This window comes from Dipodomys spectabilis, unplaced genomic scaffold, assembly GCF_019054845.1.
Source record: "Dipodomys spectabilis isolate Male_0828 unplaced genomic scaffold, ASM1905484v1 ptg000009l, whole genome shotgun sequence".
In the NCBI taxonomy this organism is placed as follows: Eukaryota; Metazoa; Chordata; class Mammalia; order Rodentia; family Heteromyidae; genus Dipodomys; species Dipodomys spectabilis.
In genome coordinates, this window is record NW_024870686.1 from 21,895,763 (window position 1) to 22,039,941 (window position 144,179).

Consider the following 144,179-nt stretch of genomic DNA (forward strand, 5'->3'; position numbering starts at 1 on the left):
GGATACTCTTGAGGAAAACTTTGGGTTAGATGAAGAAAAGACTAATAGGTGACACTTGTTTACTAAAGAGAAGTATTATGCTACAAGGAGTTAGTCTTTGCATTGGAAACATATATTTTGTTTGTACTACAAAATTGATTATGTAGTGTTTGAACAAACCATTTTATTTTTGGCATGTGCCCAAAAATTCTGGGAAGGAACTAAGTGTGTTACTTGAGGTTAAATAGAAATGGAATGGAAGAGGTCAGTATGGTTTTCCTTTAAAGTACTACTGTTGTTTATATCTCAATGTGTTTCCCAGTGTCTAGGATTAACATGCTATCACTTGTTTCCAAAAGTTTTTCACTGTGTAATATTGGAACAGAGTCCTCCTCAAAATCAGGGAGATCATACATGCAAGGTTAAAATCTTTTAGTTGGGAACAGATAGCAATGGCTTTAAAAATCATTAGGCACTGGATAAAACTGAACTTTAAGAAACTAGTTCACTTGAGCCTTGGATGACTTCTTTTGTTTTTGTTTTTAAATCGGATAAGCAATCCCACATGAGATTCACTTGAAAGAATGCATAAGAAACAGCCCTAATTAATAGATCCAGCAGAGTAAATTTCAGGAAGGGGAAAGAAATAGCTTTATTTAGTTCTGGAAAAATAATCATCAAAGAAAAGAAGTAGAATTGTGGCTCTGATGACAAAACAAAAGCCTTGAGCACAAAAGCAGATGGTAACACAAGGTCTTGCACTCAAGACCCAGTAAAGGTACAAAAATGCATCACAAGAATAATGGGTCATTGGGAACATTACTGACACTGGCAGTCACCACTTCACAAAAGGGTCTAAAAAAGTCTAGAATATGTATCCAGAACTACTCTGAAGTGCTAATAAGCCACAAAGGAAAGATTTCAACAATAGACTGAGGACATTGAATTGGAAACTAGAGGTAGAAATCAAGGAAAAACTAATCTCTAAATCCTGAGATACACCATGCCTGAAGAAATAGGGCTGTACGAAATCAGTGTGCTCTACAGGCACCAGATCACAGACATTCAAGAAAATGGATGAAAGAGATTGGCATATTTATAAATTTTATTATCTTTAAGTAATTGGATAAAGGGATTTCTATTCAGCAGGGCTGTTTATGACTACAGTGTGTCTTGATCAATGTCATTGTTGCACTATAAATTTCCACAGGGAAGTACTGAAGGAAGAAAAGAGAAGAATGAGCTAAAGAGATACTGAAAGAAGAAATGGTAGGTTTGACAAGTCCATAGATGAAATATTTGAAAAAAGTATCTTAATATCAGCAGTTCTTAACAATTAGTTCTGGAAAGGAGAGGAACGCCCTGGCATCATTTGAACCACTATCATTTCTGAATTATTCAGCCTTGCTTTATGATACATTGAGACAAATGTATCAAAAATCGATGGGTTGTTGGGTTGGGGGGGTAAATATCAGTGACACTGTATTTGTCTTCCCCAGAAACACTCACGCGCGCGCACACACACACACACACACACACACACTTCACACAATTCAATGAGCTTATCATTTTTGTAAGGGGATCTGGCTGAAAATTATCTTCATCTATTCTATTTATTTTGTATTATTATTTTATGGCCCTTGGGTCTCAACCAAAGGCCTTGCAAGTGCTAGGTGTACACTTGACCACTTGAAACCCTTCTCTCATAGTTTTTTGAGATAAAAGTCCTACTTTGTGGGAGTTTGAACTCTTAATCTTCCCAAGTAGCTAAGATTACAAGTGTGTACAACTGCAGCAATTTTTCCTTCTTATTAAATCAATGGTTAAATGAAAATATGTAGTTGTGTTTCTCTTTGTTATGAATGTCTCATCCATGAAACACAAAATATTCTACCAGAAAAAAATTCAAATTGCCTTAATGTTTATAAGATTTAAATTCTTATCTTTGGTAAGTTAAAAAAACATTTTTTCTTATGTATAGTGTTTTATATATGGATAAACTCATACAAAATGGAATAGACACACATCTGGATAAATACATAGAAAAATGGAATACAGAATAAATCTAAAATGCACTTAATACAGCTTACCTATGAAATATCACAAGTTGACAGTTCATTGTGAGATACCAGTGGTTTCCTTTCATGATATTATGACCTAGAACTCAGCTTATACTGACTATTAAGCATCAGGAAAGCATTGTACCATATGCCATTACCCCAGGAAGAGATCACAATTCAAAATCCCAAGTATGGTTTACAAATTTCCTGCCATGTCCCAGCAACCAGAGTCAATTAATCATGGGTACAACAGTCATTGTAAGTATGAATCTGTCTGCATATTTTGTATCCTTAAAGGTAATATTTATCAAAAATTTCTGCTTAGAACATGCATATCAAATTATTGCAGAGAATTGATTAAAATATGCATTCTTATAACTGACTTTAAATCTAATAAATCATATTTCCTTACTAGAAAGATAGAGAAACTCTCTTTGCAATAACCTGTACAAATATTTTGGGAACAGAATAGTCCCCAAAATATATTTTCTTTGGGGAGATTGTCAATGAGTTTATTTATAAGGGACTGTGTAGAATCATGACTCTCACTGTGTAAAGTTAGTTTTGGAAACAAATCTTGAAAACCGAGAAAGGGAATAATAATACGCTATGAGGCCAGCAATGAGGCAGTGAAACTGAAACTATCATGATGAAGAAAATTAGTCTAGTAGACACACAAATTTTAGAGGAAAAACATATCACGTCAGGGATTTAACTATGTCAAATTCCTTCGACAGATTGAGAACAACAAAGACAGTGGAAGGACTGCTAACATAGGAGAATAATTTGTACCTAACCTCAGTCAAAGCTCTGTAACCACAAAGGGTTGGTGTCACTGCTCGAAGATCAAGAGTGAACTCCTCTACTAAATGTAGTAATTTCTTTGTGGATGTCACAGGTGCATTAGATGCAACTGTCCATTTTGCCCTGTAGCCTGATCTTCACATGAACATATGAAGTGATTTTATGCTTACTTTATCAGATAATTGTCTCAATGTCTGCTTCACTCTTTTTTTTATTCCTGTTTTTTTCTTTGCCCTCAAATGTGTATAGACTCCATGATGTTAGCCTGGTCCTTTATTTCCCTTGACAGATCTGATATACTTATCTTCACATTTTATATCTTTGTATTGCCATTCAATATGGTGCTGAACATTAATATATGGTCCTACCTTGCTGTCCCTACCTTCCATTACCCAAACCGGTACTCTTTCTAATGTGCACAAATTATAAAAGATTATGCCTACTCGTCTTCAGAACTTTTGATTAAGAGATGATTTAGACTTAGAGAAAATGCTAGGAAGAAGAAAATCTAGTACATTTCATATATGTGCAAGATTTTTTGTAAATAATGATAAAAAAGGGACATAGACTTTGTCCTATATAAAAATGTATAGAGAAATTAATATATGCGTTTTACTCTTTGTAAAAATTTAATATTGATTAAATGAACTACTAATTAGCCTAAAATAGATGAAATATAAAAAAACATGGAAATTAAAAGAATGACAGTGCTAGAAATACAAAATGGCAAAGATCACTGTGAAATTTAGTGATTATAGATGAACATTCCAAAGAATCATTGAGTCATCCATAAGAAGAAAAATTTGCTATTCGAACTTTGGAAAAAAATAAGCAGATTTTAGTGTTATTATTGCAGTAATTTGAGAAGCTTAACTAAATTTCTTACCCTCTACCACCAATATTCTATAAACCAACATGATTTCCCCAAAGACAATCATTCTTAAACATTGAATCATCTAAGTTTTCTTTAGAAATTAAGAACAAATAAGAAAAACACGTAATTATAGCTGATATTCTCACTTCTTCCAAATTACTCTTGAAGACTAACTGTAATTTATAGTCCTTTCAATCACATTCAAATTTTACCCTACCAAAAAAAAATATTTCAAAGTCTCCATTCTTGTACCCATTACTTTTTCTCTATAGTTTTCTGTAACTCAATCTCCTATTTGTTCACATCTCTGAACATCTTTCCCTGCATCTTGCATGAATGATGGTTTCCATTGCAGAAGCTTTGTCTCTAGGTCTCTTACCATCTTGCTCAGTTATAATCTATCTGTGTTTGTTGTTGTTTTAGTTTGCTTTTCTTCTACACTCCATATATCAAAATTTTACTGTAAAAAGCTTTCAGAGAGAGAGACAGAGACAGAGAGTCAGGACAGCCAGAGAGCCAGAGAGAGATACAGAGACAGTAGCAGAGAAAGATAGGGAACAAAGTTTAATGTTCCTTCATGTGGTACTGTATATACTCCCTGTTCCTGCACCCTCTCTCATTCAAAGAACAAGCATAAGATCACCACAATTATTCCCAGAACTATTTCTTTCATCATTCCTGCCAATGTCAATATCCATTCAGGGAATCTAGCCCTGACTTTATCTGACTGAACCTCTAGATAATCTTTGTTGTGATTATCAAGTGCCTTACTCATCTTTATCAATAACTCCAGCTTTAACTTCTCTTTGCTCCCTTGTTCTGTCATTTTCACCTAGCAACTCGCCAGGTTAACACTGTTTAAGTCTAGTTTTCCTTATACTCCGTCAACTGTGATAAGAGGTAAGGTTAGTGATGATTTCTGGTGGGTTATGACTTGACAATTACCCATCACCCTTACCATGTTTCCAACTTCATTCTTGTTTTATAATCAAACATTGACTTGTCTTTTCGTGTGCTGTGCTAACCTTCCCTATTTTAGAACCATTAAATTCCAGAGTATTCTAAGTTCAGTGTTCACTCTTCTCTCCATCTCTCTCCCTCCCGGCCTATCTCTTCAAATCACATATTTAAAAATAACACTTCAATACATATTTTATGAAATGAAAGAGTCAACGAATTGCTATGAAATTATGCCAGAATTATTCAAAAGGCCATTTGTATGTCTTTGCCATGGGTTAAGATCCAGAAAAGAAAAGCTAGCTTAAGAATTTCTTTTTTTTAATTTTTTTTGTCAAGGTGAGATACAGAGGTATTATAGCTACATATTTAGGGTAATGATTGCATTTCTTGTCTAGCTGGTTGCCTTCTCCCTCATTTTTCTTGCTCTTTCCTTTCCTCTCCAACCCTGCCCTCAAGTTGTACAGGTCATTCCCAACATATTGTCTCATATCGCTGTTGTATGGGGTCCCCCTTTGTCCTTTATTTGACCATTTTGATGAATAATTAAAAATTATAAATTTGAAACTGAGGCATCAAATGATCATAAGACACATAAAGACCTGGAAAAATCATGTTAAGTAAAATAATACAAGACCTGGGAGACAAAAGATGCATCTTTTCCCTTACATTTGGAAGATAGATTTAGCTTATAAACTTACAAGTAAATGCATCAAGTGTTAAGCAAATAAATACAAATGTATTAACTAAAATATGGCAGATTCGAAGGCAGTACTATAGCATAATTTTTTAGAAATGCAAAGTCAAACTTCAACAGTATAAACACCAGGGGTGGGGAGGGGTTAATAGGAGAGGATTAGACAATGAAAAGGGGGAGAATTCAGTCAAGAATTAAATGTAATGAACATGTAGTGGTGGTACTTTTAATGTGGTCTGGTTATTGTCATTTACAAAAACGCCTAGGAGTGGGAATTTTGGGTCATATAAAAATTCTGTGTTTAGTCTTTTGAGGAACATCCTTACTGCTTTCCAGAGTGATTGAACAAGTTTACACTCTCACCAACAGTGTAATAGTCGTCTCTTTTGGCCACATCTCTGCCAGAATCTTTTATTGTTAGTTTTCTTGATAATGCCATTTTAACAGGGGTAACATAGCATCTCAATGTTGATTTGATTTGCATTTCTTTTCTGACCAGAGATTTTGAACATCTTTTCATGTGTCTATTGACCATTCTTCTTCTTCTTTGGAGAAGTCTTTTAGTCTATAGCCCACTTATTAATTGTTATTTCTTTGAGGATTTGTTTTGAGGTTTAATGTTTTGAGCTCTAAGTCTATTTTAGATTCATAGATATGAGGCCTTTGTCTGATGCATACCTAGTAAAGATCTCCCATTCTGTGGGCTTTCTATTTATCTTGCTAACTATGTCTTTTGCCATGAAGAACCTCTTGATGTAATCCTATTTATCCAGTCTTTCTTTGATTTGTTTTGAGTCTGGATCTCTACTTAGAAAGTTTTGACCTGGGGCTGGGAAGGTGGCTCAGTGGTTAAAGCGCTTGCCTTGCACGCCTGAGGCCCTGGGTTCGATTCCTCAGCACCACATAAGCAAAAATAAAAAAGCCAGAAGTGGCGCTGTGGCTCAAGTGGTAGAGCGCTAGCCTTGAGCTGAAGAGCTGAGGGACAGTGCCCAGGCCCAGAGTTCAGGCCCTATGACCGGACAAAAAAAAAAAAGAAAGTTTTGACCTGTGCCAAGGAGCTCTGGTGTTTCCCTTATCTTTACCTGTAATATTTTCTGGGTATCTGGTCTTACATGGAGGCCTTTGATCCATTTGGAATTGATTATAGTGCAAGGTGATATATAAGGATCTTACTTCAGTTTTCTGCACGTGTATAGTTACTTCTGCTCTCACTGTTTGTGGAAGAGGCTGTCTTTCTTCCATACTATCTTTTTGGCTCCCTTATCAAGTTTTAGGTAGCTAAAGCTACCAGCACAACCATGTTCATTACAGTATTATTTACCATAGCCAAGATATGAAATCAGCCCAAATGCTTCTCAGTGGATGAATGGGTCAACAAAATGTGGTATATATACACACTGGAATTTTAGGATTCCATCAGAAAGAATGCCATTGCCCCATAGTAAGAAAATTGAAATACTTGCTAAAAATTATACTAAGCAAAGTGTGCCAGACCAAAAGAAACATAGGCTGCATGGTTTCTCTCATTTGACATAATAAGAATGTGTTTATACTTCTACATGTAAACCCAGTGGATAAGAAAAGACAAATCATTATAACTGGACATGATTATTTAAGCAGCATTCTAAACATTTGAACAATGAGAACAAATGAGGATATTCTTAAGAGAGGATCACAATGTCTCAATAGCGATGTGCATATGATCAAATAAAATGATCATTATTGGAATGAACTGTGGTTCTTTTTTCTTTCTTTCTTTTCCTTTAGTTCATTTCCTTTTTTTTCACTGTTTTTGATTTCTGTACCCTTTGTCTTCTATATAAGTTTATTTGATTTGGGGAGGAGAAGGTGAACCACAGAAATGCTGGGACAAAGGGTAAACCAATTCAGCAGTGATAATCACTAGACACTATGTTGGAAATAAAATATAGAAGTTGGGAGGGATGGAGGTCAGGAGGGAAAACCTGAGAGAAAAAGGAGGCAGTAACACTGTTCAAAAAGAAACATACCCATTACCTTACTGATGTAACTGTAATCCCTCTGGACATCATCTTTACAATAAAATTAAAATAAAATAAATCCATGTATACCCTACAAAATTTTATAGAGTAATGGAAGGGGCAAGTAGTAAAGGTATGAGTGAGAATGCTGAGCAAATGTATTGTATCCATAAATTGCTTTATTAAATGCCAACTCTTTGCACAATTACTTAAAGATAATTTGAAAATATAAAGCTACTTTAAAAATATAATCAGTAGCGTGTTTAATTTTAAATCATTACTTCTCATGTCCTATAACACTATATGAAAATATAACATGTACAAGAATACTTCAGTCTAAAAAAATAACTATTGTCTTCAAGTTTCTCTTAAAGCAAAACAAATCTGCCCTACTCATAATCATCTCTATCTTAATAAATGGTATCACAACTAAGAAACTATTTCCTAGATTCTTATTTAAGACAAGAATCTCAGAAATAGTTTTATCTTCCTTCTCTCTTACATTAACTCAAGTCATTATACTACCTTGTGCTTCAAGAGAAATATTAAAATTGAGCACTCTTTAAAGTTTCTTCTGGCTTCATGTGACAAATGATCCCAGAAAGCTGATTTTTAGAATAAAGCTATATTTGTTTTTAATACAAATTCAATTAAGCTATAATATGTTTTTTAATACAAATCCAACAAATGTTTGTAAAATAAGGCAGAATGGTATACTGGAGAAAAAAATTTTTTTGAAGAGCTACATATAAAATTATCTTTGGTCATGGAAAAGCAATCTGATTTCCAGTGATTTATCAATATATAATGAATTATATCATTAATATTATCACATAAACAAGCTTTTATAAACAATTCAGTTTTAGAAATGTAAATATCCAATTTTAATACATTAAATGTTTTAAAATTTTCCTGATTTTACTTTTTTGTTCTTTCAAAAAACTAGAAGAAAACAGATTTAAATATATATATTTATGCACCTATATATACATATATGCACATATATATATATTTGTGGTTTAGTCATGTTCAGAATTTGTCTTTGACGTCAATGACTCTAAACATTGAGTGAAAATCACATTCAATGACATGCCTTTTTAAAAGCCTCTTCTTGCCATCTTGAATTCACTTTAAATTTGTGAATTCTCAGTTCTGTTCAGATTTCAGAGACCAAAACTATACCATAAATCTAAGGAAAACCAGTGATATAATGAATTAGTAATGCGTTATCTTGTTTTAGTTGCAATTTAGATGCATTTGAAAGAACATTGTACGTAGGATAACAAAAAAGAAATAAATAAACCTGCTAACATAAAATCCATACTTTTATAACACAACAATACAAGTGTGATAGAAAAAAATAAGCTTGATGCATAATTCTAGGAGAAAAATAACAGGACTTTTGTTAACAGGGATCAGGGGAATCCTCTCTACCAGTTAGTATGACACCATCAATATGCATGAATTACTGAATATAAGTACATTTGACATAGACAGTGAAACGGGCAATAATAAAAAATTGACTAAGTCTTAGAAAATAGTCTGAGACAGTATGTGTTAAGATCTGGAAAAATAACAATAGGATAATATTAAATTTTCCCCCACAAACACGCAAATTCATGCAAACTCAAATTTAAAAAGTAGCATGAGTAACAAGTTAGGTAGAGAAATGATATCATAGACATCTCCACAATGGTAGAATCTAGAGATTCTTTCAAAATAAAACTTGAAACAGAACCAAAAGTTGATGAATGAGTAGCCAATTTATTCTAGTTTAAATGCCCACATTTTTTTCAGATATAAAGCTTGAGAAAATGAATGTTAGGCTAATCACAGGTGAATTCAATTTAAATAAAAATGTCAATAAAATAAGTAGTTACCAGGCCATAAACTGAATAAAAATTCTTTTGTAAAATAAGAGGACACAAAGATATTAAACTTAATTTCTATTGTTTTATATGCAGTATCTGGAATAGAAGATTTTTAATGAAAATTATAATCTTCACAAAGAAGTAGGATGGTATATCTTGTAATTAGGGAAAATTAGCCACTAGAAGCAGAATTATGCATTACTATATTCTTTAAGTTGACAGAAAGAACTTAAAAATTATTTTCAGAAAAAAGTGAACATGAAAAAGTGAGGTGTGTATCCCAATATAAATGAAACACAGAAATGGTGTGACTAAAGGCGAACTAATTCAGCAGTGATACTCACTAGACACTATGTTGAAAATGAACTATACAACTTTGGGAGGAGGGAAGTCAGGATGGAAAACCAAGGAGAGAATGAGTGAGGGGCTGACAGTATTCAAAGAGAAATTTACTCATTCCCTGAATGATGAAACTGTAACCCATCTGTCCTTCACATTTACAATAAAAGAAGACAAGAAGAAAGAAAGAGGGAGAGAGAGAGAAAGACAGAAAGGAAGGAAGAAAGAGAGAGAGAGAAAAAGAAAGAAAAGAAAGAGAAAGAAGGAAAAAAAGAAAGAAAGAAAGAGAAAAAGACAGACAGACAGGAAGGTAGGAAGGAAGGAAGGGAGAGAGAGAGAGAGAGAGAAAGAAGGGAGGGAGGGAGGGAGGAAAAGAAGGAAGGAAGGAAGCAAGCAAGGAAGCAAGGAAGGAAGTGAGGGAGGGAGTCCATGTCTCTGATATAATCAGCCCTTGAAAATCATTGTATAGATTCATAAATTAATTGGAAGTTAAAAAGAAAGGTAAATTTAATAATAACAGGAATAGTTTTCTAGAAATGAATTGTATATGGATTAATTAAGTTCTATTGGGTTGACATCAACAAATTCGATATCGAATAAACAAAGTTAAATTAAGTTGGCAACTAATCAATAACACTTATTCTAATTTAATCACTGAGAAGAGCAAGAGCTTTAAAATAATGAATACAACATTTGCAACCTGTGGAAAATTATCATCTAACGTCTAACATTTGTGTGTTTTGTAGTTCTTGAATAAAAGGAGGGTGTGTGAGAGGGATATTTCTGTTTGCAGAAAAACATTTTAGAATAACATATAATATTTTGGAATAAATGTTAAATGGCTATCCATCTGAAGAAAATACCAAGTTGTTTCATCCCAAAAGCATAAACATCCCTGAAAAGAATGAACAAGAATACAAGTACACTGAGAAACTCTGTTATATTGTTGAAAATTAAAGATAAAGAAAAACGGATGCTAGTGGCTTACACATGTAAACCTAGCCAGTCAGTAGTCTTAAATCTGAGGATCATGGTTCAAAACCTGCCTAAGCAGAAAAGTCCTTGAGACTCTTAGTTCAAATAAACCACCAGAAAACCAGAAGTCTAGCCTTGAGGAGAAAAACACCTTGGACCTGAGTTCAAGACTGATAACAACACCCCCCAAAAGAAGACTAGAGAAGCAATAAACCTTACAACAAGTAACTAATGGTGGCTTCTTACTCAATAATCATTAAGCTCAAACAGGAGAGATTTAAATAATTCATATCACAAGCAGAAACACCAGCAAAATGAAAATATAAAACATAAAAAAGAAAAATTCCACCCAGTTTAAAATTATATAGCCAATGAGATTACACAAAAGGAAAGATGAAGAAAAGCTGAGGGAAAATGTGAACAGCAGAAAAATACTACAAACAGACATGGGAAATGTTTATACCTGGAAAATAATAGCTACCAGAGATCCAGAAATGTTCGCAAATGAATATTATAAGAAAATTTGTTCAAGTCAGCGTTACCCAGGATTTTGTGTTAAGTGAAGTAAGCCAGGCCCAAAGAAACATAGGTCCCATGGTTTCCCTTATTTGCAATAACAAGTATATGTCTGAGACAAGCAGAAACGGTCAGATAAGTTGATGGTAGGCTAAATGAACCCCCCCCCAAGATAAGTATTGAAATGTTTTTTTTTAATTTCTTTCTTGCGATCGTTTCTAACCTATTTATAAGATGATTTCTTTGTTGCTTTGTAGGTCCCTCCCCCATGGTATAACCCCTGCGTTCACTGTATTTGATGTTGTTATAATGTGTGGAGGGGAAGGGAAAAAACAAATCATTTAAATAGGGATACAGGTGGACCCATTGCAACAATGAGATGTACAAGTCGTTATGTCGAAAAACGAACTTTACACCTTTGGCTGGGGGTGGGGAGAGATGAGAAGGGATGGGAAGGGGAAACAAAGGAGGAGGCTACAATGCTTGATAAGAAATGTACTCATTACCTTGCTCATGTAATTGTAACCCCTCTGTACAGTATTTTCACCATAAAAACTTATTAATAATAAAAAAGAAAATTTGTCTATAGAAGATGAAAAAGATGGCTATATTGATTTTAGATTTTCTAAAGCAGAAGTATAATATTCAATCTGGAGAAGAATATTTCTTTTTTATGTTTTTTTATTGTGAAAATACTGTACAGACGGGTTACAGTTACATGAGCAGGGTAATGAGTACATTTCTTATCAAGCATTTTTGCTTCTTCCTTTGTTTTTCCTCTACCATTCCTTCCCTTCCTCTTCCACAACTATACTCAGAGGGAGAAGGCTATTTCAAATATACTAAAAGAGAAACCCATATTGACATATGTATATAAAATATACCATATATATATAATATGAACAGCCTTTTCTAACAATATCTATGATTACGTTTATTTTAAATGCCAACTTTATCTGCTCCATCAACCTCAAGAGACTGTTTGAGTCATGTTTATCTTAGAAAGATTCCTCTATTTTATATAATTTTGTCTTTTCATATCTCATTAAGGTGACAACCTACTAATGACACCTATTTGATTAACCAGGAACGTGTGCCATATGGAGTAGCTGACACAATGTTTGTGGTAATTGATTAGTAATCTCACTTCAACTGATGCAGTATATAGAGTCATTCCCTTCAATTTGTTTTAACAGCCAACAAATGGGACAAAATAAAAGATATTAGTAACAGACAAGAATATATTCTTTAAAAAGTAAAGAATACATATGTGCTAACATAAATAGCCATTCCCCCTCCTTTTAAGGGGAATGTATTGTTTTGTTTTATTTTAAAATATTTCTCCATCTGCAATGTTGTACACTGTATGAATTTTCCATCCATGCAGAGAGCACTCATTTCACATTTCATCTGTACTGTGAATGAGATGGGAAATGATTTTACTTTTTCTCTTCCTTTAGGATGTGGAGGACCTGTGGTGAATTGCACATTTACAGCACAGGAAAATCCATTCTATCAGTTTTAGAAAATTGACTCACAACAATTCTCTCGCTCATTAGTATTCAAGGTTCATGTGCACACTGTCCCAAGGCTCGGCTACTCTCTACATTGTATTTCATAGACTTTACTCTTACTAGCCATCTTGCAAATTCCAAAAGCAAGAAACTGGGGCAAAGGAGAAAATCAATTATGCCATAGGACCGTCAATCTAATTTATAAAAAAATAGAAATTCTTTGAAGGATTCATTACTTTCCAATGTGATGTTAAAAAAAACACCACCTTTTCTACAGTTAGTAGTCAGAATTTCATTATAAAATATTCCCATAAAAACTATTTAATTTCTTGTACTACAGAGCAGGAGGATTTGATCTCCTTTTAAACATTTTATGGAAAAGACTAAAAGTGCTTTCAATTATTTATTGAATTGAAATCTAGGCCTTGGAAACTGCTAGCATTTCATACACACACACACACACACACACACACACACACACACACACAATATTATCAGCCCATTGAGTACCATTAGGTCATAAAACGCTGCTGTAGCAACATCTCTAGTACAGCTGCTGGTGCTCATGCAACTTTTACTGTAGTTATAAAGTCATTTATTACATTTCCTTTATGATGCTAATGCATTGCGGTCTGTTACTTTATTGATCCCACTGTGATAAAGACTGAAATGTATGATATTGTGCAAATAAAAAATATGTATACGCACACGCAGCAGACCCAACAGCTGCCTGTTGCATTTAAAAATCACTTAAACTTAAAAGGTTCATAAAAATATTAAATAGAGATATCAAAAAGCCCACATTTTTGTGGTCTTCCTGTTTCCTTCTTCTACATGGAATTATTTTTAAGTTGTTCTTTATCAAAATATGCAAAGGATTATATGAGTGCTTGGTGGTTTCCTTAATTACAACACCATAATATTAGAGTATAATTTGCAATTCATTAAGAGAAACAATAATTATATAACCTCCAAATAATCATATAAAAAAGAACCAAGTCATTAAATATAATAATGTCCAGGGACTCAAAGGTACCCATAATTGATAATTCTCTTTGTTCAAATTATCTAAACTCTCTCTATGATATGATTGTACATAAAGAGAACTCAGTTTTCTATTGAGAAAAAAATCAGTTTCATTAATTAACTGCAACTCTGCACTAAAGCGTATTTAACAGTTGACATCTATTTCAGGACAACTGCAATTTTTTTTCATTTATGCATGCATTTATTTTTTAGGAATGTTCATTTGCTTATTTTATGTATTTTATTTTTGTCTTATCCTTAAGAAGTTGTACAAAGGGGTTCATTATTAATATATGCATATTCATTATGAATATAATGCATCTTAATGTCACTTATTTCATCATCCTCCCCAATCTCTCTCAACCTGAAATAGTCCCTCAATTTTCCTACTTCTCTTTTGCATATATACGTGGACTGTTATGACTGTGTTCTCTCATCTATCACTTGACTCTCCTCCACTTTTTGACCTCACAGCCTATTGACAACAGCAAGTTCTGCAATTAATTTAGGAAGCATTATACAATTATCATGCTGTCCAGTACCAGCACAAGACAAATCTTTAGTCTTCTTGGAGTCTGTCCCTCTTTTGAACTTTCAGAAGAGTATCATCATATCAATAACAGTCAATTGCATAATCAAATACTATGTTCCTGGTTCTTCACATTGGCAGAGTAAGAGAAAGAAAACAGAAGAACCATGTTTCACTTGACTTGATTCAGGAGAAGCTTGTTTCTGATGGAAAGGAGGTAATGATAACAGAGGAACAGAGAACTTGAAACCCTAAGTAAAGGAGAGACCACTGTGGAAGAAATGTATGAAAAGAACAGTCAAGTCCACATACTGTAGTTAGTGACATTTAATGGATTTAAACACAGCCATTTATTGCTCCTTCTGCTGAAGCTGCTCAGGCGAGGTGACTCCAGTGAAGCACTCTCATGAAGTCTTCTTTTAGCTCAATGTGATAGTAGCAACTGGAATAATTTTCCTTGGGCCCATGTGTCTCTTATTTTCCCAAAAGCTAACCTAAGACTGTTCCCCTAGTTACTCGGGAAGATTCCAAGGAAATGAGTAGAAATACACAGTTGAGACCTAAACTGATCTGATGTATTTCAACTTCCAATCTTCAAGTCTATATTTAATGCTTGGGTGAAAATACTCTGCTTGACTGGGGTTACACAAAGGTGTTATTGTAAAAGGAGATGCATCTAGAGAGTGATGAAGGGGACTGTTTTTGCAATCTGATACCTTTGTCTTTATTGCCTCTCCAAGGCTCTTTCTGGAACAGTTCTTAATAAATTGCATCTTATTCAAATATTAAAAAATGAATAAAAAATACACACTGCAGTCTCTTTCAGCAATGTTTATTCTTTTTTTTTTTAATTCTTCTTTTTTTTTTTTTTTCTTTTTGGGCCAGGTCTGGGGCTTGAATTCAGGGCCAGCACTGTGCCTGAGCATTTTTGTTTAAGGCCAGTCCTCTACCACTTGAACCACAGTATTTTGGCAGTTAATTGGAGATAAGTCTCATTATTTTCCTTCCTGGGTTGTCTTTGAACTGATTCTCAGATCTCAGTAACTAAGATTACTGGTCTGAGCTACTGTCCCAGTCAAATGTATATTTTTATTTCTTTTTTATTTGTTGTAAAGTTGATGAACAGGGGGAATCGAGGGAAATTGGTTCCCAGACTGGGTTCTTTTTCATAGCTTTTTCTTGTGCTTTGCATGGGAGCTGCGTCTATTGTGCTATTATTATTATTATTATTATTATTTGTCATGGGGCTTGAATTCTGGGCCTGGGCGCTGTCTCTCAGCTCTTCAGCTCAAGGCTAGCGCTCTACCGCTTGAACTACAAGCCACTTCCGGTTTTCTAGTGGTTTATTGGAGATAAGAGTCTCAGGGACTTTCCTGCCTCTGCTGGCTTTGAACCGTGATCCTCAGATCTCAGCCTATTCAGTAGTTAGGATTACAGGCATGAGCCACCTGCGCCCAGCTACTCTAAACTTTTTTTTTTCTTTCTTGAACCTCTCTTTTACCTTAGCAAAAGGGAGAAGAAACAGGAGCAAAGATTTCTAATAGGCAGATGTCTAAGGAAAAGAATCTTGTTCCTAAAAAATAAGAAAGCTTTGTTTCTAACACATTTATAAGATTATTTCTTTGTTGCTTTGTATGTCCCTCCCCCACAGGATAACCCCTGCTTTCACTGTATTTGATGTCGGTATAATTTATGGAGGGGAAGGGGAAAAACAAATCGTTTAAATAGGGATACAGGTGGGCCATTGCAACAATGAGATGTACAAGTCGTTATGTCGAAAACAACTTTACAACTTTGGTGTGGGGAGGGGCCGGGAGGATTGGGTCGGGGGGTGGGGCAGGGGGAGGATTGGGTCGGGGGTGGGGGGCAGGGGGAGGATGGGAAGAGATGGGAAGGGGAAACAAAGGAGGAGGCTGCAATGCTTGATAAGAAATGTACTCATTATCTTGCCCATGTAATTGTAACCCCTCTGTACAGTATTTTCACAATAAAAAAAATCTTGAAGCTATATATTCCATTTAGAGTTCTCCAATCTTCCCAAAGAACAGAATCAACAGATGGCTAATATTGAAGAATGAAATTACATCATGTGTATTTGTTTTGTTTTTTCTTTTAATTAACTTATTTTTGTTATTTTAAAATAGATGTACCAAAAGTTTTCTTTTTAATCTTTTAAAAATTTTATTGTAAAGGTGATGGACAGAGGTGTTACAGTTGTACAAGTCAAGTAATGAGTACATTTTCTTTTCAACAGTAGCATGTGTTTCTAAAGGATATCAAATTTAATTATAATCTCAATATTGTCATCTTTCTAAGTAGATATTTTATCCTATTATCAATATGCTTTGTAAAATTCTCATAATATTTAATAGGCCTCAGTATCAATATACCATCTAAATGACAACCTCAGATTTGGAGTCAGCTGAACTCTTAGAAAGAGTTTACCTTATTCTCACAATTAAGTAAAACCTAGAAAAGTTCATTCCAGCTAACTTGTTTATTATGTAGTTTTATAACATATATCTCATTGCTTCCAGTCTGTTAGTCTCAGCCTGAGTGCACAGGCCAAGGAAGGACTGTCCTTGGAAATCCAGACTGCCTCACACAAATGTAAAGGAAATAAAGTCATTAGAACATCTGGCACCTTTTTTGGATTATAATGTTCAGAATCAGCACAGTGTGGGCTGCTCTTCTAAAATTACAACTTGATCATAAGCAGGGTAAATTAATATTCTAAAGATTTCATATATATCTGAAAATGAGACCAGCATCCTAAATTTTATCCTATACATTCCTACTTATGAGGTAAAACTTGGGGCAAACAAAACACTTCTTCAAAAATTTCTATCATAAAATATATTATATTATATAACTATTACATATACCTATATATGTATATACAATAACTGTCCTGAAGTAAGCCGTTATTGTGATGTTAATGTACATGATCATGTGGACTTATATTGAGCATATTTATGTATACCTATTTGGTTTTGTTGTAGTTGCTTTTTCTTATTTAGAAAAATGTCTAATTTGCACCTTCACCCTTTGTTAAATCAAATTATTAAACTGTATTTCTTTACTATTGAATTTCTGGAGTCTCTTATATTTTGCAGTTTAACTACTCAGTTTAGTGGCTTGTAAACCTTTTTCTCCAATTCTACATGTTGTTCCTCTCCTTGTGTATTATTTTTTTTATTGTGAAGAAACATATTTTAACTTTTTTAACATAGCCCCACCTGATTGTTTTGGGGGATTCTACCTCTGATTTTTTTATGTCATATCCACAAAATAATTGCTTATACCAATGTCATAAATGTGCTGTCCTATACTTTGTTGTAGAAATGTTTCAGATCCTACAGTTGAAATTTTTAATCTATTAGGAGTTGAAATAGTTGTATGATGTAAGAAGTAAGTAAAACATTTTTCTTTTGCATGTGGATATATGATTTTCTAAATTTATTGGATAAAATAGTCTTTCCCTATCACAGACAGGTCACAAATTTTCAAAAGCCAGCTGAATTCGCATGTATAGATTTATTTCCCAGCTCAGAAATAATTTGCAAGTTAAACTAGTTTTGCTTGTCAGAGATAATTCTCATGTTATCATGATATATAATATTTTACTGTTAAATAGAAGATACGTTTCATTGCATTTACACACACAGATAATTTTCTTATTACTAAACTCAAAGAAATAAAGATTCCTGTCTCAAAGTGTGTATTTTAGATACAGTATCACAAAATGCAAGTCTGTTAGTAAGCCAGGGATTTTTACTTGAACTAAAACACATTTAAATATGTCAAAGCCTTAGAGAAACAGCAGCACTTACAACCTTAGAAACAGAGTGGATGAAAAATTGGCATTTAATAATCATCAAAAAACTGTTCATAGATTGTACAAGGAAGTACCCTATAGTCTCAAATAAAGATAGACATTGATGTTAGTGGAGGATGTTGCATTTCAAAAAAAGTTTTTCACATTAAAATGATTACTTATAAACATTTTTGCTTTATGTTGGACATACTCAATGTTGCCTCTGAATTGCTCATGATTGTTGAGAAACTGGGTTAGTGCTGGAAGGTGGCATTTTTTCCATATGCTTCATGAAAGACATATAAAATCCCTTGTACCTGTTCAGACAGACCCAGCCCTGTGATATAATTCATTATCAAATATAACTTTGGATTATTATCATGTCTGTACCATGGGAAAAAAGAGTGCTCACACACTTGATAAAAGGTAATAGAGTGGAATCAGATGATCTTAGTTTGTAGATTTAAGTGTACAATGTATTTCCAGAATCATAAGTAGTTGAGAATTAAAATTCCTCTATGAAACTAATTTCAGAAGCAGATGGTTCTACACCACATTGATGTCCCTCCTGTTTCTTTATTCCAAATGAAATACTTTCTAGGTTTGGTATAACTCTAGTAGACCACCGCTGTCTTATCAGTATGTATTTTGATAAAGATGCTTAAGCAATGTGACAGAAAAAAAAAACTCCACACATTTGTCAACATACAAAGGACACTCTATGTATACATGTAATTCTTTTTTCTCTTCTAATTTTTTTTATTTTAGTGATACGTGAGTGTGCATTTTATTTTCTTTTTTTTTTGTTTTCTTTCTCTTTTTTTCTTTTTTAATTATCTTTTTTGTTTTTTTGTTTAGCTCTACTGAACTTCTGGTCTTTTTTTCTTCCTTCCTTAACCTTTTCACCTTTTCCTCTCTTTCGTTCTTCTTTATGTGATTTAATTCTTGTCCTGCACAACCTCAAATAAACCCGTAGTTAACTATTAGACCCTATCCCCCATTGTGTACACACTTAATCCACAAATTTATTACTCAATTCAAAAACCTCTGAGACTTAAATTCCTTAATAGCAGTACTACCTCTTTATACCTATATAATATTTTAAGCATTTTTATTTTTCGGTTTTTCACATCTCCTTTATACCCCTCCCCTTCACTCTATATATTCATGTTCTTCTCTAAATAGATTATTTTATTTCTGCATAATATTATTGATTTTTACTTTTCTATTTTAACTGGTTTCTTTTCTTCTCCCTTTCAGTTTCTTCTTTTTTTCTGTCTCTATACTTTCATTCTACCCAACCTATTTTCTGCTTTGAGATTAGGGCTTAGTTAACTCTCCCTGTGCCTCCCCACACCAATCTATTCCTATTTTTTACCCACATCTCTCCCTAACCCTAATAATTTCTGTTTTTCCAAATTCTTCTTTGCAGTTCGTAGTCAATTAACATATGGTTGTTTGATGTTGAATAGATATATCTGTTGAACTAGATTGTATATGTAGACTATTGACTGTGCAAATTCAGATTTTGGTTGATTCTTGCCTTAAGAGAGTGGTCTAGCACAAAACAGGTGCTATTTACATCTCAAATGGGCAGAGTAAGCCGGGAAAAACACAAGAAAAATGGCAAATCCGGGTATCTCAATTCCCAATCTTGATAATCAGGAGACAGAACAGATAATGAAAAATCCAGAGGAGAGTTCCCAAATACCTCTACAAATACTGCTGGCAAACATGTAAAAGTAGTGATTGCTTTATCTTATAGCAAAGCTAAATCACAGTCTCCTGAATCTTTCCAATGTCTGCACTCTAGTGCTGTTTTATACAAAATGTTAATAAAGGACCATGCACTGGTCTGAGGATTGCAGGTGTGAGCTGCCAGTGCCTGGTGAGAGGACACATTTGGGTTAAATTATTTAAATTATTAGCTACACGAAACACAGTATGCTGAAGAATGTATGTCAAAGCTGACATGACAAATCATACTTGGGGCTTCACAAATACTGTGTGTTCATTACAATGTTTACAAACCTGGGGAATGCTATCCTCATAGCTTCGACTTTGCAACTTGGGGATTTATTGATTTGAAAAATCAATTGATTTTTAATGAGAATAGACTATTCAAAGGGAAAATATTATCCTGCCTGCAGAACCTGGTGGGCACCCAAAATATTTCCCTTGTGGCTTTTGGTCCTGTTAGTTCCATTAACCATCATACCTCCCTGAGCCTCTTAGATAATCAGTTGGTTCTTCAAATTTCCTCGTTTTTCCCTTTTAATGGAGCTACCATGGCCCTTGCCTCAGTTGGCAAACAGACTTTCATTAAAGTTGTTATCTTTTTATGCGTGCCTCCTTTACTACACAGCAAGCATCAGGAGAGTCTCACACTATCCCGTTTTATTTATCTAGTTTCAGTTATGTTTTAGTTATTGATGGGAATCTTAACAAAGTTCTTTGAGAATCTCAGATGTTCTTTCAGTGCTTATTTGTGGACACAGAAGTGAATCAGCTGTTGTAACATAGGTATTGTTATTTTCTGAGAGTTACATCTACCAAATGAAAAGAATCCTTAAATCAGAGTGACAAGCAGTTGAATGAAAATAGAAAAAGAAATTCTAGGAATTCAGAGGCAGAAATACTGTTAAGCATTGGTTGTAAAAATTCTTTTGGAGAACTAGCTGTCTAGAATGACTAATGAACTGATCGAGGAATTGCAGGATGGATGTAAAGTGTAAGAAACTTGAGATGTACAGGACATAAGACCATGTTACAAAAGGTCTGAATTTTTAAAATTGTTTTGTTTCTATTTTATCTTAAGTCCTATATTTTATCTTTGTTGTATCTTTGTTTCCTGTGTTGCATCAAGTATTTTAATACATAGGTAGACCCTCATTACAAAGTAACAGATATACAGAGAGCCTTCTTTTAACGAAGATATTTGCATCTCATTCTTCTGTTAATATTTCATCCTCCTTCTGTGTCTAAGTATTGTATGACCCACCTATTTAGAGCTGTTAATTTAAACCTGCTTTCAAGGTGGATCCATCATTTGGTGCTTATTATTATTACTTTGTGGTGAAAAATCAACTTGTTAATTAGAATAACTGCCCTTCTCACCCTTTTTTGATAGACTTGCTAATGGAATTAGATGGCTTTGATGGCCCACCTGATAAAATAATGTCAAGAATATAATGGTGCTCTAAGGGCAGCATGAAGAGTGTGAAGAGGAAATAGGGAGCTGATAATAAGAGTACCAACTGAGTGGAGATTTAAGATCAGAAACCATTACACAACATAGGTCACAGGAAGTTAGCCTACATTATAGTAGTAAAACAATGTGAGTTTCTAGGTGGAATATGCTTGACTTATTCCACTTCATCTAGTTGACGTATAGAAAACATTCTACTTTGACTTGGTTTTAAAAGGTTATGCTTTAAAAAACATTGATAATCCTTTTATTTATCTACTATTTCTTGAGTGCTAGGTGAAGGCTATAAGGCCATGCTTGTACTTGACAGTCGTCAGGTAAATTCTAGCCAAGGTATATTTGAGCTTCACACCCATTCACTTCAATTCAATGAGTGATTTACTCTACACCCCTTTCCTTATGATGGGAAAGGATATTCTACCATGTGGAGCTCCTGAGAAACTGGAAGACAAATGTGCAAATAAGGAATTGTAATATTAACCTACCAATAATTATCTTGAATTATCTTGGAGGCTGAAATATGATATTACATAGATTATTCACTTGCAATCCTTGCTTTCAAAGCTCAGAGCATATGACTCTCCTCCCAAAAAAATCACTAGTTTTGTCATATTCAATTGAAATGTCTGCTTATAATTCTTGAATGTAAAACATGCAAGTTCATGTGGTTTTTGTGTGATATTTGTAACTATATTTGGGGCTATACTTCAATATAACCTGACATTTATTTCCTGATTAATCTAAATGGAATAAGATAGCCAGAAATAAAACAAAAATCTTCTGGGCATTTATATGGGGAAAAATGTTCCAGGAATGAGAAAAATAAGAACTAAAGAATTGAAATCAAAGCTCAGTTGGAAAGGATGCAGAGGTTAAAAGACAGAGAATAGTCTTTTGTGCAGCTGGAACGATGAATAGAAATCAGAATTGAATAGTATATACTGAAAGTCTACTTAGTTGATGGTACAAGAAATTCCATAAGTGTGGAGGCTAACAAAATGAAATAAACACCAACATAGAACTAGAAACACAATTTTCATATGCAAAGTAGCCCTCAATTTTGTAAAACTTTGTGATCATCTTCTCAGTTAAGGGAACATTTTTAAAGAAAACTGAGATATATAGTATATACTCCAAAATATCTAGTAAAGCATTTATGTCATAACATATGACTCCCTATGAGCTTACACTATCTACATATTCAGCTTCTCATGCAGCTGAAAATGTTGTTAAGTGCAAAATCCACTAATCTATCCATTTCCTTTCTGTGAGAGACCCAAAATTCATGAACTCATATTTCAGATTATACATCACAGGTCATAATGAAATAAATGCTGTTTCAATAAATCAATGGGCTTTTTTGCTCATAGAATCTTCTAACAAAATTTTCCCCTGCAATTTCTGCCTCTACCTTGCCATGATTCGTTCAAAGGCTTAGGAAAAATAAAGAAATGTACTAATTTCTGTCACCAACCAAGGTACTTTTCTCACATAGGGGAGAACAAAGGGACTTCTGCCCATATTCAAGCCAAGTTTTGCACATTAGACATATTATCAAGAATTGTCTTTCTTTCAGGACAATGCTATTCATATAATTATTCATCACAAAACTGGATCTTTGAGGTTGTGAAAAAATTGTCTATTTTAGTCAAAGTACAGGTTTTCTGATAAACCTTAAATATGTTGAAATCAAATAATGAGTCTAATCATCTATCCTACAGAATAAAAGCAGCCTGGCCCCAAAATCACGGGGCATGTGGTACATCAGAAATAATGAAAATATTAATGCTAATAAGGCTTTTTTAGATAGAAGGCAGTTATGTAATTATTAAAGGTCTCCTGCACACAGAACTCTAATTACATATTTTTGCAAAAGTACTTTAATGTCATCAATTTTTGATATCTTGGTCTCCAAATTTCTAATAAAATCTAATCATTGTCATAATTTCATGTGTCATTATTTAAAACTCAGTGGAAAATTAGATGCTGAGCTTAAACCGACACAGAGATGAAAACACTTATTATTCCCAACAATATGAGAACTTTTCCAAACATGAAAATGAGTGCACTCAGCCCATACATAAACATTTCCTACTTCCAGGTATCTCAAAGATCTATTCATGTTTATCATTCTTAGATTTTAGGTATACAAATATGAAGAATTCTTTAAGTATGTTAAAGAAAAATACACACTAAGTGTTGTCATTAAATCAGGCATATCTATCACAAAATGAAAAAAATGTTCTGCCATAGCTAACTTCCTTATTTCTCACAGATGATCTGGAGATAACTTCCATGGAGTTCTTTTTTTAATTCACTCAATAATCACTTTTTGCTCCTCTGTAAGAGATGTAGTCAGATCCTTCGATGAGCAATGTAACTAATATGTTTAGAGATCCAAAGGCAAAGTGTAACATTCTGAAAAGCATTATCACTAAGAGAGCTGAAAATGAAATGTAGCTTGAAGAATAAACAGAACCTAATCTGATGAACCAGAAGATATACTTCCAAAAATAAAAAAACTCTAAAGAAGGGGAGTGTAAAAACACCATATCAACCTAAAAATGTTTGTAGTTAGATTGAGGGAGAGTGTTGGAGGTAAATGTTTTTATTAGTAGTAGTAGAAGTATTAGTATTATTAATTACCATTCTTAAATAGTTACAAAATGAATTAGTAACCATTCAATAAAGCAGTTTTTTTTTCATTTTTTCAGCACTCTATTGAAGATCCTTGATTTATTTTTCTCAGCACACTGCTAAATCTCCATTAAAGATATATCATTTGAAAATAAATCTACAATTTTCACTTTAGCATGTACATTATTGTTTTCCATCTTGATAGGTACCATACAGAGGGTTACAATTACATGGGCATGGTAATGAGTGTATTTCTTATCAAGCATTGTTGCCTCCTCCTTTGTTTCTCCTTCCCATCCCTTCCCATCTCCCTACCACCCCCACTTCCGCCCTCTGCCAAAGTTGTAAAGTTCGTTTTTCGACATAACGACTTGTTCATCTCATTGTCCACCAGTATCCCTATTTAGACTATTTGTTTTTGCCCTTCCCCTCCACAAATTATACCAACATCAAGTACAATGGGAGCATGGGTTATACCGTGGGGGAGGGACATACAAAATAACAAAGAAATCATCTTATAAATATGATAGAAACAATCTCAAGAAAGAAAACATTTGAATACTTATCTTGAGGTTCATTTCACCTAACATCAACTTATCTGACTTTTTCTGATTGTCTCAGACATATACTAGTTATTGCAAATAAGGGAAACCATGGGACCTATGTTTCTTTGGGCCTGGCTTACCTCACTTGTTTATTATCATTGTTTTGTGTACAAAGGCTTTGCATTTAGCAAAGCATTTTATGAATAAAATATATCTTGATCAATGTTACCTCTTTCACCATTCTCACCCATCTCTTCCCTACCCACCCCTTCCCTCACTCTTAATTTTGTAGGATGTATATTGGATTTGTGTCTGAATTTTCTCACCCTCTTCATTCATTTTCCCTTTTCCTTTTGACCCCACTGCACTCCTTTTACCCAAAAGGAATACTATCATACCCACCTCCTGATGCTTAGTTTTGCTGAACTTTATTTTTGGCTTTCTATGGAATGGCATTATTTGAATTTACTATATTTCAGTTAATGCATTTGTATGTGCATGCATGCCACCCAACATTCAATAACAAGTGCTGACAAGGATGCATCCAAATGGAAGCCCTAATATATTGTTAATAAGGAAGTAAACTTGTTTGAACGAATGTGGAAAGCAATGTGTAGGTTCCTAAAGCTTAAACATAGAATTTTCCTGTGATCCAGCAATTCCACTCTTGGGCATTTACCCAAAAGATTACACACTAGTGTACAGCAAATGCCACCAGGGCAACCATATTATTGCAGAACTATTCACTATAGCCAAGGAATGGAAGCCCAAATGACTCTTGGTGGATGAATGGATCAAGTAAATGAAGAAAATGTGATATATGCCTACATAAATATATAATATATGTATATGTAAATGCAATATTCTCCATTAGAAAGAATGATATTGCACCATTTGTAAAGCAATAGAAAGATGTGGAGACAATTATGTTAAGGGAAGTAAGTCAGGCCCAGTTTTGTCTTATATGTAGAAGCTAGATTTAACTTACAAATTCACAAAGTAAATACATTGGGTAGTATGCAAGCATGTACAAGGAATCTTGGCAGATGTCAAATCTTCATCATTCTCTCCATTCACTCCCAACTCCACTGTTCCCCTCATTTTCTTAAAGTTTTAGGATATGCGCTGAATAGTAAGACTGAATTGTCCCCACTTCCTCTCTTTATTGTCTTCCTGGCCTTTTGACACCCTCTCACATGTCAAGTGTGAATTTCATGGTATTCATTTAGTGGGACTGTGAAATTTTCTAAGGAATCATACAGTTTTATTTCTCCCCTGAAAATGCTGTGTATTTTTTAATGCATTTGTGAACAATTGCATACAGCCCACTGTGTTTACTTGTTCATTTATAAATTATTCCTAACTTCCATATGTGAGGGAAAATATGCATCATTTCTCTCTCTGGGCCTGACTTACTTCAATCAACATATAAAGCCATTGCTGCATTATTCACCAAAACTAAGGCATAGCAATAAATCAATAGACAATTGGATCAAGAATATATTACATATAAAATGATACCTTTTATTATAATAACATCTCATATGTATATATGTTATATATCTTAAACTAACATAAGGCACTATTATATGCAATAATATAAGATAGTATGTATAATGTAGATGTTATATATAGCAATATAACATTATATATAATTATGATATTATATCCATATTATATATAGATGCCTCATATTATTATATATAATAACCTCTTATATCATTTTATATATAATATATAATACATATACCTTAATATCTAATATATCTAATTATATAATTTATAACATATATAATACTTATGTATAATATCAGTATATTATATTTATTGTATATAATATTAATGCTTAACATTATATTATATAATATTATATTATTTGTAATGTATAAATATATCTTACACATAATATAAACGATATTTATAGTCTTACATATAAGATACACATAATATATAAGATACAAGATATATGTTAATATATAATGAATCTTTTATATGAGATATCATATATTTTATCTTTTATTATACATAATTTACTATATATTATATATTACATTTTATATTACATATAGTAAGATATTATATATACACACACACACACACACACACACACACACACACACACACACATATATATATATATATATATATATGTATGTATGCATAAGGGCATTAGGTCCTGAAGGGCCTAGTCTATGACACTGTGTTGTGTATTTCTAGTCAGTAAGCAGTCATCAGAAATTCCAGATGATGGGATAGAAGCCATCACAAACCCTTTGAGAATATCCACATGCTAATGACACCCCTTACAGGAAACCTATCACTGTTAATCCTACACATATACTTAGAAACAACTGGTTACAGAGATATAAAAGACTGACTACCTAATGCCAAAGTTCTTCCTACATTTGATGCGGATTACTTCTGAACAGTGAATGCATCCAATGCTCCAAACTACAATGCTGTTTGTGCCTAGTTCTATGTCTTCTGGGTGAATAACATTGTTGATTGTTTTCACTACTTGCATGTCCCAATAAAATCAGTTACTATTATAAGCAATTTTTAACAATTGTGTCCTGTCATATTTTTCTAATGTGCATATTTGTGCATTGGGCTTATGAATTGTGACTTATGTATTTTAAGAACTGTAATTTGTGATATTTTAATAATGTTTCTAGGTATGCATATCAAGAGAACTGTTAATGGCTTATACAGTTTAAGGATTTTAATCTAAGGATATTTGTAACAAATATGTATAATTATTCACAGGGCATGTGTTTGGCAAGATACATCTTGAAATCAAAACATATCAAATCACATGGGTCATAGGAACTTTTCCCAGGGTATAGCAGATATTTTCTTCAGGAAGTGAATTATAATCATATTTTTTTTCATCATGTAAAAATTTAAATGGATAGTAAAGATTTTGCACATTAGAACTGATACTACTTGTACTAGTATTCAGGGAAATAAATCCATGTTGCTATTTACATTATTGAAACATGACTTCCAGGGACCAGAGTCTATGCTGTACATTCAAAAAGTAATTTGTACTGCAGAAAAAAAATTTTTTTTGGTCGGTTGTGGGATTTGGGCGCTGTCCCTAAGCTCTTCAGCTCAAAGCAAGCGCTCTACTGCTTGAGCCACAGTACCACTTCAGGTTTTCTAGTGGTTTATTGGAGATAGGAGTCTCACGGACTTTCCAGCCCAGCTGCCTTTGAACTGTGATCCTCAGATCTCAGCCTCCTGAGTAGCTAGGATTACAGGTGTGAGCCACTGGCACCTGGCTTGCAGAAATATTTTAAATTAATACTATAAATTTTCTTAACATTCATCCTAAAGTTAAAATTAGTCCAAGGACATGAAAACAGAGGGTAAATCTATAAACTATGGAAATCTGTAGAAAATATTTTAAATTTATAAACTATGAAAAAGGCTAAGTGAGAAGATAGACAGGACCAAATAGCTTCTGCTAGGTGGTCAGGAAAATTGTAATATTTAAGAATCTAACAACCTGCCATAGTTTGGATCAAAAAAGCTTTTAGGAATGTTATGGAAGTATGTAATTCTGAAAAGGATGTATAAGTGAGCATATTTAGGGACTGCCAAATAGCTAAAGGTAATTGCTCTTTTTTTGGGGGGGCGGGTCAGGTCGTGGGGCATGAACTTTGGGCCTGGGCGCTGTCCCTCAGCTCTTCAGCTCAAGGCTAGCACTCTATCACTTGAGCCACAGCGCCACTTCCAGCTTTTTTCTTTTTCCTTATGTGGTGCTGAGGAATCGAACCCAGGGCCTCATGCATGCAAGGCAAGCACTCTACCACTGAGCCACCTTCCCAGACCAGTAATTGCTCTTATATTAATAAAAATTATCTAATGTTAATAGATTTGACAAATTAGATACACAGATGACAGAAAACAATTTATATACTTAACATTGATATCTACTTTAGTTCATCTTGTAATGAGCATATTTTAGTGTATATTGTTAACAAGAAGATAGATGTATAATGGCTATTTGGCTTTCAAGTTCTTTCTGGATGTGAGAAATTAACATGAAAGTCTCCATACAGGTAACACATAAAAGTCTCAATGCTATACAACTGACTTTTCTTACTTTTTATTTATTCTTCTACTTATTAACAAACTGTAAATTCTCATATTATTTTCCTCCATCAGTTATGCTAGTAAATATACATTTCTATATTCCTAATATCATTTCATTTTATCTCACTAGCATTATTAATAAATTGATTACAGGTTCATAATTCATAGTGGACCACAATGGTTCCAATATTTTCTGTAGCGATATTAATAGCAGACAATAATATCTACATAATAATAGGTAATAGTTTTCTTATTATTATTGATTGTTTTTCTTTATCATAGCTCGTCCAGAGACCTAACAGTATTTCAAGAGTGCATTCAATTTTGGTTTTCTCTTTGTATAAGCTATGCTAGTTTCAAGGGACAGTGACTTAAATCTTGCTATTTTATGAAATTCTCCAGCATTCTTCCTTTATCCTAAAAGTCCTATTTCTGGTCAATATCTCCTTAACCAATGATTACTCAGGCAGATAATGTAGCCAATTCCCTCGCTTGTACATTCATGATATGCATGCTTCTACACTGACACTGAAGTTCTTGACATAGTGACAAATCTTTTCCACATCACTAAGGATTTTCATGCAGTGCACTACACTGACTCCTATTCCTTGTAGGAAATGTCCTGCTATTTCAATTAGTGAAACAGATGACACTTTGCTGACAGTTCAGCAAACACCTAGGACAGTTAAAAATAGAATTAATGTGAGCTCTTGATTTCAACTCAGAATACCATTTTGTCTCTAATCTATGAACCTAAATCAGCATCTCAAAATAGAGCTTTCAAAAACAGTACTTCTTAAGATATTTTGTGCCTACATTTTTCGATCATATAAGAAAGAGTTTCCATCTGACAGTTATCATTTAATGTATGTTCATTTTGATTGTTTATGAAATACTTGAAATCAAGTATTCACATTTGAGTATAAGCTTTTTGTTCATATGTACATATAATTATATGTTCATTCTATATGTGTCTATTTGCATGTGTATATTAAATTCAATCAGCTCCGGTTGCTATCATTTCTCAACTGTAGTCACTTAATTGATTTCTCTGAGACCAGTTTTGTCTGGCCTCATTCTTACACCTCATTCTCTCACACCCCGCCCTGGTAGTGTTTTCTCTTTGAAAGTATGGGTTTGATTATGTCAGTCTCTTGCATAAAAGCATTTGATTGTTCCTTTTGTTTGTAAGGTAATTAATCCTTGAATTTTTTCCATACTCTACCATTCTGTGTTTCTCACATGTGAGTTCTCTCACATTCTTAATTCCACCTCATTGCTGGCTTTAAGGCAGCCTTCCTCTCCTTTCTACGTACATGTCACCCCTTTAATATTTGTTTCTCATTTCACCCTCAATCTATAGAGCTTTTGCCCACAAAACTCTGTCATAGACTCAATTTATTTTCTATGGAATTTCTCCTGAAACTTTAGTCTGAATCATATATCTCTGTTTTACCATTCTGTTTTCCTAAGAAAGTATTTGTCTTGCTATACCTCAGGATACACATATAATTTGCACAATTTCTGCACATAATAGGTATACTAGAAGCATCTATACTTGCAGAAGTGAATGAAAAGATGGAAAATTATGCTAAACCATTAAGGAAGTTTAATAAGCTAGATTTAGCAAATTACTGGCCATAAAATAAAAATTATTTTACCTGTGTCATACTTCACCAGCAAAAGAAAGGATAATGAATTTCTATTACTCTGAATTTATAACATATGCATGTGTACATATGCAAAATAGCTATGTTATTTTAAAATTTATTTTAATATGCCAACTTCAAAATTTTTTTCCAGAAAAATATTTTACATAATTTTAATATTAATGCTTCATTTGATTTCACTAATATTTTGGTATTTCCATGTGTACTTTCTTAATTTATACATAATTAAGTTTGGCAAGTCCAGAAGAAATGTTAGCAGTGATCAAATATATTGACAGAACTATGACTTGTTTAAAACTCTGTTTACCTATGTATCAATAAATTATAACTTTCCATTGTGAGAAATCTTAAACCATTCTCTAAACTGCACAAATAATGTTACTGGTTTTGCTAATTGATGATGACCACATTTTAAGAGACTGAATAGATTTTCTGATTGATATAATTTCACCTCAGAGGTGGGTGGTACTTTTTGTTGGGCTACAGCAGTAGCATTTGTTAATTCATATTGTCATTAATGAATTCCAATGTTATCTCTAATATCATAAGTCATTATCTTTTCCTTTTGAAGAAGTGCTGCACTGGTCTGGGAAGGTGGCTCAGTGGTAGAGTGCTTGCCCTGCATGCCTGAGGCCCTGGGTTCGATTCCTCAGCACCACATAAGCAAAAAGAAAAAAGCCAGAAGTGGTTCTGTGGCTCAAGTGGTAGAGAGCTAGCCTTGAGCTGAAGAGCTGAGGGACAGCGCCCAGGCCCAGAGTTCAGGCCCCACGACCGGACCTAAAAAAAAAAGAAGAAGAAGAAGAAGTGCTGCATGTTTCATGTGCTTCTAGGCTTCTTTTTAGAGTAATAAGAAAAATTCAAATGCTTTTGATTGACATTGAAGAAAACACTGTAAGGCCATTTCAGGTCACTGCTCTCTCAAAAAAAAAAAAAATGAAAAAAATCATGCAGTTCTTCCTAGTCTACATTTCTCTGTCTCTAGTACTGCAAGAGATTATAATGTAATCCAAAATGCAGCCACAGGAGCGCAACAGATCACTTCTGCTCTCAATACACCTCATTTTATACCTCCTCCAACCTAACAAAGATGACGCACTTTTGAATCCCACCTGATTCTCCTCTACGATTCTATATTTTCAATCCCAGGATTTCTGGACTCTGCTATGACAAGCCACTGTTGAGCTGAGACACTCATATGCTTGAGCTCAATTAAGAGAAATAGCAACACATCAGAAAATTCAGCACATTAACTTGTAAATGAAAGTATTGTTTCAATGCAGGCAAACAGTGAAAAATATTTACATTAGCTCTCCATCTTTTCTTATTGGGTTAGTTTATCTTCCAGTAGGAAGGCATAGTCTAAATATAATTGATTTATAGATACAACCCAGAGTTCCTCTCAGTTTAATTCACAGGAATCAGCAAAGAGCATCCTTTCTGTACCTGCCCCCACTGTTAAGCAGACCATTAAACAAACTCCAGGTACCTGGCCTCTAATATGCTTTGTGAGAAAAAGGAAATCATTCACTTTGGTGTAGAATTTTTCCATGTTTGAGTAATTTTAGAGAAATTCGTGGAAAAATACTAAATGCAAGACTATTGTAATTCAAATCATCTTGTTCTACAGGTTGAGTTGGATTTAGTGAAGAGCCTCATTCAACAGAAAATTCGATTGATGTCAGTTTATATTTCCTGAGTCTAGTTCTATACCTATAAAAAGATACTGATAAGCCTCTTTACCACACAAATCTTTTGAATAAGAAATTGTATTTTTAACACTTACTTGAAATACCTTTTTCAGTTCAAATATAATGAAATGTAAAACCACATTGCATTCTTCTGAAACACACTGGTTAATTATTCCAAAACAAACCTTTATGACTAGGAGCATATGATTAACAGCATATGCTTACAAATTTGTTGAAAATATCCAATTACCTGAAATATTATAATTTCCTATTCATGTAATTGTTTATTTATTAAACATATTTACATATGCACAAAATGTTATAGTTGGACTTTAATCCATTTTGAGTTGATGTTGGTGCATGGTGATAGGCTGGGGTCCACTTTTAGTCTTCTGCATGTGGCCGCCCAGTTTTCCCAGCACCAGTGGTTGAAGAGGCTGTGTTTCTTCCATTGTATGTCTTTGTCTCCTTTGTCAAATATCAGCTGACTGTAGGCATGTGGATTTATTTCTGGATATTCTATTCTATTCCATTGGTCTTCGGATTTGTTTTTGTGCCAGTACCATGCTGTCTTTGTTATTATGGCTCTGTAGTAGAGTTTGAAGTTCAGCATCGGATATCCCTCCCATGTTGTCTTTATTCCCTAGAATTGTTTTGGCTATTCTAGGTTTTTTTTGTTGTTCCATATGAATTTTTGGACTGTTTTCTTTATTTCAGAGATGTATGTCATTGGGATTTTAATAGGAAATTACATTGAATTTGTATATTAATTTTGGCAGTATTGCCACTCTTCACCTTACCCCCAGTCAGAATGGACCACATTCTCAAGTCAGCCAACGACAAATGCTGGAGGGGATGCAGAAAAGGAGGAACCCTATTACACTGCTGCTATTATACAACCACTTTGGAAAGCAGTCTGAAGGGTCCTCAGAAAGCTAAATATTGACCTCCCTTATGACCCAGTCATACCACTTCTAGGCATCTATTCTGAACAACAGGAACCAATATACAAGGACACGTGCACCTCCATGTTTATTGCAGCACTGTTTGCAATAGCTAGGATATGGAAACAACCTAGATGCCCCACCACAGATGAATGGATCAAAAAATTGTGGTATCTATACACAATGGAATATTATGCAGCCATTAGAAATGACAAATAATAGGCACTTGCAGGGAAATGGATGGAGCTAGAAGAAATCATGTTGAGCGAGGTAAGCCAAAGAGCAAAGAGACAAACGGTATATGGTCTTCCTGATAAGTGGATCCTAAATCTAAAATGCTTAATCACAATAAAAATTTGAAAAAAATGTTATAGTAGGAAAGTTAGAGCAGTGGCTAAAAGTGGTTAGAGAGTTAACCTTGAGCAAAAGCGCTGAAACACTGCCGAGGTCCTGAGTGCAAACCCAAAAACCAACCAGGTCCTGAGTGCAAACCCACAAACCAACAAAATTATTCTACCCACAAACCAACAAAATTCTTCTTCTTCTATTTCTTCTCTTCTTCTTCTCTCTCTTCTTCTTCTTCTTCTTCTTCTTCTTCTCTTCTTCTTCTTCTTCTTCTTCTTCTTCTTCTTCTTCTTCTTCTCCTTCTTCTTCTTCATCTCTTTTCTTCTTCTTCTTCTTTTCTTCTTTCTTTCTTCCTTCTTCTTCTTTCTCTTCTTCTCTCTTTCTCTCTCCTTCTCTTCTCCTCCTCTCCTCCTCTCCTTCCTTCTCTCCTCTCTCCTCCTCCTCCTCCTCCTCTCCTCCTCTTCCTCCTCTCCTCCTCCTCCTTCCTCCTCCTCCTCCTTTCCTCCTCCTCCTCCTCTCCTCCTCCTCCTCCTCTCCTCTCTCCTCCTCCTCTCCTCCTCCTCCTCCTCTCCTCCTCCTCCCTTCCTCCTCTTCTTCTTCTTCTTCTTCTTCTTTTCTTCTTCTTCTTCTTCTTCTTCTTCTTCTTCTTCTTCTTCTTCTCCTCCTCCTCCTCTTCTCTCCTTCTCCTTCTCCTTCTCTTCTTCTCCTTCTCTCTCCTCTCCTCTCTCCTCTCCTCCTCCTTCTTCTTTCTTCCATACAGCTGTATCCTGAAACAACTCTTTTTTGTTAGAAAAATATGACAAAATTAGATTAACATAAAAGTTGTCTATCACCTTGTTAGAGAAAACCATTATCAACATTTCAGTTTTTCAGTTTAACTTTTAAGTCATTCTGTTAATTATTTGTACTTAAATTTTTATATTTTTATGAAAATTCAATCAAACTTATTCATGTAATATTATTTTCAACATTAACATGGTCTAGTTGTTTTATTGTGAGAATACTGTACAGAGGAGTAACAGTTACATGGGGCAAGATAACCAGTCCATTTCTTATCAAACATTGTTGACTCCTCTGTTTCCCCTTCCCATCCCTTCCCATACTCCCCCCACCTCCCCTCACCAGATCCTCCCCCCTTCACCAAAGTTGTAAAGTTCATTTTTCACATAACGTTTTGTACATCTCATTGTTGCAATGGGGTCCACCTGTATCCCTAGTTAAATTATTTGTTTTTTCCCTTCTCCTCCACAAATTATACAACATCAAATACAGTGAAAGCATGGGTTATACCATGGGGGAGGGAAATACAAAGCATCAAAGAAATCACCTCATAAATATGTTAGAAACAATTGTGTTCTTTAAAATCATGTTATACTCTATCCTCCAAAGTAATGGTCCTAGGAGACAGTATGTTTGGGAGAGGATTAGGTTATGAGGATGAGCTCTTCATGAATGGGATTGGTGTCCTTGAAATGAAGCTTGAGAGAGAGACCATTTATCTTCACCATGCAATAACTGAGCAATGTATGAACTTCTAAGCAAAAAAACAGGAAGATGTCATGTGAAGAAGAAAATCTGTCTTCCCCGCCCCCTCCCCCCTGCAAGACCATAAATCCATTAACATCTTGATCATAAACTTCCAGGTGTATATGTGTGAATTTATTGAGAAAGCAGTATTTGTGAACAATGAAATTAGATATTTCTCTGAGGAAATTTGTAAACATTGAAGAAACTTCATTTCTGTTAACTATCCAGATAATGATTCAAAAAAGAATGAAATAATCTAAAGATAAAATTGTTAATCCTTAATGCCAAAATAGAGGCAAAACTTAAAACTTTGATAATTTCTCTGCCTATCTACTGGAAAATGGTAAACTAAAAAATTGTTTGGTAACATTTTGACAAAGTTAAGGATCAGCCATCTTAATAGAAATCAGGTCAATGTTCATCAGGATAATGACAATAACATTCACAAATATAAACACTTCAATGCAATAGAATAATGACCAGTGAAATCAAAAGCCTCAAATTCCAGAACTAGGAGGACATGGTAGTCTCTGTAACACAGCCTTATGCTAAAGGACTGGCTCCCTAAATTCTGTTACATGTTTTTATTCCACTCTAAATATGACACCTGTGTGCCCAGCAATGCTATTGCATTATGGTTGCTTCAAACTAGAATTTAAAGTATGCATGGGAGAGTTGTGGGGTATTCTGGAGAACCCTCAGTAGGCTAATTTCCTGTAGAGCCCTTGAACTATGGTTCACATATAGAGAGCAAGTGGCTTCAGAATGAATGATGGCTTGAGTTCACTCACTCCCCAATTTACATGATAAATCCCTGGATTTTCAACTTTTGAATTACTGCTGGAATGATGTAATATTCCAGTGGCTATGAATGCGTATATTTTATATTACAAGGACATTGGTTTGGGGGAAGATCAGTGGGACACTATGATCCAAATATTTGTGTCCCTCAAATCTCAACTTCCCTAGGTCACCACACCAAGAGGTGAGGCCTTTGGGTCATATGATTAGGTCATAAGGGTCGATCCTCAGGAAGGGGTAAGTGCTCATATAAAGGAAGCCAGTGAAAGAGAACTGTTACTCTTCTTACCATGTAACACAGTAATAGAAGGAACTATTTATGGAACAGAGATTGAATCCTCAATACGTTCTGAAACTGAGGGCACTTTGAACTTGTACACTTGAGCCTAAGGAAATGTAATAAATACCTATTGTTTATAAACTATTTAATCTACAATATTTTGACAGAGCAGTCCAAAGAGAATAAGAAAGAACATACCATGTTTGGATACTTGTCACTCACTATAATTTATTTATTTAACTATTCCTCTATTGTTTGACATTTTGTTTATTTCCTTTGTTTTGTTAATTTCCAAGTATAGTTTTGTATAATATGATATACATATATTTGTGTGGGGGGTATCCTTATTCTTAGATCCTAAAATCCTTAGATTTTTAGCTTAGACTGTCCTCATGTGTGATAGATCTAAAAGTAGAATTACTGTGCCATAGACTATTAATCACACCCTAAGAATATGACCCACTGTATATAATTAAGATGATGCTAAGTCATCCCCTGGAAGTTGTGAGGTTAGAGAGTATTAACCACTGGACCCTAGGGAATAAAATAGGATCAGGTCTTGAGTCTGGAATATTGTGGTCATTAATGTAAGTACAATTTCTCTCTTTTTTTTAAATCTGACAACTATTTAATGTGCTGTTTAAATTTTTCTTCACTTAGTAGTTTCAACTTGGAAATTTTGTTTAAACATGCATTATTTGTTGCTAGATGTTCTTCAGGGTCACAGTCTGCCTACTTGCTACTTTGTAGAATTTGACAACGTCATAAATTCCTTGTACCAAACACACATTCATTTTTGAAAATTCTATATATGCTGAAATAAAAATGTGTATCTCCTTTGGATACTATAAAATTATTTTTAATTTAATTTTATCAAGGTGACATACAGAGAGTTTACAGTTACATACGTAAGACAGTGAGTACATTTCTCATGGAACTTGTTACCCCTCCGTCATTATTCTCCCACTTTCCCTTCCCCCCCCCCCAATCCACCCTACAAGTTTACAGTCGAACATGACAGGCTGCAGTGTTTGGCTTAAGAGGTAAAGAACCTGCCTAGCAAGTGTGAAAATCTGAGTTCAAACTTCAGCACTACTGAAACAAACAAACAAACATGAAACAGGCAGAACGACTTTGTTTTCCCACTTATAAAATGAATCTAAAGGTATGTAATCCAATTTCAAAACTGATACCTCCTTTATTGTTAGTACTTCTAATTTCATCTATTGTTTTCTATGCTCCTCTAAAATGACCACTAAATCTCCAGCTGTACAGATGTGATCTAGGCAGCTGGAAAAAGAAAAAACTAAAAGGACCCATCAGACCCTGCCAGTTTCCTTGAGAAATCTTTAAGAAGAAAAAAATCCTTCATTTATGGAAAGCTGTAACATTTCATGTACATATCATCATGGTACATGAACACTTTAGTTGAATTTATTTGACAGTATAATAAGTAGTAAATTATTAAGATTCTGTTGTTTAAAACAGGAAAGAAAAATGGTCCTTTTGTTTGGCCAGTCTGTTAAACTAAGTTGAACTACAAGTTTAAAATAACATCCAACAGTTCCCTAATATAAATTAAGAGAATTTTAGGTTTTATTTATTTTCTTGAATTTTTTAGTTAATTTTAATAAAATTCCAGTTGACAGCTCCTTAGTCCACATTGTGGTTTTCTTTAAAATTATGGCCATTGTGTCTTCACTTAGCACTTAAATACTGTAAGAAATTTTTGTACATTCAATTTCTTGCCCTTAAATTCAACTACAGTTAATGTGAACTATCTAGCTTTCTTTCTATTATTTAATGAATTGTTGCTTAATCTCAATTCTCAATATTTTCTTAATATAATCAGTTGAATAATCAACAGGACTTTACTTTTAACAATATATGTCACTCTTAAACTTAACACATAACTTTGAACCATTTAAATTTGACCTTATAAAGTTTGTATCTACCTTTCTGTTCCCTTACTTTATGCTCTTGGGATTTTATGATTTCTCACTTTGTTCATTCTTTGTTTTATATCTTACAATCTCAATAAGGTATTCTTGATTTGTGTTTATATTTCCATTGGTTTTGAATAGTGAGTAGTCATTTTAATGATACTAGGAGGGTTTTATAAAAGCATCATTATTAGTATATTAGTTATTATTTTCAAGTAGTAATTATTAGTTTTAAAGTTCAAAATTGAGAAACCTTTCAACATCTTGCTCAACTATATTATTCAAATATTATTTAACAAAAATTATAAAGTTACATATGTGCTAAAATAAATACTTTGGTATTTAAATTTTATTTTATTTTATTGGTTGTTTAGTTAGATATTGTCGTATATTCAGATTGTTCACATATGAGAATATTTTTCCTGCTTCCTTCCTACATGGATAACTGCTTTTAAAGAACCTTTCTAAATTCTCTTTTCCACATATCTACATACTCTATTACATTTACAGATTTAATATTACAAAGAAGACAGTTTAGAATTTGTTTTGAAATTTTAGTTTCCTAGTGAATATCATTTGTGTCAAATTTCTTCTTCAGATTCATTTATTAAAAATTATTATATGCACAACTTTTATACATTCTAGAGCAAAGCTTTCAGCATTAGTTATGTAACTGATTTGTGTGTGTGTGTGTGTGTGTGTGTGTGTGTGTGTGTGTGTGTGTGTGAGTCCCAGGGCACTTAGGGACTAGTTGCTTTTCCTGAGCTTGTTTGCTTTAGATTAGTGCTCTTCCATTTGATATACAGCTCTACTTCTGGTAGTTGTGGTGTGTGTGTGTGTGTGTGTGTGTGTGTGTGTGTGTGTGTGTGTGTGTGTGTGTGTGTGTTGTGTGGTTAATTGGAGATAAGAGTCTCATGGACTTTCCTGCCTGGGCTGGCTTGGAATCATGATCATCAGATCTCAGCTAGGATTATAGGTGTGAGCTATCTACCATTGCCCGGCTTTTTTCAGTCTGTGGCAATATCTCTGATTTCTTTTACCCAGAAAACTGAGTAAACATATTCAAATAAGTGACAAGAATGCCATTTGTAACAAAATGGGTGAAGTTGTGTATCAGTATGCTTAAGGGAGCAAAGTAGGAATCCCACAATTTCACTCAGAGGTAGAATATAAAATGATCATATATAAATTAAGAGAATAGGTTAACAGAGTCTGGAAGTATAGGAAGAAAGAGGAAGGGAAAAATGTTCAATGAATGCAAAGTCACAGCTTGATAGAAATGTTAACATGTGCAATTTTACAGTAAGTAACTATGTACTGTGTATCTCAGAAAGCTAGAAGAAAGCATTTTGCAAGCTTTTATATTTAACTGCCTCATCACTATCAAAAGAAGCTATAATTCTACTAAGAGCATGAATTCATTGAAAGACACTTAACATAGCTTTATGTTTAGAAAACAGGCGGAGAAATGCCAATATAAAAATATCTGTCTTAAGACTACACTCATTCTGTCACAAGTCCAGAGCAGTTGTGACATTGAACTTTTTCACGGCTTTCCTATGCACTTAATGATGATGGATACATATTGGTTCCAAAACTTCCAAGAAAAAAATAAAATCTTATTATGTTAGGAAAAAAAGTTCACAAATACTAACAAGAATTTTAATTTAGCTATAGTCAACCAAAGCCCAGCATATGTTAAACTAACGTAACCCACAACTCTGATACACGTGCAATTATGAATCACATCACAAACACTAGTTTTCGTGGAAAAAATCAGTCTTAAAAACATGATTTAACTAAATAGGTGTTTTTCACCTAATAACGTAAAACCCGAGAGTTACATTTTCTACAAAGAAAGAGTAACATGAAATACATTGGAATATTTCATTTAAATACATATATATGAAGAAATAAAAAGACTAAAGTAATACATGAATATTAGATATATTGTTACAGAAAGATGAGATAACCCTTTACTTCTATAAGAGAATAATTATATTATTTACTTAATTGCTCAAATGTACATATTTAACTAAGATATTTTACATCTTTTTCATGCTTTCCTTTCTCTCTTTACTTAGGGGAGGGTCTACTTCCCATGCAGAACAATAATTTTGACATGAAAAATTTCAGTTTAAAGTTGGAATCCAAGCCTCTTTCCCATGAAGAAAACGATGCCTATAAAAACATCATCAAACTTCCTGCTTCTGTATTCTTTAAGTTCTGTAAACAATGAAGAGGTAACTGGGAAAAGCTCAAATAACATAATCTGTTTAGACATATTCTCTATAAGTAAGGCTAGGCATAATCAAACTGTAGCTTAAGCATCTTCCATTACAAGACATCCACAAACCTTTTAATGCTCATTGTCAGACAAACATTTGTGCTTACAATGTTCGTATAATGCTTAACCTATAAGTTAACTATTCTTTGAGCTAGAAATAAAAAGTTTATCAAAGTTTATACTTTGAAAATTGGAAATAAAAAGCAATAGTAAATAATAGAATTCTGCATAGTCTCTTTCAATTTATTCATGCGTATTTCCAGATATATCACCAAGTGTTAGGAAAAGATAACCAACCTCATGAGTTTGACAGTTTAGCTAAACCCTGGTGCTGAAACCATTCTTTATAGAGCTTCGTTCTTTTAGAAAATGAATGTGGAGAAGGAGTGACTACTGGACAGATAAGTGGTTTAGGATGAGCTGAAATAAAGCAGTGGTAAGAAGAAAAGATTCCATGCATATTACCAAAGTAAAGTTTCATAAACAAAAAGCCTACTGACATTAGGCATTCTGATTATGAGAGCTTGAGTAACAGAGAAGTCAATATGCAGCCTGAGGGACCGAGATTTTATAATCAGCTGTATCATAAAAAGGTTCCCTTCAAATGCTCTATCAAATACCTAGCTATATGAAAATCCCAATAGTAGCAACGATTATCAATTTAGAAAACATTGGGTAAGAGTTTAAGTATGCACACAAGATTCAGAACATTTACTGGTTGGCATAAAGTCCTAATGGGTTTTATCAGTATGAAGAAGGAATATAGAACACATATGTTATATGTATCCTAAATGAATTATTATCTTTTTTAACTATACCTGACATTGAACTAACTTAACCTCCATGAACACCTCATAATTGGCTAATGCTCTGGAGGTCTGGATACCAAGGATGATACTGACCCAATGTAAGTATCTCTGGACTGAATGTTAGATACTACCTCTAAGAGAATTAGCAAGAACTCATTTTGACCCAAAGACATGATGTTTGCAGTACATAAACACTGCTACAAAACCTAGGCTTGCACTTGTGAGACATAACAATCTATACTGTACCATTTGCCAAAAGTTCACAGCAGTGTTGGAATATGTACTAGTGAGAAAGTGCTCTGTCTGTTAGGTGGAAAAATTAAGACAAATCATGAATGTTGGAAAATATGTTTTATATTTTTTCTATTTAAAACATGCTTTATTGTTATTGTAAAGGTGATGTACAGAAGGGTTAGTTACATGTGTCAGGTAATAGGTGCATTTCTTTTTGAAGAGTGTCCTATTTTCTCTCATTTTCTTACAGTTATTCTTCTTCTGACTCCCTCTCCCCACAAGTTATATACCTCATTTTCAAACGTAGAATGTGTTCACCCTTTGTTTTATTCTTTAAATTTCCACTACAGCCACTTTTCCCAAATATCACTTTTTATATGCAAATCTGGAGGCTGTGAGGGAGTATTTTCAGTCCCTGCTGGGAGAGCAAAAATAAAACGAATTATATTTATTGTATATTTCTATTAGCTATTCCAGAAAGGAACAGACAAGAACATATAGTACTAGATTGTCATTTCAGCTGAAGTTTTAGATACTTTAAATTGTGAACTATTGTACTTGAAAGAATATGTTATAAGACACTTGACAGAAAAAAGAGCAACTAGACTATAGAACTGACTGAGCAAATAAAAAGTATAAAAAGACCAGAGTGAACGTAAGTAATGAAAGGCTTTTAGTACCAAGACATTGACTGAAGTCCATTAAGAAGTTGAAATGAGAGTAAAGGTATTTTTGTAGAACTAATAGTATAAAGTATTCCAATTCAGTATGTAATTCTACTGGCATTAAAAAGTAGATGGATGTAAGTTTAAGAGAGAAATCGAAAATAAAGGACCAATAATAAAGAGGATAGAAGAATTAGTGATAATTATGGCTTAAAATAAGAAATTTTCACCTGTAATTTCTTCCATGAATTCTCTGTGGCAGATAGTCACAGTTGTGGATTTATATGCAAAATAAAAAGTGCATATAAAATGTGTTAGTGATCAAGAGGAAGGATGAATTTCTATACATAAATCAAAAATACTGCACATTTTAATTATTTTCAATATGTGGCTTGTTAAATGTCTGTCTGACCAGAGAAAGGAGAAGTAAAAAGAAAAAAATAAGCACCAATATGAAACATAATTTTAAAGATTAAAGTAACAGAATTCAAAGGCAACATGATAAGCAATGACAGTCACTTTAATTACCACCAAGCACCAAAAAGTAAGCAAAGGCAACAGCTTTCAAGGTTCTGCATCTGTCTAGCACTACATAAATCATCTTTTGGTCTGCTTTGATCTGCTAAACAAGATCTATGTGAATAAGTTAAAAGCACCTCAACAGATCCTCTATAAGAATTTAAATCTACACAATATAGAGAACATCATTAGGAGAAACTGTCAACAACGGCTAACATGTTATGAAAGGTTTAACAGCATTAACCTATATTCGACAAGCATGTAAATCCAAACTTAAACACAACAGTAAGATTGGAATGAAAACATTGCTTCAAACAAGTGCCCTAGTTTTTGCTCCCAACTCAATGTGGCTCTGAAGTCTTTATATTTAAAACAAGGAGCCATCTTTGATCATAACAGCACTCTGTGATCCTAACTATCCAGTACTTAAAATTTATTAGGTGGTTTGTGTGTTCTCTCTGTGGTGGTTCAATCTGCCATATGTACTATCTAACAAAGAGTCATCTTACAGAGACTTGGAAAACAGATTCATTCTATGACTCTTCACGTATTTCTTTTTCTCCTTTGGAAAACAGCCAACCAGCCATGCCCATTTTCTGGGTCAGTTAAGTTCTAGTGAAAGAAAGGGAAGAAAAAAAGTGAGGAGGCAGTAGTCTAATGTCAAAGAGTCAAAGAAAATGATACAAAGAAACTGTAAATCTTTAAAGTGAGTTCTTTGGGCTTTTATCACAGTACAAGTTCACGTGGAACAGTCTCCATTAGAAAGAAAAAACACAACACTGTCACTATCCACTTCTTATACAAATTAGTTGTGTTGGACTGGAAAGAAAGACAACCACTGATAGCATACTTACTAAATGGAAGATAATACACAGTCCATTAGGCACACAATATTTTCTTTCCTCCTCTCAATAACCATCAAGATAAAATCAGCTTATTTTACCAAAAGGAAAAGTAGAAATTGAAATGCTAACTAACACTGAGAGAAAGTAGCTCAGCTCAGTTTTCTTCCAGTTCTATACCATTTCCAATCAATTTGAGGCAAACAAATCTGTGAATATCTAAAATGATTAGATTTTTCATTCCACAAAAGTTACTAACACTAGTCAGCTCTAATTTACCCATTATTTGTATATATTTTATTGAATTATCTGTTTTCTATGTATGCAAACATCAGAAACTGCCTTGTTACAATACAAGTATCTACCCAATTGATGGACTTGAAATCCTTTAACTGAAAATCCATTTTTGTGGATAGATTTCATTTGTCAGGGCTGGGAAGGTGGCTCAGTGGTAGAGTGCTTGATTTTCATGCATGAGGCTCTGGCATCAATTCCTCAGCACCACATAAGCAGAAAAATCCAGAAGTGGTGCTGTGGCTCAAGTCTAAAGCACTTGCCTTGAGATGAAGAGCTGAGGAACAGTGCACAGGCCCAGAGTTCAAACCCTACAACCGACAAAAAAAATTCATTGGTCTACTTTCAAATAAAAGGGGAAATGGAGAATGTGACCAGTTGAGGTGACTAGAAAAATATAAAATACTGTCCATGTCAGAATCATTGAAATACTGGAATTTCAAGAACATATTTCATTTTAGAGATAGGGAGATACAAGTGAAAAGGAAAGCAGCTTGCTGAAGGCATACAGCTATTTAAAGGTTTGCTTGTATGCACATACTTTGACTTTCTGCTTTCAGAACATTTCTCGTTGTGCTATTTCATCTACAAATTGGAAATCGCCTGCTGTGTTGTTAGTCACCTCCAATGTCATTTCCTTTGTTACCGGCATACAATCACACTAGTGAGAGAAGCAATATTTTCACTAAATGATTTCTCACTTTGTTGTGTAGCCCAATAGAAGTTGCTTCCAACAACTGATGAAAATCGTTCCCCAATAGACCTGCAGCTACTTCCATGAATAACTGCATTCTCTCATACAGGATATACCCAAGCGTTTCAGGCTTAGCCATACACTCTCTGACTTGATAATACTATTGAATGACACACAAAAAAAATCTTGATGGATATCCATGATCATCTCTAAATCCTGACTAGCCTACCAAAAATGCTATTTGTTTCTCATCTGACACTTTGACGTTAGATTTAAAAGTATTTGTTTACCTTGATTACCTGTGTCTCTACTAATCTATTAGAGTAGATTTTAGATTTCTGTTCAACTATACTTCTTCAAGGGTTTGGATAGAGCCTAACACATAGCAATAGGCACTTTATGAGTATTATTGAATGAATAATCTATATATGAATGAATGAAAAAAAGAAAGAAAATTCTGAGGGTACCAAGATTGTTCCTCCCTGGTAGACATGCTGTACTATTTCCTAAAAGTGAAGGTGAGATTGAGCATACAGATTAAATTGTCCTATAATTAGTTGAGGCTGTTGCAACTCCAATGGATATACTGACCCTTCATTAAAAATCATGATGAATGCTAAAGAAAAAATAATGATGGTAGTAGTGACAGTAATAATTATGGAACATGAATGTGAAAGGGAACTGAATAGGAAGGTACCAGTGGCAGACCCAAATGTCTGAAGAAATTTAGTAAATAGGATATAACACATCTCTGAGCTATCTCAATCCTGGATCCCGTTCTACTTCAACCCATGGGATTAATGAGGTTGTCTGTGACCTGAACACAGGAAAGAGGGACCTCTTACAAGGTTCGCAAATCGAGACATGAGGTTTAATCTGTTTGTGTTTAGTAGTGTGAAAGAGTCATTTCCAGGTGTCATTTGATGTCACTTAGAGGGAGCATTAAAGACAATGAGGGAAGTCCTCCCTAAATAGGGTTTAATGTTATATCACTGTATTCTAAGTGGACTACTTTGTTCTGATACTGGAGCTTGAAATTTGGGCCTTGAGCTCTCACTTAGCTTTTTACTCAAGGTTAGAGCTCTATTACTTAAACTATACTACTAAAGTGGATCTCATGGACTTTCCTGCCTGGGCTAGCTTTGAACCAGGATTCTCAGATCTCAGCCTCCTGAGTAGCTAGGATTACAGGTGCCCAGTTTAAAGTGGATTACTTTTTATGGAGGTAGGAATTAATTGTGGGAAGTATGAAATCCTAGTCAATGATAGAAAGCTGTCTGGTAATGGTCCTCAAAACAGTAAGGTGATAATTAAAGATAGATCTGTGAAAGAAATACATGGAAGAGTATTACGGGTATACTACAAACTATGAGAACCTTCGTATTTCATGTCAATGTTCACCAAAAAGGATCCTCCATCAAAGAAAATGTATCATGTGATGACCAAATGATTCTTGAGCAACTTTCAGTCATTCTTTATCCTGAGTCATCACAGCTCTTATGCAATGTGTTCATAAATGGATTACTCAGTAGCAGCAGCAAAGACTATGCAAGTACACAATATCAAAAGCTCGTCTCAGCAAGTCAGAAATGCCTCTTGTTGAATATAATTCAATCCAAAGATTTCCGTGGTGTTTATGGTAAACCAGAATAAGTCTCTACTGTTGTAGTTGCGACCAGATGGGGTTAAATTAGCCTAGCACCTTGGGGAATCTCTTGGTGCTTCTGTGCCTGTTGACACCGGTGAATCTGAAGTCCTGACATTCATGATGTGAGAGACCATAACCCCACGCCATACACTCCAAGGCAAAACCACATCTTTTAACTTCACTTAAAGATGGAAATGGTAAACATGAGGGAAGCCTAGACTGGAAGATAGAAAAGTAATGTGATGTTCAGTACAGTCTCTGAATCATCAGTGGTAACAGGGATTCACATTTATCTCTTTCAGTCTCTAGAAAACTAATAAATTGTAGCCATTCACCCTCTTGAAGATTTATTGTGAGTTTCCAACAAGGCAAAGAGTAAACAAAATGAAAGCAGGAAGGGAGATTATTTACTTGTCCAGCATTAACTTCACATACAGGTAAAATGAATAATTTCTTGTAAACTGACCTCACTGAGTGTGTTCCACTATACTTGACTTTCCAAATTCTTTCAGCTCTCTATCATAAATTTATCTGTAGAGATTAAGATTCCAACTGACCGGGCACACAATGGGGCAATATGGGATGAGTGATGAACAGCTCTTAGGCCGTGTAGGAAAGAGTCTATGGATTCTGGGCAGCATCTTATTGGTTTCTCAGATATATCTGCACAACTCACTCCTTTGACTGACGGCAATGACATTGATGATGTGCTCTTGGCATTCCCTTCTCCTATATTTCTAGTTGCTGGTATCATGGCAAAAATAAACACACACATTTGTCTCAGACTTCTTTCAGAAATGTGAATAAGATACTATGCTTATAGTTGCTAGTTAGTCTGAATGCTTCATACATGTTTATCATTTATAGCATTTGTTTTATTGGACTAAATTACTATAAGTGTATGTAATCGTGTACATGACTATATGTGACTGACAAGATTAAAGCCATAGTTTTAATCATAGATTATATTAAAATTTATTCTAAACTACATCTGTCCATAGAAGTGTTATAGTATAAAATTATCCATCGCCTGGACTAAAATTTGTCAGCCTGACATTTAATATTGTCACAAATAGGCAAATATACCCACTGAGCCTCACCTAGGATATCAAGGAAGTATCTCCAGGTAGAAACTTTTTAATTAAAGTTTGATTTAATGGAAAATATGAATCACAGAAACAACTGCCTGAAGTAACATTAAATTTGCAGTGTAGAAATAAGCCTGTAAAGTTATAATCTGAGAGCTTTTGATCATCTGTAAATGTGCTGGAACACCAAAGGACGGATTTTAGATTTCAGTCATCATAAATTATATTTTTCTTGCTTACTACTGTACATAATTTGTAAGAAAACCTATTTTCCTTTCTGAAAAGAACATTGTTTTGTTTTCCTTGATGTTAGCTCCAATTTGGAATCTCCACTGTGATCTTCAGATAGTATAATGAGCTTATGCTAAATAATAGCTTATACTTTATAATATATACCTTTATATAATTGATGGTATCTTTACCGAATAAATTATCCTTATCTTATAGATTAAGAATCAAGTGCAAGTTGAGTTATAAATGCTGTTAAAGAGAGATAGCTATATATAATTTAGGATTCTCTTCTATAACTTGGCATATTGTCATGTGCAGAGTGCCAAGAATATTTTTCTCTACTTTGAAGGTTATAGGATTTTTGCCCTATATGTGCAATAAAAGAAATAAAATGAACCTGCTAAAAATACAATAGCATCATTTAAAAAATAAACATGGGTTTAATTTTATTAAACTTTTCAGATTTTATAAAATTATTGTTAGTACTTAAATTGGACTGTCTAAATTATAATGTTTTAAACTAGAGTGAATAGATCAACTTACACGATTCTTAATTCTAACAAAGGAAAATATTGTGCAAGTCTCCTCAAAAAGCTTTTGGCAGATACATTAACTATTTCATAAAGTCAGAATCACTAAGATGCCTAGAAAGCCAAAATTTCCACCAAGATTTTGACAGACAGAGACAAGATTGAGTGAAAATTTCAGCAACTTATCATTCTGTACGAAGAGAAATAAAGTAGTTGCAATTGCTAGAAAGAGAAATGAATTTATTCAAAAGAGAAGCAAATTATTGAGTGTATATATATAACAGAATTTTTGAAGATGAAAACATATTTAAAATTTTCAGTGTCTTCAAGAAATTTGATGCAATCTAAATTAAATTTATTTGCAGGAATATATGCTCAAGGTATTTGCTGGAGTTGAGGGTTTTAAGAAATCTATCATGTAATTTCTTTAAAAATCTCTATTCTAACAATTATTTTGCATTTCAATCATCCTTAATTTGTTTAAGGAAACATTTTTAGCCATGTTGACTTATAATTTAAAATTCTACTACAATTAATGAATAATGTTTCTAATGAATTGTAATATTGTTCATAGATTATCTAAAATGCCTTACAAATTGGAACCATGCAATTAGTTACAGTGTACATCAGATATTTCTATAGAGTAGGAAAGTAGTGTCAGGAAGAGTAAAAGCATGCTTCCTGAGATCAAATCTCAGAAAAATTTCATTTTAAAAGCTTATTTGAGGGGCTGGGAAGGTGGCTCAGTGGTAGAGCGCTTGCCTTACATGCATGAGGCCCTGGGTTCGATTCCTCAGCACCACATAAGCAAAAAGAAAAAACCCGGAAGTGGCACTGTGGCTCAAGTGGTAGAGCACTAGCCTTGAGCTGAAGAGCTGAGGGACAGCGCCCAGGCCCAGAGTTCAGGACCCACAACCGAACCCCCCAAAAAAAAAGAAAAAGAAAGCTTATTTGATAAAAGGTAAAATAATTATTTCAGTTTGTCACAATAAACTTGAATTGTCTATCTCAATTTACAGACAACTCAGGTGAAAAGATGTATATTCTTGGCATGATCATTGTACAAGGGATTAATTGTCAGTGAAGATGAGAAAAATCTATGTTATATCTCTTTGATTCACTAGTAATTCTTCATGTTGGCTTTCCTATTATATATTTTATTTAACCTTACAAATGTAAATGTCAGCTTTCTGGAAGGAAGCTGGTGGCAAGGTCATCAGACTGTTGGATGGATTTAATGTGAGCCTCCAGGAAATATGCATACCTCACCTAAGTTTAAGTAAGATTCTTCACCTTGAACAAATTGCTTGTTACATGCAGATAATTCCAAGGAGAGTCTCAGGCTGTTAAATAGCTATCATCCCCACTGAACTGTTTTACAAATCATGAGTGTCCCTATTTAATTTCCATGTAAGTTTAAATGAAGATTTTCTACATAGTGAAATTGCTTATTATGTACAAAAGTAGGTATTTGTATATATTTTATATTTCTGGAATAGTAGAAATAATTTATAATGTATAAAAGAAGAAACATTCAAAAATGTATTCAGAATTATCAATTGCAAAGATAATCCAGTTATTTGGTCTTTCATAACTATACTGAAAAAGGGTACAATTGCTGATTGAATGTTGTTACAGTGAAATGTGAACATCAACAGTATTCTAGATACAAATGCTTCAATCTCAAAGTCAGAATAAGCATAGGCATACTCCATTAAATTTTACATTTTTATTTTTACTTTGTAGCTTGAAAAGGAATTGAATGGTATTTTTATGATTCACCTATCACATCAAATTTTGCTGTGCGTCTATAATTTTCAGCACAAAGATTTTTAACCATCTTTAAAGCTCATGTGTAGGATATCTGAACACAAAGAAGCACTAAGGAAATCACAAGTGTGAGTGTAGCTATCAGTCATGACCGAAAATGTCACCATCAATTTGTAGCAAAAATCCTCTTATTTTAGGATAGGTGCTTTATTTTGGTAGCATTGGTACAGAGAAGAAACATACACAAACATTAAATTAAAAATAAGCTTCCCCCCCTTGAAACAATGACATTGTAACTTCTCTACACATTATACAACAGTGTGTGTGAAAAAAGTTCAGAAGCTCTTTGCAAGTTTGGTGATCAACAAAATCAACAAAATCAAGATTGGACAGGAGAAGAGAAGAGAGATTTGGAAGAATTTGGCTTTAAGCCTATGCATGCACCAAGAGTGCATAAATTGTTTACAAAATATACTGTAGCCTGAATTCCTACAGTAAATTGTTTAATCATTTTCATTGTGTACAAATGTATAGAAAGTTTTTGGCTTGACCCTGAATTGAGAGTATTTCTAGGAAATTGTATTTTGTAAATTATAGTAATAACACCTGCCAAGCTTTGAAAAAAAGATCAAGGTGGCCAAAGACTTTGCAGAAAATCACTCTGTAAATGAGGTTCTAAGCATGTAAATGGACACTGTTTCTACTTCCAATTATACAAAGGCCACAAGGTGAGGGACAGACACAGTCTTGCGCTAGAAGGAGGAAGTGAGGGCTTCTAGGAGTTCTCTGCCTGCCAGCTGTGTCACCTAAGGGAATACATTTCACTTCTTTAAAACCTGTTTTCTCTTTGGTACTGTTGCCTTAGTAACTCCAACTATTCAACTTTAGAGGCTATTGTAAGCATTAGTGAAATAGACTAAAGATTACTTTCGAGGTTATAAACACATTTTATGGTGCTAGTTTATTTGAGAAAATATGATTTCACTTTGCAATTTGATTCAGTATGCCTCACATATACACTTGTCAGTACTACGATTTGAAAACAAGAACTTGTACCACTTAAGCCACATTGCCAATTCACCTTTTGTGTTAGTTATTTTTGAGAGTTTCAATGTATTCTTGTGCTGGCCTTGGATGTTAGTTCTATTTTTCTTTCACTTTATCTCAAGATGATAGATGTAAGCCAATGTACCCAGCAAAATATGCTTCTCTGATAGCTTGGTATGTGCATTTGCCAGTGCCCAGCAATGAGTTGAGATGAAGTTTCTAAACATTTATAGCCTGGCTTATCTGATCTCTGGTTTCCATTTCCCAAATACCTTATGATTACAGGTTTGAGTCACGGCACCTAGCTTTCTCTTATCTTCTTTGATGCCCTGTTCTCTCATCTGATGAGCATATGATTTGCGCAAAGAGTTGAACTCTTTTATTTCTGAAATTCTATGATACCATGGGTTGTATGCTGGTAGAGAAACTTTTTTTTGTCGGTCATGGAGCCTAAACTCTGGGCCTGGATGCTGTCCCTCAGCTCTTCAGCTCCAGACTAGTACTCTACTACCTGAGCCACAGCACCACTTCCAGTTCTTTCTGCTTATGTAATGCTGAGGAATTGAACCCAGGGTCTCATGCATGCAAGGCAAGCACTCTACCACTGGGCCACTTCCCAGCCCTAGAAAAACTTTTACATATAAGAATTTGTAGAAATTCTTCTTTTAAATGCCAAAAAAGCAAGCGAATTTGTTATATACTTAAAAATTATTAATATTAACAGAAATCATGAATTATATAAATAGTCTGTGCAGACATACACATCATGTATGGGTATACACGTACAGCATACATGCACTACTATATTAAAGCTTCTATACTAAATTATAATATTAACTGTTAAAATATTGTTACACATGCAAACTTCAGACATACTGTAGATATTTGCATATAAAACACAGTTAATAAAAATTAAAATATCCACTGAATTCTATTAAATCTATATTCAGATTGTACATATAGGTCATGTAAAATTATAGCATAATTTAAAATTTCAGTAACTATGTAGGCCAAATGACTTCTTTGTCTAGTTTCCCAAGTTTCTACCTCCAAACCACCAGCAAAAGAAACTGTTCAGAATGAGAGCATAAAATATCTTTATAGATTGTTCCAAGAAAATCCTAAATTTATATACCATTACCATTAGTAGCACAGAGAGTTCAAAATCCCTTTCATATGAACTCTTGCACATTTAAAATATGACATGTTTGCACAGAAAATAATACCTACATAAATCAAACAATGAAATAGAGGATGCAAAATTACAACACACACACACGTACACTACGCAGTCCATATTTCACTAGGCTTCTATTTTTGTGATCAGAGTTTTATTAAATAATTTGAATTTCATTTAGCCCAGCATATCAACTGTAATTGCATGAACTCTACTCTAGCTCCTCAATATGTACACTTCTGTACAACTAGTGTGATCACCTTGATCATGAAATGATGGGAACAACTTCACCTCCTAGTGCTTTATCTCTGTCTGTCAGTTAGCTTACCCAGGGCATCACACATATGGTTCTGTCGACTTCTTCTTCCCAGGTTCTAAACCTAGATAACTGTATTTTCTTTTAATTTCTGTCATTCAAAGAAAATATGATGAATATAAATGAAAGTACAACAGATATAAAATGGTAAATATTGCAGGTCAAAGTATAATCAAATATGAGTGAGACCATAGCAGAAACATCCAAGTGTACATAGTATATTATCTGAAATACAGGAGGTTCAGGGGAGAATTCAAATGGTGTAATTCCTCTTTGGAAAGGTTTAACACAAAGTCTTAACAAATGAACGCCAAGAAGAGTAGCAACTCCTTTGTACAGCAACTTAAAGAAACAGATTAATAAATTCACTAATTGATTAAGATAAATGGGCCTTGAGAATCTTGACAGACTTCAGTGATGCAAGAGACTCTCTCTGTGCAGTCAGAAAAATTACATGAAAGTGAATTTCAAGTTAAATAAGGAAAATGGTGTGAATTTTGAAAAACAAAAGAGGAAAATGAAGAATCTAGTTATTGTCAATGAGACATAGATATTCAACATTCAATGCTCACAGGGTAAAATATTAAGAGCTTATGCAAACACAGATTGATGTAGAGCAATCAGTATATACATACAAGGATGCTTGTTTCATTGGCACAAATTATAATGTTAATGAAGAGCACTTAATAGTACTATTCATTTTAACAACAAATAAAATATTGTTTCTGAATGCTTCAAGTTGAAGTATCATTAACTGAGTTTTCCAATTTCTCATTTTCCTATGTCTTTATAAATGACAGTACAGGAGTGATTAACAGTGTCAACAAAAATTTCAATTCATGGAAGAACTATAAATTTTACATTTATTATAAGAGCACTGTTGACAGTTTGCAAAGTGATTTTCATGATTTACAGTGCCAACAAAGCAAGAATACAATACACATCTTGGAGGGAAATTTTAAGTGAATTCTTATACTGATTTTACTGCTATTACTTATTTATTTACAAATTTATTTATCTTTGCCATTTCAGGGTTTGAATTCAGGGCTTTGTGCCTGCCGAATTTGCATGCTCAGTCTTTTGCTGGTGATTATGGAGATCATATATCACAAAATTTTCTCGTAGGACTGGCCTCATATCATGATTCTTCATAGCTCAGTCATCTGAGTTCTAGGATAACAAGTATCAGCCACTGGGTTTTTGCCAATTTATTTATTTCTGTACCATTTGCTGCCATTACGTAGTTAAACCCATAACTAATATATAATTATGTACACTCTGTGTACACCTTCAAGGTGATGTTTCATCTCAAAAGATGGATTTAAATTTATGTTATCTCTGCATATGTCCGAATTAATGGTGCTCTTGCCATTACAGGCACATTCCTTTCTTGTCAGAATGGTTTTATCATGGAAATCAGCTTGAGGCTTATCATACTCCATGATTTTAGTGTTACATACTTTTTCTGCCTTTAAAACTCCTTTTCTTGTTCTTCTTATTCTTTATATTTCTACTGCCATAACTTTCTCTTTTAGTTTTGTAATTTCTGTTTTCAATTAAACATATGTATGTTGTATTATACTAATGTTTGTCTTTTATATGACAACACTTTATTTCTACAAAAATCTATGCAAGCCTTCACAATTGTGGCATATCCTTTAAACTTAAAATTGATATTGGGATAACAGATAAATGAATGTTTAAGTTGTTTTATTGGAAACTCTAGATTTTTACTGCATGCTCTCCTGGCACACTATTTTCATATAGTATTTTGCTTCTCATTAAGCAAAATTATTATATATCTGTTTTACATTTTTGTGTTAATTATATGTATGCATGCTACATATCGTATATCATTTTATGTTAAAAACATCCATTATCATGTATTGTTAATTTTTACTAAACTGACATATTCTATAAAGTAATATACAGTAAGAAAACATGATTTTATGAAGCTTTTGTTATATTTTGCTTATGTATTAAAGCTAATATAGCATAAATTAATGTATGATTAAGAAAGTTAGAGTTATGAACTTATAAACATTTTAAGTAGGGATACAAGAGGACCCATTACAGCAATGAGATGTACAAGTCATTATGTCGAAAAACAAACTTTACAACTTTGATGTGAAGGAAGGATCAGGAAGGGGGAGGGAAGGAGTATGGGATGGGATGGGAAGGAGAAACAAAGAGAAGGCAACAATGCTTGATAAAAAATGTACTCGTTATCTTGCCCATGTAATTGTAATTCCTCTGTATGGTATTCTCACAATAAATATATATATATATATAAAGACAAAAACCATTTTATAAGGAGAATAAAATTTAGATATACATGTCTATGCTTATATATATATATGTGTATACAGTATGCATGTATGTATACATATATAGCACCTATATAGGTATGTATGTATATACTTCTCAGGTCATATAAAAATACATATATATATATATATATATATATATTTATATATATATATCACGTTAATAAAGGTAGCTTTCAAAATTGTTCCAGACACATTTCAGGTTAAGTTTTCAACTTCAGGCACAAACATCAAATCCATCTATAACTTTTTCTGAAACCTTTTATCAAATGAAAATAAATGTCCTAGCTTTCTTCCTTATCTTACAGTGGGGCTTTGACACTTGAATCAACTAATAATTGTAGCTATTTCACAGAAAAGGTCATTTTTGACAAATGGCCTCCTGCACATAGTGCAGACACTCTTTCACTGTCAGGCTAAGGTTTTATTTAGTAAATGAATGTGTACAAGAAGAAGGATAGCTGGATGTACCCCTGGTGTACAATCAGGGCATTTGGAAGGAAACACACAGACTAATATTCATCTTAAATTATCTTCTTTATGACAAAAACACAAATTGGCATAAATATCTATAAGTAACAAGGTTACCTGAATAAGTCCCTGTAACTATGCAAGAAGAATCGGTTGCCATAAAATCAAGGGCAAAGCAGGATAAAAGAGTACAAGGAAGACAGTGTTAATAATTTATGGTGGATAACTGTTAGCAAAATTCTAAGTGAGTGAGAAGTCCAAAATAGTGACTTTCTTCATAGGACATCAGTTAAATGGGTTCCATTCCAATGCACATATATGTATGCACATGTATAAAATTGAGAAATTAACTTTATCCAATACATTTTATTATCTAGTTCCAGAATAATCCAATTAATGTTAATTACTAAGTTAACGTTGTTAACATTAGTTGAAATATTTTAGTAGTTCTGTAGCCAATATAATAACAAAAATTTATAAGATTGTTACCATGTTACAAAGAATAAAAGCTAATTTACAATACAATTCTTCAAGTCCTATAGACATGTATTATATAATGAACAATTAACCTGTCAGAATAAAACTTTTTGGTTGCTTTTTTTTCTCTTTGAACTGTGTATTGTACATGAAATAGGAAGGAAATTGATGTATGGCTTTACTACAGAAGAGAAAATATTGATCTCATGGATAGTTGAATAAAATGCATTATTGCACTTTGGATTAAAAAGCATGCCAGGAGCTACATATGGTGACTTAAGCCCATTGCCTTAGCAATCCAGGCGCAGAGGCAATAGGTTCTCAGTTGCAGGCCAAAAATAAATACTGCCTTGGAATACTGAAGTCAGGAAAGTCATATTTTGAACTTACCCTGAGCAAAAAGTTTGATAGCTGGGTATGCTGGCACATGCTTGTTATCTCAAATTGAAGAGATGTTCATGGCAAGCACCACAGGCCCATGCTGTAGTCCTACCTATTCAGGAGGTTGAGATAGGAGGAGAGTGGTGTGATCCCAACCAGGGCAGAAAAGTCTGCAAGACTTTATTTCCAACGAACCAGCAAAATACCTGACTTGAGACATGGCTTGAGTGCTAGAGCATTAACTGTGAGAGAAAAAAGCTGAGTTGGTGCTCAGAGACCTGAGTTCTAACCGTGGTATCTACACGCAGACACACAAACAAAGAAAGAAAACTACAGATATTCAAGACAAATTTGAGGTTTACACTTTTTTGCTATCCTAGAAACAACAGCTAAGTCTATGAAAATAGATGGTCAGGAAAGAACTTCATGAATACACTTTAAGAAGTATTTGCTGAAAACTTTAAATAAGAGATAAAGGCAATATTAAAATAGAAAGGGAGTAGTATAATATACACTGTCATCAAAATCACAAAGGAGGAAATTTTAATAGCCTGACACAGTCAATTGGTATCAACTGTCAGAGAAGAGTCAAGAAAAATGAAGGTAAGTTTGCAACAATAAAGTAGAAATCTAAGAAATATTTAGTTTCAGCAAATTTCCAGAAAGAAAACCTAACTTACAGTCATTGAAGAAACAGAGATGGCAATGGAATCATGCTCAAGCATTGTTCAAAGGAGAGAGAAAGGAAGAGAGGAGAGGAGAGGGGGAGGAAGAAAAAAAGAAAGTAAAAGTAAAGAAGGAAGGAAGGAAGGAAGGAGGAAGGAAAGAAGGAAGGAAGGAAGGAAGGGAGGGAGGGAGGAAGGAGGAAGGAAGGAAGAAAAGGTAGAGAAAGGGAGGGAGGGAGAGAGGGAGGGAAAAGAAAAAGCAATTGCACATCAGAAGAAAACTCCAAGAAAAAATTTTACCTATGAAAAATCAGGGAGTAGTATCACTTTTTTAATGTATGGAATTAAGAATTAGTTTTATTTCAGGTTTTGTCTTAACCTTCTAGCTCTTTTTTAAAGAGATTTTGATGCCAAGTTCATATACTATTACTATAAAATTTGCAAATTCTTACCCAAAAGAAAAATCTAAATAAATCAATAAAACGTAATTACACTGAACACACTCAATCTGTAATAAAAGGAGACTCAGAAAACTTTGACCATATGGATTTATTGATAAATGTCACCGTACTTATACTTCTCAAACCTCACCACATTGAAGAAAGCAGGGGTTCCTTCTTATAAATTCATTCTACAGTGTTAGCATTACTATTATTAAACTATAAAAAGACATCAAAGAAAGAGAAAAGATGGAAGGAATTTAGGAATAGAAAAAGTGATCTGTGTGTGTGTGTGTGTGTGTGTGTGTGTGTGTGTGTGCGCGCGCGCGCGCGCGCGCGCCAATAACAGTGTTCGCACTCAGACCCTTCATTCTCATGTGGGTGCTTTGCTCCTGACTGGTGCTCTACTACTTGAACCAGACCTTCAGTTTTTCAGGTTAATTGGGGTTGGAGGTTCACAGATTTCTCAATCTAATTTCAAACATTGATATAGTTCCCACCATCCTGAGTTGGTAGGATTACAATCGTGATCCAACAACACTTTTCAATGGTGTCTATTCTTACTGTTCTTATCCAATATTGTATTAGAAATTTTAGTCAGAATAATTAAAGAACAAAAGATTTCAGAATGACAACACCCCATTTGTTAGGAATTGGAAAGACTTGGAAAAATTCACATTAAGTGAAGTAAGCCAGACCCAAAGAAATAATTAGTATACATCTAGGATAATCTCAGATAAGCAGAAAAGCTGGAAAGCTATATACATATATACATATGACAATATAAGATAATGTTAAGCAAAATTAACCACGAGATAGGGACACAAGATGTTTTTCTTTCTTGTTGTTTTTAATGTACTATGTGATTTTTTTTGTTTATTCTGTATGTTCTTCCCCTTATGGTATATGTCTTGTCAGTGTATTTGATTTTGGTACCTTGTATCTTGTATATACGTTCATCTAATTTGGGGAGGGGAAGGCAAATTACGAAATGCTGAAACAAGGACACAGGATGACCCATTGCAACAATGATACTCACAAGACACGATGTTGGAAATGAACTTTACAAATTTGGGGCAGAGGGGAATGAGGCAGTTGGGGCAGGGAAAAGATAATGGGACAAATACAAAGGAGGGAGTAACAATGTTCGAAAAGAAATGTACTGATTACCTTTCTCATGTAACTGTAACTCCTCTGTACATCATCCTTACAATAAACTACAATTAAATTTTTAGAAAGGAATTATAAGCTAAAGGAAGGCACATTAAAGATCTATCTACTTCAGAGAGCTCAAAAAAACTAGAAAAGGATAATTCAAATTATTCTAGTTTGCAGATGATTAAAATACTCCATGTAATCACTAGTATAATTGATAAAGATAATATGCTAATCTAAAATTTGACTATTAAATTGTTATATGCTCAGTTTTCCTAAACCATTTGATAATCAAAAATATCACAGAACCTGAAAATTTTGTAGACTCCATTCCTATATGCATGATTTCCAGTAACACAGTATCCATTAAAACAAGGACTGTCTACAAATAAAATATATCATCATATAATTAGTGGCTTTGGTCAAACTTCTATAGGGAAACATTGAAAACATTTGTATTACATAGCCTTATCACCTAAAGAATTCTTTAGAAAATATTGCACATTTTAATACAAAAGAATTTAAGAGCTTACAAAATATTGGCTGGTTTTTAGAGGGCAGATCTTAAGCTCACACCAGACTGGAATATCCAATCATTAACAACACATGCCAGATGGAAGTGTTGCATGCTAAACAACATATCCTCTTCATTACTGTACTTAAAACGATGTGAGATTTATTATAAGCCTAATTCTAATTCAATGAATGCCATCAACAGATTGTATGATGGGTCATTTTCACTGTGGGGTGTAAAAGAATTACCCAGAAAGTTGACAGGCAAAGCATATTAGAAAACAATCTTGTAAATTTGATTAATGGCACTTGCAAATCCACATTTATTCAAAATAACACTTTCTGCACATATGGTGACATGGGAATCTTACGCCACCTCCTAGGAGAACATAATAAAGATAAGCAGCTTTTTATAAAAAGCTGATTCTGATGTTTTACAATTAGAACATTTAAGGGCTTGAATCAAATCTCTTAGTGAAAGAGGAATTTTTAACCAATAAGAAACATACATACTTGGCAAATTCATGGTTCCCATGTTCATACAATCATAGAAATAAAGGCAAGATCCATGACTGTCTTTGCTTACAAGAAGCCCTACAATTTCTGATAGGTAAAAATGCAGTGCCAATGCCTATTATAATAAGTGCATCATGCCCTTTTTCCATGTAGGGTCCATATAGAAGGAGGTTGACTATCCATGATATATCCACGATGAACTAAATTCTCAGTTATGCAACTTCTATCGTTAAGCTCTGCCTGTACAAGCAGCAATCAGAGATCGTAGCAAGCTGACCATGACTGACTAGAGCCATGAAGTTCACTGGTCACAGTTAAGCAATGTGCTTACACAATCATGCTGCAAGGTAATTGATCAGAGACTCAAAGGGGCTTTCTTTCTACACAGTTATGATCTCGTTGGTTTATATCCTCAATAGAAGATTTCACACCTACATACAATGCAAGTCACTTATGCAATTTTTCCAACTATACATATTTTTGCTAAATATATGTATTATCACATAGTCAAAAGTTATTACATATTTCAGACTTACAGACTAGTTCAATAAAACCTACATAAAATTCAAAAATTCTGAAGTAAGACTTAGCCAATGATGACAATTTCAAACAGCACAAATACTGAAGATGCTTCTAGGATCTAAATTCCCTTACCTATTGTCTGATCATGTTTCATCTAAAACAGAATAAACATACATAAAATCTTGAGATGAAATATTTATACCATAAATACTTTAAAAGAGTATTTATAGGAAAAGCTAGAGTATCCACTGAACAAAACTGCAGATAATGAACAAAAGAAAAATCTATCAAACTCCAGATGTTTTGCCTACGCTATAATGCCAAAATACATTTATATGATTGATCATAACTTTTACTTTTAATTAATTACAATAAAATGATGCTCTGTAATTTGTCTTGTTAATTTAGCACAGATATCACTGTAGCTATTTTCAGCTCAATCAGTAATAGATACTGGATTAGATATGGATTGTATGTCAATATCAACCTAATTTAATACAGTATACAATTTCCTTCTGCTTTTTTCCTTTATGGTCAGAACACTTTAGTAATCTTTCTCCATTAATTATCAAATAGCTTTTTGCAGATACCTTTTAATTTTGTGATTTATTTCTTGCTCTAATTTTCCTTTCCTATAGATCAGAAGATAAAATCTTTCAAAATGGATTTAACTACTTAATGTCTTTTTCACTAAAGTATACTTTAGGGTAATAGAAATATTTTCTTGTTGAAGTTATTTAACAATTGTTATGGCAATTCAAATTATCATATGCAATTTATATACTTAAGCATCTATAATTTTACAATCAAATTCTCACAAGAAAGAAAAATGCAAGGAAATGAATTATTGTTTTTCTTTTTTTGGGTGGTACTGAGGTTTGGTTCAAGGGTTCACTGCTGGGCTAGTACCGTACTACTTGAACCATGTTTCTGACCTTTTTGCTGGTTATTTTTTAGATGGAATTTTTTTTTCATGTGCTTTTACTGCCAAGACTGGCCTTAAACCACAATCCTTCTACTTTCAGGAACCTGGGAACTAGGATCCACATTTAGTTTTTAATGTATGCAACACCTGTATTCTAACACTCTCTTGGCCAATCTAATTTGGATGCAAAATCTTTAGATATTTTATGCTTCAAGTTTTATGTATGTTATACTATAAAAAGAAGACATAAAACCAAATCTCTGAAACCAAGCTTCAAGCTCTGTAATGACCTCGGAGTTGAGAAAATCCAAGGAGGCATGGTCAAAGGTGACAAAGGAGTTTTTGTTTTTATTTTTGTTGTTTTTTTTTTTTTTATTTTATTTGGGGTTTTTTTTTTTGGTTGTGGGACTTGAACTCTGGGCCTGCACTGTCCCTCAGCTCTTCAGCTCAAGGCTAGTGCTCTACCCCTTGAGCCACAGCATCACTTACGGTTTTCTGGTGGTTAATTGAAGAGTCTCACGGACTTTCCTGCCCTGGCTGGCTTTGAACCATGTTCTTTGAATCTCCGCCTCCTGAATAACTAGGGTTACAGGCCTGAGTCACCAGAACTGAGCAACAAAGAGGTTTTATTTGGCCAGCTGGTGACTGCCTTGTCGTGGGATAAATTCATAACTAAGAGCAGCAACCACCTCCAATGGGGCAGGGTTTATAAAGACCAGAACCACACACTGGCATGGGTTTACAGAAGCTGAAAGATCAGTAAGGGCAGGGATATTCTTCAATTGATAGTCAGGTCCAGGAAGAAAGCATAGAGATTAGGAGAGTGGGGATGGCGGTTGGCAAGAAATAGAAAACTGAATTCTTACAGTTCATATGTTTGTTTCTCAAACTGCTTCTGTAATCTTGCATTTATAATTCAAGTTGAAATTATTTTCCCTAACTCCCAAGTTGCATGCACAATTTTAAGCTTCCAATACGTGATACCAAGCCTTCCCCATCTCCAAATGTTCTGCCATCTTCATTTCACATAATCAGTTTTACTCATTTCTCACATTCTGCAGCAAATATTTCTTCAGGACATATTTTCCGCACAGAGCACTCCGGCATATAGCAAGTTTTTCTACCTCTGATCCTTTTTAGTACTTATAAGTATATAATTGCTATTTCAGTTGGGGATTTTTTAAGAGCTAATGGAAAAACCAAGGACTCAAAAACAAGCAAGCAGTTTTGACAAGATTTAGGCAAGTAACTATACTTAGACCAGATAGAATTCTGCAGAGGAACGCCTATGTATCCTTACCAACATTTCAAAAGAATGTAACATTTGGGAGCAGTTTAACCCCACTCATTTTCTCCATGGAGCTTCAACCTGTCTGAGGAAGCTTCATTGGTCAAGATCACTTGCTACTCAATCATTGGTATACAGTGTGGAAGTGGAAAATCTAAGAGAACTGTAACAATTATGCAATAGTAGAAAAAGCAAGCAATCAGACATAGCATCTGGCCAAAGCAAAAAGTAGTACTCTTCCTGAAGGAAACCAGGTAGTATTTTTTTTTTGTCAGTATTTGGACTTGAACTCTGGGCCTGGGCGCTGTCTCTCAGCTCTTCAGCTCAAGGCTAGCACTCTACCACTTGAGCCACAGCACCATTTCCGGTTTTCTGAGTGGTTTATTGTGGGTAAAAGTCTCACAGACTTTTCCTGCCCGTGCTGGCTTTGAACTGTGTTCCCCAGATCTCAGCTTCCTGAGTAGCTAGGATTACAGGCATAAGCCACTGGCACCTGGCTCAGGTAGTATTTTTTTTCAGTCATTTTTTTGTTTATTGTGAAAATACGGTACAGAGGGGTTGCAATTACATGAGCAAGGTAATGAGTACATTCCTTATCAAGCATTGTTGCCTCCTCTGTTTCCCCTTTCAGGTAGTATTTTTATTAAAAGTAAACAATGAGAGAACAGAACTAGAATTCAGCATTTAACACAATAAAGTCTGGCACTGTTCAATTGTCTTCATGATTGTGTAAGTTACTCTTCCTAGAAAATTAAATTACTTAGCAATATTATGTTACTAAATACCAACTACAATGCATTCTGCATAAAAGAATTTATACCTTTTCTAATCACTTACCTACTATGAATGTAAAGAAGTGTTTGATTATAATATAGAACTTATCGACTAATCCAAATGTAATGTCAATATGCATATACTGACATATGTAGCTATATTTTCATATTTAATTTTTGCATGTATCAATTTAGGTCAGTTAACAACAATACACAGTTGTTTTTCTTTGAAAGAAACATGTTAAACTCTGGGGATGGAAAGATTAAAAATGATGTTGTCTTTGCCCTTAGGCCTAGTAGTATCATGTTTTTTAGTTTGGGAAAATAGTAATTAGTATAATAAACCATGGTCTAAGAGCAACTTGTAGTTTAAGATGTGCCTGATTTTGCTTCTTGAAATTTAGAATGACTGTGGATTTGAGGATATTTTTATGAATTAAGAGGAAGCCAAAGAAAAATTCTAATAAAATTAAATATCAAAATCTTATTTCTTTAGGCATCACAGCACAAAGAAACTATTTTCTTGTGAGTGTTAGTTTTATGCATGATGTTAACCATAAATAAATCTTGTTTCTAATTATATTTTCAATAATAAAAAGTTCACAAATAATGTTCAGCATGTAATTTCATTGTATGTCATTGTTTTCTCTTGATTTCTTATTCCTGCCCAGTGGGGCTAGGTATCAAATTCAGCACCTTACTCAAGTCAGGCAAGGAGGGATTGACTAGTTGGCCTTTTAATCAAAATAACCTACAGATTCAAAATACACTGCCTCATTGCCAATTATATGCTTTCTATTGTAAAACTTTAGAGATAGTCAAGTGATAAGGAAAGAGCTTCATACAGTAATTCATTAGGATCCTTGGAAACAATGATATTCACACCTTATACTTTCCCAAGAATCTAAAGAAATCACCTCAAAAAATGCAAGTTATAACCTGCTGCTAGCCTATTGTTAAAATGCTAAGAATAATTCAATGCTTGAGCATTATTAATTAATTAATTAATATTAATTAATAATTAATTATTATCATAATGGGGAAGTCATATTTACACTTATTAAGAAAAACTTTCTATTAATCTTGGAAATCAGAGTTTTAGTAAAACAATTTTGTAATGAGGTAACATCATAATAGGATCTAAAGCATGGTTAAGAGCCAATATATATCCCTCACTACTGGACTTGCGATAACTGTTGTTTCAGGAAAGAAATATGAATTCTAAGACTTGTTGTTGTTACTCAAACCCACGCATCTTCTGCAACACTGAAACTGATGTTAACATTAGAGCTCCTAACACTTGTATTTGTAAGAAGTTAGGAAATCATTTATGTGTGTGACATACAGAACTCAGTCACAAATACAGGAGCTGGCTAACACAGCTACCTCAGAACTTAAAGACTGAATCGTAGTAACTAATTCTCACATTCAATCAACCACACATGTAGAAAGGATACAAGGATACTTTGTCTGGGGCATGGGCAGAGTACTTGAAACTCAGATCTAGAAACTTTATAAAGTACTTTCATGCAAATAGATGATCACAGATGTCAATGGTCACCTGTGTGATGAGTTGGGACTAATGAGCAGAAGAGTCTCCCTCACACAGCAATGGAAATCCTCCTCAGACAAAAAAAAGTCATAGCACTACTTTGGTTCAAGCCTGATTCAGGAGTGAGGCAACATCACACTACCCCAACCCCTCAGTCAAAGAAGTCATGTAGGTACACTGGGATTCAAGGAGAGGGAAGACAGACTTCACCTCTCAGAGTGTGTCGGCCTCATATTGGGAGAACGGTAACTGGGAAATGGGATGGGATTTGAGTGCGTGCTGAGCGGCCTTTGGAAAACAGCACTTTCACAAGAAGAGCTAGAAGAAGCAGGAGGTCAGCTTGATGATATTTGGAATTTGAAATGCAAATTATTTTTCAATCACTTGGGGGAAATTTTATTAGTAATAACATGAAGCAAATTCAACACCATTATCCTCTGTGCCCAGCATGTCATTTGCAACAGGAATACTAATATGTTATTTTTAAACCTTTGCTAAGATGCCTTGAAATCAGTTGCCAATTATATTTCCTCTATGAAAAAAAAAACTACTATGGTTTTCCATACTATTTAGTAACCAAGTTCACACACCAAACTTGTAGTTCAATGAACTCTTATACAAACACTACACTGGCCCATTTGTCATTCTTCAGTTCTCCACCTCAATTACACTCAGGAGAATCTCAGATTGTTATGAGCAAAAGCTTAGTGCAATTTGAATTTGTGTCTCACACCAGGAAACCCCACATTTGAAAATCATGCATTCTAGATGAGCCCTAATACATTAGTCAATATAGAAGTAACTTCCATTTTTTGAGAAACTACTTCTAAAAAGTACAGAGTTTTTAGACTATAACTGAAATATGATGGGGACAGTAGTTCTATAAAGCACCCTCTAGCCTTAAGCGCTACTAAAAACAAAAGACAAAGCCTTTCTTGTCTTAAGCTCTACTAAAAACTAAAGATGAAACCTTTCTTTATGTGTTAGTGCTTATAATGTTTCTCCTTTATCTGTTAGATTCAGGAATCACAGACAAATAAGCATCACTACATTGTTTGGTAAATAATTTTCAGTTGTGTATGTTGACCCAATCATATTAAATACATCATATCTCCTTTTCAGAAAGCTTATATGGCTTAGTAACAATAGTTTTATAGCTGGTATCAGTTCCTCCTGTGAAAATGTTTTATGAACTAGTGTTGATAGCAATGAGCCTCTAGATAATAGTATGAATAACATACACATCATTTTATCTTTAAGGATTATTATTTATAAAAGGCAAATATAAATGGTTCAAACGACTGAGGAGTATCAGTTTGAAGCAAAAAGAGAAACACATTAGAAGCTTATCTTTACAACACAGACAACTATTAAATTTGCCCTCTGAGTTAAATTATACTGTCTACACCCACTAGTTAACAATTGAGTGGCATATATCAAAACAGTATCCATTGACTCAAGATTCTCTATGTGTATAACAATGCTTCTACAGCTCAGCTTTTCTTAGATATCAAGTATAAAATATGATTTAAAATATATATCAAAAAGTACAAAGGCAAGTACACATTTGTATAAATCAATTTATTTTATAATAATCCAAACTTCAGCATTATTGATTTATTGAATGCATATGTAAATAATCCTTCAAACGTGTAATTAGTAGCAATTTCACTTAATCTAGCCACACTTTAAAACACAGAATGTGGAATTGGACAACATTGGCATTGTGACCTAAATCTACCTGTCTTCAGGTAACTTTCCTCCTCTCTTCTGATTATAGTGCCAGTTTAAAATCCCCTGAGGGATGGGCTGGGAAGGTGGCTCAGTGGTAGAGCACTTGCCTTGCATGCATGAGGCCCTGGGTTTGATTACTCAGCACCATATAAGCAAAAAAAAAAAAGCCGGAAGTGGCGCTGTGGCTCAAGTGATAGAGTGTTAGCCTTCAGCTGAAGAGCTGAGGGACAGAGCCCAGGCCCAGAGTTCAGGCCCCATGACCAGACCCCCCCCAAAAAAAAGTTCCTAAGGGCATAGGTATTTAGACATGGTCAGCAATTTAGAATACCAACATTGGTCAATGAATAGCTGATTAAATAGCAAGAAGATTCATGAGGTGCAATTTATTAAATACTTACTGAGGATCTATGTTTCTACATAGCACTATCTATAAGTATTTAATTAGCACAGGTAGTGATAACCACAATATTTATATATGAAGCCAATAAGCTACGTTTACATCTTCCTGCTATGAGACTTTTTAATGATTCTTTTCAAAACAAAAAGCAAGCAGGGTACCCTAATCCTATCTACTCAGAAGGCAAAAAAATTAGGAGACTGTTTTGAGGTAAGTGTAGGTTAAAAAGGGACTTATCATCTCAGATGTGTGGGAAGCTGAAAAAAAAGTATCAATAGATTTTTAAGTTATTTTAATTAGTTTTGCAAATTAGTTTTACAAAGGAAACATCGATTGCAAAAGCAGTTTTTGAGTACAATGTATCTTGATCAATGTCACTCCATCAACTCATCCTTCCCTCCCCCCTTCCCTCACTCTTCTTAATTTTGTAGGATATGCACTGGATTCTTGACATTCTCCTCCTCTTCTCCTCTTCATTGTCTACCCCTTCCCCCTTGACCTCAACCCACCCCTTTCAACCACTTGACTCTGGTTTCTTATTTGGCTGAATTTTGACCTAGACTTCCTAAAGAATTACCGTTTGAGTTCTCCCTTGAATCTGCCATATTTAACTTAATACATTCACATATACTTACATAACATACAACACATTTATTTAACAGGTTATAAGCTACATCTGGCTTCCATATATAAGGGAAAATACAATTAATACAAACTATGTTCATGGCAATAGGATTACAATTCATGAGCTGAAAACATACCTTGAAAAATCTGTAAGTAATTCAATATTAATTAGCAAACTATGTCATCATATGGATCATGTTTGAAGACAATTCAAGCAAAAAAGGTCATGAGATACCACCCCCAACTGAAAAACTTGAGCATTGTAATGTGGGCCTCTCATCCTAGCTGGAAGAGAAAGTACAAATAAGAAGAATGTAATTTAAGCCAGTCTGGACAAAAAGTGAGATTATCTCAGAAGTAACCAGAACAAAAAGGAGTATGTGCTTGGTATATTACTCAGATGGCTATTGTCATTAAGACATCAATTTTCCGACAATTGCCCAACAGATTCGGTAGAATCCCAATGGACATTTTTTGAGAAATTGCCATGGTGAATCTATCATTCCATGAAAACTCAATTCAGAACATCTGTCTATCAAGTATGACGTCCTGAGTTCAGACCCTAACATTGACAGTGAAGGGAGCAGAGGACTTGCTCAATACTACAAGGAATGTCTTCAATACATCTGCATTTATTTTCCAATTAGTGTTGAGAGAGACTGAATTATTACCTAAAATTTGGGGAGGTAGTTTCCATTTTACTAGAAATTTGTCATTTTAGATAGTAGAAAACATCACTGACAAAGTAACAAGCAAAAATAAAGACACAAAAGGGACAAAAATTTCTATTTGTTTCCAGAAGACATAAATGACTATAGAAAGTCAAATTTCACATACAAAAGCTGCAAGATACAAGATCAATAAACACAACTAAAAAGTATGCCATATATTAGATGAGAAATACTTAAAGTTCTAAAAAGAATTAACAACATAACCAAAATATGAAATTTCCAGGAATAAGCCTGAGAAATGTCCAAGACCTGTTAAATGAAGATACACTGAGGTAAAATAATGTATAGCTATATAGAACAGCAGATACACTATTGTTTTATTCATTTTTCTCAATGTTGTGAAGATGTCAATTCTCCCAAACAAAATGATCGAATGCTATTGAATAGCAGCATTTAAAAAGTTACAATAAGACAGTGTGTTACTGCTATCAACATAAACAAGCAGATCAATGAAACCCATTAGGGAGTCCAGCATTGGACCTACACAAATCATTCAGTTCTGAAAGGATGGTGTTTTTAAATTGAAAACAAGAAAATTGCAGACGAAGCTGAATTTGGTTTCATAGCTGGTACAACATGTAAAAATCAGTCAAAATGGTTCATATTTTTACATATATACATATATTCATCACCTATTAAGCTTTAAGAAGAAAACATAAGAGAAAACTTATGTGAAATTGGATTTGCAAAAATTTCTTCTAGGGCTGGGAAGGAAGGTGGCTCAGAGGTAGAGTGCTTGCCATGCATGCATGAGGCCCTGTGTTCGATTCCTCAGCACTACATAAGCAAAATGAAAAAAGCCGGAAGTGGTGCTGCGGCTCAAGTGGTAAAACGTTAGCCTTGAACTGAAGAGCTGAGGGACAGTGCCCAGGCCAAGAGTTCAGGCCCTACGACCAGATCCCCTTCAAAAAATCATCTAGTCTTTCCTATAATGTTTTCTGTGTGTCTGTTTTACTTTGAGGTCTTTGATCCATTTGGAGTTGATTCTGGTGCAAGATATATAAGGATCTAGCTTTAGTTTTCTACATGTGTTTAACCAATTTTGCCAGCACCATTTACTGAAGAGGCTGTCTTCCATTCTATTTTTTTAGTTCTCTTATCGAAGATTAGATGACTATAGTTCTGTAGGCTCATTTCTGGGTATTCAGTTCTATCCCATTGGTCCCAAGGGCTCCTTGGCACAGGCTGAAATTTTCTTCATAAAGACCCAGAAACACAACAAATCAAAGAAAGGCTGGGTGAATGGGATTGCATGAAGCTGCAGAACTTCTGCATGGCAAGGGACATAGCTAACAAGATCAATAGAAAGCCCATGGATTGGGAGAAGATCTTCACTAGCCATACAACAGACAAGGGCCTCACATCTAAAATATACTTAGAACTCAAAAAATTAAATACTTCAACAATAAATCCTCAAGGAAACAACCACTCGATAAATAAGTGAACTAAAGACTTAGAAGGAGACTTCACTGAAGAGTAAATAAGGATGGCCAATAGATACATGAAGAAATGCTCAATTTCTCTAGCCATAAAAGAAATGCAAATCAAAACACACTGATATTCCACCTCACCTCAGTTAGAATGGCTATAATCAAGAAATCTAATAACAACAGATGCTGGAGTGGATGTGGCCAAAAGGGAACCCTAATGTATTGTTGGTGGGAGGTGAACTTGTTCAACCACTTTGGAAAGCAGTATGGAGGTTCCTCTAAAGATTCCACATAGAGATCTCCTATGACCAAGCAATCCCACTTTTTAGGCATTTACCCAATGATCACAAACAAGGCCATGCTAAAGCTACCAGCACAACTATGTTTATTGCAGCATTATTCACCTTAGCTAAGATATGGAACCAACCGAGATGCCCCTCAGTAGATGAATGGATCAAGAAAATGTGAAAGATATATACATATATAAGTGCATATGTATATATACATATATTATATATGTGTATGTATATATGTATATATACATAGATATGTGTATATGTATGTGTATATATATGTATATATGTGTATGTATGTATACATATATATATATATATATGTATAAAATGGAATTCTATGCCTTCATCAGAAGGAATGACACTGCTCCATTTGTTAGGAAATGGAAAGACTTGGAAAAATATATTAAGTGAAGTAAGCCAGATCCAAAGAAACATAGGTCCCATGGTTGGCCTTATTTGCAATAACTAGTATATATATATATATATGACAATTTTACCAGACAAACAGAAAATATCAAAAGCTATGTACATATGACCATATAAGTTGATGCTTAGTGAAATGAACCCCAAGATAGGGATACAAGAGGTTTTATCTTTGTTGTTGTTGTTTTTAACATATTGTGTGAAGTTTTTTATTTCTTTGGTATGGTCTTCCCCTATGGTATAATTCCTGATGTCATTATATTTGATTCTAGCACCCTGCATCTTTTATATACATTTTTTTCTAATCTGGGGAGAGGAAGGGAAATAACAAAAGGCTGAAATAAGGATACAGGTTGACCCATTGTATCAATGAGATGTACAAGACACTATTTTGAAAACAAACTTTACAATTTTGGGGGAGTGGGGAGGAGTTGGGGAGGTGGGGAGGGAAGAGATGGTAGGGGAAAAACAAAGGAGGGGTAACGATGCTCTATATGAAATGTACTCATTACCTTACTCATGTAACTACCCCTCTGTACAGTATCTTTACTATAAAAAATATATGCTAAAAATTTCTTAATGTGGCACAAACTTAATAACCCATTAAAGGAATAGATAATTTGGATTATATTCAAACTTTCAAAATCCTTAGAATATACTGCTAAAAGGAAAAAGGAAAACATGTAGGTGACAATTTTTGCAATTCATATAAATGATAAAAATTCATATCCAAGGGGTCTCTAGACTCTCAATACCAAAATCAAATAACCCAATATAAAGGCAGAAAAAATATTTGAACAGAAATTTCATCAAAAAAATATACAGATGGCAAATAAACATGAAGCATGTGGTACATGATTAATCATTAGCAAATACAAATTAAATCCTTAGTGGTGTGCCAATATATGTCTTCTAGACTGTCAGTTTAAAAGAATTCTACTTTTAAATTTTTCACAGATGAGACAGAAAATCTAACAGTGGTTACTCAGATGTGAGCTCACAAACACTGATGGAAAATGCTACAACTATTCTAATTTACTAAATAAATAATAACTAATATTAATAACAAATAATTCTAATAACTTAATAAATAAACACATGCCTATTTTTAATTTGCTCATTCTACATTTTGGTATTTATCCAAGTCAAAATGAGTGTACATTCTTTCAAAATTGACATAATAAATTTATAGTAGACTTATATATAGTAAAAAAAGATAGGTGTCTTTAGTGCTACTGTGTTAGTGCATCAACAGGGTTTAGCATAAAACTTAAGGGAAGGCTACTGAACAGGAAGAAATAACTAGCTATTGAAAAATATGAAGGCATGTATCAATGTCAAAATAGCATGCTGTGTGAAGCAGGCTTTATACAACTTATAGAGATAGAAGGGAGATCCAGTTGTGCTCTAAAAATGGGAATAGAGAAGGAAGACAGTATAAGGAAGATGAGAAACTTTTGCATATATTCACTTTCTTGATTACATGAATGTATAAATCTGTGTGTGTGAAAGTGTGTGTGTATGTCTCTGTGTGTGTGTGTGTGCGTGTGTCTGTGTACATACCACACCTGGTGATGGAACTTAGGGACTGGGCAATGTCTGAGCAATTTTGCTCAAGGCTAGCACTCTAATACTTGAGCCACAGTTCCACCTCTAGTTTGTTGGTAATTATTTGGAATTAAGGGTCACAATCCAGGCTGGCTTTCAACCTCAATCCTCAGATCTTAGCCTTCTGAATAGCTAGACTTGCAGGCCACAGGTACCACTATGTATGTGTTTTATCACATTTCCTGTTTGGTCATGTATATTATTTAATGTTCACTATATAGTTCATTGTCCATGTTTTTTATAATATGAATATACTGGAAATAAACTGTTTACTTAAACCCAATTTCAAAAGGGCACATTAAAAAATATTTACAAGTCATGGTATCTGCATATATTAATATATTAATCAACTTAGGTGATAGTGAAAAACAATTAAAAAATGTACTTGTATCCTAGAGAACAAAGAAATAAGTTGAATCTTACATGTCAAATTTCAAATACAAAAATCTGAGGATCAAAGACATTGAATTTAGGTTCTAAAAATATACTGATTGTTACAATGTGTCAATCTGTATCCTTATTTCAGCATTTTGTTATTTCCCTTACCCTCCCCAAATTAGGAAAACTCATATACAAGATGCAGAGCACCAGAATCAAATACAATGAAAACAGCTTTACAACTTAGGGGTTGGGGAGGGGAGGGAGGGAGGAGTTGGGGAGGTGGGCAGGGAAGGGATGGTAGGGGAAAAACAAATGAGGAGGTAACAAGGCTCAATAGGAAATGGGCTCATTACCTTACTCAAGTAACTGTAACCCCTCTGTACAGTATTTTTACTATATATATCTATAATAAAAATATACTGAAAACATTCATTGGCAGATTCTGATCAAATATTTTATCTTAATCCACTACTACTGATATGACACTCTTTAGAATGCACTAATATCATGGCTTGAGTTGCATTAGTTTACAGTATACTGCTTTGAGTTAGGAAGGAAGCATAAACTTGTTCATTTACTTTCTACTAACTACCCATCTATTTCCTGTAGCAATCAATCTTTCTAATTATCTGTGTAGAATATTTGGAACTGAGCCAACTCTGGCACTGATCATCATTCTATAGTCAAAGCAGGACAGGGAAACTATTATATCCTTATATTTTTCTTTTGTTTGTTTCTGGATCATCAGATAAGACCAACAAAAACAAGGTCTCTATGATTCCTAAGAATTTGGGAGTAAGAAAATGAGATTTTCCTAATCCCATCTACACATATACTCTGGCAATTCTGTTTATGAAAACAAACATAAGTTGCTGCCAACCATATTCCTTTAATGAAAACAGTTCATGTATGATAGGGAAACAAATCAGCCAAACTACAGAAAACATATTTGAAACAGAGTAAGAATGTACTCTAAGAAGACTACGTGATTCTCTAGATTGAGCTGTCTCTAAAACACAGTCAGTTTGAACTGTGTTTCTGACATTAACAACCAAAAACTCTTGTCTAAAACAAATCATGTATACTATTTCTAAATGTTAGGTTAAGTTTCAGATGTGATCTATTTCTCAAATTGTCTAGAATAAGGCCAGAAGTTATACTTACTAAGCAGGCTTAACAGTTAAGATATCAACTTGTGTTTCAAGAAAAGAATATATTCTATTTTAAAACATAATTACCAATTATTATGACACACTTTAGTCAAAATTTTCTCTGGTCATGGTGAGGTCAAGGAAATTCAGAGCTTAAGAATGCTGGCTCAGAAAAGGCTATTATGTCAAGTGGCCAGCAGAAGTAATGAGAAACCTCTTGGGCCATGTTCTTTGGAATGATTTCAACTGCTATCAAGTTATTTCTACAACCATTCAATGAATCTGCAAGTGGCCTAATCGTTTTACAATGAATTTCTTTTCTGCTTACATCAACAGAGAATATTCTGTGCTTAATGATATATTAAAATAGTAAGGGACAATTTCTTTGGATACTTTTTTCTCCCTTTAACTCTTCCATTTATTTGAGGCAAAGGCTTATGGGTTGTTTTATTTTTCCTATAGTCTCTCATTTTGAAGTGTTACAACAAAACACCAATGATTGGATAGTTTATATGTATATATATTTTTTAGAATAGTGAAATTAAAAATATGAAGCTAAACAGTGATTGCTATTAGTGTTTATGAGCTGCTATTTCATGTACATTATTCTATCCAGCAAGTAATTTTTTTTATTTTTTATTTTTGTCAGTCATGGGGCTTGAATTCTGGGCATGGGTGCTGTCCCTCAGCTCTTCAGCTCAAGGCAAGCACTCTACCACTTGAGCCGCAGTGCCACTTTGAGTTTTCTAGTGGTTTATTGGAAATAAGAGTCTCACAGAGTTTCCTGCCTGGGCTGGCTTTGAACCGTGATCCTCAAATTTCAGCCTCCTGAACAGCTAGGATCACAGGCGTGAGTCACTGGTGCCCAGATCCAACAAGTAAATTTTAAGTTATGGAACTCAATATTCTAAGAAACAATATGTGTTCGTTCTCTTTTCAACTGCTATAACAAAATATCCTTTCTTATCAATTGATCCTTTCTTATGAAATTGATGTGTTGTTGCCTGTTAATGCTGAAAATATTATCTTGAGAAAGAGAAAGCCACGATCTCCACAAAATACTTTAATCTCCACAATTACTATGTGACATGGACTCACTCATTTTTAATGAATAAATTAAATGATTAATAACCTATTGTCCTTAAATTTTATCCATGTCAATAATAGTTACATCATCAGTTATGAGTTATTAATGCAAGTAAAGACTACCCTTCCTGCAGATGAAAATTATGGAGTTTCAAGTAATAATGTCTTAAAGATCAGAAAATATAACATGGATAAGAACAATACTAGGAACCCATACCAAGTGAGGGCTGAATTACATAGTCTAGCATAGTGACAGACATAATCATCCACTGAAATTGACAACATAAAGGCAGGTGGACAGTAAATTTGTGATCAGATTAGATTGTCATATTAGATACAATAGTATGAGAGTTAGTCAAATGAACAAATGCTTAGGAACAGAAGGGACCATAAAGGAAAGACATTATTTTATAAAACAATGTTTCCAAATAAGGGCATATATTCTGTACAAAGAAAACATGAATGAAAGATTCCTGCCCATTCTCTGGTCACCCTCAGAAATATCTGAAGCATTGTTACCCTGACTAAAGTGTTAACATTAAAATTTCACAACAAACCCTGCAAACTAAACAAGGCTTTTTTCATCTAGGCTCAAGTAGCAGTATTCTGTTTCATATTTTCTGAAATGTGTCATTGAGATTTTGCCACTTGCTGAAATCTCTTAATTATATATACATTTTAGTATATGTAAAGCAAGTACTGAAATCTGCCACTAAAATATGCATAATTCCACAGACTCTTGTAATCTCAAGACGGAAAAGATATAACCTCTTTCTATCAAGTAGATTTAAAAATCATGTATTTCCTAATAAATGAATGTTCAAAATCAGTGAATACTGTGAATAATGCAAGCATCATTCTTCAAGTGGGATTAAAACAGTTTATAAAACTGATTAACTTAGAAATGCTTTTATCTTGATAAATCAGTGTAAAGATATATCACATATCATCTATAAAAATATAATGTATTTGATGTTGTTATAATTTGTGGAGGGGAAGGGAAAAAACAAATCATTTAAATAGGGATACAGGTGGACCCATTGCAACAATGAGACGTACAAGTCGTTATGTGGAAAACGAACTTTACAACTTTGGTAGGGGGGTGGAGGATTGGGTAGGGGGGCAGGGGAAGATAGGATAGGAAGAGGAAACAAAGGAGGAGGCTACAATGCTTGATAAGAAATATGCTCATTATCTTGCCCATGTAATTGCAACCCCTCTGTACAGTATTTTCACAATAAAAAATATAAAGTTCATAGTAAGAATCCCATAAGTATATCTTGCCTGATTAATAACAAATAGTCTGTCTTTGAGCAAAATAGAGAGAGAGAGAAAGAGAGAGGGGGGAGGGAGAGAGGCTGAGAGTCATTTTTTAGTTTTTATTGGTTTGGAGTTTAGATTGTTTCTACTTAAGTTCTCGGCTGGATGCTGTCCCTTGAGCACCAGCTCTACTAGAGGTAGGAAAAGCATCCTAAGTTCAAGCCCAACCTGGGTACATAGGAAGAACTTGTTTCAAAAAAAGGAAAAGGAAAAGAAGTAGAAAGATTAGAAGGAAAAGGAGGTTTGGGTAAACAGGAGAAAGCAATGCATACTGGAACACAGGTAATGAATTAATTTTTTAAAGGGAGCAGTTTTCAGCTGTGATAGATTCAGAGAAGGAGTCAACAGAATGAAAGACTACAATATGAGCATTGCAGTTCATAAGCCAAGGCTGCCTCACAAAGTTGCAATCATGATTTGAATGAAGAGGTAGGAATATAGGTTTTCAGGAATGTTTGGATAAACAATGAAAAGAAGCAAACAGCAAATAAAAGCTCCTCTCCCAAAAGTTGTTATAAAGGAAACTAGTGTTTTCACTTTCTTTAAGGGAAATATAGGGATCATATATCCTCTTGATCTCTCCTTTTTCTATTACGCTTTCATAAGCAGCAAATATCCTACATAATATCTTCAAATGTATCTTGCTTTTCCATGCAATAGTTTATTTTTTTCTATGTACCTAATGAACATAAACGCAATTAATTCCATCATATTTGGATGGTAGGGCATTTCTATTGTATAATATGCTTTTCATAGTAACTTGAAATTCTTTCACTAATGTGAATTTCATTAAAAGATTTGTACGAGGAAAATCTTTGTCTTATGATTGACAGATCCTTTAAAAGACTTTTAGATGTAGAATTAAAGTGGCTGAATTGTAGATCATGTGTGTTTTTAATCCTAATAGATTTTCAATTTTTTGGCATCTACAATGTTACTTTCTTTAGTAAGGTATGACAGAATACACTCCATCCTTGCCACTGCTGATATTCTTAGACTTCTAAAACTTTGTCAATAAATTACATGGCATGTTCAAGAATCTGATTTCAAAATGTGTGACCAACTGAACATCATTCCATGTGAATCAACTATTAGTTTTTTTTTTCCTTTCTGTTCATTTCCAATTCAGGTACTTGGAAGACCCCTTGGTTGGGGTTTCTATATTTATTTCTTATTGACTTGCACTTATTCAGAGTTCATATACAATCTATCTTAAATATCTAATTTTAATATTTGCCCCTAGCATTTCCTAACATTTAGATACTTATTGAGACCATTAACCATCTCTCATACAATCCACCAAGAAGAGGCACCAAAGCCGCCTTCCTGAGTACATTCTCAGTACTCTTCAACATTTAGTGGGAGCCTCAGTTCTTTGTCTACTCAGGTTGGCCAAAAAAAAAAAACCCTCACCATTTAATAATGTTCTGCTTCTTTTGACAGAGCTATTTCTTCTCTCCCCTCTCCTCCTCCTCTTATTCGTACTCTTCTCATCATCACTTTTAATAATAATAATTATTATTATTATTATTATATGTCTATTATAAATACCATAACTGCATATAATGCTTACAATGAATAGTTAAACCAGTACCCCTGCAGAACCTAAGCAAATTACCATGCAAGGTACCATTTGGTGTCCCTTGCTTCTGGGTTCTACCACCTTCAGGCATACATTTCCATGATATGACCATTTGAGATTTTCTTCCAGCATTCGTAGTGTGAGTCTATTTCATGTTTTAGCTGTCTCAATTGTTGTCCCTTTTAAAAATTCCTCACAAACTCTGTTTTTCTGGCAAATTATTTTCTTCCCTCTTTCCTTCCTTCTGTGCTTCTTTCCTTCCTTCCCCTCTTTCTCTTTTTCTAACCACAGTAATGTGTATTTGTCTCTATATATGTATTTATTCAAGCATTCTTATGCTATGCATTTTATCCAAGTAGTTGAGAATAAAAGCCCACAAATCCTGCATGCTGTTTATTTTGACTCCAACGGTTCCAGACATGTCAGTAGATAGAAAAATAAAAGTCTAAAAAGTTTTAGTACAACTTACTTTCTGCACTCAAAATGCTCCAAGGCATCCCTTATGCCCTTCATTCATTCCATTACAAAAATGAGGCCCTTCTAGAGAAGGGAACAAATAAAATTCTACACATTTGTTTCCCTCTATCACACCCCATTTTTAGGTTAGAAAAGTGCAAGCCACATACCACAAAAGATGAAAAAGTTGGTACTGATAATTCCCTACATTTAAAAATAAATTCTTACAATAAATTACTGAATCACAATTACAATAAACAAGTCTATAAAATTTAAAGGAAACACACTTTCAATTAAAGCTGGGTAACGTTTAATGTCCACACATCTGCATAATGTATTCCTCTCTTCTAAGTTAATTGGGTTATGATACGTGTTAACAGCAGGGCTCTGGACTTGAGTACAAGTTAGAGACCATTGTAAATAAGTAACAGCTGAAAGTAAGGTTTTCTAGGATAGACCTAAGATCATAATACTGAGATATTTCCACTAGTAAGTGCTGCCACCTACCCACCCCATATGTGGACACAATTTATTATCTTGTTAGAGGGAGAGACAATTGATGGACATGTAATCTGAAATTTCATAACATTAAGTTCACAATATCCCTCTGTCAGTTTTTCTAGTTTGTCAGGTTTATACTGAATCACTGTTTGTCCTTCCAGAAGGGAATATTGATAATTAAACCACTCCAGATTCTGCTAGCCCAAACTGTGTTTTAGATGTTGAGGGACCCATGCTGAGAATCGATGTAAAAGTTTTATAAATCCCAGTAAAGATCATATGCATGTGCCAGGCTAGGCACATATAACTACCACTTCATAGAAGAAGCTCTAGAATACACCAGAACACACCTCAGAGCAAACTGATCACTGTCTGATGGCAGAAATCCAGTGTTCAAAGACATTGGAAGATTCTCCCACAATTCTTCTGAACCTTCAGTCAAGAATGAGATATTGAAGTAAGTGAAGAAGCTTATTCAATATTTGAAATCCTTTTCTATTTTCCCCTCTGTATATTTTTTATTACCTGTAAGTAGTTGTACAAAGGAGGTGTCACATAGCTGAACAGCTTATGAATACCATGTCTCTTGGTCACTGTCATTCTTTTCAACATTTTCACTTCCCTTTGACCCATCTCTTAGCTTATAGAATCATTTTCTTTACAAATGATATGATATTATCCTTTCTAATGAATGAGTAAGCTTTCATGGTGTATACACACCACGTGTTGTTGACCCATTAATCCATTAAGGGGCATCTGGGCTAATTCCACACCTGGGATAGGATAAATAGTTCTGCAAAAACAGAAGTTTGTACATGATAAATACGTTAGAAACAATAGCAAGAAAGAAAATAAAATTGTGTCCCTATCTTGGAATTCATTTGGTTTAATATCATCTTTTTTGTATTTTTATAATTTAATCATGCAATAATACACTTATGAAATGATACAAGGAACTAATTTTAGTGAAACAGGTTAAAATAAGAAGAAATGGGGAAAGACAGATTACATACAGGAAATGTGAAATAAAGATGTTGATAACATTTCTATTGCTGTGATTTTCTTACCTACATGATCTTGCTAATTGAATAAAAATATTAGTGTATTTTTAATTATTTCTTGCTTGACATCATCTTATATGGTCATAAGTACATAGCTTTTGACCTTTGCTACTTGTCCTACGCATGTACTAGTTATTGCAAATAAGGGAAACCATGGAACCTGTTTTATTGGGCCTGGCTTACTTAATTTAATATAATTTTTTCCAAATCTTTCCATTTCCTAATTATTGGGGTGATGTCATTCTTTCTGATGGAGGCATAGAATTCCACTATATATAGAGATCTCTCTCTCTCTCTCTCTCTCTCTCTCTCTCTATATATATATATATATATATATATATAGGTATATAGATATACCATGTTTATATATATATATATATATATATACCACATTTTTAATAAGTTACTTTTTATTGTGAAAATACCATACAGAAGGGTTACAATTACATGAGCAAGGTACTGAGTACATTTCTTATCAAGCATTGTTGCCTCCTCCTTTGTTTCCCCTTCCCATCCCTTCTCATCTCACCCCCTCCACCCCCCCCCCCCCGTCCCCCTCTGCACCAAAGTTGTAAAGCTCGTTTTCGACATAACATCTTGTACATCTCATTGTTGCAATGGGTCCACCTGTATCCCTATTTAAACAACTTGTACCCCAAGATAAGGACTCAAATATTTTTTTTCCTTTCTTGCTATTTTTTTCTAACATATTTATAAGATATTTCTTTGTGGCTTTGTATTTCCCTCCCCCACAGTATAAACTCTGTTTTCACTGTATTTGATGTTGGTTTAATTTGTGGAGGGGAAGGGAAAAAACAAATTATACCACCTTTTCTTGATCCAATCATCTACTGAGGGGCATCTGGGTTGGTTCCATATCTAGGCCATGGTAAATAATGCTGCTATAAACATAGTTGTGCTGGTAGACTTAGTATGGCCTTGTTTGTGATTTTTTCTTGTTTCTTTGTTTGTTCCTCCCCCACGGTATAACTCCTGTTTTCACTGTATTTTATGTCGGTGTCCTGCATCTTGTATATACACTTCTGTAATTGGGGAGGGGAAGGGAAAAACAAAATGCTTAAATAGGGATACAGGTTGACCCATTGTAACAATGAGATGTACAAAACACTATGTTGAAAATGAACTTTACAATTTTGGTGGAGGGTGGGAGGGAGTAGTTTCAGAGGTGGGAGGGAAGGGTTAGGAGGGGAAAAACAAAGGAGGAGACAACTATGCTCAGTAGTAAATGTACCCATTATATTGCTCATGTAACCGTAACCTCTCTGTACAGTATTTTTACAATAAAAAATCTACAAAAAGAAGATTTTGCTGTGGGCTGTACTGTAATTTGTAATCTTTTGGGTTAATACCCAGGAATGGAATTGCTGGATCATAGGGTAGTTGTATGTTTAATTTCTGGAGAAATCTCAACACTGGCTTTCCAGATTAGTAGAACAATACTTTGCAAGTCTAGCAAAATAAAATACTAGGAACTAAGTACTCAAAAGGGATGGGGTGGGACCAAGGGGAGAGGGGCACACAAAGAAAGAGAAGAGGGGGAAAATGCAAACAAAAAAATCCAATGCATATCCCACAAAATTACGAAGAATGAAGAAAAGGGTACATATGAGAACGTAGAAAGGGAAGACATTGATCAATACATCATATTCATAAACTGCTTTGTTGAATGGAAAATCCTTCATACAACTACTTAAAGATAATTATTTTAAAAAATCATACAAAAACTTTTAAATTCTTGTCATCTAGTACACCAAAAAGAAAAAAAATAGACCTTTTGCTTTAATGCTACACCCTTTAAAAAATGAGCCAGTTCCTTGTATTCTCCTTCAGTATTTAATATCACTCAGTATTCACCTGAAAGTTTCCAAGGTCAGAGTACCTTGAAGAAGAGCTCTCAAGAATTTCCACCTATGGCTACTTGGAAACAAATGAATGTTTAAATGATTCTTTCATCATCCTTTGTCTTTCATTTAAAATCCAAACAAGAATATCTCAAAATAGATTTTTCAAAGACAACATTTTTCTCTGTAAATCATGTTTCCTAATTATAGCCATTATAATAGTTTTTATTTTAATTACATGTTTCATTATCACTAAAGTGATTCAACCTGCAGTTCTCCCCCTCTCAAAATGATTAGTCTGAAGGAAACACTCAGCACTCTCAGATATTTGTCAAGACTCTAAAAATACTCACTACAATCCACTGAACAGTTCTTCCTAAAAAGTATTTTGTGTGAATAAGCTCCATTTCCAGGAATGATGGGGAACATGTTTGTGGCAAACATGCTGCTCCAAAGAAGCCGTTTTATCCTCTTCTTCTTAAGACATAAGGGACCTAGATGTATGAATGTGTATCTGAGTCAAGAAAACACACACACACACATACACACACACACACACACACACACACACACACACATGCAAGTACACATATACCACATATCACTGATGGCTTTGACATTTTTGTTACCTGTGTGGCCTTCTGTCTTTGTGAAATCAGCTTTTGTACCTCATGCTCATTCTGTTGTCTGTTTGCTTGTTTATTTTAATATACTTTATGAAAGTGTAAGCACATTCAGTTAAGGACACATTTTCATCTAGATAAATGTCGATGACATGTAACCACTACCAGAATGAAGACATAGAATATTTTCATTGCATCTCAAATCCCTATATGCACAAGCACACAGTCCCCTCCTTGTTCCAAAAGAACATTCATTAGTCCATTTTCTGTCACAGTAAAGTATTCTTATCTTGAATTTAATCAGACTAGAATCATTCAAAATACATTTTTATGCCTAGCTGCTTTTATTCCTTATAATGCCTTTTAATATCCCTGAGTTGCACGCCTCACTAGCTAATTCACTTTTATTGTAGAATAGTATTTCATCCATAGCTATACTTGAAGACCTTGAAGCACACTACTGAGAACTATATACTGGACTTCAAAACATTACCTCAAAAAATACTCACTACCAAATTAAATTTCACCCACTGAAATGAGAAAAGGAACTATCATATCCAAAATAAAGCATTTTTAAAAATACATGTAATTATTTTTAAAAAAACATTGCCAGTAACTTGTACACTTCATGTGGTAATAGCTCTACTGTCAAGAAAAGATTAATTTTAAAAAATTGCTTAACATGAGCTTCCTTTGGAGATTTAATTTGGTACTTTTAACATAAAATAAAAATGTTTTATCCTGTGGTATTTGCAGTACTATTATAGCACATTTTGAATATAATTCAAGGATTATAAGACATAACATTTATTCAAAAGATTAGTTTTATAACTATGTATTGAAATGTTTAATCATTTGCTTACACTGGCTATTACAATGCCATGGATTGTGATGGGTGTGATATTATTAGTTGCTGCTCAGTATATTTCATGCTGCTGAAAACCCTCTGCTATATACAGAGGCATAAATCTTGAAAACTTCTGCTGCAAGTCTTTCTTGCCTAGAAGGCTATAGACAGATTCTGCCAATAGTTTCTTGTATGTGTTTGGAAAGTTCAACATTATCCTCAAGTGACAGCTAAATGTAGATGCATGAATGTCAGCAACTTGCTGACTTGGGCAGAAACCTTTGGGTCTTGGAGATCCTGCTGAGAATCATCTGCTGCTGTGTGATTACACCTAAGTGCATTGGAGGAAACTTTCATACAGCCCCTGAACTTCCACACATTTTTAGTTCTGAAACTTTCCAGTGGTGTTGTTGTCCTCTAATTTCTGGCATCAAAAGTCGAATGGTCGTAGAAAACAGAAAAGCAGCAACCATCAGAACAACTACGAAAATAAAGAGACAAGTTTTACAAGACCACAACTTTCCCTGAATCCATCACAAAGGCCGAAGTCATAAAGCGACCAAAACAAATTATTTTCCCTTTGGCAGAGAATAGGTGGATGAGATGATTGCCATCGAAGGAGGTAAGAAGAAAGCTAAAAACTGTAAATCTTATAGTGCATATATATCTGTTTGGAATATAACTGGATTTCTACAAACACACACTTGTGAATGCACAAGACACTCACACAAGGGGAAAGAAGGAGGGAGAGATGGGGGACAGAAGAAAAGAGAGAGAAAATAAGAGAGAGAGGGAGAGAAAATGCCATACTATTACAAGCCTTTCCTCATTGTCCAGCACTATTTTCTGGCTTCTTTACATGTTAAGGCAGAAATCGAGGGAGTGATGTCTCAATAATGAGGAGTATGTCAGTCACACTTCGTGTCATTGTGACATGTCACCTGAAGGAACAACTTTAAGTTATTTGCACCATGGTTTCAGACCCTTCACCGTCTGATTGTCCTAGGTTGTGGTAAAACAGAGAATTATGGTAGTCAGGGGTGGAGGTACAAAACTGGTGATATGTTATGGGCAGGAAGCTGAAAAACAAGAGAGTTAGACAGGCTTCAGCGCCCCCTCGATACACAACTAATGACTTAGTTCTTTCCACTAGGTCTTACCTCTCAAATTTCCCATCACCTCCTAAAATAGCAGCCCTGTCTGGGAAACAAGCCTTCAGTACATAAGCCTTTTGGGGAGCTATATCATATGCAAATCATATCCAAAAAAATGTAAAATCAGTGGAATTTCTAGTCTATTGGAAAACATTCATCTAATTTCAAAATAACATTTCTTACAAAACCAAAAATTTCCAAGTCTAAAAGCAATGGGGAAATGTTATAAAGAAATGCAGTGAATATTTGTATGAGATTACTGCTACCTGGATTTCCTCTTAATATTTCTACAAAGCAATTTTTTTTTCCGTCATGGGCTTTAACTCTGGGCTTGACACTGTCCCTCAGCTCTTCAGTTCAAAGTGAGCGCTCTACCACTTGAGCCACAGTGCCACTTCCAGTTTTCTGGCAGCTACTTGAAGAGTCTGATGGACTGTCTTTGCCAGGGCTGGCTTTGAACCACCATCCTCAGATCTCAGCTTGAGTAGCTAGGATTACAGGCGTGAGCTACCAGCACCCAGCTTACAAATCCGATTTATCTTAAACAATGGTACGATCTTAAAAAAAAAAATAACCAGCTGAGGGTAATTTTCCCCATGTCTTATGTTGAGTAAACTTACTCTGGTTCTGGGATCAAACATAAAGTTAATTTTTTGAAAAAAGCCTTATTATTAATACCAACCAAAAATATCTCTAGGTATATTTTTCTTTCATTTCACAGAGACAGTAGAATAAATTCTTAGTCTTATCTGAGGGTTTTCTCAGCCCCTTAATTGCCATAGTTCAATCTAAATGTATTTTTTATCTTCCAGATATCAGTGTGGACTTAATTATTTTACCATACTGTTCATATGATGATTGGCAAATATTGACTTTTTCTTTTATTTGGAAAAAACACACTTTTATCACTGATTTAAAATCAAGTAAAAATAAATCAATTTTTTTCTGGTTGTGGGACCTGAATGCTGGGCCTGGACACTGTCCCTCAGCTCTTCAGCTCAAGGCTAGCGCTCTACCACTGAGCCACCTTCCCAGCCCCAAATCAATTCTGTTTTTAAAGTTCAGTGATACAGTTGTCTAAGAAATATTGAGATTATCTCTTCAAAGAAAAACATGATAAAATATGTTTTTATTGAGAAGAAGACACAACTATAAATAAATGATGATAGGGCATCAATTTCCCACATTTAGCAAGGCAATCTAATATGAGGAGACTGGCTACAAAAACAAGTCCAGGACACCAAAAATTTACTAAGTTGCTTAAGCTCTGTCCTCACCAGTGATTCCTCAAGGGTCTAATCTGATGCAGTGTGGTTGGTATATGGAGTCCTCAAGGGTCTGATCTGATGCAGTGTGGTTGGTATATGGAGTCCTGAAAATTTTGATGAGATAAATATATTTCGCACAGAAGAAGAAAAGCAAGTCTTCCTTTTCCATTGTTTTTCCTTTGGGAACAGTTTCTGGCTTAATGAAGGTAGGCAACAGAATACTGGACTATATATCATGAAGTGATTTTTTAGTCTGACCTACCTGCCAGAAACTACAGATAGCCTAGGTTATGAAAGTATAAATTAAATATCCCACTAGCAAAAGTAACTATTATAAAAATTCAGTGATTAAGCTGATTATGAACAAAAAATAAAACTTTACAAACAGTAGCTCAGACTCCGGTGGTACCTGATTTTTCTGTGATGTCCTTTAACTTTCCACAAACCTGTGGCTTCATGTGTAACTGCTTCTAACCAATTAAGTTAGGAATAAAAACCTGGAACTTTATTATGGGTTCACATGGTCTGAAACAACACTACTTATTCCCACAGCCCTTCAGACTTTTGTCCCTCAATAATTATGGGTAAGAAAATACTTCCCACCGAAAGAATAGGGAATAATAAATCTGGTTTTTTACTTTGCCTGCAAGAATAGGTAACTAAAATAGCATCTGATTACTTCACTGCTAGTCGAAGATTTGTGAAGCATAGCATCAGAGGAATCAGTATAAGATATATGGACTTCTGTTCAGCCTAAGAACTGAGTAGAAGAAACTTTAATTGCCACAAGATTGATAATCAAAGTATATCTTCAACAGATCACACTTTCTGTGGTTCTGTAGACAAGATGATCGATGTAGTGGAGGTCAGTCTGTCTCCTTTTCCAGCTGACCTGGTTTTCACTAAATTAACAAATAAAAAATAGATCCATGGCAGCTGGGACAAAATAGTAGCACAGTCTTGTCTTACCAAGACTTATTTGGCTATTATTATTACTACATAATCCAATATGTCAACAATGGAGAATATGGTTGATTCCTTGATGTGGCACAGTTCCCTGGAGGGAAAGACAGCCAACTGGTGGCAAATTAAGATTGATCTCATTGGAATTCTTCCAACATGGCAGGAACAGCAATTTGTCCTCAGTAAATAGACACTTACACTTAACATGTAGTCAAATTCTCTACCTCTATAAATCCTACCAATGTAGTCATCTACATATTTATCAAGTGCCTTTTCCATCAAAATAACACTTTAAACCAAATTTCTTCTAACTGATAAGAGAATTTCTTTTACTGGCTTCCAGTTTATGAGATTCAAATTTCTAGTTGTTTCTTTATTGACATCTGACAGTTTGTATCCTTTCCAAAATACATGTTAAAATTTAGTCTGAATAAAAATAGTTTTGAAAATTCAAGTCTTTGTGAGGTATTTGGACTCTGAGGACTTTGCTTTTATAAATAAGACATTGATTAAGATGAATTGTATCTATAAACTGGCTTGTTAAATAGTAACCCCTTGTACAACTTAAAATGTAACTGTAACCCCTCTGTACAATATTTTTACAATAAAAACATTAAAAAAGAATCTAATAAAAGAATCAATAAATTAATAAAGACCAGTGACTTACAAAGAGTATGGAATAGACTGGCTTTGTCATTTTTATCCTTCTGACCTTCCACAGATGTAAAGTTGAAGAGTTCATTCCCTACAGAAGTAGCCAAAATGAAGCCAATATGGAAGCAGAAATCTAGCCCTCACTTAAAAACTGAAATCCCCAGTGACTTGATATTAGCATTCCTAGACTTCATAACAGTGAGCAATAAATTATGTTGTATGAATCATAATTTTCAAATTTTGCATTTAGATGTTGATGATATGACATGGACCAACAGGCAGGAAAATGTTTATTACTTGTCTAACAAGGTTTTCTGGAGAAAATATAGCAGATGTCCAAAATGTAAAGAAAAGAAAAGAACCAAAAGAGGAAATGGAGTAAGGGCTTTGACTGTGTTTAAGATTGGATTAAGGTGAGGGTCACTGCCCATGGGCAGAAACTTGCACTGTAGTTTGAAATTTACACTGTACAGTGACATATGACAATGAAAAGTATCAATGGGGGGGGGCGGAGGATGGGAAGGGATGGGAAGGGATGGGAAGGGGAAGCAAAGGAGGAGGCTACAATGCTTGATAAGAAATGTACTCAATATCTTGCCCATGTAATTGTAACCCCTCTGTATAGTATTTTCACAATAAAAAAAGTAGCAAATATTAAAATATAATGCCCAACACTTTCCATTATACTTCATTTTCTCTAACTTATGAACAAAACTACTTGATTCATCCTAGATACAAGTATTTCTTTCTATCAGGAGACACAATGGATTTTCTGAATGGTAAGTTAAGGCAGCCACATTTTCACACAGGTCAACAGAGTGGAATCTCAGTCAGTTGAAAGTGTCTAAAAAGGTGAAATGGATATAAAAATGGGAGCTAAGAGAAAACTGCCTGGAATTGAAGTTCTTTTCTTGTTACACTTAGTAATAACACTATCCAATGCTGGAATTTTAATGAAAAATGACACCATACTCCAATTACAAGATCATTATCTATTCAGAATTTCAGTGATGATTTTGTTCAACTTATGAAGTGAAGAACTATGGATAAGTTCAGGTTCTTGTTGAGGGTAAAGTGAGCAAGAAATTGGTATTGGACAAGGTATATGGAAATAAGAGCCACAACCTTTTCTTATACTGAAATTTAACGTCATGAAAAATCAGATGCCATTTTTCTTTTTGCCTTTTTAAAAGAAATTTGATTTTTATTCTGGCAGCTTTGAAGATTTTACCCTTAGCTTGAATACAATAATGTAAAGAGGTACTTTGCCATGCTGCTTCTTTGTGCTTCCTCTTACAGAGTTCTATAAAAATCTCAATGAAAGTTCAGAAAGGAAATTCTTTAAGAACAAGACGAGTGTTCATGAGGTTATGCAGGTTGCTAATCCCTCTGTATTTTTATTTTCCCTAACAACTGTTGATGAATCTATTCAAGTCTATCCTAAACTATACTACTTAGATTCTCAAGTCTATTCTTGAATACTGGACAATTTTAAAAGTGATTATAAAGTCTTAACTTCCCCCCACTTTTCTCTAAGGTTATTTTCCCCTTCAAACTTAATTGTTGAGATCCCAACCACCATCATCATCACAAGAAGTCCAGAAGCCCCTAGGCATTCCATTTCTGCTGAGCCTCCTAGCCTACAGAATTGGCAGCATCATTAGAAAAATTTCAGAATTGAATATGAGTGTCACAGCTAAAGATCCTCATGTTTAGAACTAGATCTTCAATCTTCTAGTTCTGCCTGGTATGATTATTCTCTGATGCTGTCTAATGTTGCTTGATGCACTGAAATTCATTTAGAAGATAATTACTCTGAGATAAGCTGCCTAATCATGATTGATAGTGGAAAACTATGGAATTGTAAGAATTATCATAGGTTAAATCAATGCAACATTCTTAAATTCTGAGAAATATATGGCACAATTATCTTTAATATTATTTTCTGTCTTTTTCCATACTGAATGACAACATTTTTCTCTACTATACCATGATGGTAATGGTGGGCTTACCGTGTCTGTCTTTAGGCAACTAAAGTGAGACCAGATCAAATTTAACCAAATTGTTTTGTGCTGACTGGAATAAACAGAATTTTCTTCCAAGTTCAGCAGTTTAGGATTTCATACTTAAACAATTCCATATTTGCTTGAAAAAATTTAAAATTGTTATGAGTTTATTTTCCTCTAAAAATACCCAAACAAATTGTAAAGTACATTCAATGTTTGGTCATTTATATGATCCTTTGTTGGTGCTAGATTATGCCTATATTGAAACTTTTAGAGGAAGTAAACCCTAGAAGATCAGTAGAGCCTGTGTAAATGCTCTGAACTGGTTTATTTAAACTCACTATCCAAAATGCACCTGAAGTGCCTATAACTCAGCTAGCTCAAGACATAACCACACAGTGGAACTTTATATCCCATATGCTAAAGTGGCTCATTGAACAAAAACAGTGTGTTAGTTGTCTACTATGCAGAGAGCTCCAGTGTTAATTTTTTTGGTGCTCAGCTAGTAGAAACTGCTGAAACTGTCACAGTAAATGTGAGAATTTCAAAGAATTATCCAAAGAAATCAGACTGTGAGAGTCCCCCATTTCGCAGTGGATGATTTTTTTTAATGAGAGAAAATGTTATCTGTAAAATAGAACAAGTTGGTAGTGTATGGTTGTAAAACTAAGATTATTCTATTTACAACTGCACTGAATTTCATTCCTATTCATTCCTATGAAATAGGAATGGGTGTTAATGGGGATCTGTAAGATAGATCAGAGCTTTAAATAGCATTTATTCAGTTTTACTGCATGCTGATGTCTTATTAAACCCAAACAACAGCATATTTTGGAGCCAAAAATTATTATAAGACCATCACACCACAAAATATATGAAACAAACAAAACCAGATGAAGTGAATAAAGCTACTTATTAAGCATGAAAATGATTCTCATCTGGCATTATTTTCATGCAACTGAGAGGCACTTCCTTCCTCGATTGTCATTCTTTAAGAAATATTAAATTATACTTATATTTTACTAGCCACACCTAGATATCACATATTCAACTGAAACTGAAGAAAGTATTACAGAGCAGCATGCTGTGTGAAATAAAGTAAAACTAGAATTGAGAGATAAGTAAAAGTATTAATTTATAAAGTAGAAGTTAAAAATCGAACGGGATGAGTTCTAGGAGAAATTGGGCAGTTGATACAGAGTATCTATTTTGAAGAATATATTTTCCAAACATAGAAGCAGGACAATAGGTGCTGGGCAGCTTTAGCGTAAATAACCACAAAGATTTTATCAAACTGGTGGGAGAATAAGAGGCTACATCATTTTGTAACACCTTCAGATTTTTAAATGCATCATTGTACTTATGGAAAAAGATAATCACGCAGCTAACTTTACACTGAAGTAAATATCTATTATTATAAATCTGATGACTTTTAATAAATGAAAACTTACTTTTGTGAAATGGTCAATTATTAATCATTGAAAGCTGCTGAAATTTTTAATTAAAATAAATGACCCAAATAATGTATGAACATATGAATACATGGTTAGTTAATTATTCAAAATGCAATGATATTATGAAGTACCTAGGTCAATATCTATGGTCAAATACATGTGCATAGATGTAATTTCCCTGATATATTTGAATATGCATCTTCTGGTCATATAAAGAATAGTTATCAATTTTATTAGGAAATGATAATCTTCATTAGTCTTTAGGTTTGATTTTCCTACTGGTAACTTTAAAACTTTATCTGAATCAAACAATTACTAGGTTAATGGAATTTCATAGAAATTCTCCTGATGGTGATTACTACACAATCTTTGATAATCAATGACATAAACTCACTGTAATAACTTTTACAAAATGAAATATTAACCTAAACACTTAATGAGGGCTAGTTTACAAGGTTTAAATTTGCTAAGCAGAGTAATAATTCATTGTGTCAGACATTTACAAATATTTACTAACTTCTCAAATTGACACTAACTAGGATTTTACATTTCCCTTCAGTCTTCCTAGAATATCAAAATATTTCTTCCATTTTTCCTATATTCACTCTTTCAAAGAATTCTAATTTCAAAACAGTTGATAGCCTCTACTCAAGACATCTTGTCCCATCAAAAATTAATTTGCCTCAGAAAAAATAATGTTTTTTAATTGTGAAACCTGTGGATAATTTTTGTTGAGGAAAAGAGGAAATAACTATAGGTGGATGAGATGAGATGATCAGGGTCATGAATATGATTGAAATTCCTTTTATAGAAATGTAAAAGTAGCATAAAGAAAACAATTAAAAACTGTGGAAAAAAGGAAATAGGGAACAAGATTAAGAAATATAAATGGAAGTAGAAAATGTGATCCAAGTATATTATGTACTTATATGAAAATATAATGAAACTCCCTTATACAATTAATGTATAGTAATAAAAGTAATGTTTTTCTACATAATATGAAGATGAACCCCAAGATAGGGCCACAAGCTTTTTTTTCTTGCTATTGTTTTTAACGTATTTATAAGGTACCATGTGATTTTTTTGTTGCTTTGTATGCTCCTCCCTCATGGTATAATCCTGTTTTCACTGTATTTGATATCTGTATAATTTGGGGAGGGAAAGGGAAAAAACAAAATGGTTATATGGGATACAGGTTGACCCACTGTAACAATGAAATGTTCAAGACACTATGTTGAAAAACTAATTTGGATGGATTAGTAAAAGATCAAAAGGAATGAAGAAGATTCACTGCCTGAAACAATGATTATTAAAATTTTGTTCATTTTTATACAGCCACTACTTATATTAACTTCTATATTTTTTTCTGAAAATATTATTGAGTATTTGTGTTTTAGGAACTAGGATTAGTATTCTTGCTCATGGAGGATTTGCAATTTTTGTCAAAGAAATACATATTAAGAAATAAATTTAGTGTTAATGATCACTCTGAAGTATAAATATATAAATGCTTTCATGAAAATGCAAACAAGAAATTAATTAAGAGTGAAAGTCTCAGGAAAGATTTACCACCAGAGTTAAGAATTAAGTTGGGTCTTACTGCATGTGCAGTGTAAAAAGAGGTGGGGAAATTCCGAAGACAATCTTGTTTGCAAATAAATGTTGCACCTGAAAAGAATCAAGTTACTTAGAAATAAAAAATAATTCTGTAAAGATATATCCCAATGTAAAAATATCTACTGGCACATGTCATTTTTTGTAGTAAGCTAAGGTAAAGATGAAATAGAAAATAAGGCCTCAATGAAGGGCCAAAGAGTCCATCTTTCCCTCATAGACAATAAGAAACCATCCATGATTTTAGGCAATGAATGAGTTGGGTTATCAAATTATTAAGATATTAAAACAATAGCTCCTAGGTCCACAGTGTTTTTGACATGCCCTCAATGTATTTTTCTAAAAATTCAACATGTATTAACTTGTTTCATGCTGACAGCAATGTACTAGTTACATTTTCTTCAATTGGTGAGTGTAAAAAATGAAGGAAGAGCCAGCGCCTGTAATCAGGAAGCTAAGATCTAAGGATCAAGGTTCAAAGCCAGCCTGGGCAGGAAAGTCTGTCAAACTCCAATAAACCACCAGAAAACCAGAAGTGGCACTGTAACTCAAGTGGTAGAGAGCTAGCCTTGAGCTGAAGAGCCTAAGGACACCTCCCAGGCCCAGAGTTCAAGCCCCATGACCAACAATAACAACAACAACAAAAAAAAGAAGGAAGGCTTCATATTGGTTCTACAGTATCAGGGAGCAAAGAAATAACAGAGCCCCATGTCAAGCTCTGGCATTTCTTAGTCCAGATATAAAACAAGACATGTCTGTAGTGCTCTTTTCAAATACAATGTGCAAGTAAGTAATTAAAACATTCAGTGAAAGCCTCCTCTTCCGCTTCGTCTTGCTTCCCTCAAACTGTGGAAGCAATGGGAACAGCTGACATCTGTTGAATCTTTCTAAACATTTTCCTTGTACTGGAAAAAATAATTGGACTCAATAGGAGGAGGCTAAATGATATCTCCCATAAAAGAATCTATTACTGCACTCCACTGGATTTTAATGCTTGCTCTAAAAAAATTATTGATATGCACAAGATCTTTCATTTAATTTCCCAAGTAGCTTCCAGAGAATTTAGGTGAGGTAGATAATAAAAAGGATAATAAGCAGTACATGAAAAGAGATGAAGTTAAAAACATAAGAACATTCTAATAAATATTGACTATTGCCCTCTTTTATCTGTTTCTGAATCACGAACTAGATGGCAATATGAACAGATTCAAAACAGACACAAACTTCTAAAGGTGTTACATAATATATAGCTATCAAGAAGAATATTTATTACATTTTTAATTTTCAGTCTGCTTGTTTGGTGACCTTGAAACATTATATGTCCATCTATCTCTGGAATGTTTTATTCTCTCTTTAGGACAGTTTGAACTCAGGGCCTTGTGTCTGTCTGCCTTCAATGAAAAGAAATTCTCCATAGATATCTATGAATTCCGTTTTATCAATGACATTGTATTTACATATATTAGTATTTACATATATTATATATTATTATACATATATTATACATATATATGTATATATATATATATGTATCAGTCGTGAGGCCTGAACTCTGGTTCTGAGCACTGTCGCTCAGCTCTTCAGCTCAAGGCTAGCACTCTACCACTTTAGCCACAGTGACACTGCCAGCTTTTTTTGCTTATGTGGTGCTGTGGAATCAAACACAGAGCCTCATGCATGCAAGGCAAGCACTCTACCACTAAGCCACCTTCCCAGCCCATTTATATATATATATATATTTTTTTTTTTTCTAGAGGTAAGTACACTGTTGAACTTCCCAACTATTCCATCTGGATGTAAATGTTCCTTTATATTTAGCAAGGATTTGGGGTGTTTGTTTGTTTGTTTGTTTGTTCTTGGTTATTAACTTAGGTACACCAACATTTGCTTTATAGGTATTTGGAATTGTTCTTTTATTTGTATATACTAACCTTCTTCAACTCTGATTTTTGTTTAAAATCTGTTTTGTAGAGTATAATAGTTATTGCTTCTTACTGTAGAGTATTGCACGTATGGTATGTCTTTATCTGCTGTTTCATTTTTAGTTTATGTGTAGATTTGGTTGTAAAGTGAATTTTGAGTATATATATATATATATATATATATATATATATACGTATATATATATATATATATATATACGTGTATATATATATATTTCAGTATCTTTATATTTAGGATTATGATTGAGAGATATTTACCGATTTCTGTATTTCTAATTTTTCTTTCAGCGTAGGTCTAGTGTACTTGTTCTTTTCTTTTGATTGTGTTCATCATCTTTGAATTTAGGTCACTCAGTTGAACCATCTTGTTACTATCTATCATACCTTTCATTAGTTCCACAATTACATCTTGAATTTTATTCTTTCCTCTTATGTTTGTGACTATTTTTCTTTTTTTTACATATGATATATTTCCTGTAAAATTTGCAATGCTAGACAACTGCTTTATTTGGTCTTAGAGTTTTATTTCTCCTGAAAGTGACTGATATTTTTGATGGATATAGTATTATTGGTTGGCAATTATTCTCTCTCAAATTTGATTTAAATTATTCCTTCTTTGCTAGCCTTGAAGGTTTGTAGTAAGAAGTCAGATGTGACTTGCATGTTTATATTTTGATTTAAGCTGGTGTTTCCTCATAGTCTGCTGCTCTTAATCTTTGTGTTTAAATTGTAATATGAGCTGGGTGCCTGTGGCTCAGGTCTATACTCCTGGCTACTCTGAAGGCTGAGACCTGAGGATTGTGGTTCAAAGCCAGCCCGAGCAGGAAAGTCCGTGAGATTCTCATCTCCAACCACCAGAAAAACTGGAAGTGGTAGCGGCTTACTTTGAGAAGAGCTCAGGGACAGTGCCCAGGCCTAGAGTCCAAACTGCACAACCAGAAAAAAAATGTAATACAATATTGAGTTGTTCTTTGAACTCTGATATGATGTGGAGTTGCTTGTTCCAAATGCCCCTACCAACATTTGTATATCTAGATTGAAATTTTTGGTATTTTTTTTTGGTGGGGGGGTTCGGTCGTGGGGCCTGAACTCTGGGTCTGGGCGCTGACCCTCAGCTCTTCAGCTCAAGGCTAGCGCTCTACCACTTGAGCCACAGCGCCACTTCCGGCTTTTTTCTTTTTGCTTATGTGGTGCTGAGGAATCGAACCCAGGGCCTCAGGCATGCAAGGCAAGCACTCTACCAGTGAGCCACCTTCCCAGCCCCTTTGGTAGTATTTTATGCAACAGATTTCTAACAACTTTAGTTTGCATTTCAGCTCCTTTATCCACACCATAATTCTTAGATTTTGTATTTGATCATGTCCCCAAATTATTGCATACATAATCATAAGTATTCAAGTGTTATTTGTTGTTGTCTATATATTTCCTTGGACTTTTCTTCCATCCCCGATATTATATACAAGCCAACAAAAAGAATCCAAGATTTTAAGTAAACGCTGTTTGTATTTCATGCTGAGGAGCCATGTGGTCATTGCATAGGATCTGTACAAGTGTTTAGCATTCTCCTTCAATTTTTTGCTCTCAGAATTCTATTGGTTTCCCACTGTGGTTAGGGCTGGATGTCTATGAGTGCTGATTTGCCATCTCTAGCTGTTGCTGGCACTGGTCCTCATTTATGATTCCCAAAGGTCTTCCTTCTTTTCTAGCTTTAGAATGTAGTCTCTCCTTAGCTTTCTGACTTACACTATTCTCAGAGACCAGCAGTGGATAATTTTAATCCATCACTTTGCCAAGAGCATCCCACACATTTAAATTTTACATAAAATTCCAACAATGTAAACTTAAAGTAGAACAATGTAAACCTGAGGTTGAAAATTAGGACCTTTATTTATTATTTTAGTAACTTTTCTTTCTCATTTTTGACATGCAATTACACAGGTTACATAAGAGCTGGCTGAGAATGATTATCACCAAAACCACATAGTAAGTAAATATGTGTGTACACATTAAGTAGAATAAAGAAAACAAAGACAAGTTCTGGCAAAGAAAACTAGCTCTGATAGTTGTTCTAACATACTCACCAGCAAATTCTCACTTAATTTGTTATATTTTCCATATTTCTTCCTAATTTAATGGCATAATTCAAGTTAAATGATAAATGTATATTCGGTAACAAAGTCAAGAGCAAGGTACATTACTTAATAAATCAAACCTAAGAGATGTGATAGCAACACACTAATACTTTAACAATTGAATATTTAGTAAAGCTAAAATATGTGGTATCTGACTTAATTGTTATGATAGAATGGGCGTCAGTCAGTGGTTGATGTGACAGGAGAGGGGTGGAAATGAATGGATGGGAGAATGAGAAATAGAAAGAATGTGGAGGTGAGGAGGAGAAGAACAATGAAATGAAGAACAGGAATGAGGGAAGGAAGGAGGGAGAAAGGAAGGGAGGGATGGGGGTAGGGAGGAAAGAGGAAAGGAGAGAGAAACTGAAGGAAAACGGAGAGTGAGACAAAGAAAGCAAAAAAGAAAATTACTATGATGAAGTTTAGAGGAAGAAAGAAGAGCAAGATAAATGTATTAACATAAGCATACTTGTTTGTCAATTGATGAAACTCCTTAGCGTAATACTCATATATGAAAGACATGAAGAAATTCATTGAGCTCTCCTAAGTATATTGTTTTAAGAGCACACACACTTTCAATCCAATTGCAAAATCTATTCAGTAGCACCAAATAGTTCAATACTACTATCTACTGGCACAATACAAGATTTTCCTGAAGAATTCTCAGTACTTATGATGGTCATAGTAACAAACATATCTAAAACAATTTACCTATAGATGAGTTATTTGAATGGAGTTTGATGATTTAGTTATACACGATTTTCATTCAGAACACATAAAGGCTGATCATTTATATGCAAATTTGTAACCACTCATGAAATTGTTTCCTTCAGGCTTTTGATGAAGAGCAAACTTGTCCTGCCGTATCTGCACGTTATTAATTCCACATTAACGGTTATTAAAATATTTTATTTCCCACAATAGAATGTGGTAACAAAAAATTACTACTTGTCACAGGTAGTACAAAAGTACAATGTGCCTGTTAAAGTCACACAATCAAAGTTGCAATCCATTCATTATTTAATTGAAGAAGCTAGAAGAGATAGAGCCATAAATATATAGCTAACTACTGTGTGGTTTCTTGTGGGAAAGGTGTTGCTTTTTATCAGAAATTCAATTTTTTCTTAAAATACTTCTGATATCTATAAATTTAGAAAACATAATTTGTGGAAAACGAAAAAGGAAGATAGGTTAGACAAAAGTGCCATAGTCTGCTAAAATATACTAGAGAAATTAGTTCAGGCCATAAATAAATTATCTTTAGAACAATATATTAATAGAGACAGTAAAATCAGATAAAATAAAATTAGCATCCTATGCCTCAGGGCATATTCAGCCTCTTTTACAAATTCATTCCCAGAAATTTTCCAGTCCAACCCTTTTATCTCCTAAAGAACATTTTATTTTATAGATACTCAATTTTCCCCAAGTAAAGATTCTATCATTGAAAAAAATTTTATATAAGTACAACACTTACTTTGAATTAGTATTTGGACAAATATACGAGATAAATCTTGCCTTTACTTGGCATTCTATCATTTTGGTCTAAAAATTAATAAAACCAAAATAATGCGTTTAATTTTGAAAGTAATTGTTATATATATATATATATATATATATATCCACTTATATATATATCCCACTTATTTTCATTAAGGTAAATAATATAATACGATGAATATATTTTAAAATCTATACAACAACAAAATAGAAGGCACAAGTGGGTTTTATATAGAAAGAAACTTATAAGGCAGAGACTTCACTATATATATAAATATATATATATATATATATATATATATATATATATATATATATATTGGCCAAACATTGTTCACTGGTTGAAAAGTTATTTTGATTAATAGAAGTTTTATATTTTCCATAATACTTTATTACTTATATTATGCAGCTAGATCTGTTTCCAAATTAAGTAAATTAATTTTGTTAAGCAAATATTATAGTTACTTTGTTATCATAATATTTTATTAACTTACTATTCAAAAGATTATTTAAACTGTTGAACAGCTAATCTACCCAATTATTTGTGTGAAAAGTCCAACTATTTTTCTTTTAAAATAAGAACAGAATCCATGTCTTCTCACTGATAAGTTAGGGTTATATCAGTCCTTATGACACATATAAATGAAAGTTCTCAGAAAGCAACCAGATAATATAACTATGCTATGTAACTTTCCTTCTTGAAGATATGTAAAAAATAGCTGGTGACAAGCTAAAGAAAAATTAAATCATCTTTGTCTCAACAGAAGTTCTATGTGTAGCCAAAGAAACAATCAAAAAATAAAAACAACAGCAAACAGATAATTTTTGTCTGTATTTCTCTTGTATAGAAAATATGCTTAATGTCTTATATTTTGACTGAGTGCTGAATGGATAGAGTGAAGACAGTTCTCCATGATTATCAGTTAAAATTATGGTATTCATTATTCAGAAAAAACAGATATTGAGAAATATATATTCATTTACATGAATATATAAATAAAGTATTTCTTTATAAAGAAGAACAAAAAAGGAAAACATAACGAAACATCCAAGACTATGACCCAAAAATAAAGACATAAAAATTGATTGCAAGAAACAACAAATGCTAGCTACAAGAAGAGGTTTAGTAGGCATCTGGATAAGAAGATATAAAACTACAATTCTTTTTAAAAGAGTTCTGTTGGGTTTTTCTTGGCCTTTCATGTTTGTAATCCTAGCTCATCAAGAAGATGAGACCTGCAGGATTAGTCTGAAGAAAACCAAGGCAGAGTCCATTTCTAATTAACCAACAAAAGCCTGGCTTAGAGGTATTGCTCAAGTGGTAGAGCATCAGTCATGAGCAAGAAAACCAAGCAAGTTTACAGCCATAAGTTACAACCCTATAACCTCACCAAAAAAAATCAGGAAGTAATAAATATAGTTTATACTTTCAACATAATTGCAAATCATTTGCTTATGATAACATTTTTTCACCTATAAACTTTTCTTAGAACAGTAAAGAGGCAAAATTAGCAACAAAAATTTAGACAGGGAGAGGACTAATGACTGATAGGCCTTTATTAAAACAGATTGTGAACAACCCAAAGTCATCATTCAGTATAATAATATTGCAATTCTATGATAGCCTTTTGTGCAAAGAAACAAATGCTTATAAACTAATGGGAAGGTGTTTATTTGATGGCAATTTACTGTATCCTAGTAATTTGCCTATTGATTCTTCTATAGTATTAGATTATCACATTACTGAATAACTTCAAATAGATAAGAGTAAAAATTTAAAAATTGAATGTGGATTTTAAAATATTTAACTTACTGCTGGATGAAAACAATGTGCTAATTATTGAAACAATAAAAGCATTATAAAGTAAAATGTGCAAAGATGTGAATTAATAATATTTAAGTGTTCTTACCAGAGACATGAAGATAAGATTCAAATGTTTAAATGAAAATATGGGGAGGTTAATTTGTACACACATGCACATAAAAAGTAGTAATAAACTTTTATTTAACAGTAAAAAGAATAATTTTAGAGGAAAAAGTCAACAAAGGTGATTTTATTTCATTTAATGAATATATTAGTGTTTAAATTTCTGCAATTATTACCATAGAAATAAAAAGCCTATTTTAACAAATGTCATATATTTCTAAAACATAATCTAGTGCTTCTTATTGGATTCAGGTAGTATAATGTGTTTGGAAGATCTAAAAAGCATTCAATACTATGTAGCAAGAGACATGAAAATACCAGTGACAGCTGGGCACTGGTGGTTCACACTTGTAATTCTAACTACTTAACAGGTTGATATATGAAAAAAATCTATGGCATTTCATTTGATTATTTCAACTGTGATATATTGTCTAATGACATCATCATGTATTTGGACATAGAATTATATCACAAGCACATCAATTAAATTTTAATTTATAATAGGAGAAAGTGCAAAATTTACCAAACTTTTGAGGAAAATAGATATTTAAAAATGTTAATGGCATGAGAACATGTTCACATTATTATATCAGTTAGAAACAGTTTTAATCTTCATGTAGAAATTATTGAGAATTTAGGCATAAAATACCAACAGAAAATATGCCAATGATAAATATGTCGATGATGGCTATCATTGGAGAATACGAAGTTTGAAATTTTCGCATTTGCTCTCCACTTTCTGAAATTGCATCTATCCCTATAATAATCAGGTGCACCATAACTGAAATTGATAATTGTGCAGTTGTTTGAATTTTTTTATTTTCTGCTAGTTATTATTAAATGTGAATCTCTGGAATGTAGAATTAATTTACATTCCATTAAATAACCAAGAATTTTGCCATTAGCAATATTTAAATAAAGTTGATTCTTTATGTGTAAGTATCAATAATCAACAGGAGTAAGTTTTGTGGTTCTAAAACAATAATTTCAAATGCTGTAAGTACATTCACATCGCCTAAATATGTTCATAGTTCATATTTTACTTTATGTTAAATAATAAATGTTCAAATACTACTCTTTCTAATCTTTACTTCTGTATACGTCAAAAAATTATTGGATTATGTTCAAAAGGTACATGTAGAAATTTAGTTATAAGGTAAACTAATAAGGCTAAATAAATTAGAGATACATAGATCCATACAAGGTAACAAAGATTAATATCAAAAAGCAGAACAAATTTGTATTTGCTTAAATTCAAATCTAAATTAAATTTAAGTTCTTCAATGCTGTTTCTATTTTATCTTCCAATTATCAAACTCATTTGAAACAGTTCTTTTGATGTGTTATATAACATTTCAAAACAGATATATCAAGTGTATATTATTGTGAACACTTTGGTTTAATGGTTTAAGTTATACTTTAATCTCCATTCCTGTGTGTCCATTTTTCCCAATCTAAATTTCTTAGTCAAATTTGCATATTTAAATGAGGGTAAATATTCAATCCTAATCCACTCTTATTTTTCTATACTTTTACTTTTTAAGTTCATTGTTGATTGGAGGTCCTTAACACGTTGATATTCACCTTTTCTTTAAAATATATAGCGTTTTAAGTTCAGTATTTGGCCCATCTTCAATTTTCGTCCAAATCTATTTCCTTTGAGCAGTCATTGTGTTAAAACATTGATTAGTATCTGTTTCTTACTTTTGTACCTTTGATTATTTTGTTTTTGTCAGTCGTGGGGCTTGAATTCTGGGCCTGGGTGCTGTCCTTCAGCTCTTCAGCTCAAGGCTAGTGCTCCATCGCTTGAGCCACAGCACCACTATTTCTGAGTGGTTTATTGGAGATAAGAGTCTCAAGGTCTCTCCTGCCCGGGCTGGCTTTGAACCTCAATCCTCAGATCTCAGCCTTCTGAGTAGATAGGATTACAGGTGTGAAGCCCCTGCAACCGGCACCTATATGTTTTAATCTTACACATATATTACATGTGGTATTACACTGAAATAAATTGAAATAATATTCATAAAGCTGTTCATATTTACCAAACTGCATTGCATATTCTACCACCTTGTCTTTTTCTCTCTCTTTGTTAACAACCTCAAAATGCAGAAATGATTGGATTTTCATTAGTTTGTCAGATAAGTCTATACACATTAGATGAGCATCTATGGTTTAGAAAATGTCAATAACCTGAGAAGTCAAGTCATGCTGATTTGCTTTCATTGAAGCATAGAAATAACTATTGCTCTGAATTTGTTAACAAGTCATATGGGGAAAATTGAAAAACAGTCAAGCTCTTGAATGTGAGTAAGAGCCATAAAAGGGGAAAGGTCACTGTGCTGGAAGCAGAAACTTACTTCCTACCCATAACTCTGACCTATTGCTGGGTCAGTTCTGTCACCTTGGTCAGTTACCTTTCCTGAACCTCAGTTTCTGCTCTAAAATAATATTCCATCATGATATTTGAAAATTTAGTCAATAATTGTTACAGAAATATGCTTAACTAAACCTCCTCTTAGCCCAAGAAAACATATCAATATAGTGGAAAGGAAAGGAAACAGTATTGAATAGCATTAAACCTAGATGTGATACACAGGACAATTTATCATTGAGATACTGCAATGACAATGTAATATTAGATTTTTATTTATCCCAGTAGATACAGCCTATGTATGTTCTAAATGTAAACATTGACTACTTCTCAAATAAGAGAATTTGAAATTAATAGTCAAACCAACTTCATGTCAGATTTTTGGTAGTTTGGCCATCTGTGTTTATAATTGGCTTTATCTACTGTAAAATATACTTTTCACCAGTTTACAAATACAATTTTGAAATGTGATGCCTGTCAAAGTTATTCCCCTATACATCCACATACATCAGTTTCTAATGGACCGTTCTTATGCCTAGATAATATAGTTATACAATGGCCTATTTAGCTTTTTCAAAAGATTGACATATATTTAAGAAAAATGGAGAAGGAATGGACATGTTTTCCAAATTCTCTAAGAAAACAAAAGGGGCTAGTTGCCAGTGGCTCACACATCTAATTTTGTAACTTGCGAGGCCTAGATAGGAGGATCACAATTTGAGACCAACCCCTGAATACCTGTGATAAACTTTCTTAACCAATAGCTGGACACATTTATGTATCTGTTATGCCAGCTGTTTGAAAGTCTGAGATTAAGAGGTTACTAATAAGAGGTTTGATACTGTTATCAGTATCAAACCAGCCTGGACAGAAAAGTTTTTGAGATTCCCAACTCAGTGAAAAGAACCTAGGTTTGGTATCATGTAGCTGACATATAAGCTAAAAGAAGCCTGAAATATCCAATTATAGTTTAGGCACATGCTTGAGCATGTCTAAAAGGCTGGAAGTGGTGTCATTCTTTCTGATGGAAGCATAGAATTCCATTGTGTGTAGGGGGTGTGTGTGTGTATATACACATTTATATGTATAATCACATTTTTTTGATCCATACATCTACTGAGGGGCATCTGGGGCCCATTTGTTAGGAAATGGAAAGTCTTAGAAAAAATTATATTGAGTGAAATAACCCAGGCCCAAAGAAACATAGGTCCAATGGTTTACTTTATCTGCAATAACGAATGACTAATAACTAACTAACAAGCAGAAAAGCTCAAAAGCTATGTAGATATGATCATATAGCATGATGTGAAGTGAAATGAATCCCAAGATAGATAGAGACACAAGAGATTTTTATCTTTCTTGCTGTTGTTTCTAATGTACTTATAATGTACTATGTGATTTTTTGTTTCTTTTGTATGTTCTTCCCCCATAATATGACCCCTGTTTTCACTGTATTTGATTCCAGTGTCCTGCAACTTGTATATATATATATATATATATATTTCTAATTTGGGGGGGGGGAAGGGAAATAACAAAATACTAAAACAAAGATACAGAATGATCCATTGTAACAACGAGATGTATAAGGTACTATGTTGAAAACGAACTTTACAACTTTGGAGCAGGGGGGCGGGGCTGAGGAGGTAAGGCGGGAAGTGATGGTAGGGGAAAATCTGAGGTGGGTGTAACAATGCTCCAGAGGAAATGTATTCATTACCTTACTCATGTAACTGTAACTCCTCTGTACAGGATCTTTACAATAAAAATACCTACTAAGAAAAAAAGGCTGGAAGCAATGTTCAATAGTAGACCAACTGTCTTGCAAGAGTAAGGTCTTGAGTTCAAACTCTCATACTGCTAAAGAAAAAAATGAGTGGAAAATGTTTGTCACCTATTTTCCATAGGAAAATAAAGACTATAATTTACATTCCTTATCCTATAAAATCTCAAAATTATAAATAGGCAGAAGAACAATCATTCCTTGAATCACTGACAATACCTTTGTACATTTCAAATAATAATAATATAAAAGAGAATTTACGATCTGTTCACGTAATATTTTTTAAAGTCAATTAAGAACATGATGACATTGGGCTGGGAAGGTGGCTCAGTGGTAGAGAGCTTGCCTTCCATGCACAGGGCTCTGGGTTTGATTCCTCAGCACCATGTTAGCAGAAAAAAAGCCAGAAGTGGCGTTGTGGCTCAATAGGTAGAGAGCAAGCTTTGAGCTGAAGAGCTGAGGGACAGCACCCAGGCCCAGAGTTCAAGCTCAATGACCACCACCACCAACAACAATCAAAAAAAAATGACAGCATGTACCAGAGCAAATTAATCACTATCTATGAAGAATTGTTGCACCTTTGTACTGAATTTATGTTTCTATTTCCCACTGGGGACCCTGGGATAAAATGATGCACAGCTGCAGCATACTGTCTAATGAATGCAACTCTCAATGTAATGTGCACATCTCTAAATGCTGGAGTCTGGAATCAACACGTGGATAACTTTTGTTTTTAACTGGTCTCTTCTCTAGGATCTAGACTTGTAGCTGAAAGCATGGCTCATGTGAGAGAGCACCTCCCTGGCAAGCCAAAGATCATGAGTTCAAACCCTAGTACTGAGAAAAAAAAAGTCTGCCTCTAGGATCTAGATGTTATTTATTTACTTTTATTTATTTAGTTATTTATTTAGTTAGTTATTTTTGGTGTGTGTGTGTGTTTCTGTGTGTGTGTGTGTGTGTGTGTGTGTGTGTGTGTGTGTGTATGTTCCGGTCTTAGGACTTGAACTCAGGGCCTGGGTGCTGTCCCTCAGCACCATTTGCACTAAAATGCCATTTCCAGCTTTCTCTGAGTGGTTTATTGGAGAAAAGAGTCTCACAGACTTTCCTTCCCAGGCTGACTTTGAACCCTAATCCACAAATGACAATCTCCTGGTAGATAGGAGTATAGGAGTGAGCCACCAGCTCACTCAGTATGAATGCCTTTTATACCTCAATGAATCCCAAAGTTATATGCCTGACCCCAGATTCCACCATGAAATGACCCATAACTCATTTCCCAAACACTTCTCTTAGAGACACAAAATACTGAGTAGCAGAGTATGTCAATCTCCTGCAATCCCAGCTCTTAGAAGACTGAGATAAGGGAATCCTAAATTTGGAGTCATCATGGTGTCACCTAGTGATATCCTGTCTCAAGGAAACAAAGAACTTAAATCCTCTACTACTTTCTTTATACCAGTATACACATCTTATTAGACAGGTCTACCGCCTGTGCAGCTTACTTAGAACAAAACTTTATGAATCTCACCCCTGTATAACATTCATTATTTTAAGCAATTTCACAAACGGGTAGCAGTTTATGAATACAATGTATCTTGATCAGTGTCATCCTTTTCAACTTTCTCAGGGAACCCACTAGACCCACCCTTTCCCTTACTTTTCTTAATTGTACAGTATATTTGTTGACTTTTTTACTGCCCCCTGTCCCCCTCTCCTCTTCATATATCTCTCATACATTTTTTCTCCTCTTCATACTCTTTCTCATTCAGCCCACTCCACATCTTACAAGTACCCATCCCCTTGTGCATGCATGTTGGGCTTTGGCTTTGCGGTTCTCAGGAGTTACACACTATTTGCTATCTCACTTGAAGCTACCATGTTATTACATTTGTACCCATTCTCATACCACCCAACTGTTTACTTATATAGGTTTATAGGGAATTCTAGCTACTAATCAATGCTTAAATGGTAAGTATTTCACATTTCTCACCATTACCACTGAAATCCAGTCTGCCATTATCTCTTCATAAAATCACTTACAGTTCAGAAAATCAGTGACTGCATATATACACATACACAGAGTGTGTATATGAGATATATATGTATGTATCATATACATAATACACATATGTACATGTATGGGTACATATACATTATATCATGTCAGACATGTTAGTACTGGAGTTTACTTGTGCAAGATCATCTCATAGTATCCCAACTAAAGAACTAAACACAGAGCTCTTGCTAACCAAAGACCATCTGCAAAGAGAAAAATATTGCATAATTCCATTTATGTGAATATTTAAATTCATGGATTGTCATTATTTAATATGTATTTAATATATAATATTATTTATTGTCATGAATTTAATATCATTAAATTCAAAGAACTGTGGTTAGCAGGGACCATGTGCACGTGAAGATTCAGCTTTAAAAGATGAAAGAGAGCCAGCAAGCTGTCTCACAGTGATATGGAAAACTATACTTAACATGACTGAATAGAATCACCAAAAAATTAGCTGAATGGTCAACTGTATGTTAGGTATTATTTATCACAATGCAGAACAATTAGAGCTGCTGGTCAGTAATGTCTTCATACTGTGAAAAAGTGTATCAGAGAGAGAAACCATTAGAAAGGTGATAGGATAAAAATAACTAAAACGAATTTTACAGTTTGTCCGTGATGGGAGTACCATGAGAGATTTGGCTTCCTGACAGGCAATCTAGAGGTTAGAAGGAGGAATGGCACAGGGGAGATTTTCTAATGCTTGAATGCCCAACAATGAAATTATCATCATACGCTTTTAATTAATCGCAGATCTTCACCAATGATTCTGGTAGACCTATGTTCCTTCTAAAATCATATTTTCTGCCTTAAAATCCTGATACATTACTCTCCTTTCCTTTGATTGAACATGCATTTATTTGGAAAGACAATGTGATAATTTAGAAAAACAGCTGTGATTTAGACAGAAAACACTCCGTAGCCCCTGAGGAAGTGCATAACCACTCATTTCTGAAATGTTTTTTTTTTTCTCACATTTCTCAGGAGTCTTCCTTTCAAGTAAAAGATGGGCTTATTGTTTAGTCAATAAACTATAGAACTATGCACTCAATAAATGTTGTATGAAGTTTGGAAAGTACCGACATTTTGTTCTATCTTTTTATGTGCAATTTTACACGAAGGAATTTTGTGACTGTTGTATATTATCACCTTAGTGACATTTCTACTCTGGTCAGGAGCTGCTTTGAAACTTTAAACAAAAGAGAAGGTATCTATATTAAACCACTTAACATATAAAAGTAAACCTATTAAAGTTCAGATATTACAAAGAACATTATAACATATATATCCATCCATGCTAACAGAAAAAAGAGATAACTATAGTAAAGGGAAATGCCGCATTCCCTGACTTACCTACTTTAAGGTGCTGACGACTAGGTAATTCTGCTACCTCAGATCTAGGTTAACTACTTAAAGTTGTGTAAATGTTACTTATTATTTCTCTTGCCTTTTCATACAATTAACATATACTTGATCTATGTTGGCAATTTAAACACACACACACACACACACACACACACACACACACAAACACACACAAAGGATCTTAGGCAGCATTAAAAATGCTGATCTGAAACTTGCTATCTGGAATACAGAAGCTCATGCTTATATATCCTTAGGGGGAGCCAGTTTAGGATAGTTTACAAATTCAAATGTTAAATTGTATTTTAAAAAAGCATTTGAAATTCATGGTAAACTCTAAATAGGATTGGATGTACTGTATTAAATTATAAGTGACATGTAAACATTTGTGTTTTGAAAAAAAACACTAGAATAAGTGATGGGATTATTTTTATATTAACATCTAAAAGAAATATTCAGAAAAAATACTGCTCTTCAAATATAGCTGACTTATAAATGAAGAACAGGGAGTCGTTCTTAACACTGGGTGTAGGAAGATGATGGATTTTAGCTATGTAGCATACTTCTACCTAGAAATATCATGAATTAGAAATAAAAGCTCAGATAAAGGATCACAAGGAAAGATGTGAAAGTTACAGCACCAGTAAAAAATGATTGTACATGCCAGGCACCGATGGTTCATGCTTGTCCTAGCTACTCAGGAGGATGAGATCTGAGGATCTCGGTTCAAAGCCAGCCCGGGCAGGAAAATCCATGAAACTCTTATCTCCAATAAACCACTAGAAAACCAGAAATGGCGCTGTAGGTCAAGCGGTAGAATGCTAGCCTTGAGCTGAAGAGCTGAGGGACAGCACCCAGGCCCAGAGTTCAAGCTCTGCGACCAATGACAAAAAAAAAAAAAAAAAAAAGATTGTACACAAAATTATGTATGAAATTATGTAAGATACTTGTGATGAATTCAAAAACTTCTTATAATATTTCCTTTTCATTCTGTTGAATGCTATCACTAAGTTACCTGCTATTTGTCCTTCTCCTCCCTTATTTTTCTAGTAATTTTTGCCTTATCTTATAAAACGTTCAGTGTAACTTTAAGAATTGTCAGCATGGAATGGACCGCCCACAATTGAGTTTGAATTTTGTGTTTTATTGTGACAGTAATTTTGTCTCATGGGAAACTTAATCCTATCAATCTTTAGTGCAATAAATGATACTTTGAGGTTATATTTTCTATTTCCAGATTTTACCTTCACTCTCCCAAGCTTCCTTGTTTTGTTTGCTTCTTGTCCTTCATATGCATAATTGTTTCTTCTGGTCTCTGAAATTCCTTCAAAGTCAAACAATTTCAATTCCACAGCCACTTGTACTGCATTAGACTACTTCTAATATAAAAGTTAAACAAACACAAATATTGTGACCTCTTTTTTCCTCATACTAGAAGAATTCAATCTACTACCACTACTTCACCACCCACAAAGCCACAGTATTTCTAAGAAAGTCTTTTGGGTAGCTTTAAGATGTAAATAAACATCAACTTGCTTGAATGCAATCATTTTGCTTCAAAATTGTTTTCTCTCAAATTTATGGTTGGTTATTATTTCATTGTCTTCTAAAATTTCATATCTTAGAAAATTGTGAACTGTTAAGATTTCATTTAAGTAACAAGTGTTTGATTGTTTTTGCTATGCTTCTGTTTAAGAAGCAACATGATATTTTTCTTCTAATTATGACTGAAAATGCTGATAATAGATCTCTAACATCGTTTGCCTCTAGATTTTGCTTAGAAAGTAGCCATCCCTTTCAGCACTGAGTTTTACTTCATTAAAATTAACATCTTTCATACCTCATATTCATTTGTAACATCCTTACTTTCTAAGTAAAGAAATTTATTTTTAGACTTCTCATAGAGTAGTGTCATTTAGTTTATCATACAGTAATGTTATTTTTTCCTAATCATCTAGCTCTAACTCACAATTCTAATGTAATAGCTGGAATAATATTTCTCTCCAATTTAAAGTCAGAATTAAATTACTTGATTACCACAGTTATACCTGTTCCAATAATTACATCAGAATTATTATTACTAAACTACTAATTTCTTTTTAATTTTAAGATAGGATAAATACCAAATTAAAGTGAGAATAAATACAAACTAAAAACTATGGTTTCTAATAACTCTTCATTATTGTCCCCTCATATGTGTAAAAACACTTTTGCAAGGATCAGGACACTTATTAATGCACTACTTGGTCCACTTATACTTCAAAAGAGGTTTTGTTAAGGAATAGAATAGCTACATGTTTTCCATTTATACATCCCCTTTAATGCAAACTAAACAATAGGCAAATTAAAATATACAGTTACCTATCTTCTTGCCCTCAAGCTAAGGATAGGTAAGGATTATGCTGATTATTTCAGTCCCATCTTTTTTTTTTCAATTAATTCTTTCATGTTTTCTTAATAACACCATTTTCAGATTGTTTCTTGCCAACATTAGGGACCACTCATTACTGAAATGAGTTATTTTTTTTAACTGGAGATGGGATCTGAATTCTGGTCCCTCAGCTCTTCAGCTCAAGGCTAGTGCTCTACCACTTGAGCCACAGCACACTTCCAGCTTTTTCTGCTTATGTGGTGCTGAGGAATCAAACCCAGGGCCTCATGCATGCAAGGCAAGCATCTACCACTGAGCCACTTTCCCAGCCCCTGAAATGAGTTCTTAATCATCTGAATTGAGTAGACTATAGTTAAGAAGTTATATAAAAGAGTTTATATTTTGTTGGAATAAATTCACTACCTTGATGAAAAGCATCCAAAATGATTCAAAATGGAAATGATCATTTCTCCAGTATTTACAAATATGTTGTGCATTTGATTAAATTCGTAGTTTATCTAAGAGACTAGTTTGCTCCTTACAAAAAGCCGGCCATCATTTTAAGAAGGTTAGATTTAATCTTCACAACTATCTAGAAAACAGACCCCCTTATAGTTTTTACTTTATATAGCAAGTAACTAATTCACAGTGATATCAAAAACATTTGGGATCACATTTCTAGTAAATAACGATGGAGATTTAACTGCAATGTAATAAATGTTGCTTATACCAGGCTTATAAGCTGCCATCAATTTGCTATCAATACTCTTTAATATACAATGCAGATGTTTATAAACATTTTAATTACAAAGAATGAATTAGCATTTTCTACCACTGAGCCACCTTCCCAGCCTTGGAATAGCATTTTGTGACTGAGTCTAAAGGTATTTAACTTATTTCTGTGATGAAAGACATAATTATTTGCTGCATTTCCCTAAATATGAAACTTCTACCCATGATTTATTAATATGCAAACATTCATAAATACTGAGAAGATTTGATTAAGATGGTGGTTACAGAACAGGATTTGTTAAATGACTACATTAGAGTGATACTGTATGGTACTATGCAGAAACTTTGGCATATAGCCAGAATCTAACATAGTGGTTTATTCCTGTATATGATACAAAATGTAATTACTGGCAAATGACAACATCAGCTTCAAACATTGTGAATGGTTTCCCAACTGTGTGTTAGGTGTACTTCTCTTCCAGAAACTAACCTCTTTACTCAAAAGGTATTTTAATTATTTAATGATACATGTTATAGTAAGGAAGACTTTTATCAAAACTAAAGTAATACATTTTAAATATGTTGAAAACAATAGCAAGAAAGAAAAACCACTTGTGTCCCTATCTTAGGGTGTATTTCACTTAACATCACCTTATATGATATGTACCCAGCTTTTGACCTTTTCTGATTGTCCTAGACTTATTTAGTTATTACAAATAAGGGAAACCATGGGACCTATGTTTCTTTGGACCTGGCTTACTTCACTTAATATAATTTTTCCAAGTCTTTCCATTTCCTAACAAAGGGAGCAATGTCATTCTTTTTCATGGAGGCATAAAATTTATATATATATATATATATATGAATATATATTCCTATATATTCCATTATAAAAATATATAATATATCAATTTTCTTGATCCATTCATCTACTGTGGGACATCTGGGTTGGTTCCATATCTTACCTATGGTAAATAATGCTGCAATAAACATAGTTGTGCTGGTAATATAGCCTTGTTTGTGATCATTGTGCCCAAAAGTAAGATTGCTGGATCCTAGGGGAGTTCTATGTGGAGTCTTTTGAGGAACCTCCCTACTGCTTTCCAAGGTGGTTGAACAAGTTTACACTTCCACCAACTTTTGTTTCTCTTGTATGTTCTTCCCCCACTGTATAACCCCTATTTTCACTGTATTTGATGTCAGTTCCCTGCACCTTGTATATACATTTTTCTAATTTAGGGAGGGGAAGGGAAATAACAAAATGCTGAAATAAGGATACAGGTTGACAACAATGAGATGTTCAAGACACTATGTTGAAAACAAACTTTAGAAATTTGGAGGTGGGGGAGGACTTGGGAAGGTGGGGCAGGAAGAGATGGTAGGGGAAAAACAAAGGAGGAGGTAAAAATGTTTGATAAGAAAGGTAGTCATTACCTTACTCATGTAACTGTAACCCCTCTGTACAGTATTTTTACAATAAAAAATGTATATAAAATAGACTAAAGTAATAGGCATAGGAACCACAGTAGCAAAATTTTGCAATTTAGGAAAGACAGAAAATCAACTCTAAATATAGCATTTGTCAAATAGATTTATAGCAAAGGAAGAAAGGGAGGCTAGTGGATAAAAACATCGGGGATGGGTAGAGGGCATTCTGATTTACTTGACCTAGTAGAATTCTTGCTAACGATAGACAGGACTGAAAACTCATCTGGGGAATCGAGAATGATAAAGAAAAAACTATCAGACACTGAAGCGTTCATGCACCAATAGGGGGCAGGCAGTCTTGTTAAACTTACATAACAGGGTTATTGATAAAGCTAAGTTTGTTTTGTTTTGTTTTGTTTAAACTGCACAGAAGCCTAACTAGTGTTCGGTCAAGGGGAGACCTTTGCAGCTCTAATAGCCTGGACTCTAGGCCATGGGTCCTCTAGGCCTTGAGTCCAGTTTGGCCCAAGTCGCGGGGCCTGCTGAGGCTGGGCAGGGTGGACAGCAACTGTCTGCTGAGGCTGGACAAGGTGGACAGTAACCGTATTCAATCTTAGACAGGCTACTTAGGGTCCCACTTCTGCCATCCCAGGTTGGCGGCCAGCCTTGGTGGTTTCCCGTTGAGAAAGTGAACCACGCTACGGTTTTCTACCTGGAGGTGTGACTGGCTGAGGAGATAGATTGTTCATTTCATCTACCAACTGGAATGGATGAGTCAGGCCCTGGTGCATGCGACCAAGGTGGCCCTGGGACAGTGGCTGAAATCACCTTCTTCTCAAGCGCAGAATCGAGTGAAGAGCTTTCTCCTGAGCCTAGTAGCATGATACAAAGAACTTCATGTCCAGCAAGCTGAGAAGATGCACGACTTGAAGAGTTCATGAAGAACCATGAGTTGGGATCAAACACTGCCAGCATCCTGCTTAAGATGGTTTGTCAGGAGTGTATGTACACAGCCCTGCTTCTGCTATTTACGTTGGAGACTAGCAAGTATTCTTAAATTGCTGTATTTGTTTTTTGCATACCTTCAGGGATAACGAGAATGATAATAAATGAATTTTGGGGCATTTGGCAAAAAACAAACAAATAAAACGGGCTGGGAATGTGGCTCAGTGATGAAGTGCTTGCCTTGCATACATGAGGCCCTGGGTTCAAATACTTAGTACCACATAAACAGAAAAAAGCCAAAAGTGGCACTGTGGCTCAAGTGGTAGGGCTCTAGCCTTGAGCTGAAGAGCTGAGGAACAGCACTGAGGCCCAGAGTTCAAGCCCCATGACTGACAAAATAAATAAATAAATAAATGATGTTGGAGGAATGAACAACCAAATTTGAATTTCAATTGTGGGTTTATAAGACATAACATATGGATTATAAAGCCATCATTGAACTCATCTTATTGATGTTGTTTATACAATATTTTAAATATAGTTATCAATGAAAACAATCATCAAACCATGAATATGCTTAATGTATTAAAGTTCCATAAAAGTTATTTGCATATATGAATTTTCTGCTTACCCCTTGATAAAGTAGAAGTCAGAGTAATTAAATATAATAAAACATTTTAGAGATAATTTCAGGTAAAATACTTCAGTGAAATGCTGCAACTATTTCTTGTTGCTTCAAAAGCCCCATAGATATATTAAATACAGAGTTTAGTTTTTGAAAAATTATATAAATACGTTAGCCTTCAATGCCCCCCTAAACTAAAATTCTATATTCTAATTTACACCATTTTTTCTTAATTGGGTGATATGTAATTTCCAGAAAATATGCTTGTAGACTAAGAGTCCTCTATATTTTCTTAAAATATAGACATAGAATTTTAACTGGAGGCAGTTTTTGTCTATTTTAGTAAGAATGTTCAGTCTCTTTTGGGAAATTCTTCAAACTACTGCTAACCTAGGGTGTTGTTTTAATGTTGGAACTACAGTTTTGCTACTTTGTAATTAAAGAGATTTTTCTTGATGCAAATATTCGGTTATGTTCTTTAGGGACATTTTTAAGCGAATGTTCCGACTTTGTATGAGTGTGTGTATGTGTATGTATCAAATGAGGCAATTTTTGTATTTCTTCTATGACACACTGTAAGCCTGAGAAAGCGATTTGCTCTGAGAATGCCCCACAATGGCTAGAAGCACAGCAGTCTACAGAAAAATCTTTAAGAATACTGAAACACAGTTTGAAGCAATGTGGAATAAGTGTTCACTTTGGGGAAATAACAACAGCAGACCGACAGACCTGGCACACAGCAATCAGAAACGAGGTCATTTCCAGTAAGCGAAAGGCCTTGGGCATTTTCAAGGGAAGAGAATAAGCCAAAAACAACCATCTCCCCAAACCCAAAAAAATTCTTCACATATACCACAAAAAAGGCCTCTGATTCCACAAAGAGCCTTCCAGGTACTTTTGGCCCACAGCTAACAGCATCAAGCAGTCGTATTCTCTTCACATATATGGAGTCCACCAATATAATGTATTAGTGAGGTTTCAATAAATGTGAGTTATTTGAGCAAGCTATTCAAACATTACTCTCTCCATTTTCAACTGCTGACTTTAGCAATCTTATTTTCTATAGTTCTTTCTCCAAGTAATTTTCTACATATTCGGAGGACTGGAAAGAAGTTTGAGAATTATGAATCATGTTCAGCTAGCTGGTAATTGAAATGCTTTCTTAGCACAGGCTTTTCAGTAGGGTATTGCTATGGGGAGAAATTTACCTCCTGTGGATTGTCTTCAAAGCTATAAAACCCCTCTTATTTTGTTTTCTTTTGCTTGAGGTTGGGGTTGTGGGGGTTGAAGTTATATGCTCATTCTGATAAAATGATTTTTGTTCCATATGTTCTGTTTGAAGGCCTGTAATTTCACCACTGTTGATGGTAGAAATGAAGTTTGGTGGATGAAATGATGTGGAAAGTTGCATTTGATATTTCTGGGCTGTCCTAGTGATTTTGAGAATGAGCAAGTAAACAGATCTTGCACACAGCATTTTCCATGACATTAGAGGGCTACAAATATCCTTTTCAAAAAAAATAATTATTTTGGTTTGATTTATCAATAATGTTTTTCCCTATAATTATAATAGAAATAATGAATGGATCTTCTGTCTGCTAAGAATTATGCTTCCTTCTATGGAGCTTGTTTGGTGGGCTCTACCAATAAGTCAAAGAAATTTAACATATTAAGGCTGTTATGCACGGTAATTTCAGCCGAGCAATACAATAGCTCTGTTTCTAGGCAATACTTTCTTGTAACAAATTGACATCAAAACAAATGAGAAGTTGGAAAGTAGTTTCAGCTAATGCACAAATACATATTACATAATGAACCTGCTCCCATGCAGGTTTGAAACTTCATCGAGATGCATAGCAGAGAGGGAAAATGGAAATCAAAACAAGGCACAAGCAGAGGAGTAGCAAGGAAAGTTCCCAAGTTAGGGTAAAACATAGTATACATTCAAAAGCTATCATCTCTACCAATTTCTTCCTTCTGTCCTTTCTACTTTTATTCTTCCCTCCCTCTTTCCTTCCTTCCTTTCTTTCCCTTCTTTCTCCATCCATTCTGCCCTTCCTCCTTCCTTTCCTTACTTATTTTAATCAAAATTGCTTTATATGAGCCACTGTGAACAGATGAGCACTGATATTACTACTAGGCAGCTTTATCTTCTTTGGGATTGCTTCATAATACTAAGATTATATTTGACAAATCTTCCCTTCATTCATTTCTTCCTCCCATCCATCCTTCTTTCTGCCCTTCATTCCTCCAATCTTTCCTTCCTTCCTTCCTCATTCCATCCTTCCCCACCTCCCTTCCTTCTTTCCTTCTATAGGTAGAACTTGATGAAGAATAAAAAGTGGTGTGATAATCTGTATTCAGTGATGATAAATGATTGTGTAATCACTTAGCATTTTGGTTGGGCATTTGGAGTGGTCATGCCTGTCACCTCCTAGCTTCATATGGTAATGAAAATGGACCTATTAATTAGTTACATACAACACATAAGGTCTGTGGGACTCTAAAATTCTTTGTGCAAATGGTTTTCAGAAATTATTTATAATTTTTGAGGAATATTAATTTCCATAAGCCCTCAAATTATTACTACTGGGAAACAGGCCTGAATTTATTTTAACTATGATAAAATTGTCCTCAATGACAATTAATTGAGCAAGGCACAAAAAAAAACCTTGGAGTTAAATGAGAAATAGACTCATTGCTACTTGTGAATACTTTAAACTTTCTATACACACATGTGATTTTTAAGGACAAAAAATACTATCCCTGCCAGATTAGTATTTAAGACAATTGATTTGAAAACAATATATGCAAACTAAAATTAAAATAAGGGGCCCAGTCCTTTTACAATCAATATGTTTTTGTTTACATAAAGTTTTTTAAAATGTCAGACAAATTCAAAACATACACATTGAAGGCATGTAATATTTTTCAGCCTTAATACTAAACTATTTAAGCTCAGTCAACAGGACTGCCAGGTGATTCAGGAGGTCCATCCTTTCATACTGCAAATTAGGTACTTTCTTTCAACTAGAAATACCCTAGAGCAAATACAAAAATAAATAAGGCAAAGCACAAAGCTAATTGTGTTATAATTAAATGTCTTCCATTTTACAACTTACCATTAGATATAATACCTTAGGCACTACAATGAAACAATCTATATTCAAATTTTTGCATTAGATATGTTACATGCTCAGTGCCTACTATTTAAAAGTAAGTATAGTTTTAGATATCATATATAGATATTTAATTTATTTATACACATGTACATATATACATGTTTATGTGTATTCTTAGAAAACATGTTGTAATCTACACTTTAAAATTACTCTTTTATTTTATATTTTTATTTTTAAGTGGTAGTTTATAATTCCTGTGACAAATGAAGAGAATTGCAACAATGAAATTTACAAGACATTATGTTGAAAAATGTAGGTGGGGGGAGGGGAGAGAGCGTAGTTGTGTAGGTGGGAGGGAAGGGATGGAAGGGGAAAAACAAAGGAAGACGCAACAATGCTTGATAAGAAATGAACTCATTACCTTGCTCATGTAACTGTAACCCCTCTGTACAATATTTTCACAACAAAAACCTTATTTTTTAAAAAAAGAATCTGACTAAAACTAATTCAATTTGAAAAGACACATAATTTTTCACTCATTATTTTTGTATATATATTTGCTTGCTCCATTCAAATGTCTTAATGTTAGAGCGTATTTAAGCCTAAATAAATTTCTAAGGGTAACATATTGAAACATCTCCAATCTCATTGAAATATATGTAATAATTTGGACCAATTTCCAAGAAAAATAAGTGTAGATGTACACAAACAAATTGTATCAAAGTCTTTCAGGTGATCAATGCAATATTCTTTTGATCCAGATAGCTAGCAAAAAGAAGCTAGCGTTTAACCAGTTATGAATCACATGTGGCTGAAAATTAACATGTCCCCAAATATTTTTATCAGTATTCCTTAGTGATCTAGAAGTAAAATTAACATTTTGTGTCTTAGAAATCCCCTACTAACGATGTCATAATTGTAAAATTCTTACATATTGAGGGGCACCAGTGGCTCATGCCTGTAATCCTAGCTAAACAGGAGGCTGAGATTTGAGGGTTAAGGTTTGAAATCAACGTAGGCAAGAAAGTCCTTGAGCCTTTTATCTCCAATTAATCACCCAAAAGTCATAAATGGATTTGTGGCTCAAAATGCTATCAATGTCCTAAAAGGTCAGGGGCAGCACCCTGGTCTTAAGTTCAAGACCCAAGACAGGCAAGCAAACACACACATACACACACACACACACACACACACACACACACACACACACACACACACACACACACAAAAACACCTTATGTTTAATTTTCTATTTTGTTCAACATGGAAAAAAATGTGTTGGGGTATTATTATACACTTTAATTGAGATAAATAAGCCAGAAATTCAGATACTTTCAAGGTGACATTTGAAAGAAGACATACAGACAAATGAAAGCTAAACCTAAGTTCATTTAGATTGATGTAAAATGCAATAAGAGCCATGAGACAGCAAGAAGTCGGGTACTTATGGTTGTCTGTAACACTGGAGGAAAAATAGAAGGGGTTGAAAACCAATATTTCCTTTGTCAAAACTTTCTATACTAAAATATTACTAGTTTGGATGAAACTATTTTGCATACAGAGGATTCCCAACAGAACAAATCTTTAAAACATTCTACTTTAATTTTGAAAAATAACATAATTTCTGTATTTATCTTCAGTAGATAATATTGGCACAGAAAAACCACCAGAAAGTATTTATTTTTGCTATTTTTGTTAAGGAAACTCTAGCTGCACTGTTCAAGTAATCAGACTACAACCTACAGCTCAAACAAGGGGAGAAGATCAGATTGATGAAGCACTTGAGTCCAGTAGGACTCAGGAATCTTTTCTTTGTTCAGTTGTATTTCCTAAAACAACAACAAGAAAAAAATTTTAACCCAAATAGGATATGTGGTTCATCCAGACATGTTTATTCATAACTTTAATGTTAACATTAGGTGACACATGACAGATACAATGCCCAATCCCTTCAATAAAGAAGTAGTTACAATAAATCATTATAAAGAGATTGACTTTTATAATTTACTTCTTTTACATTCAGAATAAAATTAAAGGGAGCTCAGACTCAGAATGGGAGAGCAGAGGAATCAGTCAGTGGAGATTATGATAATAGACACACACACACACACACACACACACACACACACACATGTATATGTATTTATGTTCTGATATGCTCTAGGAAAAAAAGCTTGTTGAGTAGTAACATCCATTGGCTACTTCAATATCAAACATATCTATCCCTGATCATCAACTAAGCACCCATATTGAAACAAGATGTTTTTGTGTGTATTCTAAGGAGGATATTTTGTAAAACTGGACAGCATTTTAATAGCTAATGGCTGAAATGCATTTTTGTCAGCAAGCTATAATATAGAAGGAGAGTAGACCAGAATTTCCATTTGTAATACAAAAGAAAAGGTGGGTGCAGAAAGGTTAAACATCTGGTGGGAAATAGACCAGATACAACAAATTATCCCCACTGAAAACCTATGCACAGAGTGTGCTAGGAAAGTTCTAAATTTGGGGAAAGATCCTAATCTGGTAAATATTGTTATTCAGCATAGTCCTTAGTAGTGGTTTCTAAAGTTGTAGTCTCCCTAAAGAACATCTTAGAGTAAGCTGAGGATCATTGAGTTGATCATCTTTGTCTGCAAGATTTGAAGTTTTTACAGGACAGATGAAATGAAGTCATGATATTTAGCATAGATAGTGATGTTTAGAAAAAAAAAATATTGGCTGAGGCGATCAACATTAAGTAGATCTTAGAGGGGGAAGAATGAAATAAGTGCTCCTCTGAATTATATAACCACAAAACAATATATTGAAATTCAAATGAGAACTAAGCAGTGTATACTGAAAGTAATAGATAAAAGGGGTGATGTTCTTAAGATTTTCCTTTAACTTTAAATTGTTAGCATTCTTCCTTCTCCAAGATCCTGTGACTCAAAATATTTCTATTTTTTATTGTGAAAATATTTCTTATCCATGCACATAATGGATGCTTAATGTAAGCAATAGATGCTTTATGTATGAATTTTTTCTTTAGCCAGCAAAGCTTCAAAGACCTAAAATGTCCTGCTCCTATCTAAATGTACTCTTGGATTCCTCCAAATGCATATGCTTGTAGAATATGCTTGCAGAAACAGCTCTTGCTCTTTCAAGCAAGAGCTTCTGTTGATAGCAAAGTATAAAGGTATGAGCAATTAACTCCTATGTGCCTCAAAACAGAGAAAATATCACTCAATTTTATTTCTCTTTTTAATATTGGTCAATTATTGTTTTACACGATATGTGAAAAACTAAAACCAAAGTGATACTTAGAATTAAGTAAGGAAATTACTTCAATATGTTTCAGGTATTACACTTATGGTAACTCTGAGAGCAAACATTAAACAGAGTTAGTGGCTAATTCAGTGAACCCTGGAGTTTCTCATGCAAAATGTCATGCTAATTATTTATGCTGGGAAAAGAAATTCCTTTATATATTTGCTGTTGTATGCTTTTAATTCACTTTTAGAAAGAATGAAACTGTTCTTTTTTTGTTTGTTTTTTGTTTTTTGTCATTTGAGATGCTTGAATTCTGGGCCTTGTTGCTCTCCCTCAGCTCTTCAGCTCAAGGCTAGCACTCTACCACTTGAGCCACGGCACCATTTCTGGTTTTCTAGTGATTTATTGGAGACAAGAATCTCACTGTCTTTCCTCCACAGTCTGGTTTTGAAACACAATCCTCAGATCTCAGTCACCTGAGTAGCTAGTATTACAGGCATGAGCCACCAGTGCCTGGCTTGAAACTGGTTTATGATGGCTCTATACTCAAAGATTGACTAGCAAAGTGCCTGGACAAAAGTTACTAACAAAGTTCAGAACTAAATTAACAACTGTAACTTCTAAAATGAGCTGTACAACTTGGGCAGGGGCATTGTGGGGAGGGAAAGGGGAAGAAAAATGAGAGGGGAAATGCACTCTACAAAAAAATGTACTCACTATCTTACATATGTAACTGTAATCTCTCTGTACATCACCTAGACAGTAATGTATTAAATATATGTAAATATATATATTAAAGACACTGTACAGAGGGGTTACAGTTACGAGAGTAAGGCAATGAGTACATTTCCTGTTGAGTATTGTTACCCCCCACTTTTGGTTTTCCACTTCCCTCCCCTCCTCAATTCCTCCCTCCTCCCTCAAAGTTGTAAAGTTAGTTTTTGCCATAGTGTCTTGTACATCTCATTGTTACAATGGGTCAACCTGTATCCTTGTTTCGGCATTTTGTTATTTCCCGTACCCTCCCCAAATTAGAAAAATATATATACAAGTTGCAGGACACCGGAATCAAATACAGTGAAAACAGGGGTTATACCATGGGGGAAGAACATACAAAAGAAACAAAAAAAATCACATAGAACATTATAAGTACATTAAAAACAGCATCAAGTAAGATACAAACCTCTTGTGTTAGGGTTCATTTTGCTTAGCATCGACTTACATTGTCATATGTACATAGCTTTTGACCTTTTCTGCTTGTCCTAGACATATACTAGATATTGTAAATAAGGGAAACCATGGGACCTATGTTTCTTTGGGCCTGGCTTAATTAAATTAATATAATTTCTTTCAAGACTTTCCACTTCCTACCAAATGGGGCAGTGGCATTCTTTGTCATAGAGGCATAGAATTCCATTATATATATTATATATATTATACATATATATATGCATATATATATGTATATATGCATATATATATGTATAATATATATGTATATATATGTATAATATATATATATATATTCTTGATCTATCCATTTACTGAGGGGCATCTGGATTGGTTCCATATCTTAGCTATGGTGAATAATGCTGTGATAAACATAGTTGTGCTGGTAGCTTCAGTATGGTCTTGTTTGTGATCATTCGGGTAAATGCCCAAAAGAGGATTGCTTGGTCATAGGAAAGCTCTATGTGGAGTCTTGAGGAACCTCCATACTACTTTCCAAAGTGGTTGAACAAGTTTACACTCCCACCAACAATGCAGTAGGGTTCTCTTTTGGCCACATCCCCTCCAGCTTCTGTTATTAGATTTTTTGGTTATAGCCATTCTATCTGGAGTGCGGTTGAATCTCAATTTGGTTTGATTTGCATTTCTTTTATGGCTAGAGAAGTTGAGCATTTCTTCATGTGTCTATTGGCCATTCTTATTTTCTCTACAGAGAATTTTCTCTTTAAGTCTTTAGCCCACTTATTTATTGGGCAGTTGTTTCTTTGAGGATTTCTTGTTGGAGAATTTATTTTTTGAGTAATAGTATATTTTAGATATGTATAGCTAGTGAAGTTCTTCTCCCAATCTGTGGGCTTTCTATTGATCTTGCTATCTATGTCCTTTGCAATGCAGAAGCTCTGCAGTTTCACAAAATGCCATTTGTCCAACTTTTGTTTGATTTATTGTGTTTCTAGGTCTTTACTAAGAAAATTTCAGCTCATGTCAAGAAGCCCTAGAGTGGCTACTTTTACTTCAAGGTCTTTGATCCACTTGGAATTGATTCTGGTGCTGGGTGATATATAAGGATCTAGCTTTAGTTTTCTACAGATGTTTAACCAATTTTGCCAGCACCATTTACTACAGAGGCTGTCTTTCTTCCATGCTATTTTTTTTAGCTCTCTCAGATTAGATGTCTATAGGTCTGTGGGTTCATTTCTAAGTCTTTAGTTCTATTCCATTGGTCCTCAGATCTGTTCTTGTGCCAATACCAAGTTTGTATGGTTCTTGTATGGTTCTTGTATGGGTAGTTTATGAATCTTGTATGGTTCCATATAAATTTTTGTGTTGCTTATTCTATTTCATTGAAGAATGAAGTTGGGATATTGAAAGGTATTGCATTGAATTTGTAGATAGTCTTTGGCAGTATTCCATTTTCAAGATTTTAATCCCCCCAATACAGGAGCATGGGTGGTTTTTCTACTTTGTTAGATCTGTTTTAATTTCCTTCTTCAAGTTTTTAAAGTTTTCATTATAGAAATCCTTCACTTCTTTAGTTAACTCCTAGATTTGTGTGTGTGTGTGTGTGTGTGTGTGTGTGTGTGTGTGTGTGTGTGTGTGTGTTTTGTTGTTTTTTGGGGGGGGGGCTATAACAAAATTAGTTGCTTTCCTGATTTCAGCCGTACTCTTCTCCTTATTGCCATACAGAAAAGCCATTGATTTTTTATGTTTAATTTTATACCTTGCTACTTTGCCAAATTTTAGATCAACTTGAGCAACTTGTGAGTGGAGTCTATGGGATTCTTTAAATACAAGATCATGTCATCTGCAAAGAGGGAATGTTTTACTTCATCTTTCCTTGTTTGAAACCTCTTTATATTTGCATCTTTTCTTTTACTGTGGATGGGCATTCTAATACTAGATTGAAGAGAAGTGGAGAGAGTGGACATCCTGGTCTCATTCCTGAATTTAGAAGACATGGATTTAGCTTTTCTCTATTAAGTATAATGCTGGCTGTAGGTTTGTCATACACAGTCTTTATTATATTGAGGAATGTTCCATGGATTTCTAGTTTTTCCAGAGCTTTCATCATAAAGGATCTTGTCAAATGCTTTTTCTTCATCTATTGAGATAATTATGTGATTCTTATCCTTGCTCTTGTTGATGTGATGAATTATATTAATTAATTTGTGTATATTGAACCAGCTTTGCATCCCTGAAATGAATCCTGTTTGATCATAGTGTATGATTTTTTTGATGAGTTGTTGAAGTTGATTGGCCAAAATTTTGTTGAGAAGTTTTACATTGATGTTCATAAAAGAAATGAGTCTATAGTCCTCTTTCTTTAATGAGTCCCCTCCTGGTTTTGGGATGAGGGCTATGATGGCTTCATAGAAAGTGTTTGGTAGTGAACTTTCACTTTCAATATCATTGAAGAGTTGGAGGAGTATTGGTGTGAGTTCTGCTTTGAAGGCCTTGTAGAATTCAGCTGTAAATCCATTCAGTCCTGAGCTTTTCTTGGGTAGGAGGTCCCTTATTGCTTTTTCTATTTCATTGCTTGATATAAGTCTGTTAAGTTGATCTAAGTCATCTTGGTTTAGTTTGGGCATGTCAATATTTACTAGAAATTTGTCCATTTCTTCCATATTCTCAAACTTATTAGCAAAAAGGTTTGAGAATTATTCCCTTATAATGTTCTGAATCTTGTATTTTTTTGTGGTGATGTTTCCATTCTCATCGTTTGTTTATTTGGGTGTGTTCTCTTCTCTTTCTTATAAGATTTGCTAAGGGTCTGTCAATTTTGTTAATTTTTGTGAAGAACCAACTCTTTGTATTGATGATTCTTTCTATGGTTTCTTTGACTCTAATTCATTTAATTCTGATCTAATTTTAATTATTTGTTTCCATCTACTGGATTGGAGTATAGCTTGTTGCTCTTTTGCAAGGAACTTCAGATACCTTGTTAAATTGTTGGGTTCATATCTCTTCAATTTGTTGATGTAGAAACACAGAGCTATAAACTTGCCTCTGAGTCTGCTTTTGCTGTGTCCCAGAGGAGTTGGTAATTTGTGTGTTCATTTTTGTTGAATATCATGAATATTTGAATTTCTTTTCTAGTCTCTTCAATGACCCATTGGTGGTTCAACAGTGTATTATTCAGGCTACATGCGTTACAGGACTTTCTTTGGTGGCTTTTGGTGTTGAATTCTAGTTTTATTCACTTGTGGTCTGAGAGAATGCAGGGCATAATTTCAATGTTTCTGAATTTGGACAAATTTGCTGTGTGATCTAAAATGTGGTCTATTTTGGAGAATGATCCATGTGCTTCTGAGAAGAACGTGTATTCTGATGCTGCTGGGTGAAATATTCCATAGATGTTTGTTAAGTCTACTTGATTCATGCAGTTGTTTAGCTCTGAGGTTTCTCTGTTGAGTTTTTACCAGGTTGACCTATTCAGCGGGGATAGTGGTGTGTTAAATTCCCCAACAAAGTCTTTGGAACTATGTGAGATTTTAGGAGAAGGAGTGTTTCTTGGATAAATTTGGGTGCTTTGTTATTGGGTGAATAGATATTTAGAATTGCAATATCTTCTTGAAGGAGAGATCCCTTAATTAGTGTGTAATGGCCTCCTTTTCTCCTCTCACTGATTTTAATTTGAAGTCTATTTTATCTGATACTAGGATGCAACTCCGGCCTGTTTATGGGGAGGATTTGCTTGGTAGATTTTATTTCAGCCTTTCACTTTCAGAAAATGTTTGTTTTTGTGGGCAAGGTATGACTTTTGAATGCAGCAGTTAGAAAGGTCTTTCTTTTTGGTCCAACATAGACTGTCCTCTATGTTGCTTAATTGGAGAATTAAATCCATTTATATTGAGAGTAAGGACTGAGAGGTGTTTGGTATTTCCTGCCACCTTCTTGAGGTCTGTTCCCTCTGGGTTCTTCCTATGATTCTTGGATCCTCTGGGGGCTGTTTCTTTGCCTTTATCTTGCTCTTGTTGATTTTCTATACATAGGACATCTTAAGTATTTTTGTAGGCCTGGTTTGGTGGAGATATATTGTTTTGATTTTTCTTTGCTGTGGAAAGTTGTTATTTTCCTTCTGTTATTAAGGAGAGTTTAGCTTGGTACAGTAGTCTTGGTTGATAGTTGTTTGTCTTTAGGGCATGGCATACATCATTCCAGGTTCTTCTTGCTTTCATTGTCTCTGATGAGAAATCTGAAGTTATTCTGATTTGTTTCCCTTTACAGGTGATTGATCTTTTCTCCCAGACAAGTTTAGGATCCTTTCCTTTGTCTCAATTGATCCTGTGCAGAATTACAATGTGACAGTGGGATGTCCTGATCTGTTCTGGTCTATTTGGGGTTCTACAGGTTTCTTATATCTGAATAGGCCTAGGTTTTTGCATGTTTGGGAAGTTCTTTGCTAGGATTCTGTTAAATAAATTTCCTAGACCTTTAACTTCTGTCTCTAGGCCTTTCGCTAAACCCATTATCCTCAGATTAGGCCTTCTGATGCTGTCTTCTAAATGTCGGATAGATCTATCATATTTTTTGGATTTGTCTTGAATTTGTCTGTTCTTTCTAATGTCTAGACTGTCTTCAGTCCCAGAGAATTGATCTTCTGCATGGTCTAATCTACTCTCAAGACTTTCTACTTTGTTTTTTTTTTTTATTTCCTTTCCTTCTAATTGGTCAGATTTGATGGCTTCCAATTCTCTGTTGGAGCTTTGTTTTAGATCTTGTATGGACTTCTTAACCTCCTTAGCTTCATTTTCCGTGTTCATTCTCAAATTCCTTGTGTGATTATTATAGTTTCATTGGACTACCTTTCCTTCTGTTGGGCTTTATTCAGCATTCCCATTGTAGTCTCCATGGATTCTTCCAGTTTTCTGTTTGTGGATTCCATGACTGCCTCTATTTTTTTTTAATCTATTCTAATCCTGCTCACACAATTCCTAATCTTGGATTAACCTCCTTCTGCTCAAGAAATTCCTGTATTAATCTTTGGTTAGCCTCATCAAGCTTACGAATTTCCCTATCAAGACCACACATTTCCCTATTATGCTCACACAGAGTCCTTTTCAGGCTTTCAATCTTTTCATTCAGCATGTTTAACAGTAGTGATTGTAGAGCATTTTTAGAACTCTCCTCTGGATTATTCATTAACTGCTCTGTTACCTGATTATCATGCACGGGAATTGAGATACCTGGACTTGCTATTTTTCTTGTGCTTTCCCAGCTTGTTCTGTCCATTTGGGTATGAAAGCAAAACCAGTTCAGTGCTAGAACACTATTTTTACGCAAGCATCAACCAGAGCCCTGCAGTTGCACAGAATGAGTATAGATACAATCTAGTTCAACAGATACAATCTAATTCAACAACAAACAACTAGGGATCAAGGGATTAAGAAAATCAAAGAAAGTCTCAGCAGACAAGAAATTAAAAGAGTTATGGAGAATTGTGAGGAGCAAATACGATTAGAGAAACATAGGGAGGGAAAGGGAAAGAGGGAATATAACCAAGACGTATATCCAGAGAGAGGAAAGGGATAGAAGAAAAAAAGAAGAGAGATAAAGAAAAATGAAAATTATAAAAATGAAACACTTAAAAATATATAAGTATAACGAAATAATACTACAATTAAAGGAGTTAAGGCTGAGAGTTTGTGAACTGAATAATTTATATCTAATTTAAGTATGCACACAATGAAAGATAAGGTCTAATAATTGAAGATGGATATATATTTGGGGATGAACAGAACAGCATTTAAGTAAAGCAAAAAGAAGGAGGACGACAAAGAGAAGAAGAAGAAAAGAAGAAGAAGAAGAAGAAGAAGAAGAAGAAGAAGAAGAAGAAGAAGAAGAAGAAGAAGAAGGAGGAGGAGGAGGAGGAGGAGGAGGAGGAGGAGGAGGAGGAGGAGGAGGAGGAGGAGGAGGAGGAGAAGAAGAAAGAAAGAAGAAGAAGAAGAAAGAAGAAGAAGAAGAAGAAAAGAAGAAGAAGAAGAAGAAGAAGAAGAAGAAGAAGAAGAAGAAGAAGAAGAAGAAGAAGAAGAAGAAGAAGAAGAAGAAGAAGAAGAAGAAGAAGAAGAAGAAGAAGAAGAAGAAGAAGAAGAAGAAGAAGAAGAAGAAGAAGAAGAAGAAGAAGAAGAAGAAGAAGAAGAAGAAGAAGAAGAAGAAGAAGAAGAAGAAGAAGAAGAAGAAGAAGACCAAAAGGCGAAAGAGTATAGAGAGGATAATAAACAACAACAAAAAATTGAAATAAAAATCATTAAAAAATAGAAAACAGATTTTAAAAACATTTTAAAAATTAGGTAGAAAAAGAGTCCTTCGGTTTTTTTGGAGGGTGGAGTGGGGAATGGGGGATCTTGTGTGTCCCCTGTGTCTGTAACCAGTCTCTTGGTGGAATCTCGAGTTTTCTTGTGAGGTTTTCCTGAGGCTTGGCTGGTTTCTTAAATCAATTTGTTTGAGCAGGCAGAAGGAAGCTCCACCTTATCAGGGACATTAGGACTCTCTCCTCCAGCTAGTTCAGTGGGAGGGAGATTTGCTTTGAGTATCACAAAAGAGGGAAATGGCTGTTTCCTCTAGCTTGGAATTTCTGTGATGGAGCTAGGTTGTAGGTAAGGCTGTGGCCTGTCAGCAATCAGTAGCATTACCTTGATGGGCTAGCTCATGAGAGATTCAAGCAGCCCAGCCTGGAGCCATTTTCAGGATTTATGTTTACTGAATTTCTAATAGTTTTTCTTTTACCCTTCAGCAGCTGTGCTGCAGAAGGGTGGGAATACCTCTGGCTCTGCTTACTCACTGAGGACAGTTGCCCAGCCCTTTCAGAGCTGCCTCTGCCTGGGAAGGACAACTTTCCCCAAGGGTGGAGTTGAGCCCAGCAGGTCAGGTTCCTTTGACCTGTTGAATGGCTCCTATTGTCTTCTTCCTGAGTTATGTGCTAGCTGCTCTGGCCTGGTCATTGTCAGTATCACAGATGGAGTTTTCTCCCGTGGTGGGGTAGAGACTACCTTCCCACCACTGCTCCATGAGAAGGAATGATGATGTCTTGGGGTACTCACACCTTTTGCTTGGTTTCTGGGCCATCCAAGGTCTGCAACTCTCTGTGGTCAGCAGGATGAAGACTCCTGCTCCTTGTCAGTTATTGCTGGCAGTGAGTAGAATCTGCTTGCACACTGCCTCTAGTGCCTTTGTCCCTGGGCTCTCTCTGTTGATATGTCAGCTGAGGCAGAAGCCACTGCAGCTGCCACTGCAGACACCAATGAGTACTGAAATTTGTCTCTTTACCCAAGTTGCCTGAATTATTGGTCTCTGGCCAAACTCTCCATCCTATCATGGAACAGTTGGTGTGACTCTCTAGCCTGAGATTTTCCACTGGTTTCTATGCGAGAGCTTCTTTAGTCCTGAGATTCTCCTCCACCATCCTCCTCCGGACACTCCAGTGAAATTAAATTTAAAAAATAAAATAAAATAAAACAATGTAATAGCCACAAGGATAAACACCCAAGGAAATAAATATTCATCCAAGGGAAGGTACCATGACACTTTAGACATTGAAATAGATGATATTTTTAAAGAAAACAGAAATTAAGTTACAGCAAAATAACAGTGTAAACCTTAAGTGCATGCAAGTTATCTAGGTCATGAACTCAATCACTTTTTAATAAAATATCTAATTCTTCACAACACTTGAAAGGACTTGCATCTTTTCTGAGTCAAGTTTAAAGGTATAGAAAAGTCATGTGTTTTCTTTGGCTATAATGTATACTGGTATAAGAGAGATTTTAATTTATTTACAGTTCAATCAAAAATGATAAGGGGTAGAATGATCATGAGTGGTGAAATTATCATGCGTTACAATTGTGATTGACCATGAAATTCATTGGGGGGAGGGGGGAGAAGAAAAGAAAAAAAGAAATGAAAAAAGTGATGACATCAAGCAGTTGATAGACAATTGATAATAGTGATAATAACAGCATTGGAATAAAGGGGCATAGTGATACTGAAAGATTTCTGGATTAAGAATAAACTGTTATGATAGGAAGTTTAGTAAAATACAAATAAGCTTGTTTGAAATGTTGGCATTAAAGAGGTTCTGATTATTAACAAGTTCTAGTACTGCTTTGGGAAACAGGTGCCCAACAAAGTGAAGGGAGAATATGATCAACTCATGTAACATTATGTGGGCCCTCTCCGTATCATTGTGGAGTTGCTCTGTTATCTTCAAGCTTAACATCATTGTTTTATAACAATATACAAAGCCCTTTATGGGTTAATCTTCTGCTTATACTTCTTTCCCTTTTTATTTTTTACTTTTTGTCAGTCATGGGACTTGAACTCTGGGCCTGGATGCTGGCCCTGAGCTCTTCAGCTTAAGGTGAGTGCTCTACCACGTGAGTCACAGTGCCACTTCTTGTTTTCTGGTGGTTAGTTGGAGATAAGAGTCTCACAGACTTTGCAACCCTGTCTGGGTTTGAATGGCAATCCTCAGATCTCAGCCTCTGAGTAGCTAGGATTACACCAGTGCCCAGCTTCTGCTTTTAACCTCACACTACTCTCTCCTATGCACTCTACACTTCAGAAACTCCCAACTGCCTTATTTCCTTTTATTTGCTCTGTAACACATCCTTAGTGATTGGTTTCCTATGCTTGGACTGGTTTTTTCCCTTACTTGCTTGACTAACAAATTCAATTAAGTTCAAATTATCTGTGATTCATCCTCTGGTCATAGTGTGTGTGTGTGTGTGTGTGTGTGTGTGTGTGTGTGTGTGTGTGTGTGTGTGTGTGTGTGCACGCGTGCATACATGCACACATGTGAAGATTGATTGATGAAACAGAGACAAACATATCGGTATAGAAATGCATATAGATGTAATGTGTATATATTCTTTTATGGAGCCATGAGTTTCTTGAGGAAAAATAGCCTGCTTATTCATGTTTGTATATTTTGGGCCTCATAGAATGTCTGACATAAAAATATATCTAAAGTTAGTAAATAGGTAAATATTGACATAGTTTCTCTTCTTGGAAAATTGTTCATAATCTAATACCTAGTTTATTCTACCCATAATGTATAGATTTATTGCCAAATGAAATCAAAGTCTATTAGGTTGATTGAAAGGCAACTGCTGCTATTAATATACAAAGGGAAAATAAAGTAAACTTCTCTTTTTAAATCCCTTTATAATTCATATATCTTTAAATTACTATAACCCAGAAGGTCAATACCACCAAGCTCCCTTTCTACAAGAGCTAGTCACATAATTACAAATCATCCTCATAAAATATGTCAGAGCATTCTGCTTAAAGGAGACTAAACACAAGACATTTAGTGTTTTCTAACTGGGAAAATTTTATTGCATAATGATATTTGATATTTTAAATAAAAATAATAATATTGTTAGCTAAATAGTGCAACATAATCAAGAATGACCCTATGCATGCAAGTATCTGACAGCATCTGACAAATGATGCATATTTTGGTTTGGCATATAGGGAATGTGGCTTTTGAAATCTTAAATGGAAAAATAGCTAAAATAATCTAATTCAGCATGCTTATATTGTCACCTCCCCAGGAGGCAGAGACAAGATGAGCACCTGAGGCAGAAAGTTCAAGAACAACCCTGCCAACATAGCAAAACTCTATCTCAAAAACAAAAACAAAAACAAAACAAAACAAAGAAAAAAGCTTGATTCAACAAAAAGCTATACAATATAACTAAAGTTTATGCCAGAGAAGTGAAGGTAGGCCATGCTGAGGGATTCTGGACAGGTGAAGATATATTAAAGAACTGTTACTAACAACACATTGGATGAAAATTCCATAAATGGTGAAAGAAAAGCATAATTTCCACAGATAAGATTATGATCACACACAGTTTATACTTGTTTTATTCTGAGGTCTGATCAGAAAAAAAGTAAAAGCTTTATGGAAATTTTAAGCACTGTGGGCCATTGGCCTGAATTTCAAGTAAGTTCTGCATAGCTTAGATCACCAAGTCAACATCCAGTTCAGTGCCTGCTGCTAGATTCCTGTGGTATCTGAGAAAAGGGAAATCATGCCATCTCCACAGTGCCCATATACGTGCAAATAAACTCTCACTAAGAGGTTCTTCCTCTTAAACCTACAAAATAGAATTCTATACAGTAGCATTCAATCCAACATGAATGAAAACAGAAAAAATTAGAACTCAAACCCACATTTGAACCAGTAAGAAGTGCTCAAGAACTAGAGACAGTGGATGATCTGATACTGACAACATAATATAAGTAATCAAAAAAATGTTGAAAGTTAACTAAGTGATGGTGGTTTATACCTGTGATCCCCACCACTTTGAATGAACCATGATTAAAACACAAGAATATGATTCTAGTCTCTATCCTAATCATTCCATGACATGAAAAATATTTAATAATATAAAACATTATCAGGCATTAAAAAGAATTCTGTTTACTAATACTAAATGAGCTCTAATATATGTCAATATAAATAACAGGATCCAGAAATACCACAGTAGAACTAATAATAAGACGCTAATTAGTAAATTTGTTACTAATACTATTAGAAAATTTTTGAACATCTGCTAGCTACTACTTCAATATAGCCCTCACTCCCATAACAAATTCTCAAAGAAACAACCACCCAATAATAAGTAGGCTAAAGAATTAAAAAGAGACTTCTCTGGAGAGGAAATAACAATAGCCAATAGACACAAAAAGAAATGTTCAACATCTCTGGCCATAAAAGAAATGCAAATCAAAAATAGTAGGCTCTGGCAGGAATGTGGCCAAAAGGGAATGCTATCAAGCATTGTTGCCTCCTCCTTTGTTGCCTTCTCCTTTGCTTGATAGCATTGTTGCCTCCTCCTTTGTTGCCTCCTCCTTTGCTTGATAGCATTCCCTTTTGGCCACATCCCTGCCAGAGTCTACTATTATCTGTTTTCTCCATGATGGCCATTCTAACTGGATTGGAGGTATAATCTCAATGTAGTTTTGATTTGCATTTCTTTTGTGGCCAGAGTTGTTGAACATTTCTTTTTGTGTCTATTGGCTATTGTTATTTCCTCTCCAGAGAAGTCTCTTTTTAATTCTTTGCCATGCTTGATAAGAAATGTACTTATTACCTTGCTCGTGTAACTGTTACCCCTCTGTACAGTATTTTCACAATAAAAAATGTATTAAAAAATTTAAAAAAAGGAATGCTACTACTCTGTTGGTAGGAAGGTAAACTGGTTCAACAACTCTGGAAAGTAGTACAGAGGTTTCTCAAAAGACTAAACATAGAGCTCCCCTATGACCCAGCAATCCGACTCCAGGGCATTTACCCAAACTATCGCAAACAAGGCCACAATAAAGCTACCAGCAAAACTATGTTCTTGGCAGAATTATTTACCATAGCTAAGATATGGAACTAACCCAGATGCCCTTCAGTAGATGAATGGATCAAGAAAATGTGGTCTATATACACAATGAAATTCTATGCCTCCATCAGAACGAATAGCATTGCCTTATTCATAAGGAAATGGAAAGACCTGGAAAAATTATATTAAATGAAATAAGCCAAGAAACATCGGCTCTGTGGTTTCCCTCATTTGTAATAATTAGTATATGTCTAGGATAGTCCTAGAAGAAGATCACAAGAGCTCAATAGCTATATCCATATAACTATATAAAATTATGCTAAATGAAGATCTCCAAGATACAGAAACAAAAGGTGAGACAAAGGATAAAGGATGAACCAATGCAACAGTGATACAAGACTCTTCTTGGAAATGAATTTTACAATTTGGAAGGGGAGAGGAATCCAGGGGAGGGACCGTGGTAGAAAAAGAGGTAGAGGGTAACACTACTCCACAAGAAATGTACTCCGTGACTTACTTAAGTTACTGTGACACCCTCTGTATATCACCTTTAGAATGAAATAAAATAAAAAATTTTTAAGTCATTTTTTTGCCAGGCACCGGTAGCTCACTCCTGTAATCCTAGCTACTCAAGAGACTGAGATCTGAGGATCAGGGTTCAAAGCCAGCCCAGGCAGGAAAGTCTGTAAGACTCTTTTTGTTGTTATTGATGCTTTTTTATTAAGACAAAGTAACTCATAATGCAGAGGGAGAAGCAAAGTTCTCCTTTGATTTGAATTATACTTAATGTTCCGCCTTCATGTCTTCCTTCATTGTGGCTGCATCACAAGGAAACATATTTCTTCCCTCTTGATGGGAGATCCCGTCCCCTCTGTCATTGTTTGCAGATAAATTATGTCCAGTCTGTCCCTCTATTTCTTTTCCTCCATCTTCTCCTGTGAGACTCTTATCTCTAATAAACCACTCAGAAAACTGGATGCAGTACTGTGGCTCAAGTGGTAGAGTGCTAGCCTTGAGTTGAAGAGCTGAGGGACAGTGCCCAGGCCAAGAGTTCAAGCCCCATGACTGACAAAAAAAAAAAAAAAAAAAAAAAACAGAAAAAGTCATTTTTTATTTCTAATAAATCAGAAAAAAATTAGAAAACGCAGTTGTAAAAAGTTAATCATATAAAAGTACCCTAAGTAGTCAATAACATGAGATGGACTAAAACTAAACTTTTATTGAAAGAAATGAACAAATTATAAATATATATGGCATATATCTTATAATAAAAGATTGATAAATCAGAATCTGTAAATGTTTACAAATGCACTCTTCAAAAATCATCATTAAGAGTATAAATCAAGTCAGCCACCAGTGGCTCATGTCTGTAATACTAACAACTCAGGCGTCTGAGACCTGAAGATCATGGTTCAAAGATACCCTGGCCTGAAAAGTCTATGAGTCCCTTATGTCCAATAAACAACTCAGGCTTTGCCTGAATTGGTAAAAGGTGAAAGATTTATATGATCTTCAGAGAATGGGGGAGGTAGGGAAGGCAAGGGATAGTCGGAGGAAAACAAAGGAGGTGGTAACAATGTCTGACAAGAAATGTACTCATTACCTTACTCATGTAACTGTAACTCCTTCTGTACAGCATCTTTACAATAAATTTTTTTAAAAGCCTGAATTGGCACTGTACCTCAAATAGGAAAGTGCTAGCTTTGAGCCAAAGAAGCTCAAGGGTGGCACCCAGGCCCTGAGTTCCAGCCCAAAACAAAACAAAAGGTATGAATCAACCACACAGTGATACACAGTGAGAAAAGATACATGCAACATGTACAAACCAAAGACACTAGGTCAACCATACAACAGAACAATGGATACTGTTTCACAGAAAGTATTACAAGTTTGTGACTGAGAAAGATGAGAAAGATGTTCATGCTCATTAATGATCAGGAAAATCTAGACAACTCAGACACTGCTAAACCAGCAGTAGTTAGAATTAAGACATAACTAAATTTTGCTGAACACATGCAGAAATAAGATTAGTGATTTTACAAACAGTGCATGTAAATATAGTTACAACTCTATGCTAAACAGAACCTACTGAACTTGATCTATGATCTAGTAACTTCACTCCTAGTGTAGACTAAATAGCATTGCATGTATATGTGCACCTAAAGACATTTCCAAAATACTTGTAACAGCTTCATGCATCATCAGCCCAAACTGAAAACAAAATTCTGCCAACACTGAAGTGAACAAATAACTTTAGTATAGTCAAATAAATGAAGTACGCTATAGCCATGAGATGAATAAACTATAGGCACACAGTTGCAAACATCGTCTCACAACCATTCATTTTCAACATGAGTCAGACACAAATAAATACAATTCCATTTAAAAAACAGAAATATGAAAATTAATTATCCATGACTTAACAAATCAGGAGTGAGACAGGAAGAATGATTTCCTCCAAGGAGCTTCCATAAGGGAGGAAAAGAGAATTTTAGTAACATTTAGTAACTATATATTTATACATGTGTTTTTAAATTTTTGTGAACATGGTTATTCACATAACTCATAACTCACTGTAGAGGAAAATATAGACAAAGGACAAAGCTTAAGAGAATATACATTAGACATTTTTGACTGTTCAATGTGTTTGAAAATCAGCTTTACATTTAGACCATGTAAGAATTTAAATCGCTTATTCTGTGAGTGGAATAGCTTAATATGAGCTTATTCAACAGTTAATAGCCATATTTGTTATTTTTAGTTTACATCACCAATTCTCTTGGGGGGTCTCTTATTGAAGGATTTAAATATAGCAAATGTGTCTTTTTTTTCTTTAACATCAAAGTGAGCTCTGCTTTTGTTGTGGTGGTCCTTGTTATTGAAGAAAAGAGAATTAAAATAAAAAAAATGTCCTGATACACACGAAAACACTACATCAGAAGAGAAAGAAAATAATCTTGCCATTGAATAAGTATTTAACCAAAATGTGGATGTATGTTACATAGAATTTGCTGAGGGATTGCAAACTCATAGGAAAATCTTATCCTTTACACCTTTTATATATGCAAGCAGATTCATCCATTCCATATATATTTCTAAAACAATAACTTGTACTCAGTAAAAGCACTTGACGGTATCATTTGTCACATATACTTTGTCTTAAATTCACTTGATATTTAGGGTGATAATTTTTGTTTGCTAATTTAGCTTTGCATAATGGGTGAGTAAACTTCTCATCTCTATGGTAAGATGTAGTTTTTCAACTTGGAATAAGTGGAGAAACAGGGACAGATTTTCTTTAATAATAACTCAAAGGATAGTTCAAACACTATCAAAAGAAACATTCTCTAATTGTACAGCTGGCCAAAGATTTTGAAGAAGGTTTATGTATATTTCAGAGAGAGAAAAGGCAGAATTACAAAATTACTAAATGCTCTAAGAAAAGTTAAAAAGGAAAGAGTTATTTTCAAGTGGGAGAATTAAACTTATTCTGATTTGTAAATATACTTAATTACACTTGTAATTTAATAATCCAATTGGTAAAGAAACTCCCTTTTATACTATAATTTTTACATAGTGTTACCCTACTACTTCTATGTACTAACAAAAGGGGCATTTTTTTCTTTTTGTACATTTTTGTATATGCTTATGCATGAATTTTGTGGAGCCTAAAGAGAAATATTAATTCAGTTCAGTGGCACAGAGGGTTAAAATAAAAAGCCAGTTTGATTCCAATGTAGTATCTATTCATACTATGACTATCCTTCCCATTCAAATGGAAATATTACATCAGGCTAAAATACTAATAACAATTCAGAAATAAATTAATAATTATTAATTCAACAAAGCACTCTAATGAACTGTAAGGATGGTGGGTGGGTGGGCTTTTTCTTTTCATTTGTGGTTATAATAGTACTTCTAAATTTATCATCACCCTATTGAAATAGTATTTTAATATTTTGAAACTCAGCATCCCCTTTTAGAACATACAGCACATTTAATTGCTAGCCTCGCCAGGGTCATACCTGGTTGATTAAACCTTATTGAAAGGTCTGGTGGGGGATTTCCAAGCTGCTCAGTTGCCTAATAAGCTCGTATTAAGCTATTCCCCTCACAATACAAGCAATTCAAAGGCATAAGGGACCTAGTTAGAGGATAGAATTAAAAAGTGTCTGGTGAGCCTCTTAATTAAAAGAAAGAATCTACAATACCGTCAAGATATTAATATTTTTCAGACTGCTACACTGTCCAGTGATCTGTATTTGAAGTATACACATTTTTATGGCAATGTATCTTACTAATAATTTATCTAAATATGCTCTTGTGTTTCTTTTGTGTAATATTCCAATATCCCATTCTTCCCATGCCCATTTAACCATGCAGATCCTTAAAATTTAGATTAAATGCTGCTTCCTGTAAGTAGACTTTAGCCCATAGAATCCAATCGCTGAAAAGACAGTCAATGATTACTCAGCCAAAGATTAGAATATAATTTGTTTTGGGAACATTGTTGTCAGTACTATTATATTGTTCTACAATTGCTTTCATTATTAAATAGATTTTAAATTTCTGTAGGTTTTTTTTCTTAGTTACTTCTTCTTAAACATGGAAAACATACAAATAAATTACTTAGGATTGATCCAATCTTTTAAACAACAGGATGATAGTTTTATTAGACCTTATGAGTTCTCCACATTCCTTTTATGTTGGATTTTAACGGCAGCTTCAGGAAGAGAAACAGTTCTCATTTATCTGCTGTTGTAAGCTACAACTTCAAGAGCAGGACCAAAAGCAAGAATCAAATGAGATACTTAGTTGCATTATTTTCTGTTCTTGTGTTATGTGTTGTTTTCTTTTGTTTTGATTGGTTGGATGGTTGGTTGGTTAGCTTTCTTATTGCAATTTATTTTTCTTTATGAAAAGTATTAATTCTGTGAGATTTTTAATCCTTCTAGTGTTTTGCTTTCAATTTTCAATAGTCATTTTATAATCATTCTGTTTGCTAGAATCCACTTCTCACGAACATAAAAGTAAAGAGTTCATATTGCTAAAGTGGATAAAGATAAATCCCAGGATAAGAGAAAACACAGTCAAGTTTAAAAGAATTCAAGGAGAAAATAGGAAAACATTAATAAGGATGCATATAAACTTCTGCTGTGAAAACAATGTTCCAGATCTCTGACACATACACAAAAATTGACATTCAGAATCTCAATTCTGTCTTTAGCACATGGCAAAATAAGGGTCTAAACTGAGTGTAAGTTCAAGTGGTAGCTTGTTCACCTAACAGCTCAGGGCTTGAGTTTAATTCCAAGGATAGCCACATATAGCAGCAAACAGCAATCAGTAGGATTTATCCAAGTGGTATATCTATATTCTCCCTTGGCCTAGAAATGAGTTTTATCCCATCAGACTAGTCTTGAAGTGAACCTTTTCCTATACTCCTTGTTCTAAGCTTTACAAAACAATCAGATTTCTCTGACTCCTCTGCAAAGATCGTATGTACATCAGCTCTCTGTAGTGATGTTTCATATCGTAAAAATGACAGTCAAGATAAATCCCTATGAAACACTTTCAGCATCATCAAAATTACCTATCTTCTTGCTATTTGAAAGATTAGGCAGAAACAGGAGAATTAGTATATAATTTCATTAGAAATTTACACATAACTTCAAGCTAATTTATCCATATTTTAAAACTATCTTTGCCAGATGCTGGTGGCTTGTGCCTGTAATCCTAGTTACTCAGGAGGCTGATATCTGAGGATTGTGGTTCAAGGACATCTGGGAAAGAAAAGTTCATCAATCTCTGATCTCCAATTATCTATGAACAAAGCCAGAAGTAGAGCTCTGGCTTAAGCTCAGAGGCAGTGGTGCAGGCCCTGAGTTCAAGCCCCAGAACTGCTAGGCATCTTGGCAGCAAACATCTATCAAACCTGTTGTAGTTCATATAGAACTTAACAAATTCATCTATGTGATTTTCTTGCTTCTCAATTCCTATTTCTCTCTGTACTTTATGTCTGGTTGTTGGACATGCACTATGAGTTTATGAAACTTTTAATCATATATAGCCATATGTATTAATTAACTCATTATTATGGGCTAAACTAGTAATAAATGGTGGGTTACAATTCCCATCTAAAAATGCAAATAGAAACCTATTCACAGCCTAACAGATTAAAAATGTGGAGGTATTCAACCATTTTCTTGCCAACAAAATATTTCATAGCCCCACATAGCAGTTTGACTCATAGACAAATCTTTCTAATTTTGCAGTTCAAATCTACACACTGAGTTGGTGATTGTGCAAAGAGTAAGTGAAGGTCAAGGTAAGTGAAGACAATGAAGGAGATTTTTCTGGAGAAGGTGCTAACTCAACTAGATATTAAAGCATTCATATGTAAATAGGGGTAGAATAAAAAGAATAAAAGTTCTGACTGTAAGAGCAGGCTGTAGCAATGCTTGTATTACTAATTAACATCCATCAAACTTTTGTTTTGTTTTGTATTTTTGTCCCTCATGGAGCTTGAACTAAGGGCAGGGGTGCTGTCCCTGAGCTGCTTCATTCAAGTCTAGCCCTATACCACTTTATACCACTTTAAGCCACAGTGCTACTTCTGGTTTTCTGGTGGTTAATTGGAGATAAGAATCTCATGGATTTGTCTGCCTGGGCTAGCTTTGAGCTATAGTCCTCATATCTCAGTCTCCTGAGTAGACAGAATTACAAGCCTGAGCCACCCAGTGCTCTGCACACATCAAACCTTTGATGCTTCTCTTTGAACTTTTTGTGATTTACTAGTCAAGATCATTACGAAACTATTAAAATCAGCTAAGTTATAGAGACAATAAAGTTCCTTCAATATCAAAGGGCTTGAGATATTTTAATAGATTTTTTGTTTAATTTAAAACTAAATATATTTTAATAGATTTTTTGTTTAATTTAAAACTAAATTTATTTTTAATGTATTCAATGGTGGTTTGCAACTGGCTTTACAACGATGAATATTTTTGCACAGACAAAACTAGCTTATCCTGTCAATGACTTTTTGATCAAAATCTGTGAGCAGAAAATGGTAATGCTCCCTAAAAAGAATCATTCATTCTATGAAGAGATAGGATGAGAGGCTTTGACTATAAGTAAAATCTCTCCTTCTCGGCACCCAATTAGCAAATAGTTTCTCTTTCCTTTCTTCCTATAATATCAAAAGCTCCAGGATGGAGCTGAATCTTTTTAGTTTCTGAACATTTTGCCTATTGACCTATTAATAAAAAAATTTCTATGTGAAAAAAATTAATAACTTGACCCTTTGCCCATACCAATAGCCCCAAATAAGAGAAAAGTTAAAAGAAAATTCCCTTTGCTGATCTAAATAAGTCATAAATAAATGAAGTTATAACCAATTTCAAAATCAATAAGTAGGTAGAAAACTTTCAAAGTGAACTCAACAAGCATTCTCTCCCTAGCACACAATTATATATTATTATGAAGCAAATGCATGACTATTTGAAAGTAGGCATTTTTTTTCTTTCTTGTAAAAACTTCATTAAATTTCTTGTCCTACAAAGATACTAAGGTTACAAACTTTGTGGGGGGTTTTTCTTCTTGAAAGAGACACCTTGCTACAATTTGATTTGTATATGATTGAAACATTCAACATGCTAATTTTCTGGTTAATATTCCCCCTTGGCACGTACCCGCAAAGGATAATTGGCAGTAATGCGATTTAAACTTACTTGAATTTGTAGTTGTTAATTGAACCTTCACTTTTAGAAACTCTGCATCACAGCACGGAAATAAATATATTCACATAAGATGTTCCCAAATCTCCTTCTGAAGAGATTGCCATCAGACTGGGAAAGTTTCAGTAACCTCCCTCCCATCTGGAATCAAAGGGATCAACTCTAAATAACCTCTAGTATTGCCTTTTAATCTTGTGATGTGATGATTATGGAATGGGCTACTTACTATGTATCTCTCAAGGAAAGAAGAGCACAGTACAAAGCAAGAAGAAGTCATTAATCCAACGAGGGGACTTTGAACTAATTTCAGTGAATGATGAACATAGTCAAGAGGTGATTTTAAATTGTAATGATGGAGAAAGCAATCAGCTGATGCAGATTTTAGAAGTTGTACTAGGAACAATAATGAGAAAAGAGGATACTTAATCACATTCACAAAAGAATTATAGGAATACATAATTAAAGCAATGATAATGAGTAATAAAAAAAACTCTTGGTGAGATATCTTTCAAATATTGCCAGCAATAGATAGAGTAAGAAGCAAAAAAGGACACTGTCTTGTGTGTAGTTCATAAAACTTGGAGAAGGCCATTAGCTTGGGTGGAGTTCCTTCTCTAGGACCAACAGAGCAAACCAAACAAAGTTAAACATGCTTAAGTTGCACAACACTAAACCAAGTTATTTACTTGACTTTCCAAAAACTCAAGAAAAAGAAAATAGGCAAATACCTAACCAGACCCTTTTAGCTTGCATAACAAATAAATTCCTCCTGCTTTTAACCTTTAAGAGAAAACTTTGAAACAGCCGGTTTGCTTTTTGCCTTCCATTTCTGCTTTTTTTTTTAAGCTCTGTTCTTGCTATAAAACAAAACTTATCCATTTTCCTCTCATGGAATAAGATGTTAATTGTTAGAATCACTTATAAGTATAAGTCAACGAAATCCTTAAGCTACATTTACTGTAGCTTTTTCTTTTAACATGCCACTGATAGAGATTTTCCATGCAAATTCAAGATGTAACTAATAAAGTGAGGAAAGCCTAAAATGAATTATAAATGAACGAGGGTATATAATAAAGGATTAACAAGTTTTGTGACTATACAATTACAAGTATAAAAGCAACAATTTAGTATTTTAATATAACGCAAAAAGAAAACTAACAACTACAACTTTATACCTGAAACTGAGAGAAAGTTGCAGAAAAAGCAAATATCTTTGGAAAAATGCAAATGTTAGCAAAGAGAAACTTCTATTGTTTCTCCATTGATTAGAGGAAAAAAGAAGAGCAAGTAAATTTGTAAATAGAACATTATAAAAAGTTTAAACAGAGTCATGGCAATAAATGAATTACACTGCAAAAAAAGTAAAGTTCTCTACAAGAAAGTTTCAAAGAAAACAAATGTAAGGAGAAATTAAAAATGAGGTTTATTGAGGCTTGATGTTGGTCACTGGAGAGCACTTGCCAAGCATGTGAAAGGCCCTGGACTTAATATCCCTACCATAAAATAATAATAATAATAATAATAATAAATCAGTAAATTCAAAGGAAATAAAATTATGGATAAAGCAAAGGATAGATTCATAAATGAATAAATATACAAAAAGGTTGTATTATAGATGAATATAATATATAGGCAAACTTCACATGAACACATTTTTCATCACTTTGATGTCTATAAGTGTATATTTTAAATCGTCCTCTAAATCAGCTTATCATCTTACGTGTACTCCCATCAACAAATAACTAAAATAAAATATTTGACATTATTCTTTTTTACATCCTGAGAAAGTCATGCTCATATCTTAAGATATCTTTGTCTATTCTTTTTTTTTTTTGTTGGGGTCCGGTCGTGGGGCCTGAACTCTGGGCCTGGGCGCTGTCCCTCAGCTCTTCAGCTCAAGGCTAGCACTCTACTACTTGAGCCACAGCGCCACTTCTGGCTTTTTTCTTTTTTCTTATGTGGTGCTGAGGAATCGAACCCAAGCCCTCATGCATGCAAGGCAAGCGTTCTACCACTGGGCCACCTTCCCAGCCCCTCTTTGTCTATTCTTTAAATACCGAAAGTTCAAATAAACCTATGTGGAATGAATTTAAATATACACAGAAAGTAAAATGTGTTTGCATGTATATACATGTATACAGGAATATTATATAGACAATACTATGTAGATAGACATATTTTCCACATTGAACTGAAAGTTAATACTCATAGCACCCACCACATGCCATGTACACTTCTAAGTGTTATACATATTAATGTATTTAATCCTTACAATTAGCCTATATTGTGTATGAGAAAAGTATCACTTTTTACAAAAAGGAAAACAAAAGCACAACAAGCAAATGTTCAAACACACGAAGTTAGAGACAAAACTAAGATATTGAACCCAGAACACCAGGCTCCAATGCCCTTGTTCTTACTTGCACAACTCTAAACAGTTTTCCACACTGTAAAGATGATTGTGGGTAGGCATACATTTTCTTCAGAGAAGACTAATAGTATTTGTAAACAAATAAAAGCACAATTCCAGATGCCACGTTTTAAATTCTATTGTTCTTTCTTCATCCCCAATAGGAATTAAGTATGAAAACAGCACGGATGGCACAGCAGTTTCTAACAGTAGCTTAAGAGGTGAGGGACTACTCAGTCAATCTACATGCTTACAAGTAATCCAGACTTGATGAAATGACCCTGGAGTACTGAAAGTGCCGAATAAATCACAGTGCCATCGATGAGGAATACAAGAGCCCAGCTAGCTGTCTGAGAAAATGCAAAGCTATTGCCCACATTATGTGCAAATTACGTAAGTAGCATTATCTTTAAGAAAGAGAGCCTCATAAACCCAAAGGAGGAGCTAGAAAAGTTTGGAAACAACAAATCAATGAATCTGTGCCCAAGATTTGTGTGACTATGGAGTAAATGGGAAGGAGTATTGATTAATCAAAAAGATAATAATTACCAAAGGTGCTAACATCTTCCTTGTTTAAAACAAAGCCTGTTGGTAAATCTATTGGGGAGTGCTGAGAAGAATAGACAAAATATTTGCGAAATACCTGTTTTCTCCAGACTGCTTTTTTCCATTGAAAATGCTATAGTTTCATTTCCTTATGTGTATGATGTTCACACACACACACACACACACACACACACACACACACACACACACACAATCAGGAATGTAGGGTATATAACATTGTTCACAGTATTTGTTAGAATCAACATACAAATAACTAAGGAAGTACCTGTTATATACCTGTTACAGTTTGGGTTTGGAATATTCTCCCAGTGTTCACGTGATGAATGCTTGGTCCTCAATATGGTAAGGTTTATTGGTGAGACTTTACAAGGATAAGTACTTCATCCACTGATTAATTCAGAGTTGAATATACTAATAAAAAAAGTCAAGAACTAGTTGAAGGAAGTAGGTTATTGAGATTACTGCCTTTGAGTAATGTATTTTATATCTTATTCACAGACCTTCTTCTTCTCTCTCTCTCTTATTCTCTTTCTCTCTTTTAGGCGATGGAGTCAATGGACCATGGAAAGAAACCTCTGAAGTATTGAACAAGAATAAAACTTGTCTCTGATTTTTATACATATTTTTTTCATAGTGACCAGAAAAGTATATATTACAGTACCTAGTTAGAGATAGAGGAAGAAAATCAGAACAAGTATTTTTTTTTAATTTTTATTTTTTTGTGAACACACTGTACAGAGGAGTTACAATTACATGGGCAGGTTAATGCGTACATTTCTTATCAAGCATTGCAGCCTCCTCCTTTGTTTACCCTTCACATGCCTTCCCAGCCTGCCCCCTCACCCAATCCCCCTTGCCTTCCACCCCCCCCCACCCCCGCACCAACATTGTAAAGCTCTTTTTCGACATGACAACTTGTACTTCTCATTGTTGCAACAGGTCCACCTGTATCCTTAAACGACTTGTTTTTCCCCATCTCCTCTACAAGTTATACTGACATCAAATATAGTGAAAGCAGGGGTTATACTGTGGGGGAGGGACATACAAAGCTACAAAGAGATAATCTTATAAATGCGTTAGAAACAAATGCATGAAAGGAAAAAAAACATTAAAATACATATCTAAGGGTTCATTTTCTTAACATCACATTATCTGACCTTTTCCGCTTGACTCATACATATACTAGATATTGCAAATAAGGGAAACCATGGGAACTATGTTTCTTTGGGCCTGGCTTACTTCACTTAATATAATTTTTTCCAAGTTTTTCCATTTCCTAACAAATGGGGCAATGTCATTCTTTCTGATGGAGGCATAGAATTCCATTGTGTATATCTACCACATTTTCTTGATCCATTCATCTACTGAGGGGCATCTGGGTTGGTTCCATATCTTAGCTATGGTAAATAATGCTGCAATAAACATAGTTGTGCTGGTAGCTTTAGTGTGGTTTTGTTTGTAAACATTTGGGTAAATGCCCGAAAGTGGGATTGCTGGGTCATAGGGGAGTTCTATGTGAAGTCTTTTGAGGAACCTCCATACTGCTTTCCAAAGTGGTTGAACAAGTTTACATTCCCATCAACAATGAAGTAAGGTTCCCTTCTGTCCACATCCCACCCAGCATCTGTTGTTGTTAGAGTTCTTGATTTTTGCCATTCTAACTGGAGTGAAGTGGTATCTCAATGTTGTTTTGATTTGCATTTCTTTTATGGCTAGGGATGTTGAACATTTCTTCATGTGTCTATTGGCCATCCTTCTTTCTTCTTCAGAGAAGTTTCTCTTTTAAGTCTTTCGCCCTCTTATTTATTGGGCAGTTGTTTCTTTGAGGATTTGTTGTTGGGGGATTTAATTTTTTGAGTTCCAAGTATATTTTAGATATGAGACCCTTGTCTGTTGTATGGCTAGTGAAGACCTTCTCCCAATCCTGGACTTTCTATTGATCTTGCTAGCTATGTCCTTTGCCATGCAGAAGCTCTGCAACTTCATGCAATCCCATTTGTCCAACCTTTCTTTGATTTGTTGTGTTTCCGGGTCTCTATTCAGAAAATTTCGGCCTGAGCCAAGGAGACCTAGGGTTTCTCCTATTCCATCCTGTAATGTTTTCAGAGTGTCTGCTTTGACTTCGAGGTCTTTGATCCATTTGGAGTTGATTCTGGTGCAGGGTGATATATAAGGATCTAGCTTTAGTTTTCTACATGTAGTTAACCAATTTTGCCAGCACCATTTACTGAAGAGGCTGTCTTTCTTCCATTCTATTGTTTTAGCTCCCTTATGGAAGATTAGATGGCTATAGGTCTATAGGTTCATTTC